General features: G+C 40.9%; 4 protein-coding genes across 13 annotated transcripts in view; 2 read left to right on the top strand and 2 right to left on the bottom strand.

Moving 5' to 3' along the window:
• Positions 1-45,384: 45,384 nt before the first annotated feature.
• Positions 45,385-59,619, bottom strand: LOC117943447 (calcium/calmodulin-dependent protein kinase type 1D-like). The gene is made up of 14 exons (XM_034869587.1): positions 59,541-59,619; positions 57,955-58,066; positions 54,732-54,857; positions 54,538-54,612; positions 53,295-53,433; positions 52,981-53,039; positions 52,597-52,691; positions 51,192-51,267; positions 50,164-50,276; positions 47,509-47,587; positions 47,344-47,431; positions 46,692-47,035; positions 45,860-45,956; positions 45,385-45,768 (listed from the first exon to the last, which is right to left on the bottom strand). The coding sequence occupies exons 2-13, from the start codon at positions 58,038-58,040 to the stop codon at positions 45,893-45,895; spliced, it is 1,344 nt and encodes a 447-aa protein (XP_034725478.1). The 5' UTR covers positions 58,041-58,066; positions 59,541-59,619; the 3' UTR covers positions 45,385-45,768; positions 45,860-45,892.
• A 3,594-nt stretch (positions 59,620-63,213) lies between these two features.
• On the top strand, positions 63,214-82,627 carry usp48 (ubiquitin specific peptidase 48). 6 transcript variants are annotated; one of them, XM_034868247.1, is made up of 27 exons: positions 63,215-63,381; positions 63,883-64,020; positions 64,440-64,560; positions 64,722-64,863; positions 65,548-65,675; positions 66,048-66,172; positions 66,759-66,867; positions 67,844-67,977; positions 68,219-68,304; positions 68,699-68,878; positions 69,146-69,283; positions 69,528-69,677; positions 70,101-70,301; positions 74,906-75,017; positions 75,209-75,348; positions 75,815-75,889; positions 76,038-76,162; positions 76,781-76,903; positions 77,301-77,362; positions 77,573-77,683; positions 78,283-78,413; positions 78,560-78,666; positions 78,792-78,899; positions 80,250-80,432; positions 80,679-80,804; positions 81,503-81,682; positions 81,904-82,627. In XM_034868247.1, exons 2-26 carry the CDS (start codon positions 63,887-63,889, stop codon positions 81,656-81,658), a joined length of 3,207 nt encoding a protein of 1,068 aa, XP_034724138.1. In that variant the 5' UTR covers positions 63,215-63,381; positions 63,883-63,886; the 3' UTR covers positions 81,659-81,682; positions 81,904-82,627. The 6 variants fall into 6 exon arrangements, 3 of the variants coding, with proteins under 3 accessions (XP_034724138.1, XP_034724139.1, XP_034724140.1); XM_034868248.1 differs by lacking the exon at positions 63,215-63,381 and adding an exon at positions 63,424-63,709; XM_034868249.1 differs by lacking the exon at positions 63,215-63,381 and having other exon boundaries at positions 63,887-64,020; positions 81,503-81,551; positions 81,656-81,682.
• Positions 82,628-84,331: 1,704 nt separating this feature from the next.
• zbtb40 (zinc finger and BTB domain containing 40) lies at positions 84,332-97,263 on the top strand. Of its 5 annotated transcripts, XM_034868259.1 has the most exons (13): positions 84,346-84,467; positions 86,029-86,222; positions 86,396-86,817; positions 87,759-87,790; positions 87,881-88,042; positions 88,548-88,773; positions 89,988-90,395; positions 91,245-91,451; positions 93,151-93,315; positions 93,530-93,744; positions 93,831-93,987; positions 94,479-94,693; positions 96,308-97,263. In XM_034868259.1, exons 2-13 carry the CDS (start codon positions 86,071-86,073, stop codon positions 96,515-96,517), a joined length of 2,571 nt encoding a protein of 856 aa, XP_034724150.1. In that variant the 5' UTR covers positions 84,346-84,467; positions 86,029-86,070; the 3' UTR covers positions 96,518-97,263. The 5 variants fall into 5 exon arrangements, with proteins under 5 accessions (XP_034724148.1, XP_034724150.1, XP_034724147.1 ...); XM_034868257.1 differs by having other exon boundaries at positions 84,332-84,467; positions 86,025-86,222; positions 87,759-88,042; XM_034868256.1 differs by having other exon boundaries at positions 87,759-88,042.
• Positions 97,264-102,344: 5,081 nt separating this feature from the next.
• LOC117942694 (cytochrome b561 domain-containing protein 1) overlaps positions 102,345-105,326 on the bottom strand; it is a 4,471-nt gene continuing 1,489 nt past the window's right edge. The window contains exon 3 of the mRNA XM_034868296.1: positions 102,345-102,898. Within this exon, the coding sequence (XP_034724187.1) occupies positions 102,392-102,898 (507 nt within the window). The 3' untranslated portion in view covers positions 102,345-102,391. The remainder of the gene's footprint in view (positions 102,899-105,326) is intronic.

The following is a 105,326-nucleotide window of genomic DNA, read 5'->3' as shown; positions in this document are numbered from 1 at the left end:
AAATCGAGACTCATCAGACCAGGCAACATTTTTCCAGTCTTCAACTGTCCAATTTTGGTGAGCTCTTGCAAATTGTAGTCTCTTTTTCCTATTTGTAGTGGAGATGAGTGGTACCCGGTGGGGTATTGTGCTGTTGTAGCCCATCCGCCTCAAGGTTGTGCGTGTTGTGGCTTCACAAATGCTTTGCTGCATACCTTGGGTGTAACAAGTGGTTATTTCAGTCAAAGTATCTCTTCTATCAGCTTGAATCAGTCGGCCCATTCTCCTCCGACCTCTAGCATCAACAAGGCATTTTCGCCCACAGGACTGCCGCATACTGGATGTTTTTCACTTTTAACACCATTCTTTGTAAACCCTAGAAATGGTTGTGCGTGAAAATTGCAGTAACTGAGCAGATTGTAAAATACTCAGACCGGCCCGTCTGGCACCAACAACCATGCCAAGCTCAAAATTGCTTAAATCACCTTTCTTTCCCATTCTGACATTCAGTTTGGAGTTCAGGAGATTGTCTTGACCAGGACCACACCCCTAAATGCATTCACTTTTAGGAATGGTGTGGGAATTATGACCTGTAGCCACTGTAGCCAGGGGGGGCGTCACTTTGACTGATCTGTCATGTTCGCTTGCATTAAGGCCAGCTAGAGCCTATCCCCTTCCGGGACAGCTTGCTTCAACGCAGCATCATAACTCCTGAAAATAATATCCATCTCACAAATGTATCTGCGGTCACCTCAACCATCGAATAAAGCAACAGTAAACAATACTCTAACATACTAACATAGAATGTTTTGCGCTGTTAGTGATTCTTACAAAAACAAAACACCACTAAATGTTGCGATAAAACGCATTGTAACTCGCATTACTGAGATTGTTACGAGTATAATATTACCGAAATTGAGTTAGTAATGCATACTGCGTTACAGCAAAACTGAATACATTACTGTAAATGTGTAACTTTTGTAATGCTTTACTCCCAACACTGATTGTGATGTCATCTGAAAGGAGGTGCAGTTGGAAGTGTATGTGTATGATAATGGATTTCTTGGGGAAAAACAACGGAAAAGCACAAGGCCTTAAAGTTTAAGTGGCCTATAGACAAATGTGGGACCGTGTTACCCCTAATCTGATCTAGCTGTTCCAACATCAAGTGGGCCCAGCCGGCAGGTCAATTTCTTATTCTACAGTGCTGGTTGTGGCCTTGCGTCCTACTAGGCCATTCTATTGGGCATTTGCCAGAATTGCCAGTCCGAGTCTCTGTAGTTGCTGCAGCCCTGTTCGCAAATAATATGTTAATAAGCACCTTAACACGTTCTCAAAGACATTTGGTATAGTCATCTGGGAGGTAAAAGGTCATACAAAAGCAAATCCTGTTTGTCTTTGACTTTTTACTTGCTATGTGATGGAGCTGCGAGCTGCTTCATCACACTTACAGAAATATGACGAAGGTGTTGACATGTTGTACATCAGACAGCCTTTCGACCTCTATCAGGCTCTGCAGGCCTGAGCAACACAACCCTGAAACTCTAACAGGAGCTGACGCGGCATCTTCTTACAGTCAGCAACCCGTCATGTAGATGGCTTACATGCACTGAAGGATGACCTCCTCTTGCTCTGGTCTCACAAGGACAGCTGATCCATATCCTGCCACATCCGTCTGGTAACACGGCTGTTAAATTGCTGTGGCACAACAAATCATAATCCTGTCGTCACGGAACCTAGGACTGTGTGTTCCTGCTCTACATTAGTGATATAACACACTATATCCTGATTTGTTTTTAAGTGCAATCGACAGCATAGTCAAGTGCATGGAAATGTACAGCTGCTGAAATTGACTTCTTTGAGCCTTGATTATTGTCCGGAACAAACGCATACTTATACAGCTGCAGCCAGTATGGACCAATAGTAGTTCTGTCTGTACTATCTGCTTATCCTGCGCAGTAGATTGCTAAGCTATCACTTGCATAGGCCAGGGAGGGGCTTGAGAGTGCTATAGCTACGCCTAGGATAGCCCTAGCCCCCATAAGAAATTTCGTTGTAGTCTAGGTGAAGCAACACATTTTGATCTAAAAACAAATAAATACATTAGTTAAATCAACCAAGGATTTTTTTAGACTAAAAATCATGAAGCCAACACTGGTGATTGGATGTTGACCTTACTTTCACTTAGAGAAGGGTGTTCCCATTCATGGGTGGAGACTCAATAAAAACCTGGAAACAAAAGTGATTGTGAACCCAATAGAGCTAATACAAGTGACATGAATAGGTCTCATGAAGGTGTAGTAGACACAACAATAGTAGTTTCTTACCAGGACCAAGAAAAGCCGGAGGAGAGGAGGAAGGGGACATGCCAGTGACTGTTGCTGAGGATGCTAGCATTGCTATATTGGATATTAGCATTGTTTTGTTATGAAGATGTCTAAAGGTAAGTGCATGATATAGTTTTTCACTGTTGCGTATTTTTAATGTAATGCATTTAGTGGTTGAGGCACAAATTCGGATCTACCATGGTTGTCTTCATTGCATTGCTCATTCACAGAGGAGTCGTAAGGCCTGGACGTCACCGGCTACAGAACCAAATGTTTTATGAATAGATCCAGATCTCTCGCTATGTGTCAAGATATTATTTTATAATTTTTTTTACAAAAACAAGTACTACAGGTAAAAAAAAGCCCCAGAATGGCACTGGCAAATTTAGAAAAGAAGTATTTTCCAAGGTACTCACATTTCTTACTTTTTTGTAGACTTCATGGTAGAACTGTAACTTTGTCAATGTAATATTCACTGTCATGTCTGAACAAACAGACCATACAAAGCTACTCACACAGCCGCTGCCATACTTTTATTTCTCAATTCCACTACTGCACACTTAATTGACGTCAGTAAACAGAATATTCTTAAGAGGAAATTCTAAGGATGTTACATCCCTATTCTTTTGAAAACAAATTATGGTCATAAATATACACAGAGAAGCTGCCATACATGTAATGTACTATATTTTCTAAAGGCATTTAACTCATCAGTCATTTTATCTTGCTATCTTGCATTGCCGAGGGACGATGTGATTATCATGTAAACATTCGGACAACACAACTGAAGTGTAACTTTATCAGGAATTTCCTCTGATAGAACTTAGCTGCATCATTTAAACAAAACAAGGTTTGTATTTTTTTTGCTAAACTCACAAGTCCAAGATTTCTCTTGGTTATACTAGGCTCATGAAGGAAGGTAAATATGGTGCAAAATGATGTGAGCACTTGTAGAACATGACTTGAGAGCTTGTACAAAAAAACTGTACTCGTATTTTTTTGGTGTCATTTCAGTCACTTTTGCAGTACAACCACAACCTTTCGAATCTGTTGCTGCAATGTGCTTTCTCGCATCACACAGCGGCGAGTCTGTGCTCTCGACTTATGCAACACTTCTTCCAATACATTTGGTGCAAAACTAATTTGTACCTGTGGACTTAGTCTCTGGAGCTCTAAGTCAACTGGACAGCCGGGGACAGCAGGGTTTCTATTGCCAGATGAGGGACAACTCTGTCTTGCTTATTTATGTGGCATTGATTCTAGTGTTAGCTAACTAGCAGCCAGCCTGCTTTTAATGAAATACCTTTAAAATGATCTTAACACTTTTACAGTCCATGTGAAACACTGGTCGGTGAGCTCCGGGTCCTGGAACCGCGGTCGGACCGCCGTCAGTGCGGCTCGGCCAGCGTGGAACCATTGCTAGAAGGCTCCGCCGACCTCGACCCGATCTGATCTGATTGAAGCTCCAGCAGGACACGGAGAGGTCCAGACCCGGTAGCAGCGGCACAACCCCCAGTGTTGGTGGAATAGCTAGCCACAATGCTGCAATAGTCAACTGCCACTGTGTAGTCAGTGTTATTCCATGTGAATAAGTCTGGGACTAATACCTGCCAAGGCCTTTCGAGGATGGGACGTTTGAGCATTGGCTCCTTTGGGGTGGAGTTACGTCGCTTGAGGCAGAAGTTGCAGGATCCACCTAGCAACTCTATTTGTTTCCCCATGCCAGGCCGGAATACCACATCTCTTGCCCGTTGTTTACACTTTTCCATCCCTAAATGTCCTGAGGGTCTGCATGCAAGCATTTCAGCCCTGAGTGAGTTTGGTATGGTGATTTTTTTCTCCTTTAAGCAGGATGAAGATCATCTGTGAGATCTCATCTCGATGATTCCAGTATTCGGTGACAGCAGACGGGCATGTTTTCCTTGTCTCAGGCCACCTTGACAAGGTAACCTGTGTTAGCACTGAGAGCTGTTCATCTTGTGCTGTTGCAGCTCTGATCTCTGCCATTTTCCTGTCGCTCACTGGAGCGTTGCTGATCACTGTGTGTATTTGTAAATCCATACCTTCGCTCAGTGACTGATCATTGCATTCAATTGACTTTCTAAATAAGTCAAAGTGTCCGCAACTGGGATTTGCTTTCCAGGCTTGTGTGTAATGGTGATGAATATCTTTGCAGCTGTAGTATCAAGTACTGTAACCTGGGCGGTGCAGCTGGCTTGGGATCTAATTCAACGACCACCTGTTAGTCATATAGTGCAGGTACTGGTAGAGCCTCTCACATCCAAAGAGCACTGCATAGAGTTTTTTTTTTCATTTTGTGCGTAGTTCCATTCAGTCTCATTTAGTGCCTTGGATGCGTATGCAACTGGTTTCTCTCCCTGGAGCATGACTGCTCCTAAGCCGCATTTGGATGCATCCACTTACAGTTTCTCATCTTTGGTGGGGTCAAAGTATGCGAGACTGGGGCCTGGTTCCTGCATTAAGGTTTGAGTCCCATACAAACTTGTTGGCTTCCTCTAGCAGCTGACGAAGTGGATGTGTGGCCTCGGAGAGTTTGGGGGCAAACCTGGAGACAGGGCTGCAAGCTCTCAATCACTGGCCGTGAGACACACGCATTTGACTGGTTTCACACGCTCACAAGCCACACCCCCAATTTCTCACGCTGAAGTGTCAACTCGGTCGGTCAAATTTCTGAAAGATGAGTTTATCTATAGATCTACCTGTTGAGCCACTTATGATCAACCAGTATGTGATTTCAGAGACTGTGAGGGGGTTCAAGAGCGCTCCCTGTCTGTGGAATTTTCAAAATGTCGCAAACTGCGATTTTTTTTTTCACGAGCCATCCCAGGTGCATTTCCCCGGGTTCAGGTATGAGCTCTGAGTATCACAGACCCATCCGTCGCTTTGTGTCCACTCTCTCTGTAAAGATAGAGGTGAGCAGCGCGGCTGGTGAAGCAACTTCAGTTCATTTTAGTGGACTCGCTCTGCTGTGGACAGTGACGTGTTGCATCTGTGCGTGGTCCTCCGCTGAAGACCAGCGTACCGCCTCCTCTCAACTCTGTCAGAGACTGTGTCTGTGCGACCGTCTGAATGAGATCCACCATATCAGCGGAGCAATAACATGCACAGCAGACTGTATTACAACTCTCCAAATCTCGGACAACAGAGATGGGAGGAGTTATATTTTGAATGTGGACAAAGTTGTAAACATGAGCAGAAATCTGGTGAAACATGTCTGAGCTATACTATACTACTGTATATTTACGATACTGCAACATTGGGCCACTATTGTGCTTCTCTAACCTCTGTGCATCTCTAATTCTTTCGATGTTTCATAAAATGAACAAATAGTCTTTATTCTCCCCAAAAAGTAAATACAGTAAGTGGGGCACAGAGGAAAAGGGCCAAACATCACTGAGCCTTGGCACAAAGGTTAAAGGATTAGAATTTATGTCATTTCAGTGGTCTTAGTTGATCTCTCAACATTAATTAAACTTTGGTGTAGGGACCAGGGGACCCCTGGACCTGTTCACCACAGACCCAAATCTTCTCAGCTGTTGCTGACATATGCTACTGTCTCTTCATGTGGCTCATTATGTTTGGCACATTGTCTGGGTCGGTTCTTATATCATAAGAAGGCAATACAATGTATAATCAAGTTTGGAAAAGTTGGCAGCTCTGTGGAGAGGGAAGTGATCATACCCCGTATGGTCTCCAGCTCTGCTCTGTTGCGTGGGGGAGCCATGTCTTTTATGGCCTTGATGGGGTCGGGTCGGATGCCTTCTCGTGTCAACCTGTGCCAAAGTTGCCCAGATGACGCGTTTATCCTTGTTCAGCTTTTTCTCTCCAGCAAGCCTTGCACTTTGGTGCGGAGTGGACATACATCAAGATGTCATCCACAAGAGCGGCGACACCTGGAAGCCTGTCGTAAGCCTCATCGACTCTTCTCTGAAACTCATCCTGTGCAAATAGGATCCCAAAGGGGAGCCTCTTGAACCGATATCTGCCATAGATGGTGTTGAATGCAGTCAGCATACCCAGACCTGGCGTCTAGTACGCTGAAGTATTGCACACCGGCTAGTCTTGGTGTGACGTCATTTTCTACCACTACCAAGGCATTTACACACTCAGTCAGCTCAGTGACATTTCTTCCATTTCTTTCAGTTTGCGTTGAGAATGCTTATGGTTACCAATGGTGTGTACGCCTTGCCACATCCAATATATATATTAATATAATGTGTTATTGAGGTAAATAATTGTCATATGCACATTTGAGGTTACTTCCCTACAAAAAGATGCAAAAGAGGAGGGAAGAGTAAATTATGCCTAGGCTACATTTGTGCTGATTCAGATATAATTAGAAAAGTCCATCCAAAGGTGAATAAAGAGTTGAAAGTGATGCAGAATGCCTGAGAGCCTTACTACAATATATTCTATTGTGCTTTTATATTTGAACCATAATCTATGTTTCCCTTTACATAAAGATATTTCAGCATAATTTGATTCAAGAAAAAGGTAGAAATAGGAGCCTAAAAATTCAACAGAATGCAGGAAATGAAGTGTTTAATACTGAAAATTGTATAGGGGAATGGAATAACAGAATTGTTGATGGCAATTTTACAAAAATAGTTCAGGGAAACGTGGTTGTGAAAACATTTTAAGTGAGAAATAAGCCATGCAGCTGCTGAATCTGTCTTCATTTCGGATCGATAAAGGTCAGTTTAATAGATTTTGAGAGACCCTAGTCACGCTCATCCCGCTCGTCTTTTCAAGGTTAGCACTCCACTAATCACATTGGTTATTTGAGTCCTGGCTGATAGGGCCCGCCTTCCAACTGAGCATGTCAGGTTGGTCAAAATGAAAGCCGGAACACACCAGACTCGAGTCACAGACCTCGCCTAACTGTCCGACGGTCGATTCCTGGATTGGTGTGTCAGTGCCCTCAGAGAACAACTGGGCCACCATGTGTGTGTGTGTGGTAGAGCTAGTGAGAGAGTGATTGTGATTATTTTTGGAGCGATAATAGTCACAGTATTCTGTGGCACCCTCCTCCCTCTCGAGTCGACAGTCCCATTGGAAATCCATGCAGCCTCTTCCCCCCACGGCTGCCTGCTCATTGATTACCTGTCAGAGAGAGAGAGAGAGAAAGGGAGAGGATGGCGAAAGAGAGCAGGCCTTGCCAAGAGACAGAGACAAACAATGACAGAGAGAGCAAGAGAGCTGACGGGACAGAGCACAAAGCAGAATGAGAATGAGGAAAAGAGGAAGTGTTCTGCAAGTCCTGAGATTGAAACTGGGAGACGATGTGAATGACAAAAGGAAGTGAAGAGAGAGAGAAGGATGAGATTTCTTGTATATTCTGCATGTAAGCTGTGTGTCTTGTATTTTGCCACTGTAGCACTGCAATTTCCCAATTCGGGATAAATAAAGTCTATCTAATCTATTCTCTAAATCTTTTATCTGTGACTTTATAAAATTTATGTTTCTCACTGAGCAGCTTTTTTGATCTGTTTTCATTCATTGGTCACACAATGAAACAGCCCTTTAGCTCTTTAGCCTCACCGGTGACAAGGCTCATTGTTGCTGCGCTATAGTTAAAATATATTTTTTGCTTGAAGATCCAATATGTTATGCAAGAAAGACAATGAAAACCAATGGAATAGTAAAGTTGTGATGTTGACATCATCACATGCTAATTAAGCACATTTCCATAAACTAGAAGAATTTCAAATGAAGCCACATACATCCATTTTGGCCTTGCAGCTCTTCTGTTACAAGCTTTTCCTTTTGGGAATGAGAAATAGACTAAAATCGTGCAAAAGAGGAAGATTTTAACGTGTTACGGTGTGTTGATTGATTCACGACATCAACTCCATTGAGTAATGTGCAAGAAAACATTCTACCTTAAAAGGTTGAGTGTAGGGGCGCTGGGCGAGGAGCAGATGGATTGTTCATGTGTGTAATGTAATAACATGTAAAAACTATTATATAAAAAGTTTCGACCTTGAACAGGCAGCAAAGCAAACAATGCATTGATTTCATAACAGTAGAGAAACTCACGTTACATTTCAGAGGGACCACTGTTGTTGGGGTCCCATTTTTGCCAGAGCATCAAAGTCTGGGGTTAGTTTTGTTAGTTTCTATCTTGTTTTCTCGTGTTTGTGTCCTACTTTCCTCCCTGGTCTTGTGTTGCGTCTGTCTTGTGTTCCCTTGTGTGTCTGTATGTTCAGCTTCCTGTTTTATTTTGATAGTCCTGGGTCTCTGTCTTGCCCTGTTTACATTTACTACCAGTCTTCTGTTCTCCTGCCTCTGTGATTGTCGTCCCCGTCCTGATGGGATTCACCTGGTGTATCACGTGTTGCTTGTTTGCTCTGTACCTCTTGTATTTAACCTCTGTGTTCCCTTTGTTTCTTGTGAGATAGTGTTCTGAGTTGATGTGTTCCTGCTGGTGAGTTCTACATCTTCCCTCGTGAGTCCTCCCAGTTTCTGGTTTTCTTTGTATTCTCCTTGGACTTTTTTTTTAATTTTTAGATTTGTATTTGGACTTGGTTTTTGCATTTACGTATCTCGTTTGGCATTTCCCCGTTTTTGTGACAATAAACTCTTTAACCTATCTGCCTGTCTCTGCGTTTATGTCCTCAATTCCCTACACCGTAACAAAATTCATTCAGTTTAAGAGTTAAATCTCTCCTTCAAGCTGGAGTCAGACTGAAGATCATTCAGTCCCAGTTGCAGGTCATGTGGTGCCGTTTCAGGGTCCTGTGACAGGGGACAGGACACCAGCTGAAGGGACTTGTCAATTTTTTTCAAAATCAGAGAACCAATGGCAGAATTCTCTTTGCAGATTGTCCAGTGATTGGCTGTACTTCTTTGCTTTTCAGGTGGCCTCTTTCTGCGTGGCTAGATTTGGGGAAATGAGCGAAAGATTCATTTAATATTTGTCTGGAGAATGAAGTCAGCTTGGATTTGAAGGCTTTCACATTTGTGTACATGTCATACACAAACTGATCTTTCCACTGTAGCTTCACGTTCAGCTCATTCATGTGGAAAAATATGTCCACAGCAAACGCAAAAAGTTGCAAAGCCAGTTCTTTTACTCTACTCAGGAAATTCATCGGATTTCCCCACTAACTCTTTGAGCTCTCACACTCTTTGCAACACCGCCAAAACTTGAAGGAGAATTCCTATAAACACATCTATAAATATGCAAATACTTTTCACTGTAAACCCCCCCCCCCCCCGACCTGAATCGTTGCTGGCAACACTGAGTAGCCGCATCTACATGTACAAGCTTCCACTGCTAAAACTGCAGTTAACTGGGCAAGTTTCATAGTGCCTTTGTGTCTCTTAACAGACACACAATGTAATTAATATGTCTGTACAGCACGAACAGGGCCCTGTCTTGTTCTTGCCATTTGGTAGCTTGCTTGCCTGGTTAGCAGCTAGAGCTAACTGCTAGCTGCTAGTGATAAATGTGTTCAGCCAGGCTTTTGTGAAAATCATAACACACCAGTTCCACGTGTAACTCGTCCATTTTCTGTGTGATCGATCTGGTGTTGACTAAGAGGCTTGGCAGTGTCGATCTGTGTGGTAGATTCTTCACCCGGGCAGGCAGCCTCCCTCGCCTCCCGCAGCTGACAACAATCCCCTGAGCGCTAGGGGGTGTAATGATTGTGCTCCATGCCTTCGCAGCAACAAATTGTAGTTTATGTCCTCCTCAAAAATAGGTAATTGAGCACTGTAATAGTTATGACCATATCAATAACTATGGAATTAAATGGAAACGGGACGAATATGCATGTGGCTTGCACAGTAATAATGTTACTATCAGCTGTAGCTCACGCTTTGAGCAGCTGCTTCATTGTGAACAACTCTGCTCTTCACACTACTGCTTAGCTCTAGATCTGTCCAATCTGAGTTTTCTGTCCCACGACTAAAACAACTTTAGAACGTACACATGTTCCACCAAATCAAGTTTTCTTCATAAGCTATTTTGCAGAGGCACCACTGCTCTGTCCGGCGCTTAGGGCCACCTCAGTCACTTGTGATTGGTTTAAAGAATGCCAGGCTAATAGCTAGCTAACTGTTAACTGACAAGGCAGCAATGCATGCCTCAGTTTATAGTTAGGTATACTATATATATATAATAATAATTCATTACATTTTATATAGCGCTTTGTCATAGACTCTCAAAACGCTTCAGGGGGGGAGGGGGGACCACTCTAACACCACCAATGTGCAACACCCACACATAACTGGGTGATGCACGCAGCCTCATTACGCCAGACGCTCACAACACATTTGCTCTGTAGAGAGGGAGGGGAACATACACACACATATACATATGTGCTGTATATATATATATAAAAAATGTGTCAGACACAGTGCAACGTTCCAAACCGATCATTTTATTACATCCATACAACCAGTAAAAAGAACAAAACATCAGTTGTATCAAAGCTGCGTCCAAGGACGGTCATTCATGTTGGACTTGGGTTTTTTGTTGGATTGGTCGACCTGCACACCCATTCTTCAGAAAGCGAGATGGGACGCTGCAGAGACCGAGCAGGCTGCTCAGTCAAGGAGGATAAAGTGGGAATGTTAATGTCAAATGTTAATAAGATTAGAAAAGGCGGAGGGTGAGTCGGAAAGAGGAGGTGGGGGTACAGCTTCCCTCTGATGTGTCCCAACTATCATATCTGAGCTTTAATTATTCTCTCTGGATGAAGGAAGGAGAGACTAAAGAGAGATCAAGGGAGCTGAGAGGGGGGGGGGGAAGAAAAGCAGTAAAACCGCATAAGAAAAGAGAAGTGCCCTTCAAGACTTGTTCTGTATGCCATTGTTTCTCTTGTGGCTGCAGATGGGTTAAAATTTAAATTTTTATGTAGAACAATTTACATCACCCTGAATCATGGGTTTGCATCAGTAAAAAGCATCTCATGAGTTAAGTCTTGATTTAACTATTTCACTGTTTTTTAATCTGTGATCATGATTTTTTCCATAAGGGAGCGGCACTGATATAAGGTCAACAGTTTTAACCTTTGGCCTTAAATACCATTTTAAAGTGGATTATCCGACAAAATTGTCTATGGATGAGCGAGCACATGGTTTGACTGACAGGAAAACAAAGTGAGCCAGTGGGAATTTGCTGTGTGCGACGGGATTCATTAGCACTCTCAAAGGGACAGTCATTTATAATTAAATGATGAGGCTGCTCTATAATAGATGGCCAGCAATGAATGTTTTCCCTCGGCAGAGACAAAATACAGACAGGAAGAGAGAAGCAGATAAAAGAGGATACATTAAGGGTACAACCTTCAATATGTTTGAAATGAATCATCACACATGAAAAATATCATTTTATCTCAGAGGAATCAAGTCAGCAGCTGTTCTTTCAGCCTATAACCTCAGGATCACAACTTTATCTCTTTATCTTGAGATAATAAGTTATGCTCTGCTATGTGGTTTTAAGCCTGTTATCATTATAACGATACTGAAATTAGAGGAACGACCCGCAATCATGTTAGGTGCCAACGCGCAGCTGTGGTAATAATCGCAAGAACAAACGAGGAAGTGAAGTGACAAAGTATAAGAGCCCCAAATTGCATGCAAGGACACAGGTTGGGGGATGGATGGGTCAGACAAACACCAAACAGTTCAACAAACTGGGCTTTGTGTCCCACGTGAAACCAAAAGTGTACCGTCATCAATTTTTAAGTAACAGACCTTAGTCTGTGACACAAGGATGTCCGTCACACCAACCGTTCTAATTCCAGGATTGCTCTAATGCAGCCTGAAAATCCCCCAGATTTCAATAGTTTAAATATAATATATATCCGTTGCCTTGGGCTTCCTTTGAGTTGGCATTTTAACCTCTGAGGACTATGGGTAACTGCTCCTCAGATCTCTGCAGGGTCCACGTTGTCCTCCCGTCCCTGAATGCTACATTTGTGCTTATAAGTTTGCATACCCTGGCATACATTTTGAAATCTTGCCACAAATTTTTAAACTTTGACTCATCATGCAAAATAACTGATTCAAACATAGTGATCATATGAAGACATATTTTTACACAGTTATTTGGCTGTTTTTTAAACAATATTTGGAACAGAAATAACCCAAATGACTTGATCAAAAGTTTACATTCCCTTGAATGTTTGGCTGCAACGGGCACAGAAAGTGACACACACAGGTGAAAATGGCAATTAAAGGTTATTTCCCCACACCTGTGGCTTTGTAAATTGCAATTAGTGTCTGTGTATAAATAGTCCATGAGTTTGTGATCTCTCACGTGGATGCACTAAGCAGGCTAGATATTGAGCCATGAGCAGCAGAAAAGAACCGTCAATGACCTGCATAACAAGGTATTGGAACTTTATGAAGATGGAAAAGGATATAAAAAGATATCCAAAGCCTTGCAAATGCCAGTCAGTACTGTTCAGTCACTTATTAAGAAGTGGAAAATTCTTGGATATCTCAATACCAAGCCAAGGTCAGGTAGACCGAGAATGATTTCAGCCAAAACTGCAAGAAGAATTGTACGGGATCCAAAGAAGAACCCACAGGTAACGTCAGGGGAAATACAGGCTGCTCCGGAAAAATATGGTGTGGTTGTTGCAAGGAGCACAATACAACAATACTTGAACAAAAATGAGCTGCACGGTCGAGTTGCCAGAAGTAAGCCTTTACTGCGTCAGTGCCACAATATGCATTATATAATATGCCCTTAAACACCTTGACGCACCTCACAGCACACTGTAATTTGGAGTGACAAGACCAAAATAGAGCTTTATGGTCACAACCATAAGCAATATGTTTGGAGAGGGGTCAACAAGGCCTGTAGTGAACAGAATACCATCCCCACAGTGAAGCATGGTGGTGGCTCAATGATGTTTGGGGGGGGGGTGAGCGCTAAAGGCACAGGGAATCTTGTGACGCTTGATGGCAAGGTGAATGCAGTGTGTTATGAGAAAATACTGGCAGACAATTTGAATTCTTCAGCATGGAAGCTGCGCCTGGGACGCTCTTGGACTTTCCAGCACGACAGTAACCCCAACCAAACGGCCAAGTTGACCCTCCAGTGGTCGCAGCAGGAAAAGGTCAAGGTTCTGGAGCGGCCATCACAGTCTCCTGACCGTATGTCATCGAGCCCCTCTGGGGGATCTCAAACGTGCAGTTCATGCAAGACGACCAAAGACTTTGCATGAACTGGAGGTGTAGCATATACGTGGGGTATATGTTATAATATAGCAGATAGAAATAGATATGATGTATGATTGGGCTACAGAAGACAAAAGTTCGTCTCATGGAGGTGTTGAAAAGATAAATAACAGAGGCAAATAATTCAATTTGGTGTTGGTACCATGTATTAAGTGAAAACAAAGACAAAACTATAACAATACCCAAAAATAGTTACAATCTTCAGACAAATTCAAAAGTTCAACCAAAAATAACATTTAAACAAACTGGAGAGTACTCAAATTAAAGTCAATTCATCACACACACACTATAAGACTAAGGTCTTTGTTCATGAGCCATGAACACAACATCCGATAAGGAGTATGGTCCAAGGATGCAAACGGTCCATAAGCCACAGCTTAATGAATGGCTGTGAAAGTGTATGTGTGTGAATGAGAGTGGAGGGGGTGAGCAAAGCTACAACAGCCTCCTACCAAACCATGTTGTTGGGGACGGTTCTGTTCCAAGTTGTACTAGCTCGCCATCAATTAGCCCGCAACTGCCGCACCTGGCCTGTATTCAATAAACAGGACCCATGGTTTAGTCACTACTCATACTTTATCTACTAGCTAGTTTTAGGTTCTATATTCTATGTGTACACAATAATCAAAAATACTACAAAAGTACTTGCCATAAAATGTTAATGTGACAGATGACAACTATACAAAATACTTGAATGCATGTAAATAAACACCCATAATTATTGGGAGTATTCAACAAACATTTAATTCCATACAATTGATTGTCACTCAGTAGTAAATAAATCATTCAAATACTTAACCAAAGCATTACAACAAAGTGCTATGTTTATATTACAATTCAATGATTAATTGCTACCAGCCACCACAGCCCATAGACACACATTGAGATGGCTAAATGCGGTTAGCATTAAGCTAGCAGAGAAATCCATTTACATACCCAAAGATGCTAATAGCAATATGCTAGTGGACACACAAACAAAGAGACTCACCAATTCCCGCAGATATTCGACACACCACGATACCAGTCGACTAAAGACAACAGGATGGTGGATGCTACAATTACAAAATTGCATGCTAAGGTCACACGAGCATTTAAGATTGAGAAATAAGCGAGAATGTGGTGTTGTTTGTATTGAGACATACCTAGTGCAGCTGCTCCAGTGGCTTCCCCCTTACACTACTGATTATGGAAAACTCACTGCAGCTTTTAACCCATGCTTGAGTGCTATTATTGGGTAACTGAGCCTACCATGTGACTGCTGTTTTTTTCAGGTGTGTTCAGGTAAGTGGGAAAAATTAGACCTGGGTTACATCCTCCCCCCTTGAAACCCATGCACGTATCGTTGCATGTTGAAGCACTAGATAACATAAACCGGTGAAACGGTGTCAGATGCAGATGAACTACTTAGAACATCGGACAGACTATGGAGCAGAGAGCGAACTACGGAGGTTAGAGGATTACCTAAGGTAGAATACTGTAATCGCTTAGGCGGTGCTCTCTGTCTTGTCGAACGTCTAAAAGTAAAGTCATTGTCAACTATGTCAACGTCAACTGAAGGCTCAACCGGAACCGTAGGCAATGAACTGGATTCCTCAGGAGAATTGTCATTCAACTGGACTTCAATAAATGTCTCTTCAAGTTCAGGTGATGGTTCAGGTAAGTTGATTTCAGGTTCAGGTAAGATCTCAACTATGTCTCCCATAACATCTTCCTCACAAGACTCAGACTGCTTGCTGCTGGATTCCGACCCAGACGGTTCAACTGGGGCTAGAGGAATGACAGGAGATGGTATAGAAAAACTACAGCCAGAAGCATCACTGGGAAGAACGGCGTTTGGGACTCTGCAGTATATTTCCACAGTGAATCGAGACAGATGGCTCGAAGTTAAGTGGCTCCACATCTCCCATGTGATTACCATTCGCAGGCGAGTCAATCCAACTGTCCGATTGTTGTTTTTGCTGACGAGTCTGCGGCTTGGCCACACGGGCACGCTCTGGCGACGGGACATTCTCGGATGCTGGTAGAAAGTTACATGGCAGGAGGAGATCTCTATGTAGTGTACGCAGTGGTCCATCTCCATTTTCCGGTTTTACAGTGTAAACTGGGAGTTCACCAGCCCTTCTGACCACAACATAGATATCCCGCTCCCACTTATCTGAGAGTTTGTGCTTTCCCCGGAGACGTACATTTCTCACCAGCACTCTCTCTCCCACTTCCAACGCTGACGAAATGACTCTCTTGTCAAATCGTGTCTTGTTCCGTTCAGCTGTTTTTAGAGCATTTTTGGAAGCTATCTTGAAACTTTCCTCCAAGCGTGTTTTAAGCCCTTGCACATACTGAGAATGAGACTTATGTTGTGGTTCGCGCAGAGGTAAGCCAAAAGCCAAATCAAAAGGAAGACGTGGGGTTCTGCCAAACATTAGTTCATATGGGGTGAAACCAGTTACTTCGTTTCTGGTACAGTTATATGCATGAACTAGTGGCTTCACAAAGTCTTTCCATTTTGACTTTTGTTTGTCTTCCAAAGTACCCAGCATCCCCAGCAGCGTCCGATTAAATCTTTATACTGGATTTCCTCTTGGATGGTATGGCGTTGTCCGACACTTTTGGATACCATTAACTTCACACAACTCCTTGATCAGTTTTGACTCGAAGTCTCAGCCTTGATCCGTATGCAACCGTTCAGGGATTCCGTAGTAAACAATGAAATTGTCCCATAGACATTTCGCTACAGTCCTTGCTTTTTGGTTTGGCGTTGGAATTGCCACAGCAAACTTTGTGAAATGATCAGTCAAAACAAGGATATCACGGGTGTTGCTTGTGTCAGGTTCAAGACTCAGGAAATTCATGCAGATTAATTCGAGAGGACGAGATGTTTTGACGCTGAGCAGTGGAGCAGCTCGTTCCGGAAGAGCTTTCCGTCTCACACAACGATCACACGTCTTGACCTTGTGTTCTACGTAATTAGCCATCTTGGGCCAGAAAAATCGAGTGCAAACAAGGTCTAAGGTGCGTTCAATCCCCATGTGATCCATTTCATCATGGAGACACGTTAGCACAGTCGGACGAAGACACTCTGGAAGAACGAGTTGGTAGTAGTATTGTCGTTGTCTCGACGTTTCCTGTATAGGACTCCATCAATCAGCTCCAATCTTGACCATTCTCTCAACAAGAGAGGTAATTCAGGCAGCTCTGTTCTTGCCGTTGGAGGAATCTTCTCTCCAGTCTACATCTGATGAACCAGGTCTTGGATGGTTGTGTCCGCCCTCTGTTCCTCCTTGATGCTAAGATGAGACAGAGCTGGAGGTAGCTGATCCTCAGTGGAGTAGCTATCAGGGAATACCTTTGCTGTGATTGAGAGTGACTCAACCAGCGTAATGCCCTCAGGACCAGGATTGCCAGGCTGAGCAGCTCGGATGAGGCAACCTTGACAGATGGCATCAACAATTTCTGGAGAGATCAAGTTTGAGTCGGCAAGACGGTTTTCCAGGAACTGTTGTATGAGTTCATTATCTTTAGGCGTTTCATCAGGACACTGGTGAGGACGTCTAGAGAGTGTGTCGGCGTCGACATTCAATTTGCCAGCCCGGTACAGGAGTTTGAACGAGTATGTAGAGAGCGCAGCCAACCAGCGGTGATCCGTCACAACGGTAAAGGTGGCTCCATACAGGTAATCTTGAAACTTCTCAGTGACACTCCATTTTAATGCCAGAAATTCCAGTTTGTGGGCTGGGTAGCGACTTTCGCTCTGAGACAAACCTCTGCTTGCGTAAGCAATCACTCTCAGCTTTCCTTCCTGTTCCTGATAAAGTGCAGCTCCTAGTCCTGTCGTGCTGGGGTCTGTATGGAGTACGTAAGGTTGGGATGGATCGGCAAACCCAAGGACTGGAGCGGTAGTTAGTTTCTCAATCCGCATATTGAAAGAGACTTGACAACTAGGACTCCAACGTTCTCCAAAAGGCTGATTTGGACTTTGGTACTGAGCGTTAGATGACTTAGTTCTGGCCTTTAAGTGCAGGTAAATACCCACAGGTGAGGTCGTTCAGAGGATTGGCAATGGTGGAATAGTGAGAGTGGAGGGGGTGCATTTAGCCAAGATGAATGGGCAGCTATAACACCTGCAAGAATTCAGGGCCTCATAGACAACTATTACAAAAGACTATACGCTGTCATTGATGCTAAAGGTGCCACTACACAGTATTAAAGACTAAGGGTATGTAGACTTTTGAACAGTGGTCGGTTCAATTGTTTCATATTTGACTCGTTTTGTTTTATGATTGTGCCATTCTGTTAGGACCTACAGTTCAATGTGAATCCCAAAACAGATAAAAGACTTGTGTTTTGCCGGCTCACTCATGTTTTCTTCATATTACCAATTCTTCAAGGGAATGAAAACTTTTGAGCACTACTGTATGCAGAGTAGCAAGACCCTCCTCCAGCGTGCTTTGGAAGAGGGTCTGGCAAAGCGAGACTATACTAACCCTATCGAAGTATTTGTATTAACCAAACTTAGCTAGTTCCATTGAACGTTTACTACGTGATTAAAACTTTGGCAGTTACACTAAAAAATACATTTGTAATATAACAGAAAAAGTTCTGGCAGCTCATTACATGGACACAACTGAAATGATGTGTATAGTCATAGTTTAAGTACAGAATTGCAATGCAAAAACTTCAAAAATGTCAAAAAAGCAACTTAATTGCTCCTCAGATCTTTTCAGATCTAAATCCAGACAGCTAGCTAGGCTGTCCAATCAGAGTCTTCTGTTGCACAACCAGTGTTGAGAGTAGCGCGTTACATAAGCAACACAATTACAGTAATGTATTCCTTTTTGCTGTAACGCAGTAACATAACGCATTCCTAATTAAATTTCAGTAATATTGTACTTGCTACAATCTCAGTAACGCGAGTTACAACGCATTTTAATGCAACATTTAGTGGTGTTCTGGTTTAAGAACACTGCAAAACATGTCTTCCCAGGACAAAAAGAAGTGAGTATTATCTACTGTTGCTGTATTTGATGGTAGAGTTGACTGCAGATGGGCGGCTGTGGCTCAGTGGTAGAGTGGTTGCCTGCCAATCGGAAGGTTGGTGGTTTGATCACCTCCCCTGCAGTCATTGTCGAAGTGTCCTTGGGCGAGGCACTGAACCCCGAGTGGCCCCCGGTGCTGCGCATCGGAGTGTGAATGTGTGTGAATGTTTATCTGATGAGCAGGTGGCACCTTGTACGGCAGCCCCGGCCACAGTGTATGAATGTGTGTGAATGGTGAATGTTTCCTGTAGATGTAAAAGCGCTTTGAGCAGTTGTTAAGACTGGAAAAGCGCTATATAAATACAGCACATTTACATTTACATTAGATACATTTGTGAGATGGATATTGTTTTCAGGAGTTATTACGCTGCGTTGAAGCGAGCTGTCCCGTCTCAGTTCCTGTAGTCAGAGCCAGAACCAGAGATGGCATGGACAACATGTGACCAACAGGTGACGGTACGTCAGCGTGGACAGCAGTGTGTCTGAGCTGCTGACAGAAACATGTCGGGAATTAATGTTTAGGCTTGCTACACATAAATATCATTGCATTTTATCAGCCGTGGAGACTAACTCAGCCTACAGTGGAATGGCTTTGTCCTTTACTGTGACCATTTGTCCAATATGTTGCAGTTATACAAACTAGAAAGTGATCCACTTAAGCTTGATGGACATGTTTTGCATCTAGCGTCTCACGTTAATCTCAAGATTACACAACAGACAACTTCCGTGTAGGCTACTTCAAAATAAAAGCACTTCCTGTCAAAATTCTCAGTGAAACTAAATTACTGATAACCCTCATGTTGTCCTTGGGTCAAATTTGACCCGTTTTCAGTAAAAAAAAAAGTTATCACAAAAAAATGGGCCTTCAAAATGCCCCCCCCCCCAAAAAAAAAAATGCAAAACACTTTGGGAAAAAACAACAAAAAGCATCACAACATAGAAAAAGTGAAAGAAATGTCAGAAAAAGTGATAACAATGTTGAAAAAGTGACCAAAACATTGTCTTTTCATGGTTGACGGGAAGACAACACCAGGGTTAAACAAATGAGGTTGTGTACCTTTTCACTTATCAGCTGTGAATCAAGTACTGTAAACAATGTAAATAGTGAGTTTTAATCACAACATAATTGACCATTTCCTTTAGAATGTCATAAATAAACAACATGAATTTTTCATTCAAGTGCTTTAAACAAACATTTTACTACAACATTTTACTTTATTTACCTGGCATATTCATATTGATTATGCAAAATATTATGAATTATCTATGATGTTTTATGGTGGATAAACTGGAAACTTTATTGATCTAGTGGTGAAATTCACAAATTAGCCAAAAGTCAAACTTCCGATGCTGTTTTGGTGAAAGTAATGCAAAAGTAGTGTAACGCATTACAATTCAGAGATAGTAATCTAATCTAATATGACTAATTTTACTCAAATGACAGTAACTTGTAATATACAATGTATTACATTTTGGAAGTAACTTGCCCTACACTGTGCATGACTAAAACTACTTTTGAACTAACCCAATATGATTGTGATTGGTTTAAAGAAATGTCAATAAACCAGAGGACGTTGTCCTCCCATACCCATGTGAACTAGCCAGACCTTCCTTTGCAGCGCTGAGGGAGAAGGTCTGGCAAAGCGAGACCCAGACATTTGTAAGCGTGTACGTTAAATAGAACAGTTATACCATATTATTGCGGTCACAGCGTTATTTAGCCCCTTTCCCAACAAGATGGCATGTCAGGTTTGGTACCAACGAAGAGAACTTAGCCATGCTACAGGCTATTAAAGATAATTAGTAATATAGGCTGGGAGCAAAGACTCTCCCGTGGGTCTGAGAGCGTTAAACTAACTCTCAGCGCAAACCCTGTAACCAAGTCTTATCCCTTAAATAGTCCTTTGAAGAAGTGATGCTTACTACTCAAAGAGGCCCTCACACAGATACAATACAAAGACACATTTAAAAAGTCCATAACTGCCATTATTTAGCAACCACCAAGTTAAACAACTCACAAACCACCTGGACCATAAGGTGTACATTATTTTTCTGCTCTCTGTGGAGATAGTACAGTTGATAGGTCAGTTGATCAGTAGAGTCGTCTACAAACAGCCTATCGACCATAGAGCATGGACCTTCTTAGTGGTTATTTTTCAATCTTTATCATATTTATGGATGTTCGTTTTTGCCTTGTTAAAGCTGAAAAGTTGCTGTATGGTGTTCTGTTGAGTTTTACATACTGCCGACAGACGGATTCCACTAACGTCGCTGCTACAGTCCAAACTTGTTAATTTGCGTCATGGTCAGTTCCACTTTCCTTTTAATCTTTTTTGGTTTGTTGTTCTGGACTTCCTGTTTTATTCTGACAGCCGCTGTTAGTTCACATTCCTGGTTACATTCCTGTCTTTGTCTTTGTGATTGCCCTTCCACCACATTCATATCACCTGCATATCATCATCATCACCTTAATAGTCTCACTTGTTTCCATTACCAGTGCCAGATTGCTGACTAACCTCGTGTGACTCACTTTTCAGCATTATTTCCAGTTCTTTGTTCGTTCCCAGTGTTTTGTTGTTTTGATCTGATTGTTCTTTGAACAATAAAACTGAACTTACCTGTGTATTCTGAGTCATGAGTCATGCATTTGAGTCCACCTGTTGTACCATGACAATTTGTTGAACATGCTTTTACATAATTATCTTTAATACAGCTTTAATAAACATGGGATAACAATAGAGTAGTCAGTTCTTACTTTTTTTTTCATCTGTTGGTACAGGTCACTTTCTATTGACCTACATGACCTGTAGATCCAGATCCTTGAAGAAGGCGAGCCATCCTGGCTGATCCTAGTCATCCCTTGTGGGGTGAATTTATGCTGCTCCCCTCCGGGATCAGATATAGTCTGCCGCCATTCAGAACAAATAGATTCAAAAGGTCATTCATCCCGGCTGTTATCCTAATTGTTGATAATATCCTGAAAATTTGAATTTTGTATTCATGTAATAGTCCTATTGTGTTTGTGTTAATTTTTTGTTTGGTGTATATATTGTTGCTGCTGGCTGTAATCCAAATTGCCCCTTGGGGATAATAAAGTTATTTATTATTTATTTATCTGAGAAAGAAGACTTCTTTCTCAGAACATGTTTGTGTTTAGAATGGGAGTTCTCTGAAAGCCAAAATTTAAAGACATGAAAAAAAATGAGTGAAATAACAGATGACACAGCCAAGAAAGAGAGTCATATCTGAGGACATTAACTGAAGAAGTTAAGTCTTTATCTCAACGTCTAATTTGACCACAGTGAGACGAATGAGCTTCTTCTTCTTTACAGCCACCATGGGAGGTGTATTATCCAGATGCGAGGTCACCAGCTAAATTGGTAATGCTTCGGTAGCCCTGATGATATTGCTGCTGTCAGAAACCGCAGGGGAGCCACAATGCAAACAAAGCATCATTCTGCAGAAACATTTCCACAGACTGACGCATGCTGATAAAGAAAAATGTGTGTGTGGTAGAAAACCAGAAGTATAGATATGCTTTATTATGAATGTTCTTTAATTTCTGCAAGAACCTTTGCATCCTAACCTTTGTGCAAAGACTGGAGTCAGGAAGTCTGGTGGGATGGAGGGATGCCACACCAAGAGAAGACTTTCTTCTTCATCTCTTGGAAATATATGTTTACAGTATGCGAGTTTGCATGTGTTAATGTGTTGAACCCTCTGTGCTTATTAAGTGCAGCCTGTGATGAAACGCTGACTGGCCGCCATTACTCTTCCAGCAGCAGGAAGGAGACATTTCATTCGTCCCTACCCCTTTTGTCACCTCTCCCTGGTTCCATCCCTCTCTCCATCACCCTCTTTTCTCACTCTCCTCTCCCTCCCACCCCTCTCATGAGTCTTGACAAATTCATATCTGCATGGGTGGTAACATCAGGGGTCTAAAATGTTGTTAACTTAACAGATTTTTAGCTGATGTTTTTGATCCCTAAATAAAATCAGTGAAGTCTGCGCTGATGTTACTCAACTCCATTGAACTAGGTGTCAATTGTCCTTTATTTGACAAGAAATGCCAAAAATCAACTGATTTCAGATCCTCAAATGTAAATATTTGCTGGTAATCTTAGTCTATAAGGGTAAAAGTAGCAATACCACAGTGTGCAAATACTCAGTACTCAAGTAAAAGGCCTGGCAACAAAATCTTACTTAAGTAAGACTACAAAATATTAGCACCAAATTGTATCTAAAGTACCAAAAGCAAAAATACTCATTATGCAGATTGGTCCATTTCAGAATAAGATATTATGAATTATGCATGAGTCTACTGGACTGGACTTATTGATTGCTTTAACGTTTTATCTTATTTTTATTTCTTCACATAGTGTTGCGTAGGTTAACCCATAATAATACAACATGATATATTATTTGATTTATGTTTTGCATTAAAAATCTGAATCTGTAATGTAATTTGTAACTAAAGTAATCAAACAATTGTTAAAAAAGTAATATATTTAGTGGTATAATAAAGTAGTAGAGTAGCAGTATAAAGTAGCATAGAATGAAAAATTCAAGTAAAGTATAATCACCTCAAAATTGTACTTATGTGCAGTACTTAAGTAAATGTACTTAGGTAGGTTCCAAAACTTTCTATTTGTATACCTGATATATTTAGGTTGTGGACTGATAGTCAAACAAAATTAGGAACCTGAAGCCGTCTCCTTGGACTCTTGGAGAATACAATGTGCATTTTTCACTGTTTTGTGACATTTTATAGACCGGTTTCTGAGAAATGTCATCAGTGAGAGGCACATGGGGCAAAAAAAAACAAAACTTGACTGACTGACAGCAGTTAGAGTTTCACTGTGCGACTTGGTGACAGCTGTGCAAACTGTCTTTGAGTGGGACATGTTGTTCCACCGTGTACAGGCTCTCTGTTCATGATCCTGTGTGGATAATAAATGTTTTAATATATTGAATATTAAATCTGCTACTGACATGGCTTTCTTGTGAATGTTAGTTGCATAGCATTTTATAGCAGAGTCCAGAGGCAACTGTCTTGCCTGATACGTCGGAATGGAATACAGTACAATAGTTAACATTCGCGTCATGCATCATAACACACCTTAAGCGCTTTGCAACTTTGAGCGATGATGAGAGCCTAAAAGTTCAACCAAATATGTGTCACATTGAGAACTGTGGCCCAGAAAGGACTGAGAAGCACTCTGAGACAAGTCATCAATTTCAATAATTGGTCGTTTCACCAAGTTGTGCCAAATTGTGCTTACCACCATGAACTGTTGGCAGTACTAGAGTCAGCCTCATTAAGTCCCTTGTTCAACTCACTAAATGTCCATCAGCCATGAAGCAGCCAATATTAAACCCTATTATGCTTACTGTAGCTATTACCAGATAAGTGGTCGCCTTTGTACTGTGTGTGTGTGTGTGTGTGTGTGTGTGTGTAATCCATCACACCTGCAGCGAGCAGTGGAATCTAAACCCAGAAGGTTCCTGAGAAAACCGGTTTGCGGGAAAAAGGATGAATAAGGTTAACATGGTACATCATCTATAGTCCAAACACGTTTGTTTCCCCTGCTGAAACCATCTTGTAAATTAATTTACATGCTTGCGCCAACAAAAGACATTGAAAAATTGCTAGTTTTTGTAATGGACTCTGGCGAATGGTTGTGTGTGTGTGTTGACTGTGCCTCACATCACTCTGCTGTTACATTCTCCTCCTCCTTTCCTCGGCTTCATCAACCGTAGCGTTGTTTGTCATGGAGCTGAATTAAAAGCTCAAGCACATGTAATCTTTACATTTCTTCATTATTTTACTGAAGAAGCACATTGTCATGGTCTTTTAGTGGCTCATCCACAGTGCCTCTTTGACCTCCTCCGTGCATACAGTGACACAATCTCCCACAAAATTCTCCTTAATTGCTTATCTATCATCTTGGTATCACTGGTTTCTCTCCCCTGGTTTCAATCTTACTTCTCACCCATGAAGCAATTTCTCACCATTAGCAACTCCTGCTCTGATCCAGTTGGGGTCAACCAAGGCGTGCCACAAGGCTCTGTGCTTGGACCCATGTTATTCACCATCTACGTGCAAAATGGTCTCAGTTTCCACTCCTAGGCCAATGATACACAGCACTATATCAGCACCAAACCATCGACTCAGCTCTCCACTTTCATCAGCTCTTAATAATGTCCCTCATCACATATAAAATCCTCCTTCTCACTTACAAATCCCTCCATGCCCTGGCCCCACAGTCCCTCTTTGACCTCCTCCATCCATACACCACACCCCAAAACCTGCTGGGCTGGCCTGCTCTCCATTCCACACACCAGACTCTGTACCTTCGGAGACAGAGGCTTTATCCCTCTGGAACACCCTCCCTGCAGATAACCAAAATGCTACATCCCTGGACATTATTATTATTATTATTTCTAAAATTGAAAGTGTGGGTTTACACATTAATCATAGAGAATAGCGTTAATCAGTGAGATTTGAGTGTATTTTCAAACTTTGATCTCAGCCAGGCTAGCTGTTTTCCCATTGCTTCCAGTATTTATGCTAAGCTAAGCTAACCACATCCTGACTCCAGCTTTATACTGTAACACAGACATGAATGATATCTATCTGAAATCCTCACACTGTTGAGTATACAGTATCAGTATCTCTATGTATTTTTTTTTAAATGAATCAATCACATTGCTTGATTTTTTAAAATATATAAACACATATACACACTTTGATTGTAATATAATAAAAAATAATTCATGCATTTTCAGATAGATAATGTTGTGGTTGCATCTTTACAAGAGCACTGAGCCCTAGAGCCTTGACTTTGACTAATGTTCAATTCTACCAAGAGCAACTGCAACTGTAAAAAAAAAAACATATAATCTCATAAATGATACACACAGGCTTTTAAAAAGCCTTTACCAATGAGGTAGGGCAGCCTGTATAAATGATACCCACAGCAAAAAGAAGTCCATTAAGCACTCCCTGCATAACTCATTCCTGTTTGGTAATCTTATTGCTCTGTGCACACGGTAATATCTGAAGGTTGAATATCTCAGATGAATATAACATTTTATCAGCTCTTCAAAACTGGAACGAGCCCCTATCCTATTATGGGTTCATTTGACTGTGCTACATGGCGTACACATGTTGTAGGGGGGGATTCCTGTCTGTTTGTGTACGTGCGTGAATGCATGCGTGTGTGTTGAATGGTGCAGTACTTATTTATGTGTCCATTGCGGCATCTAGCTTCAGCAAAGTGCTGCAGTCACTTTTTACCACCACCCTTCCCCAAACACACACACACACACACACACACACACACATACAGTTCCTTGTTAGAGCACACGATCATGTAATCAGCACTGCATACAGCTGCATGTGTCAGGGCACAGCTCCTATAATCCACATTGATTCATGTTATAGAGAGGAAACAGCTCCCTGGAGAGAAACACTCAAGCCTGTTGTGTCCATCAGCTGTTGTTTGTGTGTCTGAGTTCTGACTTAGTTTCTTTCTGGCACCGTCTTTGTTTCTAAAAGTGTGTGGTCACAACAAAGAGCTGGGTAGAGTACAGTAACCAAATCAGGGAGCGTTTCTTTTAAAGAAAGGCATCAGGGTTCAGCTGAACATCTGTGGCGTTTGAATTTAAAATCAATTGTTGATTAAGTGAATGGACCATGTGTAGATGGTTACATTGATGGATAGTTGGATGTACTAATTAATAAATGGATGGATCGATGGAGGGATACATCGATACATAAGTGGGTGGATGGATAGATGTTGGATTGCCTTACATATGCAAATATATTTACCAATGCATTGATCAGTATGGATGGATGGAGGGATGGAGGGATGGATGGATGTTAAATGGAGGGATGGTGGAATTAATACATTAATGGGTGAACAAATGGACAGCTAGGTTAGAAGGGTAGATGCATGGATTGATTAATGACAGAGGCATAGTTAGATACATTAATGGACAAATGAATGGCAGGATGGATCAAAAAATGGCAGATGGTTGAGTCAATTGATGCATGTACAGTATATGGATGGATAGATGTGTGGATGGATAGATAAGTCACACTGTTGCTTGCTCTGTAGGAAACTACTAGAATAGTTGGGTCCTTGTAAATTCTGGAGTGTGGTCCAAACCTACTCTATCTGTAAAGTGTCTTGAGATAACGCTTGTTATGAATTGATACTATAAATAAAATTGAAATTGAAAATTGAAATAAGCAGAAGGGCAGGAAGGGTATTTAAATGGAAGGGCAAATAGATGGATGGCTGATGGTTAAATTCATGCGTACATCAATTACTGTGTCAACCACTGACTGAGATCAAGGAATATTGGTGGTATGTGAATCTCTGATGTGTTTCACAAAAAAAAGAGGAAACACATTCATTTTAAAAATATGCAACGTGCAAGTCCCTACTGAGGCAGCAGCATGGGAACCCGAGTTACCTTAAATCTGGATTTAGTTGGAGCGGGACAGTGGAAGTACAGTGTGGCTGTCGGCAATGAATACTGTATTGTTTTTAGGAATAAACCTGCCACTTACTTGAACTAGCCGGAGCTGCAACCTTATTTTAAAGTGGGTCATAATAGTGGTACTTATAAGAGTGACTTGTATTTTCTGAAGTAGTAAGTGGTGAAAAAAGTTTGAGAACCACTGCATTAAAATACTCAATTTAAATGGTGTACTCAAAATTCTTTGGATTAGGGATGTTAAGGATTTATTGATGGGTGGTTAATTGGCATTGATAATTTAACCAATTAAAATATAGGTTGTTTGGTGTTATGGTGTTTGCACAGTTCTGCTATCTGAGGCTCATGCTAAAGCTTAACTAGCATCTTTTCAATTATTGATTGTTAAGGTGGCTGACTGTTGGTTAAATAAATTGCTTAAAATTTGTGTACCTACTTTGGATTTCTTTTGGAAGACTTCAAAATCGTCTTGCTGAGCCCATTTGTCTGGCTCCCTCTGAGTGTAGTGAAAGGGATACTTTGGCGATTTTAAAACAGCTCTGTGTCATCTTAGTGTGGGCAGACAGAAGAGGAAGGCTGAATAGATGGTTGAGTGAATGGATGTAGGGATGGATGAGTGGAAAGACGGGTGGATTCCTGCTTGAATGAATAAATGGGTGGATGAATAAATGGAAGAATAGCTGAATGGATAAGCGAATTAATGGGTGGATGTGTTTGACAGCAGCCCTGTCAAGCCAGCCGTAAAAGAAAAGATAAAAACAGATCCCTGACAGATGTTGTTCAGTTGGTTTGTTGTTATGTAAGCTAAGACTCTAAAGGCTGCTGTAAATATTGAACCAGCTCTTGAATAAAGCCCATCCACACAGACACAAACAGCAAGAGGGCAGGAAGAGGGGCGAGGCTGTAAATCCAGAGTTTATGGTCTGTCTAGCAAGACCAGTAACACACCGAGATGTAACCAGTCAGCAGGTCCGAGAGAGAAAAAGGTCATCAGGGAAAAAGGGAGCACAGAGAGAGATGGAGATGATAAAAGAGGTGAAAGGAGGTCAAACTGATCGAAAAAAGAGGGGGAGGAAGAGTTTTGTGTTAATATCTTATTATAATTCTCACAGCTTCCTGTGTGTGCCGTTTTTTTGTGAAAACCAATTTGATTTTTAGATCTCAGGAGTGAGGACATTTTTATTAAAGTGCACCAAATCTTTCTGGACTTCGTGGGCGCCGTAAGAATTTAAAAAGTAAATTCTTAACTTGGGAAAAAGCAGTTGCTAAAAGAAACAGTGTCACCCCCAAGGTCCATTCAGTAGTTGTTCTGGAGCTTTCAATCATGCTTCAGCAGATGGATTTATTGTAAATGTTCAACGTCTACTTTTTATTTTTTATTTATTTTTACTGTTTTCTACGTGTTAACGAACACGGGTGAGGAATTCATTAAAGTGCTCGAAAAAAAAATTAAACATCTACAATTCCATGGCAGGACTGAGGAATTTTAATCCACCATTAGAGACATTGTTGTTGAGTTTGAAATTGGAAAAAAAGAAATAAATTACAATATATTGCAGAATGTTGCAACATGTTTAAAATTGCGATAATATTGTATTGTGAAATAAGTGTCGTCTCCCTCTGGTGATTCCCACCCCTCCTGGTTATAGATTAAAATTGTTGTAGTTGCAAAACATAAAAATAATACACTAAGTTCTTACAATTTTGCCTGTTTTTTGAGTTTTTAAGTTTAGCTGTACAGTTTTCCCAAGTCAGGTGTTGTGTTTCTGTTCTGCTGTTGTTCATGGAGGAGTTCTGTGAGAATGTTGTCACGGATGTCATTGTGTGAATAATGTATAAGTCATGTGAGGTTTTGCTCTTATGGTCATACATGTTTGACCAAATCGGTAGTGTCGGTGAGGCAGAAAGAGCATGCAGCACTCAACATGCAGTATGTATGTTTATACACACATACACACACACACACATACACACACACACACACACACAAACACACACACATTCATGTTTGTACTCACTTCTAACCATTACAACTTCCTCAGTCGTCACGTTAAGCTAATTCAAACTTTAAAGTCTGGTATACTTTACATGTTGCTGTCAACAAATCGTATTAAAAAAACACACTGTTGCACTGGGTGACATGAACACTCATACTGTAGTTTGATAATTTGATTCAACCCCACACGTTGACAAAAATACTCAATGGAGCGCCAAATAAAAAAACACTGAAAAGAGTCCCCAACAATTGCACATTTCAACCTGTTTTATTGACATTTGTCACTTTGTACAACTACATTGATCAGCTATTAATCACTTAGGCTACTTACTCAGGTCCACTGTCAAAATGTCAATCTACCTGCCACAATGGCAGGTAGCCAATGAGAATTGAGTGATTCATTAGTTGTTTTTTTGCCGCTGTTGGTCATTCATGTTTTAACTAAGTCTGCCATTTTCCTAGCCTGACAAGCTCACCATTTGGCAGGGCTCAATCCGAGGGGCGGGATAAACGGTTGTCTTTCAAAGTCTCTCTGCATGCATTAGCCAACCGGAGCAACGCTAGTTTATAGATTCAACTTTTGCCGTATCCAGGCGGCAAATCTCCGAACACATCTTCCTTTTTTAACAATGACTTCAGTGCTTAACTCCAAGACTTCCAGAGTCGTGGCCACAACCGATGGCCGAAAAGGCCGCTGTTTGCCAGCAGCAGCCATCTTCTTAGCAGGGAATTCACGCTGAACGTTGCAACAGAGCTCTGCCGTCCTTGTGTTAAGCCCGCCCACCGACTCTATACACGATGTGATTGGCCCGACCAGAATTTGTTTTTTTCCAGCTCTCAAGCCAATAAAGAGCTGCTAGAATGAGGTGGGTCTGGATTTCTAGGCTACCATTTTCTTGGAAAAAAATGTGGTGGCACTATTCTGGAGAGAAAAGGCCAGTTGACGCAAGCAATCAACATAAAAATGAAGATGATTCAAAGAAAAGTAAAACAAGACGTTTTAATACCAAGTGGACCATTGGCAAGGTTCGTAAGTTTTAGATTTACAACAGCAGTTAATCGTTTAAATCTTGATATTTTTAAGTTTAAGAATGAGGCTAGGATATTTCCCCATTTTCACCTTTATTAGCTGTGGAAAAAAATGGCTGGTATAAAGCGTGTGTGCTTAGTGGATTTTAAAATCCACCTACCATAGTGCCCAAAAAAAGTTTACTTTGGGCCCTGCTTAAGCCTTTGTGTTCCTTAACTATAGGCCATGAATGAAGAGTTGTCTTTCTTTCTTGGGCCGTTTTCTCCAGCCGTTGGCATGTCAGTCCAAAGCTTAAGCTTCTTCTTAAAGTCTTGCTCTGTGCTCTTTCTCCAAGTGTTTCTGGGTCTTCCCACCCCTAATTTACCATTTGGTCTCCATGTTAGTGCGTGCTCGGTTATTGCTGTTTTGCTTTGTCTTAGGGTGTGAACGATCCATCTCAATGTTTCCCTTTTTGTGCGTTCCTGCAGGTTGGTGTTGTTGATTGTGTTCGGCCAGTATCCCCAGAAGACTGTGAGTAGTGAATGACTGCAGCTTAGCGATGATGTTAGTGGTGGGCTTCCATATTTCTGATACATCCAGCAGTATATGGTCTCAACGTTTTGAGTTTTGTCTTGAGGTACAGACAATATTTTGGGATTTTGGATTCTATTGGAATATTTAACGTCTTGCGAGCATAGGTCCCGTCCACGGGACCGTTTGAGGAAGTGGTGACTTCCCTCATAAATGCAAGCATTAAACCGTCCTAAACACGCTCATGTCATACATCATTTGAAAGCTTAAAGTCTCATGATTCCATCGAGCCCACATACAAAGCAATAAGGTGACTTACAGCGGTTATTATCATGTTCTGAAGTAAAGAAAGACAGAAAGATTTGAGTCTAATCGAGTGTGTTTTCCTACCTGTCTCCTCGTGTCTTTAATCACAGCGGTGAAAGATCGCCAAAAACTTTTTTTTCCTACATCCCCAACACTCCAAGGTATTAGAATATCCAAGCCTTGTAATCCATAATTATCTGGTCCCCTCACAATCTTGTTGTTTCAGGCCAAGTTTTGACGTAGAGAAATCTAGATAGCATCATTTCTCGGTTTTGATCTATTTTGATCGCTTGTATCTTTTTCCCTGGGCGCGCTACAAACTCACTCCGTACACCATTAGACTCTCTGGCTTCTGCAGATTCCACTGAACTTTGTTCCCAGCCAATAGCTTCAGTCTATCTTGAGATATCCCTGAGCCAAGCCAATCAAATCCTTGAGTACCTTTTGGGCTTTTTTAGAAATAGGAAATAAGATAAACGCAAAGACATACCTGTAGAAGTAAATTCATATAAAATCCATTTTCTAAGTCATTTTTTTCTGGATTTTTTCTGTTCTAAGTTGAGACATGTCGCTAGGGTACTATTTTTGTATTTAGCCCATTTGATATGCTTACAGTAGTGTTTTTTATTAATTTTACAAATGATTTACTTGGACGGAAATAGAAATTCTCTGTTCTAACCTGTTTAGCTCTGTGTCAGTAAGGCCTAGTGTCACACTTCCACTAGAAACAACAAATTGAGAGTGTTAACTTCCCAATGACCTCAGGATCATCCCAGAGGGCCAAATATGTGGGAACTGCATCACTTTTTTGGCGGTAAATATTTAGGCAAGAAAAGCATGTATTTTCAAGTGTATCTGAACAGGTTTAAAGTGTTAAAATTCTGTTCTAGCTTTCCCGATTCTTCTTAACATCTTCCTTCGTTACACTATCCACAGCTATAGCAGTTTCCGATTAATGGAATTGATGTAGTTTCTCTTTGAAAACCCAGGAAACTGAGCTTAGTTTTAAACTATGTTTAATGTTTATTGTTTGAAAGCAATTCTTAAAGACGAACGATTTCAGTAGGAACCAACGGGCTTGGAACTGAGAGGTGGAGGTCAATCATCAAAACTCATTTTGTGTGTCCTTGATGTCTAACAAACAGGTTGGTTGCATGCCATTCCTCATTAAACAACTGCCAGTAAACCCATAATTTTGAAACCTGCATCAATGTTAATGTCTCAATGTCATCTTCCTCTTCCCTGCATTTTGCCTGTGCAATCACTTCTAAGCTTGCGTATGTGAATTATCCAGAGTTAAAAGGACACTCTTTTTGGAAAGCTGTGTTACTGTGTTACAATTTCTAAAACCTAACATGTCAATGCTGTGCACTCCGATTTAATTGAAACACAAGACGGGGTATGGATGGAACGTGCATTCAGCCGGGCTGCAGCAGCAGGGGCATCCCCCAAGATGCTGTGGTAATTATTGGATTATTGAAGAGTGGAGGAGCTGGTGACCAACCTGAGCCCTTCACACTCATGATCACAATCTCAAACATCAATACCCTCCTCCCTCTACTGCCATCCATTCTGCAGCCCCCTTCCTCTCCTCAGACTCCTGAGTGGTGGGGGCAGTGCTGCTGGGAATCCCACAATCATACATTACATAACCAGCTCTGTGCTGCAGTCATGGTGCTCAAGCTGTGGCACTGATTAACTGCTGGCTGTTCATCTAAATCTAGCAGATCAATCTCGACATGGAAAACAATTAATAATATTTTCATCTACTTTTCTCTAATTTGGTCGTGCCAGAATTAGCTAGCTCAGCTCAGTGTTGAGACAACAGTCAATATTTGTACTTTTCTGAAACAATTAGCCCACTTAAGGCAATGACCATCTGTTCACGTGAACAACTGATTGCAACACATTTCTACAATGAAACACTGACTGAAAGTGTACATCTTTATTTATCCCCATTGGTACGCGTACTTGTATTGCATCTTGTCCTGCTGTATGATGGCCCATTGCTGCTGACATTCAGAACAGTTATAAACACTTTGACTTTAGACATAAGGGGACGACATCTGGGGCTGGGTCGCGAATCCAATACTTTTTAGGCACCAACTAAGTATCAAAAAATGCCTGGTCATTTAACGTCAAATCATAACATCTAAGGAGTAAATCTCATCAGCGTCAGTGAGCCAGTAAGGATGCAGCATGCTTCTACCAAGATCTTATAATGCTGCTGATTGGCTGTCCAACGCTACATGTTGTAGAGGTTGGCATGAAAAACTCTGTAAACAGATGGGGCCCGCTTCGTTGGCTGAAAAATAAATTAAATTGTAATGTTGCCGTTTCTCCTTTGGTGAAATGGATTTTATAAAATTGGTTTTCAAAAAAAGTATCGTTCAGGACCTGGTTTTGAAATCACGTTATTGGTATTGGCAATTTTTTGATACTCCGTCCTGACAACATCTCATGAGCTAGTTTGTTACGTCCCCAAAGTGGACTTGTGGTGGTTTCCAAGCATTTATTGTTATGCTCCTTTTTTGGATGTCAAAAAAAGGGCATACCTCCTCACCGCTGAAATGTACGTCACGCCCGATCTTTTCATCTTTACGTGCCAGAGCAGCTCGCGTCTTTGAAGCACGAAATTCACTTGAATGCATATAAATGCCGGAATTTACTGGCAGTTGACTGATAATACAGCTTTAATGCTGCATTTCAGTCATCAACACACATACACAGCAAAACTAGTTTTACATATTTGCAGTGAGGGAGAGAGAGAGAGAGAGAGAGAGAGCGAGAGAGAGAGAGAGAAATCAATGCTACTACCTTGTTTCAATACGGGGGTGGAGGAGGGGGGTGGAGAAAAAAACTTATGATTTCATTAAACAGACAGATTCAATTTGTCGAACGTTCATTTTGGAAGAACTCTCATGTATCGTTGTATTGGGCGTGGAACAGAGCATTGTCTTCAGAGTCCTGGTCTGATCACACGGAGACGTGGATAATGCTGCATGAGAGGTTTGAGCATGCTCTGTGTGGATTGGATTTGTTTGAATGTTAAAATATTATATAGTCCTCCTCTGTACGGCACCAGCTACAGTCATAAAAAACAATAAAGGCTGAAGATCAACTAATGTGGGAGGAAAGTCTTAAATCCCCCGTTCAATACTATGGATAAAGTGCCCTTCTGCCAGCAATACCAAAACACTTATTTATGTACTTCAACATCCAATGGAAAATAATCTCAGAATGAAATAGCACAACGTAGTGTCAATTTAAAACAGTATTTGGGATTGCTTTAACCACAATCGTTTTCCTAAACGTAACTGTCATGGCAGCATTTGTTATTGCTGAACTCCCCTATAGGGCCCCTGGGGGGGGGGCTACATTTTTTCCACACCTGGGATACAAAAAAATAAGCAAAGGCAAGGATATTTAAACCAGAAAGGGGGAAATACCTTTTTATGGGATTTGGGGTGTTATTTTGTGTCTCTGGTGCTTCCACACGCTTCAAAACTTGGAAAATAAACTATCCATGCTGTTTTGGGTGACATACAGGTGACATACAGGTTTCTGAATGTCCTCTGCTTCCTACGTCACTAGCCGAGACAAGGTGGCTAACTGTAGCACACTAGCTCACTCTCAATGGCAAAACACTGCTACAACACACACTAGTTCACAATAATCTACAAAGGAACCACTTCCTGTCCCTGTTCTGCAGGTATTCCACAAGTGTCCCCCGTCTAGAAGAAGTCTCCCAGCTAATGCTGCCTTGTACTGACCAAAGCTGGAGAAAGAGTTATCTAGCTGATGTAATCTTAGCTACTGAGCATGTGCTACTCCCAACAAAGATAGTATAGAAGTAACTGTCTCACTCTGTATCTAAAACAGAGACCCAAACACACAGAGTGAACTGGGAAACCCTGAACCCTGAGAAATCAATGATATATAATACATGGTATAATGCATTTGTTGATTAGGCCTTTAAGTTGTAATACTGCTCTGAGCCAGGAGAGTAAATAAAATGCTACACTTCATCAGATTGGTTAGATTCTCAGCATTCAATTGTTCAGTTAATTTTACTGAAATCAAAAGCAACAAAGCATGATTCATAATCATAAACATAGTGCTCATGATAGTGAACACAAGAGACGAGAATTAACGATAATTCCCGACCTGTGAGATGATCCGAAATGCTAAATCTGGGTCCGTTCCTCTGGTCTGTAAAACTCCACCAATCAAAAAAACAAACAACTCAAATTCACTTTCCAACGGTTTATACAGGAACATCCAATGGGAGCCAGTCTAAATGAATGTAACAGAGCTAAGTCCTTCCAGAGCCCGACTGTGTTTTGTGAGAAAAAGATAATCACCCACGTCTGAATAAATGTAAAAAGGTTTTATGTTTTTTTTAGCTCAATTTGGTAACTTGGAAAGGTTTGGAGAGGTTTGGGTACCCCAGTGACACCACATACTAAAAACTATAAGGTAGGCTATGCGGGGAGTTGTGGCATAAAACATGTCTTAGGTATTTTTATTTAAATATCCATCCATCCATCTTCGACCGCTTATCCGGTATCGGATCGCGGGCCGCGACCCGATTTAAATATGACTTATCATATATTTGTGTATACTATGCCGTGTTCCTATGTTAAAAAAAAAACTTAACATAGACAAGGACCAAAAAAACACCGACTGTACCATATTTGAACTGATGTGTAGTAGATTGTGTTTTAATCGCATGCTCAACAAGCATGTTTTCAGAAACTAAAGGAATTAAGGTTTCAAATAAAGCCTCAGTCATGCATTTTAGCCTTGCAGTTCTTCTGTTACAAGCTTTGTAATACAACAAATAGGCAAAAATCCATCAAAGAGGCTGCAGTTGCAGTACTTTTTTAAAGATTTTTTTTTTCTTTCCCTTTAATTGTAGTGACAGTGGATAGACAGGAAAGGTGTGGGAGAGAGAAATGGGGGATGACACACACAGGAAAGGGCCGCAGGTCAGATTCCAACCGGGGGCGGGGGGGGGGGTGTTGGAGGGTGGTGATGGTGTGGCCTTGACTAACTGCCATTTTGTTCGTTAGAAAGTCATGGGCGGGCCAAATTCTCTGAGCGGAGAAAGGGGAGGCAACCTTGCTGATTTACTCCTTACACATTTTCACTGGTGTTCAGAATAAAACACTTTACTACCAAATTAAGTCATGGAGGTGTATTTATTTATTTATTTCGGCTGAAAAGGTTCATGTTTAGAAGGCTGAGCGGTGTGGGTGTGTATAATCAATACAAACCATTCGGAGAAAGTTAGGTAGACGTGGAGGGGGGAGGAGAGAGGGGGACAGTAAAGCTCAACTGATTTGAATTCTATTTGGAATTCTCTGCTGGGAGGCTGGTTAGCTGAAGGCGGTGGATGATGAGAGAAGGAACGAAAGAGGGGGAGAAGGTGTAGGAGGAAGAGAGAGAAACAAAGGGAAGGACAGGATGGGATGGAGTGTTGAGTCTCTGAGGGGGAGGGAAAGTGGGAATTGAATGCAGCTCGGCTTCAAACGGAAAGGTAGAGAGACGGACAGAATGAATGAAAGAGAGAGGGTGGATGGGGGGGGGGCTGCTGGTGTCTCTGCTGTGTGTAGGTTTGGACTCTGATTTGCAGCAGCTGCTCAGTTTGAATTCTGCAAATCAAAAACAAGAGCATGAACCATTATCCCCCGCATACTGTACATGTACACACATACTCACAAACATGGGTAGTTACAGTAATGTGATTACTTTTTTCACTAGAAAGTAGTAGACCAGACATCTGGGGGTAATTTATCTGAATTGAAATGTAAGTCAAGGATGGGAAGTTCCTCTTTTCCATCCATCCATTGTTTTATTAGACTTAACATCATTTCCTAACACCACACATCACTCCTGCTCACCTTCTCTACTGACTACCGCATCCCATTGTTATAAGATTATATTAAAAATAACTGTCTCCTGTGCTTATTATTTGAGTCAGTTATTTTTCAAATCAGCTGTTTGTGTTATTTTTGTGCTACATTGTCGTTGTTGGCCCAGTAAGATCTCTGCTTTTGGATACAGGTCCAAAGTCACTTACATGAAGTCACTGGTTTAGGTTCCTTTACATTGTGCATGATGTTCCTTTGTGTGCTGGGAGACTCAGTTATTTGTTCTCTGTGTTGTCTCCCACCAGTTCTCCAGTTGGACCCATCTAAAGGGAGTCCTCCAGGAGGCTTCCTTATCAGGTGCCCAAACTATCTCAACGGGCGCCTTCTGATGAAAAGTAGCAGCAGATCCACTCAGAGCTCCCTCTGATATCCGAACTCTTTTATCTCGGAGGGTGAGACAGCCACCCTACAGAGGAGACTAAACTGCTTCTCATTGGCCATTAACCATAGGTATTGGCTCCTTAGTACCGCAATGGACCTTTTTCACAGCTGACATTTTGACTTGTCATACTAGGAAAAGCAAAGGTGAAATTCCCAACGTTAACAATGGATCTGTAGACCCCTGTGAGCCAATCCAGTGAGTCAGCATGCACAATACCTGCACCTCCCCGAAATTAAATGCAACCATCGTTGATGTCGTAATATACACCTGTACTTTTCCTACTGTGACATGTCAAAATGTCACCTATAGCCAATATCACGTTACCTGAAACAGACGCTACTTATCCGAAACTAAACTCGCATGAACAATGACATGTGTAGATTAGCAATGAGAGCAGTGCATATCTTAATTTGTGCATATAAAACTTTTTTTTTAAAAGACGAAATATAAAATGACATTAAAATGCACAGCAAAGCTGCACAACAATCACACAAAGGAACCCATCTAACATTACAATTAAAGACAGCTGTACAGGCATGCCACCAATTCACATATAAATGTAAATATGATTGAAATACATATATAGGAAAGAAAGGAATACAAATCCCAGACATGGATGTATGGTTAATATGGTTTTTTTTCACCCAGAAGTTTTCCTTGGATTAGGGTGGCACATCATGGTTGCAGCTGTTGCCATGACCCCGCAACACCCTACAGTGCCCTGCTACGCCCCGCTACATCCTGCTACGTCCAGCTAAGCCCTGCTACACCCTGTATTGTCCTGCAGTGCCCTGCTACACAATTAACTTATACAACTGCTGTTTCTAGTCATAGTTCCATTATCTTTGTTTATGACTATTAATACCCCGACCAGCACCGGCAGACACCGCCTACCAAGAACCTCGGCCGGTCCAAGGTTTCTCCCTAAAAGGAAGTTTTCCCCACCACCCAAGGTTTCTCCCTAATACAAAGTTTTTCATTGCCACTGTCGCACTACGTCCTTTAGTCCTTATCTATCTGTAAAGTGTCTTGAGATAACTCTTGTTCTTGTTTGATACTAAAATGAAATTGAATAGAACCATTTGCAAAGAGCAGAGAAGCAATTCTGAGGTCCCCAAACCGGACACTCTTCTCCCCCCAGCTGCACCTTGACATCCTATCAGTGAAGATCCCAAACAGAATCCTGGCAAAGCCCAACCCCCTCAGCTCTTAGTCGTCTTACTGTGAGGACTGGACTGACCCTGCAGCATGGCTGCAAGCTTTCTCTTAAGTCTATGAAACACGTGTAAACTGGATGGGCAAACTACCATGACCCCTCCAGTAACCCCGCAAGGGTGAAGAGCTGGTCCACTGTTTTAACGCCGGCCTTACTTTCTGGGGCTGCCTCTAGCTCACTGAGTAGAGTGTACCCCCCATGTGGCCTGAGTCCTTGGTAGCAACCCGGGTTCAAATCCGATCTGTGGGTCTTTATTCCGTGTCATCCTCTCTTTTACCTTTCCTGTCTACACAAGTAAATTAAAAAAGAGATCCCCACTTTATAAACTCAAACTGGTCCTCACAATGATGTCAAAAAGAGTCCAACAGTAATCAGAATCCTAGAAGAACCTTGGGAAGAACTGTTAACTCCCCTGTGTGTCAACACACACACAATAACACACACACACACACACACAAACACACACCATATGCGGGTATAAAATGCTGGGTAGTGTCTTGTGTCTCGCTGTCATAAACATGCAGAGCTGCTGGACCTGACAATAGTCTAAATATGGACGTTATGAGCTGGTCTCTGTTAGGAAGCTGCAGTCCTGCTGTATAAACATCCAGCCACACACACGCACACACACACACACACACACACGGACACACACACACTGAGGAATATTGAGCAACACTAAGGAACAACGTTACTGCTGATGGAAAATCCTCAGCAGTAATGTTCAGTTAGTGATGTATTCTAACCCCCTAACAGTTGTCAGACAGCAAACTGCACATGTTTTACATTTTGTTGCTATGACAGCCGGGTAAGTCATAATATAATATATTTCAAAAGATCTGAATAATAGTTGAGAGACATTAATGTGACGCCTGTCACAGGAAGAATAGTTCAGTTCTGGGGAAAATGTGTGTTTTTTGTTCTTTAGCTACTCTCATTGACATACATGGGGTGGACTAAATAATAGAAACAACTCTCAGAATAGGGTTGCAGAGTATCAGCAACACAAACGAAAGCCTCCAAAATGATCATATAGTTAAATCAACACCTCTAAAAAACAGAAACAAAAACTGAGCATTATAACTTTCACGCAGGGAGGATTTAGCGCAGGCACCCATTTATAGAGGTTTACCCCTCGACAGAGTGGATCGGGTTTGACTCTGACCCGCCGCCCTTTGCTGCATGTCATTCCCCTTTTCTCTCTCCTTTCATTTCTTCAGCTGCCCTGTCAATAAAGGCCTAAAATTTCAAAAGAAACATAATCTTGATTTTTTTTAAAAATAAGAAAGTGCTGCTACAGGGCCAGTACAGTTATTCCCCGGCCGCAATGTAGAGACTTTGGGAGCGCAGATGCAAAGAACCGGAAATACTGACCAATCAGAGCAGACTGGGCTTTTTAAAATAGAGCATTTCAGACAGAGGCTGAATACGGGTTTATTCACACAGACAGACAGTATGAGAAAAATAATTGTTTTTTGAACATTAAAGCGTGTAAACACGTTCTTGTAGAAGGTATGAACCTGATAATAATCAGCATAACATATATAAAAAAATTCTTTTGAGATTATTTTTACCTGTTTCAACATAAATCAGCTTGTTTCTTGTTTTTTTTACAAATCAACTTCATAACACAACACCATAGTATACTATTTAACACAGTGGCACACATGAACCATATCTGATAATTACAGTTTTTCTCAATCACTTGATCACTTACATTCTCTAAACTGTAAGTGCAATTGTCAAAACTATTTAATGGGACATCACAACTGTATTATATGTCTGCAAAAGGTAGTAAACTCACCCAAAGCATTTCATTCATGCTTTAAAACCTAGTTATAGTGTCAGTAAATTGGAAATTGAAAAGTTGTTTTGTCATTGTGTAAGGTCAAAGATGCTTTATTCATCCTGGCAGTCAACCATGAAAATGTTTCTCAATCTCTGTTTTTTCTCATTCAAGAATTAAGCCAAAGTGATTGATAAAAACTGCTGGTATGTGCATGGACACCCTCCCTTTGTGGATGAGAGACATCAGGTCCTTTGACATGAAGCAACACTGCGTCCTGGTGGCCAAGGAAAGATGCACAACATTTTACTACTTTTCAGAGGAAATCAGAATCAGAAATACTTTATTGATCCCTGAAGGGAAATTCAATGTAGCAGTTGCACAACTTGTATAAATACCAAGTTGAAATATATTTAAAAAAAAAAGAAGTTTGGATATGCACGGTATTTACATAGTTAAAGGAATGTTATGATGCGGTATTCACATAATTACGGAGTTGTAATGGTGAACAGTAATATCAATATTAATATTAATGTTAGTATTAATATTAATAATGGTAATTAGTAGAGGATTGCACACATTTCAAGCCAGTGTTATTGCACCAAACAGATAATATTGTCCAGTTTCAGACACTTAGGGGGAGGAGTTAAGAAGTCTGATGGCCACAGGCAGGTTATACTTCGTGTGGCGCTCTGTGGTGCATTTTGGGAGAGTGAGTCTTTCACTGAAAATGCTCCTGTGATAGAGCAGCAAGTCATCGAGTGGGTGCAAGACATTGTCCAAGATGGCATGTAGTTTGGACAGCGTCTTCTTCTCTGACACCACCCACAGAGAATCCAGCTCCACCTCCAAGACGTCACTGGCCTTGCAGATAAGTTTGTTGAGTTTTGTTTATTGTACTACATTTATCTGACTGACTGAGCGTGTAAAACCTGCAAAAACGTGATCAACTAAAGTACATAACATCATATTAAGTAGTTGTAATTAGCTCCACCTTGACAACATTAAAATGCTGGTGATGTAAATGCATCAATGGCCATATTCCAATGACATAAAGAATGCAGTACATAACACTCTGAGTGGGGTCATTTTGCTAGGACAAGGACTACTTTTACTCTTTATACTTAAAGTACATTTTGATGTTAATACTTACGCAATTTTACCACTTAAAATACTTGATTGCAGGAGGTTTACTTGTAATGGAGTATTTTGCCACTTCTATTATTACTTTCTCTTATGTAAAAGATATTGATACTTTTCCCACCATTAATAATTTATTTAGAATAGCAAAGAGAAAAAGGTTTGAAAAATGTTTTAAATGTTAAATTAAAGCTACATTTGAAATATTTTTCAGCCTTTTAATTAAAATCAGATTTTAACTTTTTTTTAGACTACTCTAAAAAGGATTCCTCCTGTTAGGCCAGATTCATTCCAATTCAGAGTGACGGAACACATCTAGTGTGTCACTCGGGTAATATCGGACTATTCTGATATAGGATTTTAAAATAAAGGGCTTAAATGTCCAAGTAAAGCTATATTTGAACTATTTTTCAGGCAGTTAATTAAAGCCATATTTGAACTATTTTTCAGGCTACTTTATAATGGAATCTCCTCCTGTTAAGCCAGATTCATTCCACTTAAGAGTGATAGAACACATCTCCAGTGTATCACTGGAGTAATGTTGGACCATTCTGATGTAGGATTTTAAAATGTTGGCTTAAATGTCCAATTAAAGCTATATCAGTATTTTAAATCTATTTCCGGCTGTTAATTAAAGTCATATTTTAACTCTTTTTTGGGCTACTCTAAAAAGGAATTATTCTGTTAAACTAGATTCATGCCACCTCAGAGTGGTAGAACACATCTCCAGTGTGTCACTTGAGTAATATTGGACAATTCCAATATAGGATTTTAAAATTAAGGGCTTAAATGTCCAATTAAAGCTACATTTGAATTCCTTTTCAGGTTGTTATTAAAGCCATATTTTAACTCTTTTTCATGCCAAAACAATCCTCCTGTTAAGCTAGATTAATTCCACACCCCCACCACGTCTATGCTTTTGTAATGTCAGACACTCTCACGTGAGAACATTTCATAAAGTCCTTTTTTTCTCTGAGGAAGGATAGTTTTCTGCCCTTTCACCCTTGCCCTTGAAAGGCAGTTCCTTGGGTTGAACCTGAGAGGAACTTAGGTCGTTTTCACACATAAAAGTCTGAACCAAGGTTGATATTTTTGTCACATTACATACATTTGATCAAGTTTTGGTTTCACACTGTAGTTAGTTACGCTACGTGACTAAACTACGTCCTGCTGTGTCTCCAGATACTTATAATTGATTGGTTTGTAGATGGGCATCCCTGTCCTCTCGTATCCTCTCTAAGTGTCGGAGTTATTTCTATTGACGTCTACTCCCCCCTACTAACGCGGCTTTTTTTGTTTTGTTGTGATGTTGAGAAGCAAGACAAGGGAAGTTTCTTTGTGGAGCATTCATTCAGAGACAAACAGAAGCCTAAACTGTAGCCTACATTTACTACTTAACCCTCCTGTTGTCCTCGGGTCAAATTTCCCTTTAAAAAATGTCTATATCTGAAATGTGGGTTTCTTTTTAATCAAATTACCAGAAAAATGGATTGGATTCCATACAACGTTCTTTGCAAATACAATTGATCAATTTCATTACTGACAAAACTTAACTATACGTTCCTCTGATCTTTAACTATCAAAATAATTCATAATTTCTGATTTTCTAACTCAAATATTAGGTATAATTCTATATAAATGTGGCTTAAAACCATGACTTCCAAAATCTAGTGTAAAACTAGTGGTAGTAAGGTGGTGGTATTGAAAACTAAAAAAAGTCTGAAAAAGGGTAAAAAATGTCCAATTTCTGTCAGTTTTTGATCCGAGAGGACAACACAAGGGTTAATGAGTAAACAGCTGATGTACTCCCTGCTCTAAGTGTTGACACCATCACTCCCTCTCTCGTGTATCCTGACCATAGACCGTTAACAATAAATATACAGTCTATGATCCTGACACACCAAGCACCACTGAGCTAAATGTTAGACCAACTTTCTTATGTAACCTAAACCTAACCAAACCTAACCTTCAGGGAACGTTCCCACAACCAGAAACCAACGTTCCCAAAACGTTCTGGGAACCAAAAATTGTTAGCTGGGTCTCCAGTCTTGTAATACAAGAAGGGTCGCCAGAACTTTTTGTATTTGGTCCGAAAGTCCAAACCAACCAAAAAATGCTTTCACTCTATACCACGGTTCAGTTTGGTCTGGAACGAGACCACCTGTTTTTATTGGACCAGAATTTGGTCTTTTGACCCGGACCATGGTCCAGGGGAGGTTTTACACATATAATTTTGGCTCAGATCAAACTGAAAAGTTTTAAAGTCCAGGCCAAATGAAGCATATGTGAAATGACTTCATATGTGTAACATATTTACATTCTACATATTGTAGAACATTCATAAGTGGACACAGGTTGTTAAAACCCCCAGATCTGCAAAAAATAAAATAAAAACACATGTGTCACCAAATGGAGCTCTGGTCATGTGGGGGTTAATTAGAGTTTATAAGATCCAAGGTAACTCCCTGTTCTTTCATTTTATTTTCAGCTAAAGCAGAATCCCTCAAGGGGCTGCAGGACGAGATCTTAGTTTAGTCCGAACAGCTTGAAGGACTCAATGCTAAGTTTAAGGAAATTTTGGGAAAACTTCAAAACAAAGTCCAGGACATCAGCACCCGCCAGGGCTGAAAGCCCCCTAGCTAGTAGCCTTCGCCACCATTAACAACTTCTACTCTCAGAAAATTATTATCACTTTACTTAAGGGGAAGTCCTCCCTAACAATGGAGTAAATAAGGGGAAAAATCTTTCCTGCCAGATATCAAGATTACAATTCATTTTGCTAATTATTTATTTTTTTAAAGTATAGCTAATGTTCAATATTAACAGATAACACGTTGTGAAGCATTATAGCATGAAACACCATCTAAAGAGCTCTATATTGTTAAAAGTGTATAAAAGGGTCAATGTTACATTATTTATTTTCTGTTTTGCATATTTTTTTGTGCAGAATCCACAATATTTCAATAAAAACCTGTTTATAATTTGATGCATGTCCTTAAGCTTCATGGGAGAGGCCAACATTGCACTGTAGCTTAGCATTCATCCCTAGAGTCAGCAAGACGTGTTCTTACTTAATAGAGGAAATAATGCAAAAAGACAAATACATGCATCTTGCTGCATTTGTGAATTCAGAATGGTTCATGACTTCACTCGTGTTGGCGGCATCTTTACACCATCTGGGGGCACTTGAAGTGTTCAGCTTATGTAAATATCAAAGAAATCACAGCATGTTGCCGTGTCAATGACTCCACCTCAAAATAAAGCTGAATCTCATAAATACAAATAACCATCGCTGTGTGAAGTGGAAATTGGATGTATATTCCACCAATGCAATCCTGCATAAATGGAAAAATAGTAATCCTGCCTGCAAGGCTCAACAGTCCAAACACTAATGCACATTCCACTATGTTGTTCAACAGTGGATACAAAAGAAATAAAGCCACATTAGTCAAATGCATTTAAAAAATAATAATTAATGGCAGGTGCACACTAGAGGATATGTTTTTGTCAGATCACACACTAAACTGTTTCCGAGTTGCATTCAGAGACTTGGGATGTTAAAGAATCTCCGGTGATCATACGTGAATTCAGAAGAAAAAAAACCCGGAGAGGGGCTGTTGTCGTCATATGGTTGCAGTTATGTGTGTTGATTTGCACCGGGAAAAAAGGATGGCATCAAAAAAACACTAATACAGTACTGTTGGCATAATTCCACGAGGTTTTCAGCTGTCCATCTCGCTGGGGAGACAGAAGTCATATTTGCTCTGTTGGCTGACATGTTTCTGTTCTACACAAGTATGCAACCTCCGTAACATTAACAGTGTATGTAAATGTGGCCAGGTTGGTTTAGTGGTAAAGCGGGCGCACATGTACTGGGAGGTTTATGCCTCGACGCAGAGGTTCAGGTTTTGAATGTGACCTGTGATGATTTTCTGCATTCCCTCACCTAAGCCCAAAAAGGAATCCTATAAAAAAGACTGTATGTAAACGCCTCACACTATGGGAAAACGGAAACACTATCAGACCCCAAATCAGCATTAGCTTTCACATTGCGTACTGTATGTGACCAAAATCTATTCAAAACAAATAAATTTTAATGGAATTTAGTAACATGTTGACAGTAATATGCAATACATAATAACAGTTTATAGAGAATAAATGTCAGCAAATTAGATGAATTGTGAATGTTGAATTCCTGCTTGTGTCTGTTTAAATGTGACTTTTCTAAAGTGTTATTTACATATGAACAGATAAAGTGTTTTTTATAGTGCAGATAATGTGTGCGTCCGTTAATGGAACATGTGTTCCGACAGCAGACATGACAAAGCCGAGCAGCAGATGTGTCAACACCTTTACATCTGGAGGGATGCTGCTGAGTGCCGTCAACTCCAGAGACAAACAAAAAAAAACAAAAAATAAATAAAATGTATCAATTACAGGATATTTTATTGAAAAATTCTAAATTCCGACTAAGAGAGATGAGGGTTTACCTGCATGAGATTCATCTCAGGTAAGCCAGCCAATCACATGACAGAACACACTCCACTCTGAATTTTCTTGTCCTTCCTCTGAGACACAGCGTCCAGGCTGTAACACACACACAGCCAGGATTATAGATTCACCCAGGGACAGCTCAAGCTATAAATAGACTTTTCAAGCATTTCAACAATAGTAATTATATACTTTGTCAATACAAAATATTCACTCTATGACAACTATTACTCAATTTAGAAGTATATCATCTACTGCATTTAATGTAAAATAATGTGAAAATAATAAAAACTCTTAAAATACTTTCAGGACCAATAGATTATACCTCTGATACAGATACAGTATAATATACAGTATAATACATAGTACCTCATTATACATTTATTACCTCTATTCGTGGTTTATTTCTAGTTTACATAAACAATCGCACATATGCAATGGATGCAATATTGCCAATACTTTTTGCAGATAATGTTAATCTTATTATTTCATCAAAATATAGGTTTTAAATGTGGGTATACATTATAGTGTTCAAAGTAAATATCTGAAAACATGTAAGAATAGTTTAAAATCTAATATATAATTATTATATAATAATATAATAATATTTTTTTAATTTCTTAGAATTTGGAAAGTTGATTTGACTCAATTTTAGGGGTGCCATTGGATGATGTACTCTCATGAGAGTTATAAAATTGGCTTTATTATTCAAATAGCAGAAATCCTTTTGCCATTTTATTTTAACATCCATTCCTTAATTACCACAATATTCTATCAACGTTTTTTTCTTATATTTATATCTGGCATGCACAATTTTCTAGCAGCTCTCACCTCTTTGACGGCCTGAACGGAGCATCGATCTGTGAAATAAAGTGAGCGACCTCTGTTGATTCTGTTGATTGAGTGTTGCCCGGCTCATGTTTACTGGCTCTCAGTGGTGGACAGAGACCTCGGTCCGACTCAGGATTACTACGGGATACATGACTGGCCCCAAGAACGGGATTCCCGTTTGGGTCGAAGGCATCAGCCTCATCTTGGCAGGGTCCCAGCACCTCGTGGTCACACTGGGAGGTGGACTGTACCATGGTATTGGGTATGCAGAGGTTTGAGGGTTCACTGAGGGATAACTGCAGTTTCTTCATGTGGTGGACTACTGAAGCTGCGTTGAAGGCTTGCTGTAGGAAATATCCACACAAAGAGAGAAGGTTATACTGCTACTGCTCACGTATAGTAGGGCATGACACATCTGTCTGGATTAGTAACAACAGCTTGTCTTAAAAATGTCTTGGTGGTCTTTATATAATAACCAACAGTGCCAGTAAGAGCCTGACAGATAAAGGATTTTTAAGGCTGCTTATATTTAGCTAAAATATGGCTAAAAACACTGTATTTGTTGGTATTTTGCATGGTTAGCTCAGCTTATGTTAGTTGCCCCTAACTAAATAAAATAAATTAATCCATGAAACAAGAGCAGTGCACTTACCTTCCACTTGGATTTGGCAAAGTTCCTCTCCATCTGTTCAGAGACAGACTGATAAATGTCCAGGTCTTTAGCTGCGTTTCCAGCAATCCTGCAATCAAGTCACTGGCATTAGTTTGTGTGTGTGTGTGTGTGCGTGCGTGTGCGTGTGTGTGTGTTTACACTTACCATGGGTGCCTGAGAGCTTGCTCGGTGAGGAAGCGTTTTGTGGGGTTTTTCTCCATCATATTCCTGATGAAGTCTTTGGCTGTTGAGACATGGCATGGCCATCGGTTAGTTTCTAATTAGAATGGAATACTCTGATCTTCTGCAAGCATACAATAACACACCTACAGCAAAATTTAGTATGGTTACAAAATTCAGAGACACCCTTACCAGGGGAACAAAAGAACCCCTAATTACTTAAAGAGCTCAAATTATGCTGTTTAGCTTTTTCCCTTTCCTTTATTGTGTCATATATATCTTTGTTTTGCGTGTAATAGGTTTACAAAATGAAAATACCCAAAGTCCACCCCAAAGAGCCTTAGCATACTCTTCACAAACTGCTCCAACCAGCTCTATTGTAGTCTAGCCTTTACTTGAGAGACAAACGTGTCTCACTTTGTAAAAGACGTTATAATGCTTGACTAGCTTCTAGCTTGGCACTCCCTCATACTCTGCTTCTGTATGGCTAGTAGTCCTCTCTTGGTCACCGCGCGTGTACGACGCCAAACAAAGATGGAATAGAAGTGTGTTGCCTTACTCTGTAGCTACAACAGAGAGCTCAACACACAGGGTGAAAAGAGGAGCTGCAGCAATGTGCAGTACAACAAAATATGGGCCCAATCCCAAAGTGAGCCCTGAGGACCAAAGACCCAGACTTAACTGATCTCAGGCGCTGCTGTTGCTTATCTTTGAAATTTCCCGATTTCCCTATGGTCTCTGCAGTAAACGTCACAACTGTGGGTAATTTCCTTTGGTGAAGTCTGCATCGATGCAGACTGTGCACTCAAACCCTCACGCCCCTTGAAATTCGACATTGGGACAACCCTGAAGCCCTTATGAATTTCGCGAGGACGCGCACCAAAGTCTGTGAGTTCAGACTTTGCGGATTGGGCCATTGTGTTTCTGAAAATTAAACCATGTAAACATAAAACCTCTAAATACGATTATGACCCTGAAAATGAGCACTTTAAATTAATGTTGTCATATTATTTTCTGTGAAATGTTGTGTTTTTTATAATATAAGAAGCCCAATGGCTTTTCTGCCTCTTACAGCACTATACATACCTTTGTTTAATCAGTCTAGTAAAGTACTGGTCTGTTCAGACTGAAGCCAATTTTCCGAAAAGCTCATGCTTGTGTGTTTAAGGGAAAGTGAGCCTTGGATAACAGTAGGTATAGAGGATACCTTTTTGCATAATGTCAAAATCTGTAAAATTTCTGACCCTTTTCTGCAGTTTAAAGTTCTTCAAGTCAAGTGCAGTGTAATGGTTTTAAAATTTCTATCAGTTCTTTAACATTTTCTCTCCATCAGTACAGTGGGCCCTATTTCAATGATCTAAGCGCATGGTGTAAAGCGCCTAGCGCAGATGTGTAAAGGCGTGTCCGAATCCACTTTTATGCAACATGCAATAAACCAATCAGAGTGTCACCTCCCATTACCTTTGAAAGCCAGGTGTGTTTGTAACCGAGGTGCATTGCTATTATGATGACCGTAGTATTTTTTGTTTGTAATCTTCTGCGTGTGTGTGTGCTGCTGTGCTTCCCTGTGTGTGTGTGCGTGTGTGTGTGTGTAACAAGCATAGTGTGCATATGCTGGGCATAAGCCTAGGCACCTTTTACCAAAGTACTGTTAGAATAACAATGAAATGCTGCACTATTAGACCAGTTTTTTGTTTTGTAAGACCAGCATGCCCATGGGCGCAAAAATGGGCGCAGGTGCATTTGCTATTTAAACTATGTGGCCGCAGGACAGTCTTAAAATAGCAGACCCTTCGCTACATCAGGCTGCGCCGGGTGCAAGATAGGACCCAGTATGTTTACAATCCACAAATGCTCTAAATTTCCTTTTTTTGTTGTATTTTCAATCAGTGTTGCATGTTCAGTCTGTTGTTTACAGAAAGAATTCAGTCCTTTATTTTTGGTAAGGAGGACGTTTGACATGTCTCTAAATGCCAGCAGATAACTAAATCCCTCTAGCAACCGAGAACTGTCCTTGGCCATTTTCTAACCACGGTACTGTATTTATATCTGACCTAATCCGAACACGACAAGCCATATTAGCTGAGGATGATGTAAGAGTATGATGTGAGTAGGTAAGCTGTCTCTAAGGAAATATATACATACACATACATGCACATCCTGATCCAAATTAAGCTAACACTGAGGTTGATCATAGTAACGGCACTATATTTGTCACATTTCCTTAAAGTGTAACTCTCGCCAACATGTAACCTAGGGTCTTTTTGTGAATGTACCCAAGTCATACTTTTTGTTAAAAAGCATAATTTTTTTTTTAATCACACTGCCTTTTAAATGGGAGTCCTAGGAACTATGATAGCATCAAAATCACTATTTTTAAGAGCTAAGTTGTTAAAACCTTTCTTTTTAGTAAACTCTTTGTACACAAACAATCTTCTCAATTCTGGAGTTCATGCGTAGAGCCCCTGGTGATACTTGGAGCAAAGTTTTATGTTGTGTCGAGTCTTCTTAGTGTTTTAAAAATGTCATTTTGATGCTATCATAGTAGTGCCCCCCTAGGAAAAGGCCGTGTGACCAAAAAATAATGATGCTTATGCGAGAATATGTGACTGACATGTGAAATGTTTTCTATTTTCATACCAGACTCAGAGATGTCGTCCCAGAAAGGCGAATGGAAGGCATACTCCCCTCTCATGATCTTTCTAAACAGACGGGTCTCGTTCTTTTCAAAGAATGGAGGGTAGCCACACAGCCTGCAACACAGAGACAAGGAGCCATCTCAGCTAATCCCGTTAAATCCCTTACATCTGCATTTTGAAACATATTTTTCAATTATACTATAACTCCTGTTAATGTAATAGTAATGTAGTAGTATATGCTTTTGTCCTAATTCCATTCATTCACCATACGTGGGCGCCAATTGGATTTGTATTGGGATTTTCATTAATTGCAATTAGATAGTATTGCGTTGTATTGAGTATTGCAATTTTCTTTTCCTTTTACAAAAACAAAAGTTGACTAATACACTTCTGGAGACAATGTATGATGCAACATTTCTTTGTTTTATTTTTTAGCAGGACAGCTGAAGAAATGAAAGGGGAGAGAGAGGGGTCGGGGGGGGGGGGGGATGACATGCCACAATGCCACAGGTCGGAGTCGAACCCCAGACCACTGCCTCAAGGAGTAAACCTCTACATACGGGTGTCAATCTGGTTGCCCTCATACAACTTTTCTAAAAATAAATTGATTTTTAAGAATACTGCATATCACATGTCAGTCAGTCTGACATTTTAAAAATGTCCCAAAAAGTATGTGAGATGGATTTTCTGCATTTTTTTGCTGGAAAAAATAGAATTAAAAACATAATAAAAATATTTTATTTATTCAATTTTTTTCAAATCTTTTTAAAAAAAGAAATCACAATACATACACTTTTAGATTTTTTTTTTTACCCTAGTTTGTACTGCACAACCTCAGGCTTCTGACATTGAGGTTATTATTGAAAGTAGATTTTGTATTGAATATAGACAAATGTAAGCTTATGGCGGGATAAATAGCTCCAGAAGTAATCCACCTTCTCAGTTTACCAGTCTGTAATGATATGTATGTGTACATGTCTAGTATTCTGCTATGTTAATGTTAATGTTAGAGGACAGAAATGTACTCACAGGATGTAAGTGATGACTCCAATGGACCAGCAGTCCACTGCTTTGCTGTAGGGTTTCTGGGCCAACACCTCAGGCGCTGTACAATGACACACAATAGTAATCCAGGTAAGATGTGCAAGAAGTTAATTTCACCATGAATGTCCTCAAAAATATTGAAATTTCTATTATTGTGATAGAGGATCATCAAAGTTCATCTGTATTGTTGTTGGAGTTTAAGATTTCTCCACAAGCACCTCTTCCAAGGGCTGGGCGATATGAAAAATAATCATACATCATGATATTTTTGACCAAATACCTCGATATTAATACCACAGCGATATTGTAGTGTTGACTACTGGTGCTTTCACAAAATATTTACACAATGAGATCAGAAAATGATATCACTTTGCTGTAATGCAACCTTTAAAACCAGGAATAGACAACACTTATGCCATATTACGAAAAAGCTGAGCAATATGTTGATATATCAATATTGTGATATGAGACTAGATATCACCTTAGATTTTGGATATCGTAATATGACATAAGTGTGGTCTTTTCCTGGTTTTAAAGGCTGCATAATAGTAAAGGGATGTCATTTTGTTATCTTACCAGACTGCTGTAACTGTTCTATTATTTGCCTTAAACCACTTTATATCAACATTAATGATGATCATTTATCAAAGATCTCATTGTGTCATTATTTTGTGAAAGCATCAATAGTCAACACTACAATATCGTCGATAGAGGCATTTGGTCAAAAATACCGTGATGTATGATTTTCTTCATATCACCCAGACCTTTTACAATATCCATAATCGAAGACGATATCTAGACTCATATCACAATATCCATACAATATCAACATATTGCCCGGCTTTACCTCTGCCTATAACTGCCAGCTGCAGAATGTAATAGATTACACTATGAAAAAAATCTAACATGATTACTATGATGATAACAATAATCCCATAATTTAGTTTTGAATATCTTAATCTCTTCACTTGATGGCAAATGTTTATATCACACATGATATTATTAATCATTTCAACTACAACAACTTCTGTTGACATTCATATACAGCTTAAATACGGCAATCACGCACCTCCATTGTGTCGTTATGACAATGCATATGGGCCATAGACGCCTGGACACCAGGGTGGTTACCATTAGGGGTGTGCAAAAAAATGTATTCACATTCATGAATTGATTCATAGAATACATTTTCTGTTTAAATAATTACATTTTTTTGAATCAAAAATTGATTTGGAATCGAATCGTGAGCCTAAAAATTGATATTGAATCAAATCGTGACATTTTCTGAATTTTGCACCCCCAGTTACCATGTTTACAAAGGGGGGCCGGAGGGAATTGTCCAGTTATCTGGGTATCACACTGCAGATTCTGCACATCTGGAGCAGATTACATATCTGCTGCTCCTTAACATCAAAAGGAGCCACTTGCCGTGGTTGCGCTGTCTGATGCGAGCTGGGCACCTTTCTTTGGAGCTTTAAAATCCAACTGGTAAGAGACCCCAGAGATGACCCTGAACACACTGGAGAGATTTTAAATCTTATCTGACTTGGAACCCCCCAAGGAGGAGCTGGAAAATCGATGGATGACTGGTCTGTAAAACCTTTTCAATTATTTAATTAGCATGCAAACTGTATATTGACCTGACCCCGGATAAGTGGACCAAGATGGATGCATGGATGGACCGTATTATGTAACTTTAATGATTCTTTTTAGTTTTCTGGATTCGTTTTCTTTTTGTCATCACCACAGATACACCACTTACATTGGAACTTACAAGTCACTGACCATGATTTTAGCATTCTCATCTGTATTATAGTACAGCAGGTTCTCAGGCTGCTCAGAGACAGGGAGAGAAGGAGAGAGTACAAAGTAGAAGAAGGGAGGAAAGAGAGACAATGATGTACATTTATATTATTTAAACCTACATTCTAATTCAATTAAAACATACAGTACTTCAGAAAACATTCACAAAACATCTGCTTAAACTCCTTTTACTCTAATTTGTTTTGGTAATTTGGTCATGTGATTAAGTCACTGGCATTAGTTCATTTGGGTGTGTGTGTGTGTGTGTGTGTGTGTGTGTCTTACTTTAAGGTCCCTGTGTACAATGCTGTTTTCGTGCAGGTAACTGACAGCCTGCAGCACCTGTTGAATCACCGTGCTGGCGTCCTTCTCGGTGTAAACCCCCTTGTCTACTATGCGATCAAACAGCTCCCCGCCTGAGACCCTGCACACACACACACACACACACACACACACACACACACACACAAAAAAATCATCAATGTTTCTATCTTTCTCTGCGATCTTAAATCTACTTTTTTCTAGATTAACAGTGGAAAAAAAGCTTCGTGCGCCAGATGCTTGGGTCAAAAGGATTGTGTCTTCATTAATCGTAGGTGTGTTTTTGGCGTAACATGCAATAAACCAATCAGAGTGTCATGTTCCATTCCCTTTAAAAGCCAGGCACGTTTGGCCCTTGGCTAATTTGCTGAGCAGGACAGAGAGATTCTTGGGAGAAGAAACTCAGGCCTAGTTGCATTTTACTAATGCGCTCTAAGAAATGCTGCGGTATTGTCTTTAGATCCGTTTTTTGTTGGTCAACTTCGCCATCACGTTCCCTTGCCTCAAGATAGCAATATGCCAAGAATGCACCTGAACACACCACCCTGTAAGACCAGCACGCCCATGGGGAATTGACAACTGGGTCGGTTTCAAACTAGCAAAGATAGGTGCAAGATAGGGCCCTAAACCTCATCCAGCGTCAACAAAGAGCTTGAAGAATCTGATACAGAATGTATCAGATTCAGTCAAGCAGTGTAGAATAAGATGATTATTCCAGGCTTAAAGCTACAGGGGAAACAAATGGGGAAGACTGTATGTTGAACACACTGACAAATTGGGACTTTAGCTTATTCACCATATCCCCCAGAGCGTGTACAAATAACAAGGTTACACGGAGACTTGGGTAGCAGCCAAATACTGTTCTCAAGTAAAAGTACTGTTACCTCAGAATAATATGACTCAAGTAAAAAGTATTCATCCAAATAATTACTTGAGTAAGAGTAAAAAAGTCCTTGGTGAAAAAAACGATTCAAGTACTGAGTACCTGTTAAGTAACGTCTGATTTATACACAGAAGACAGCGCATAATGTAGCTGCTGTTTCATACTATTACTAAAAAGGTAACCATGCTTTCAATATGAAATATGTTGATTCTGCCATTTTTGTTTTGCTACGAATGTGAAGCTAAAATAGTTCCAAGTATGTACATGTATGGGTTCTACCAAGGTAATATTTTGTAAAAAAGGGATAATAATGAGTCCACTTACAGCTGCATGACCAGGTAATAGTGTGTCCCACTCTCATAGAAATCCTCCAGTCCCACTACGTTCTCATGCTGTATCCTGAAATAATAAGAGAGAGAGGTCATATCAGAATCATATATGGCAGAAATCTACTGGTGCATTGCTTTTTGTTGTCAATAAACACGATGGAAATCCCCTGTGTGTGTGTGTCTGTTTACCTTCTTAGTACATTGACTTCATTTTCAAGGTTGCTATGAGCAAGGTGTTTCTTCCTTAGACATTTCATAGCGTAGAGTTGTCCCGTTTTCTTCTCTCGCACCATAAAAACCTCTGAAAATGACCCCCTGCAAAAAAAAGGGAAGGTTACACATGTGTTGATTGGGACACCCTTTCTGTCTCACATTTACATAAACACACACCTTCATATAGACCTCGTCATATAGCTTCAGTTAGTCACTTAGACTCTTAATCCTATAATGAAGTGGAAGCTGTTCTGCCATAATGCGCATGATATAATGCATGCACATGTGCACGCACACACACTCAACTCAAGTTGCTGACAAAGGGCTTTAAGCCAGTTTGAGGCTGCAGGGCAGCTCTTAGGAAACAATACCTACAGTTAACTTAGCAACCATTTGTCACAGGTCATTGTACTAACTGTGATATGAAGGAAACACTACATTTCTGGAAAAACGCAGATAAAGCAAATAACTCTTTCTAAGCAGGACAGGAGACAAATTTCAAAGACCATACCAGTGATTTTTGGCACGTTTAAAGCACTTGCTTATCTAAAGTGGATGCAAAGTTTGGATTATTTTGTAATAAGGGCATTCCAGCAATTTACTGGATAGGGTCTTTTGTGAGACACTTCCAGTTTTTCCCTGGCTACAGTTTTCTGGTAAATTAACTGTGTAGATAGAACACAGAAATAAAAGTGTTCTGTAGACAAATAGGTTTATGCTATAGGTATAAGGTAAGGATAACGTGATATTAGTTAGGAAACTTAGTTATCATAACAACTACTTAGATCTAAAGCAAAATAAACTAGTGTATCTTACAGCCACATGTGCAAAACTCTGACTCCAGTCTGACTACCAACAGTCACCTGAGCTGAACAGTTCACATCAGCAGCAAAACTCATTCACAGCAACACAACTCTACACACACACACGTCTCAAATTGTGAGACACTATGCACAATCCTCATGTAGATAACACACACACACACTGTCACTCAGAACACACTCATGTTAACAAAATGGGGGGGGGGGAGCTAGCAAAGTATTACGTAACTTAAATGCTGAAAGAATTAACAGACCCAGATTTGGGTGCCCTGCCATTACAATAAATATCTATTACCAATTCTAAGCACAGCGTGTAGGAAAGCCATCACTAAAGTGGCTGACACCAGCGACACCTATAAATGATGATTGGATTGAAATTATTATGATATTTAAGGATGGTAATAACTAGCTTTTCTATTAGACTGCAACAGGACACATTTTTAAAAAGACAGGAAAGTTGAATTATGTACATAACACCTATATGCCTTTTATTTAATTTGAATTAAGGTATTTTTTTTCCCTTCTTTTTTATTACTCCTTTTTGTGAAGTAATTTGAGGATCATAAAGGCACACCATTCTAGTTCTATTAAGTTTGGGTCCATTTTGTATCTTATTTTATTTTCTAGTTTATCTATGCTACTTTATCGGCCCTTATGTGTTTCTTTATTAGGCCTATGTATTGTAACTCAGTTTTACTACCCAACTGTATTTTACAGAAGGCTTGGATAGGTAAGGCCTATGTGTTAGCAGTAGTGGTACGAGGGCTGGTCTTCAGCTGTACGGTTGCTGTTGTACATGGCTTTAACCCATCTTTGCAGCTACAGCTGATAATGTCCAACAGGGCCAGAGGAGCAATGGGACTTGCATTTTTACAGTGCAAGGTCAAAGTCAGAAACACACCCCTTAAATTCGGACTTCCGAGCATAGAACGCGGACCACCTCGCAGTACCCTGGGCAAAAATTCCATCATGGCTGCTCCGTGCATCTGTGAAGCTGCAGCTGTGAAAGCTGTAGTAACATACAGTTATTAGCACTCATGTCTTCTTTGTGTCCCACTAAATCAGTTGTTCACAAAGTCCTGTCCAACTTCTATCTGTGGACCTGTTGCTACGCTGTTTTTATACACAAAAACTAGTGCAATGTCCTGTTATCAACTGGTATTGCTAACAATGGTTAACATTGCTAGAGCTAATGAAAACAATGCAAATCCAGCATGAGGTTCTGAGTTCCGAGGTAAATGGAATGCACTAGGACGAGCATGAGGACTTTCTCTCCCTTCTTCTTGAAACCCAGTCACACACTCGCAGCAAGAAGAACAAGATGACAGAGAAATCAGAATTAAACAACTTAGTTTGTACCGACTACAGTTCATTTACTGGCCGCGCCGGATTTTCAACCAGAAAAGTTCTCACCTTACAAAATAAACTTTGAGCTACATGCTTAAAATGTAAAGTTTTGAAAATGTCCTGAGGATTGTGCAATAAGACCTGCTTGGTTTTTTCAGTGAATGACTGTAAAGATCTACAAATATGGTTCCTGCATTTACTCTCCATTGGGGACGTTTCAGGACCAATTGGCTATGATAAAATACACACAGTAAAACACTGGTAAAAGCAAATTACATTTGACCATGTATCCAGCTAAAGTATGTAGTTAGTGTTATTGTATTGTGTGAACAGTGAACTTTATTTAATATTGTATGTGGCACATAAACTAGGTCTTTCCTGAGCGGACCTGCCACCCAAGACGATTGTGATTGGTTTAAAGAAATGCAAACAACCAGGATAACATTCGTTGTCCTATCCCAGAATGCATCTGTGGTATAGCCAGACCTTAAGCTTGATTTATTAAGGCTCCATGTAAAGCCTTCGTCATAGCCTACGCAAAGTGACCTTAGGTTTTTACTTGTGCGTTGGTGGTTTGTATCAATCTCTTTTAAAGGATATCAGAGCGTCAATAATGGATTCAGCATGCTCAATAACCCCCATAACCCCTCCAATTCTGTCATGACCAGCCAAGCAGTTGCTGAAATATTGGCCATTGGCCATAATGTTAGTTATTGCAAATGATGCTAATTACGCAAATTGCCCACAATGTGCAAGTTTGTCAGCAGTTTCTAGATTCTGGGGACCCATACTGTACATTTCCAACGTAAAAGTTGGGAGTACTCAACATTTCTGCATTTCCAATAGGGCTCAATGGGCTGGCAGATGTTGTAGATATTGTCAAAATTGTCTTAACTTAAAAACTTCTAACCTGCAATTAACTGTCAATTATTCTTAGCTCTTCTATGCCAGACTAGTCCTTCTCTTCTTCCACACACAGCAATCCCCATTTCTTTCTCTTGTCTGATTTTACTTTCAACAGCAGTACTTACGATCCCATTTTTCCTATGAAGTCAAACACTTCCTTGATATTACTGGTGCTTTTCTTCCAGCTGCAGATGATCTCCTTCCGCCCCATCTTGGCTCAGACGTTGTCGTAGACTCCTGAAGCACATATGACAACAATTATTTACATTTCTCATGGGTTTAAAAACACTGAGACACCCTCATGCATCAAGTTGAGATTGGAAGGCCACCAGTGTTAATTTTAAAACCCGGAACGATTTTAATTTGATCAGTATCACATAAATATGTCTCTCTTCTCAACAAAATTCTTGCCCTGTTGAGTCCTGTGACTTTGACATGTCTCTGTGCCTTACACATGAAAGGGCTAAGCTAACATATATCACTCTCATTCTGTGAATTATTGTATGAGTTTCATTACATATAACTGAGTCAGTTGAATTCTTTGTATGTGTTTTATTCATACTTTTTATACGGAAAAAGGATTTGGGCCACATTTCAAAATTCAATTTGAGTTTTAAGTCTGAATCCGGATAATAAAGTTCAAATTCTGACAAGTCTAAACATTTTCTAAGTAAAAAAGGGAAAGAAAAAAGTCTGAATTCTGAGATTAAAGTTATATTTCTGACTTTAATCTCACAAATCAGATCTTTTTTTCTCAGAATTCTGACACCAAACTCAGAACTCAAATTAATTTGTTTCACATGTGGCCCTAATCCTCCTCTTTCATACATTTAGAAGTATCAAAATATCTGTAAACACCAGATATTGCAGCTTGCATCCCACCACACGGCTGGCAAATCCAAAAACACACATTATTTTGGGAACATTAATGCAGATTGTATTGGATCACACTCACAAATTACCTACCCATGACTGAGGTCAGTCCCCGCTGGGTAAAGCCCATTAGCATCAATCACTTACACAAGATTTCAAAAGGCAGCTGATTAGAGAGGTAGAAAGCAGCGGTTAGGTCATCTCCTCTGCCCAGATCTGCTGTGAGAACAGATTAGTAGCTAATTCTCTTCCCAGGACAAAAGGTGGCTCATTGGATGACCCTGGCCTCAAAAAGGCCTTCCAAAAATACCTGCTGTATATTTCCTGAAATGCACCAATATATATTCAAATTATAAAATTCATAAAAGTTGCTATCCCTGAAAATGATTGCCACATTCTGATTATACTATACAAAAAACTTTGGATGGATGTTTATATTTCTACTTTGCAGGACAGACTTTGTACATTGACTGAATTTTCCATATGATAAATTAAATTACTTATTTACCTTTGGCTCTTAGTAATTAATGACCAATTTAGGGAATCCCGAATTCAAGAGGTATAGATGAAAAAATGCTAAAGATATAGCCCACTTAAAATGGCTTTAGCCGTTTATGTCCATTAGTGATTCCAAAAACCAAATCCTAGTACAATGCAGCACTAACTACCTCCTGGAGGAAATAACTTCAGTTTGGTATCTCTGATGATGTAAACATCTATAACTCAGGATGAGAGTATATTTCTCAACAAATACGACTTTATTGTATCTTTACAGTTCAAACACCACACCAAAAGGGATTTACTCTAGTCTTAAAAGTGTAATAAAGCTTGATTTTACCTGATGAGAGGTGCAGGGCTGTCTGAGGTGAGGTATCCGAGGTGTACCTGACTGTTTCACTTAGGCTGCTGGTCTTATAGACAGCTTCACGAGCAGGGGGCGGGGCCTCGTTCAGTCATGCTACATTCAAAGACTCTTGGAAACTGCACATGCCGTTTACAAAGTTCTTCCCCTTTTTGTAAAACTGATTTAATCTTTTCTATTCGTTGCCATTCATTTGATTCACGATACCTCGTTCATCACTACATTTGAAAATATTTTTCTTTAATCATGTTTAATAAGTTCAGCAAAGGAATACATAGCATTTGAGATTGTCTTTCTGTTTTGGCATACTAGCAGCAAAGGCATGTTTTGTATTTTTTATTTTCACTTTTAATTTGGACTGTTTCTCATGTAGGCTTTTGGAAATTATGTCATACTATATGTAACCCCATACATCTTTTCATCAATATGTTTTTGTAATATGCAACTGATTCCTCAAAGGCAGCTCATTTTGTAGCAGCCTTTGAGGCTATTGTAGCTTAGGATACAATAAAGAATGTTTAAAATGATGAATCTCGATCAAGCTCACAGAGCCAGAAAATGTAGTAAAATACCAGAGGAACCACAAAACGCTATAACAAGTCCGTAGGCAAACATTAGCCATGTTGTTTCACTTGAAATGAAGACTCAAAGCATACAGCTTTGTGGATTGTTGGCTTTTACGTGAGTTGAATTAGGAAAGAAGGGACAAGAAGGAAGTCGGGAAGGAATGGAAGATTTAAATAAGAGTACAAGGACGGAAGACACAGAAAGAAATCCTATATTTTATGTTTATTACAAGGTTATATATTGTTGTCACTGAAATCTGACAATAACAGCTAAAGAAAATTTAAGGGAAGAAATCCCTTTGGAACAAATCATACAAAAACTAAGCCTCCCACAAGGGAAATAATCAAATGCAGTTCCTCACAAATTGTAAAAAAAGAACAATGTTTGAGTGATTAGTTACTTTCTTAAACAAATGGCATATTTTATTTGAACAACAGTCCAAAGACTTAGTAATAATAGGCTTCAAAAACAGAAAGGCATAACAAAACATCAGTGTATTGGGATGTTTTATGTTGGCGTAAAAAAAAAAGTCCTCATAATGGACAAGAAAGAACGTCTAAATGTTATATTTTTAAACCAATAATCCTGCTCAGCCATTCATTTGTGTTCAATAAATGCTGATATTTACAACAGACCTGACAGGAATCAGTGCATCACAGTGTTCGTGTCTGTTGCTGATGACCATGAGTTAACATTTGTAATCATTTATATCTTTTATTTTTTGCTATAGATGCCCTTTTGTTTTTCAAACAGGCATGAAACAAGTTGCTTTAAAGATCCCGTGACATGGTGCTCTGAAGTCTCTTTTATAAAGACCTTAGTGGTCCCCTAATACTGTATCCGAAGTCTTTTATACAGACCTTTTTGGTCCCCTAATACTGTATCTGAAGTCTCTTTTATATAGACCTTAGTGGTCCCCTAATACTGTGTCCAAAGTCTTTTGTATAGACCTTTATGGTCCCCTAATACTGTATCTGAAGTCTCTTTTATATAGACCTTAGTGGTCTCCTGATACTGTATCAGAAGTCTCTTTCCCAAAATTCAGCCTTGGTGCAGAATTACAGCCACTAGAGCCAGTCCCACAATGAGCTTTCCTTAGTATGATGTCTTTCTGGGTGGGCCAAATTATCTGCGTGGGCAAAGCAGAGAAAAAGGAGGTAACCTTGCCCCGTATGAGGTCATGTGGAAAAAGATTCCAGACCGGTCCATCTGAGCTTTCCTTTTCTCAAAGGCAGAGCAGGATACCCATGGCTCAGTTTACACCTATCCCCATATCTAGCCCTGAGGGATCATAGGCAGGCTGGGGGAACTCGTATTCATGTTAAACAAATTCAAATATTTCCATGCCATGGGACCTTTGACTGGTGAAAAAACTGGCTGCATTGTTGAATGCATGGGTCAAAGGCAATTCCTAAAAGTTATATCAAACTGTCCATCATAACTAGGGCTTTTGTTCACTCCATTCCTGACTGTTTCTCTGTGGTCAAAACTATTTTAAAATGTACACTGCACATGCACACATGCTGAATACCAGCAGCAGCCACTGAAACAGCAATAATGCATGTAATCATCTACATGCACATATATTCACTTGCCATAATGATTACATCACCTAACCATGTGACCTTTAGCTTTCCAGGTACAACACGATGCAAACGGTTCCACTTTTGTTCATTTTGTCATACCACTAAAACCTTGAAAAGGACCTGTGAATTTCTGTTTCAGCACTCCATCTGGTCATGCTTCACTTGAAACAGCCTCTACAGCCTGAGGATATGTCACACTGCGGCACGAGACATATCCCTAAATTGCAGGGTCATGATGGCACAGCTAAGCTGATTAGGTATATCAGCAGCTAATACAAAGTAGTGCCCAGTGGGCCAGATTTATATTTATACAGACACGTGAAAGCAGCTCAAGACATAAACAAACTATTTTCTAAATGCAAACATCAGCAACTATTTTTTAAATTCAATTTTATTTATGATATCAATAGAGTTACTCAAGATCCTATACAGATAGATTAGGTCTAGACCACACTCTATAATTTACAAGGACCCAACAGTTCTAGTAGTTCCCTCCAGAGCAAGCAACACATGCAACAGTGGTGAGGAAAATCTCCCTTTTAGGAAGAAACCTGGGACAGACCCTGGCTCTTGGTAGGCGGTGTTTAACGGCCAGGTGGGGTTAAAATACACCTGGTGCAGTCTCACCACTAGGAAGCAGTGTGACGTCACAAACCCGGCCTTATACAGAATCCAAGCTGGATATACAGAACAGGGAGAGCAACGTGTTTCAACTTCTTTTAACACTCTCTCAACCGGCCACTTGTTTTAACAGCACAGAACTGCCTTGACCAAAGCAAAAAAACCAAAATTCAAAAAGGTGAAATAACCTAGAAAACAGTAACCGGATTGGTTCTGCTTTATGAAAACAGAACACATTAATTGCCAGTCACAAAGTTACAGTGTCTTGCACGTAATTAGTACATACAAAGGACTAACGATTGAAACTAGTAAGCTTTTTTTGGTCACATGACCATGTGATGCAACTATATGCCCAAACAGCTGGTTTCCCACAATAGTCACAGTAAAAGATATTGGAATAGTGACCGGAAACAGTAGTTTGTAGTTATGTTCTTTTTCCCCCAGCATGTTTCCTTGGATCAGGGGGGCTCCAAAACCATGGTTGCAGCTGTCCCCCGTGGTGTGTGTGATGTCTAAAGGGACCTTGAATTTCGCCTTTCCCTACTGGAACCTTGAATGTCCCCTTGGGGATCGTTAAAGTATCTATCTTTCTATCTATCTATCTATCTATCTATCTATCTATCTATCTATCTATCTATCTATCTATCTATCTATCTATCTATCTATCTATCTGAGTAGAACTAAAACAAACTTTTATAATACATATAAAAAGACATACTTATAGAATAACTCATTTATACAACATTTTATTCTTGAGATTACCAAAAAGCAAAGCACTGAAGTGCCATAATCTTTATGTTCCATAGACAGTAATAGTGGTTCATTCGGACAGCAATGTGGCCTCTGAAGGCTCCGTATGTAAGTTCCTCCCTCCAGTCACAACAAAGGGACGTCGACTACGTCACTAATAGACGTCGTGTTGATTTTGAGCGGAGAAATTATTTATTTATAAATTGACGCAAGGGCGCTAAATCTAAAATAAATCGTGAATAAAATGTAAAAATACATTAAATATTTTGGTGAAGCAGCTGCACGCATGAAAGGTTCGATACTATTTTACCTTAACATAATAAACTCGTTACGTTAGCGTGGTAGCTTTACATGGAAAATGCTTGGAAATTGTGTTGCTAACACTGCCGGGTCGGGCTAGCTACATTTTAGCTAGCTAGCTACCAACCATTAGCACGACGGTAGTCCTTATTCCCGGAGTTACCCAGCAAAACTCTTTGTCGGGATTCGTTATATTTCAGTGCTATATATGTCGTTACGATGTATGGTGTGCTATTGTCGCCTTTTAATTTTTACAGGGCAGTGGGGAGACTAGGAAGCTAATATTAGCTGGCTAGGTTAAGTAGCACAACATAGCTAACGGTAGGTTGCTTCGTAAGAACCAAGCTATGACCCGCATTAAATTATTTAGCCCCTGTTAGCCCGCTATGCTAGCATTGCTGGAAACAGTTTGGCTAAACTTAGGCCATAGCAATGTTGTTGTTTTTTCTACTCATGTAACGTTATCTGACTTTGTAGTTAACGTTACATCGTAGGATTATGGCGCCCCGTTTACAGTTGGAGAAAGCGGCTTGGCGTTGGGTGGAAACTGTAAAACCAGAAGAAATCAGGCTGGAACATATCGAGCTAGCATATCGCGTCAATCTCCCGGCCTGCAAGAGAGCAACCTGCAGGTAACGTTTCAATATTAAAACATGTCTGAACCACAAATATCTGTTGTGCTAGCATGTGACAGTAAAGAATACCAGTATCAGATGTATAATTTAATTTTAATGTTGAGGACGTAACGGACAGTTCGCTGAGAGAGGCGTATGTGCATCAACATTTTGAATTGTTTCCTTACTTGAGAACAACCTGTCACAGCAGGGCAGCTCTGTAGACTTTGTATGAAAGGTCATGAAGATCCACTGCACTCTTTAATTCGGAATACCACAATATAACTAGTATGTATGGTAGGCAGTAGGCACCCAAGTGAGCACTTAAAATGGAAAATGAAATTACCTTTGACTCCATATAATGATTAGATGCAGTTACTTTCTTCTAACGTATGTATTGTCTCAGTAAGGTATATAATCATGCCTTGCTCTTGCAGGAGGAACTGTAAAGGGAATCCCAACTGTCTTGTGGGGATTGGTGAACAGGCGTGGCTTGGGGATATTGATGAAAATGCTTTTCACAATATTGATGACCCAAATTCAGAGCGTCGAGACAAGGTATTTCTTCTTTTCTCAGATCAAACATTGTTTGCAAGTGGACTGCTGAATTCCTGGAGAGTTGTCTAAGGGTCAGAGATGGAAGAATATCTAAAGAGACAAGAGTCAATCTTATGTCTTTCTCTCACCCTGTGCATCTCTCTGTCTTTGCCCCTTTCTAGAACACATTTGTTGGCTTGACAAACCTGGGTGCAACATGTTACGTCAACACATTCCTGCAAGTTTGGTTCCACAACCTGGAGCTGCGTAGGAGTCTCTATCAGTGCCACAATTCCCGAGCACAGGAACACAATATTGAGTCCGGTATAACTAAAAACTAATTAAAAAATCACTTTAATTAAAAATTCAATTAATTAAAATCACTGGGGATGCTTCTTTGTTAGTCATTTCCTGGTTTAGATAAGACTGTAAATTTAAGACTGTTGTAGACATAACATGTCTAAACAAGCTAAAGCCAGAATTGATCAAATTGTTTACCAAAATGCTGATTTACTGTATTTTGACATGTACCAAATCAGGATAATGCAATATTCAAAGTATTGTCTTGGCTCTTACCCCAACTAGAATAGAATAACATAACCCCAAAAATAAAATATTCAGTAGATTGTTTGACATTTTTGCACAAATTAAAGCAGAAGGCACTCCACCAATACTACACAATTTCCCACTAGATGTCTTACCCAAAGAAAAGATCAACATCAATTTATGTCTTATTATATTTCTAATTCTTCTAATTATTTGGAAACCAATAAAATATAAACCACAATACTTGCTGTCGGAGGTTACAGTGAACTAAACATCACAAACACTATGTTGTCTTGTCAAATATTGTTGTTTTAAATTGATTTGAGAGAAATTGGCTTATAAATTGGCTAGTGTCCGAGCATAAATGAGGCTTGAGTGACAACGCAAACTCACACACCTTACCATTTTTTTATATGATGAAACAACTTCATTCTCTCTGACTGACACCTCTGTCTTTTTCAGATTACGAGCCTCAGTCCATCTGTGAGCATCTGCAGTATCTGTTTGCACTCCTGCAGAACAGCAACAGAAAATACATCGACCCTTCAGGGCTGGTTAAAGCACTGGGCCTGGACACAGGACAGCAGCAGGTAAATCACTACATCAAACCTGACATATTATCATAACTGTAATTTAGAAACACAGGGCTGTTTTTTTTTTTTTGGGGGGGGGGGGATTGTTTTCAGAATTTTGTCACTTAGTCACTTTTGTCTCAATGCGCCAAATATAATCTCAAAACTCATCAGGGCTTATCAAAGTCCAAAGTGATGTCTTGAAATTGGACCAACTGACAAAAAACTGATTTTAAGGTGATCAAAGGTGATTAACCAACTTTTAGTTTCACAATTACACATCAGAACAAACACACACAATGGGGGTGCCAGCATGTTTGTTATTGGTTTGGTGACTTGATTTCTTAACAGTGCATTGAAATGGAATTTCAACCTTTTTTTTTTTTTCAGGATGCCCAGGAGTTTTCAAAACTTTTCTTGTCTCTATTGGAGGATACGCTGTCCAAGCAAAAGAGCCCCAACCTGCAGAATGTCATCCAGCGGCAATTCTGTGGACAGTTCTCCTATGTTACTGTGTAAGTACTCAAGTACTCAAAACCTGACAAAGGTTTGATGTAAAATGTCACAATGCGCATTGTGTTAACTGTGTGCTATTGCATCCAGAGGCCAGGAATTTTGTTTACTTTTCTGAACAAATCACAAAGAGTGAGTGATATTTTGGCAGCTGAGGACATTTTCTTTTCAGTTTTGTTGCGTGGGAGAATTTAGAGAAGGAGAAGGTGGCCAGTATGTTCTATTTGTAGTACATAGAAGATAAAGTGAAATAAACATCTCTCACCCCACTCTGGAAGGATGTTTCTAAACATTCTGCCATCAGTGTTTCCTCACCTATTAAAAGAAACAAAATATGTTATACCAAAATTATGTAAACTTGTTTTATTTCTGCTCAGTGGGAGAGTCATAAAGTGGACCTATTGTGATTTTCAGGTTCATACTTGTATTTTGTGATTCTACTAGGACATGTTTACCTGCTTTAATGTTTAAAAAAAAAAACTTTGTTATTCACATACTGCCCATGGCTGCTGCACCTGTATTCACCCTTTGTGTAAGACGCTCTGTTGGAACCCTGTCTCTTTAAACCACACTTTGGCTGTTTTCCAGATGTAACCAGTGTGGACGATCATCTGCGCTGCCGTCCCGATTCTACGAGTTGGAGCTGAACATCCAGGGTCATAAGAACCTCACAGAGTGTGTCACAGAGTTCCTGAAGGTAGCTTTCATTCTTTACATTCAGGCCTCTATGCAATCTGATGTTTTTAGGACAACAATTGAGCTGTCTTTGCATCACAACAGATCTACATAACACATCTAATTTCTCCGTTATCTGCATCAACAAATAACAAATGTTTGTTCATTTATGTGACAAAGTGAACAGGAGGGTGGGGGGCATGTGTATGAAAAACAGTGGAGAATAATGTGAGAAAATACGTTTTAGGAACATAATAAACATGTCCCTGAAACCCAGCAATGGTGAAGTTGGCTAAATAAATGTATACATCCTCAGATGATGATGACGTTACTTTGTGAGCAGAAGTAACGCCGCAAATTTCTACAACCACCTACAACGTAGGGCCGGGCAATATAAAGAAAATCAAATATCACTGTATTTTTGACCAAATACTTCAATAACGATATTGCGAGCATGTGTAGGGTTAGCAATTGGTGCTTTCACAAAATATTTACACAATGAGATTTGTGATAAATTATCATCACTAATGTGGCTGTAATGACTAAGTGGGTAATGGCAAATAGTAGAACTGCGAGAACAGTCTGGAAAATTCAGAAAATGACATTACTTAACTGAAATGCAGCCTGTAAAACCAGGAAAATACAACACTTATGTCATATTACAGTATTCAAAATTAAAGTCAATATCTAGACTCTTATCCCAATATTGATTTATATTAATAAATTGGCCAGCCTTACTACAACATCAACAAAAATTAAGTTTATATGGATTGCAATAAAAAAAAAAAAAGGTGTCCCCAAGAATTGTGGGTCAGTCTATTATAATGTCCTACACAGTAAAACAATAAATCAAATTATCCATCGGGTTTAAATTAGAATTAGAATTAGTTGTGTATTTCTTTCAAAGTAAAACGACTGTGCCTGAAGATGTCTTGACGTGTGTATTTGTTGTTTTCACGATGATTACCCTCTGCTGTGTCTTGCCCTAAAACTTGCAGGAAGAGAAGCTGGATGGGGAGAACCGCTACTTCTGTGAGAGCTGTCAGAGTAAACAGAGCGCCACCCGAAGGATCAGACTGCACAACCTTCCTCCAACCCTCAACCTGCAGCTCATGCGCTTTGTCTTTGATAGGTCAGCCATTGTAGTACTAATTAAGAAGTACTCTATTAATCCCTCATTAGGGAAATGTAATTTATTGCACTCTGTTGTTAATTACAACACATGGGCCTGAAATTCAAATTCCGGCCACCCTCCGATTCCCAAGCCAAGTCCCTACAGACTGGGCTACTGCCGGCCCTCTACTGGTGCCATCAGTGTTCATTTTCTACTGCTATGATAAGAAAAGGTTACTAAGCCATGTTGTCTTCCCCAGACAAACAGGCCACAAGAAGAAGCTCAACACCTTTATCAGTTTTCCAGAGCAGCTGGATATGGGGCCTTTCTTGGAAGGAAAAGAAGGTATTAGCAGGATGAATATCAGTGACACGCTTTCTGCACTTTCCCTTACTAATCAATGCCTACTGGCATGTGTTAGCTATACAGAAGAAACAAAATGCATACACTACTCTTTAACTTTCTTTTAATTAAAAAGACTAAGACCAATTTTATAAATTCAGAAAACAAAAGGGACATTTTCAAAAGTCCCATGGGGAAAACTTGGCAAAAATGTTTAAGCAGGGTATCTTCATCTGGGTGACGGATTGCTGTTACACAAGTTCCCTGCTTGCTAAAAATACATTGATGACTAAAACACTGCTTGCTGTATTACACGACTTGCTTGATTATACTGTATCTTAGACCCAAGGAACAGTGGACGTCTTTGTTAATATTTGTTTCAACACTGTTTCTCCAGACCAGAAGTGTGTTTATGAGCTGAGTGCGGTGCTCATCCATCGGGGCATCAGTGCCTACTCGGGCCACTACATTGCCCATGTGAAGGATGCTCGCACTGGCGACTGGTACAAATTCAATGATGAGGAAATTGAGAAAATGGAAGGCAAGAAGCTGCAGCTTGGCACTGAGGAGGACATTGGTGAGTGAGTACTAAATGGACATTGTATAGCTCCACCTTCCTGAAATCGTTAGCTCCCTTAAGTAGTATTATGTTCTAGCAGTCATAGTAATTGTTATTGAGCATTTTTAAAATGGAATAATGTTTTTTTATTGTTAAAAACATGTTGAAGATGGGGACTTGGTAAAATAAAGAATTACAAGTTAAGTAGTACCTTTATGCCACTTGATGGTCATGTCTGTAAATGTAGCCTATTCACTTTCTCTTGTTGGTCTTCTTGGTCCCTAGCTGAGACAGTCAAGTCCCAGGCACGAAAGCCAAAGTGCAGTAAAGGCTACCACTGCTCCAGGAATGCCTACATGCTGGTGTATAAGGTCCAGGAAGAGGAGAATGCAGATCCCTCTGTGACCAATGTCGAGGTACCAGGTGAGGAGTAGAATTTAAAAAAATCCGTATTAACGTATTTGTTTGTAATGTGTCCTTGTTCTTTGATGCAAACAAAGATGGCAGCCAGACAAGGAAGTAGCGACCATTTTTGGTTACTGTCTTTGTTTCCATCAAGGTATTAAGACATATGAGAAATGTGGTTTAATAATAAAAGATGACAGCCTACAGTCTGGTCAATGTCGCCTTGTCTGATGGTGTCTTTTACCTCTGTCCTGGCTCCCAGCCTTCCTTCAGAGGTTGGTGGACCAAGACAACCATAAGTTTGAGGAGTGGTGCTGTGAGATGGCCGACATGAGAAAACAGAGTGTGGATAAGGGCAAAGCCAAGCATGAGGAGGTGAAGGAGCTCTACGAGCTTTTACCCGCAAAAGACGGTCGGTAAAAACATTCCCTAATCACACACTGTCCACTTAACAGAAACACTAAAGAGAGTGTACATTATGTTTGTGTTGGCTTTCAGTTAAAAAAATGCTAAAAGTACAGACGGCGCAATAAAGGGGCTATGATGTGATGTGGGGGGATATTGCTTAACCTTTACAACACCTCCACTGTCTGTAGTATCAAATCACCAGTTTCCAGTTGTCAAAAATAGGTCTGATGTTGATTGGAACCTAGTGGTTTCATTTGATTCCATACAATTACCATTCTTCAAACGTTTACATATTCATCTATGTAGATATGTGAAGGCTAACATACACAAAGTCAGTTATCACAGAATGAGCATGGATTTACTGAATCAAATTCTGAGGTCCTGTGTCTCTTTATGTTTGATATGTTTCTCTGCTTTCCCTCCTCAGGCGAGCCATATGAGTTTATTCCCCTGGACTGGTTGAAAAAGTGGCTAGAGGACTCCCCTTCTACAACAGAGATCGACAACTCCCTTTTCCTTTGTTCTCACGGCAAACTGCACCCAGACAAGGTGGCCGACTCCAAGAGGGTTTCCCTGCAAGCTGCTCAGCTCCTCTACGACCGCTACAGTGGAGGGCCGCGACTGGACGGTCAGTCAAACAGGGTTTTAACGCTTTTAATTAAATAGTTACAAAGAAGTAGGTTTCACAATGATCACTATTCTCAAAACTAAAGCAAACATTTCTGAAAATCTTCAAATATGTATGCATTTAATTAGGGCTGGGTATTGGTACTCAACACCTTTTTAAGGATCGTAATAAACCATTACGAAGTAGTAGTAGTAGTAGTAGTAGAAGTTCTCCAGTCTAACAATACCTGCTTTTGATCCGTTTTGAACCCAGATCTGGTAACAAATGAGTATTTTTAGCAAATTGGCGTAAGCTTTCTTCAATATAATGCAACAGTGATTGACACACTGGTGTAGAAGGGGTGGGGGCATTTATGCCTCCGTTTGCTTCCATTCACATGAGTATAGAATGAAGTAGAAAAAAAGTTCTCCAATGGTATCTGTATCACTTTAAAGATACTGGTGTTGGTAGTGGTATAGCAATTCTTTAAATAACAACTCTTTGCAGCTTTGAGTTTTTTCCATCATTGCACGCTATTGCAGTTAATTTGCAGTTAGCGTAATTAAACACTACACACAGTGACATTACGTGTCCTGTTTTAATTTCATGCATACTATACTACATACTATTACAGTGCTTTGAGTGAGTGAAGCTATGAGCTGAGCTCTGTTCTCTCATAGCTACTTTTTTTGGAGAAGAGTTGTCAGGCGAAGTGGAAGAAAGCGTGTCACGGAGGATAACGTAAGGTGGTAGGGTGCGATTTGCCATCAGACCGGGGGCAAATCCCACCCTACCACCTTAACTTACAAATTTTCTGAAGGAAACCCTGGGTATGCTTGAGACAAGTATGTTAAGCCTGTTCTTTCTGCCGTTGTTGTTTCATATAGAACCGGGCTAATTAGTTCAGTTAACCAACAATATGCTAGTTCGCTGTCGCAAGTGCTACCATTTGCCAGAGATGGCAAAAGTACTCACTTTCCGTACTTAAGTAGAAGTTCAGATACTTGTGTTAAAAAATACTCTGGTAAAAGTGGAAGTACTGATTAAACTTCTTGGCTCAAGTAAAAGTAACAAAGTACAAACTTTGAAATTTAGTTAAAGTATAAAAGTAAAAGTAGCCTTTCGAATGACAACCATTTTTTATGCCAAGCTACCTGGAGCACCCAAATTTTACTAGAGAGCATGCTGAGGAATATAACACATATGATTATTATGACAGAAACTGGGACTCCAGGTTAATAAGATTCTGACTCATTAGCAAGATATGAATTCAGTTGTGATTCTGTGAGAATCGACAGATCCAGTTTCTATTTTTAATCTTCCCCCTAACATTTAAATGTATGTGTGTGTGTGCTCAAATGTGGCCTCTGGAAAGAAAATAAACGATTAAAATATGAATTGCTAAACAGACATTAATTAAGAAGTTCCCAAACACATGAGCCAAGAGGCATTCTTTATGCCCACTGTCTCAAACATCTCTCTCAGATCAGCCGAGGATGATGGGAATGTCTTGCTGCTTGTCTGCCGGATCTCTGTTTTCTTCCTTTTCAATCATGTTGCCATCCATACTACTATGTGCTAACGTTAGCGCCATCCATACCGCTATGTGCTAACGTTGGCGCCATCAAGCCGCAATGATTTGCTGTGAATTAATGCAGAATGCTGAATCTGTTGAGTTGCTTCCACTGCAACGTACAGTAGATATATTCCCATCTATTAAGATTGAATATGATATTGATGATGTAAACAATAATACCAATAACTCCAGTGAAATGATGTGAAAGTTGAGGACTAGATTAGGACTGTATTAAAGCTGATTCTGGTTCCAACTTCGCCCCAGGCGTGTCTGTTAAAACACAGACGGAGACAACTTCTCTTTAGCTAAGTTTCCATCCACTAGTCAATTGAATTACAGTATCTGAAGTTGGTGAACAGGTGAAGAACACACCAAAACCACTAGCTAACTTACTTTAAATGTGCAAGAACTATAGACAAATAACAGACTTAAGTGAACTGACAACATGAGATATACGACCTACACTTCTCAAAGACGCACACACACAATCTCAGTTGATTATCCCCCAGACAGCTAGTCTCTTTTTCTTTTCTCTCGCTTTTTTCCCCGTGTGGCGCGTGTCCGTGCTTTTTCCGACATGACAACCTCTTGTACAAAACTAAAGTAACGAAAGTACCGATATTTGTGTTAAATGTAAGGAGTAAAAGTACAAAGTCGCCACGAAAATAAATAGTAAAGTAAAAATATCTGAAAAATCTACTACAGTAGTACAGTTACTTCCCATCTCTGCCATAGATGCCATAGATGTCACCTCCTGTCAAGCAGTCAGTGTCCACGGAGAGGAGGGGGTAGTGACAGTTGGATCTGTTGTCAGTAGGCTTGTTCGAGATGAACTGCGCCTCGTCTGTAAAGTGGACAAGAGCAGGGGGCAGCAGCAGTGGGCAGTGACAAAAATTCACTGATTCTGACAGTTTCCAGCCGTTTCCAGCAGCCTTCAGGCTGAACAAGAAGTCACAGAAACACTCACATCCTGTTAGGTCCGATTTAGTAAAATGTTATCAGACCCATACAAAGTCTTGTGCACAGTCTCCAGTTTTTATTAAGACATCTGTTGCTAATGTTAATAGACAACATACTGTAGATCTGTAATGGGAACCGATTTAGTCTCTCCAATCTCTAAATGTTACAGTCAGCCACACATGTGTTCTTTACAGAATAAGCCTTTAAATCAGACAAATAGCAATTAAACCCCTCCCAGTTAAAAAACAATAAATGTTGAGTCAATTCTGAACCGATCAGTTGGTAGATCAGCTGAGAGCCAGACATTTCACAGCATGCCCTGGGTCCTCCTGGGTCTCGCAGTTGGTGCAGAGAAACTGTGTCTGCTGGCTCAAAAACCTGCGGCCACCCTGATCTTATGAGGTTATCGTTGCCCACGTGTGCATGATGCCAGAGCAAGTCCGGACCAAGTCAGACACAGATCTAACCAGCATGCTTTGGGCTGCAATTGCCAGTTATCGTCTCTGTGCAGGCCTGAGAGAATATAAGTGTGCGACTTTACAATTAAATACGATTTTACCCATAGAATATGAACATTTTTGACACAGTCAAGGGTGGGTTGTGTGAGCAGGGTGTTCACTGTAACTAACAAATTGGCTTCTAATTATGCAAGTAATAAAACTCTCAACCCTCTGGGGTCCAAGCCTGCAGGGATGTCACATGACTATAAAGAAAATAAAAATGACATTTAGTCTCACAGAAATGTATTGAAATCACAGAGAGCAATAGGACTGGGCTCTCCAGGTCGGCTGGTTGGTTCGATATGCTCTTGTGTGACTAAATCTTTATTGGTCAGACAACCACTGGTATTACTTTCATTAATCTACCTGTACACCAAAGCATTTTTTCCCAGCTGTAAATTAGAGACGGGCCCTCTAGCCATCTGGGTAATGGGTGCCGTTGATGAGCACAGCGTTTTAACCCTGTGTTGTCTTCTTGTCAAAATTGAAAATGTTGTTCACTTTTTCAAAGTTTTTGATATTTTGACGTTCAACACTACGTAACACTAACTTATTAACTTTAGTTTTACAGTTATTTTGAGAATTTATGGTCAATTAACATCATTTATAGGAAATTATACCTAATGTTTGAGTTCAAAAAGCAGAATTTAGGAATTATTTAGACTAAAATTGAGGGATAGTATGTTGATGGATAATCACAGACTGGAATATGTCAACTTTTAGTCAATACTATTTCAAAACCACTTCAATTTTTTCCAAATGCTCTCAAATTTAATAGGACAACCCAAAATTAATGAAAGTAGAGATTGCTAATTGCCAAAGAGCGTTGTGTGGAATCAATCCTTTTATTTTGGGTAATTAAAAAGAACATTGATATAGAAAAACGGGTTAATTTGACCTGAGGACAACCTGAGGGTTAACCAAGTGCTTTTTAACTTTTACTGCAGCAAGAAACAATCTCCAAATGTGCAGCGCTCAGGTCAGAATATACGCTTAGCACCTCGTTGCACTGCCACAGTTTGAAGCATTGTGTACATATGCGGCGCTTCCGTTTCAAAGCATTAATAAACTAAAATGGTCTCAGGGAAAATAAAAACGCTTGTCTCATACCAATGCGTATGTTTAACCGACATTGACATAGACAGAATGAAACTCAAGTTGCACAAAGTCCGGCAACGTGGCAACTTCCCTCTGAGGTGTGGGCGTGTTAATTTTTGCTGTAGAACATGACCGCCGCGAAACAATCAGAAAATTAGGTTTTATTCCTCTGATTCACTGCTTTGTTCGGCGCTCCCTCTCTTCATTCACTCTCTAGCTTGCTTGACTACCTCGTCGCTCGTTGAGCCGGGGAGAAGGGGCCAACTTTGAACGCTGTGTGTTTACAAACAGTAAGCGATACCTCCTACATATTGTACCTTTTACATCACTAGTTGATTTACGAAAGCAAAGCAGTGATTCAATTTGCTCTTATATGCAGGCAAATTACCAACTTTGTACTTAAAGCAATCCCTAGAAATGTATTCTGACTGCTCCTAAAATCACAATGTCTTTTACACTTTAACAAATCCCACTTATTTGTGTTTGTTCAGGCTCCTCTCTGTGTAGAGAGTGTGTTAGCCAACGGTGCAGAGTGCTGCGGCTGAAGAACCAGCTCAACGAAGATTTCAAAGAAATCACCAACCTCGTCAAGCGCACGCTCAGGTAATCGCACTCAGGAACTGTTAACGGTTAATGCAGTGGTTCTCAAAGTGTGTGGCGCGTCCAGTAAACAGCTACACGTTGTCACATACATTCACATTAAAGTTGACATGCGTCACCCCGGCCTCTCGACCTGGATCTCAAAGCTGACCATAAAGTAATTGTGTGTGTGTGTGTGTGTGTGTCTCTCTCAGTGGTGAGGGCTACTGGGTGAGCAAGTCATCTCTGCGTAGCTGGAGGCAGTTGGCTTTAGAACAGCTAGAGGAGGACGAACATGAAACCAAACACAACAATGGCCAGATCAATGGACAGGGACCACACAACAACATCAAAGGTAGGAGTAATGGGTGGGATTTTTTTTCTCCTTCCTCTGTATTCACTCTGCAGCGTAGCGGTGCCATAAACTTCAGCCGTGCACCGCTGCAAGTGAACAGGGCAGCTGTCTATGGTTGGTTCACGTCTGTAACAGCAGGACAGTCCAGTGTGTTATCTACCAACTCTTAAAGCCAGTTGAAACAATGTTGGTAACCTAACGATTACAAACGGGCCCGATAGTGAACATCACACTAATGTGCTTTTTGTTTTTTTTGCTGGACGAGAGAATAATCGATTAAAAACAAAAACTAGGCTTTAAACAATTCGGGGATGCTGTCTTGACCTCATTGTTCACCGTCAAAAGTACAAGAAGTGACGTAATATAGCGTTTTATCTGGGTCACTTTGTCAGACTCCGTTTAAAAAATAGCCTTTGCTACATTGCTTGTAAGAAAATAACAGGAGTTAATAATTGTTTGATTGTAGAGTTCGGCTCAGAGCTCTCAGAGGGCAACGAGGACGAGATGAAGACTTTCAACGAAGACATTGTCTGCTGTCACGGTACTGTCCCATCATCAGCATCTAGAATGATCTTACAAAATACTTTTAACTATGACATTGTACAATTTTGAAGCCAAAATATGCTCCCATTGCTATTCAAAAGTTAAAAAAATCATATCTCATAAATGTTTGTTGGTTCTTGCTGTAGGGGGTCTGAGTATTTTGGAGACTGAACGGAAGCTGGTTTCCTCTGAAGTTTGGACCAAGCTGAGGGAATACTTTCCCAAAGCCCCAGAATTCACCCAAATCAAAGAGTCCTGTCAGCAGTGCCTGGTGAGTAGACATTGACAAATAATTCAGGGTTGAACCATACTGATTCCTGGCTTCTCATTTTCCTGTCTCTGGGCAGCAATAGCCATGGTCACTGTTGACCTGTACCACTCTTGGTCCTTTCCCACTTTTGTGAATGCCATATCTCAGGAATGTCTGGGCATCTCTGCAAATGTCCCTTTGGACTAAATTTTGGTGATGAAGGGTCACAACATGCATTTTTGGCCATAACTCAAGGATTCCTACGCTAATTATGAGAGCATATCACACAATTGTCAAATGATCAGGTGCCCAGTTAGCTCACCTGCTCCAATTCCGACCCGTAGCCAGTTGCTGCATGTCACCACACTTTGGATATAGCACCAGTCCATATTGCGATTTTGATTGCGATTAATTGTGCAGCCCTAAATGTGTTTACAATCTTTGATTCCATTTGTTATACAGAGCATGGGCAACGTTAGGCCCCCCCCTACTTTTTATATGGAACTATAAATCAACCCAAATTGATGAAAGCTATAGACCCATAGAGTAATGTTATGGCTTCCCTGGTAGTAGATGTGCCTTATAAAGTGACCCATTTGGTTTGTTGGGAAATTAAAATGTTTACTTCTGTGTGTCCAGACATTAGAGCAGGAAGAAAAGGACAACGAGGCAGTGAGTAAGATGATGGCCCTGGACCAGAAGAACCAACTGCTCAACCTCTTTCATGAAAAGAACCGACCAACACTCGCCAAGTGGCCTCAGGTATTTCCTTAAATTTTAAGATGACGTTTTATCACCATCTTTACAGTTTCAAAATAACAAAATAGGAAAAGGGCCCGCAGCACAGGTTTGGGCATCCTACATCGTTACATCACCAACACCTTTACTTTTTTACAATCTAAAATTGTACTAATAAAAAATCATACACTATTGCTTAAAATGTTGAAAACAATGTTTCATCTTTAACTTTGTCTTAATGGAAATAAGTTCATCTTTTACTCCCTAAACCATTCAGAAACAGAAATGTTTGACTAAAGGTGCCCAAACCTTTGCTGTATATTTATAGTGCAACATACTTATTATTTATACAAATATGATAGATGATAACAAACGATGATTCAGGTGAATACAATAAATCCTCTCTTGTTTGTCTCTCCAGGACACAGACGTTCTTTACATAGTCCCTCTGTATTTTGTGGATGAGTGGAGAAAATTCATCAGGTATGTTTGTTTCGGGAATCAAGTGAATTCCACAAAATTATATTACTGTTATCACATTGGCGAAACAAAGTTTGACTGTCATGCACTCAAGAACAGCGTCAGCCTTCCACAAAAGGAGTTAGATGTTGTTTATGACTGGCCGTAAAATTCCATATTAACCTAGTATTGTAAAATGGTAATTGTTTTTCCATCTGTGTGTGCACTTTGTAGGAGGCCTACTAAATCCTCTCCGGTGTCTAACGTGGGCAACACTCTGCTACTCTGTCCCCACGGAGGCTTCATGTTCACCTATGACTCCCTCATCAACGGAGATGCACAACAGTGAGTTCTGCTTACTAAACTCTCTAATAGTTGCTTTACACCTTAAATTGTCTTTCCATGAAAATTATGCTTCCGGCAGTAGAAAATAAATAACTGGAACAGCAATTAAACTTCACTGTCCATTATAACCCAATCAATCAAGTTAATTTGTCATGTGAAATTGTACAAGGTACAATTCCAGTGAAATATAATCCCATCAGCTCCATCATGTGTGCATGATCGGCACACTTGGTTGAAATTCACCGGCACTCAGTGTTCAGTTTCATAGCCATGGGTTGTAGCTAATAGTCATCTCCAACTTTTCCCCTGTCTTTACTCTGTTTATCCTTAAAAACGTTGACTGGCCAGGCTAGCATAGTAAGCAGGCGATATGCAAGTTGATTTCCAGATCCTGATGAGCTACTCACAGCCTCAGGCCATCAACGTCCAACGTCAACTACATAAAGCACAACCAATATTTGTAAACTATACAATTCTGCATACATTTTGCAAAGCTGACGGAGAGGGCCGCATTGTCTAAACTCATGCTTATAATAAAATCTTAACCCGGTGAGGCGGCATTGGCTGTGGTCTCATGTTGTGCCGTTTGTCCTGCACAGTGTAGCTCTGCTCTGGCCCAGCGAATGGGAAGTGATCAGCAGACTCTTCATTGTGGACCAACCAATCTCCATCCACTGCTTCAAACAGACCACACTAAGTGATCCCACCCCTCCATACACTACTCAGCCTGGTAAGAGTGCAAGGTTAAAGGATTCCAATAGTGAATCTGTTTTACATTGATGAAATAAAATGTCCATATAAATGGATGAAGTGAAGTGACTTTTTTTGGCTTCTCAGTGTCCTGGGTTTATATGCTGTTGATGTTTTTGTGTTTAGATCTGTGTTGGGAGTGCAGAGAGAGCTTCCTTTTCCAGCAGCAGAGGGATCTCAGAGAGTATACACAAGCAACCATCTACATCCGCAAAGTCCTCGAAGATCAGAGGGTATTAAAAAAAGAATATTTTAGGTCGTCCAACCAGTGACAATGTATTTTTTCACATAATGTCTAAAATGAGATCTGGTGAATTTCTATTGTTGATAATTTTTTCCATTGTTGTCCTTTGCATAGATGATAAAAGAAGCAGCTCCAGAACTGAACGCCAGCAGCTCTGAGGCAGAGGAGGAGAAGGAAGAACATCCAAAAATGGATGGAGAGGGCGACCAAGACTTCAGCCAGGTAAGTCCATTACCACTCTATAACTACAATAACAGTAGTTAAGACTGTGTAAAGGAAGTCAAACCTAGATAGGGTTGTTTTTTTTCGATACCGGTGCTAAAACGATACTTTTAAAACAGTACCTGGGCCTAAACTAATTTAAAAAATATAAAATTAATAGAGGAGTAGGGTATATTACAATACCTTTGAATGCACCAGACTTACTAGTTTCAATTGAACACACCATCTTTGAAGGAGTTCAAATAACCTTGGGGTCTTGTTCGCAAGTGAAGGGACAATGGAGCGGGAGATTGGTCGGTATTACATTCAATTTATCGCACCGTTGTGATGAAAAGGAGAGCTGAGCAAGAAGGCAAAGCTCTCGATCTACGGGTCAGATTTTTTTCCTACCCTCGCCTATGGTCATCAAGGCTGGGTCATGAGCGAAAGGACGAGATCCAGGGTACAAGGAGGGGGGCAGGCGTCTCCCTTAGAAATTGGGTGAGAAGCTCAGTCATCTGAGAGGAGCTCGGAGTAGAGCCGCTGCTCCTTTGCGTCAAAAGGAGCCAGTTGAGGTGGTTTGGGCATCTGGTAAGGATGCCCCCTGGGCGCCCTCCCTAGCGAGGTGTTCCAGGCACGTCCAGCTGGGAGGAAGACCCAGGACTAGGTGGAGGGATTATATCTCCAACCCGGCCTGGGAACACTTTGGGATCCCCCAGTTGGAGCTGGTTAATGTGGCTCGGGAAAAGGAAGTTTGTTGCCTCTAACATCTGTTTCAGAGAATCAAAGAGAGGTGCAAAAGGCATTTAATTGGCACCAAAATCCACGTTGCTATTCGGTCCAGTAGATACAGGACGTTCAGGCACCAGTGACGTATTAGCGCTGAGTCTCGGAACCCAAATCCTAGACCAAGACACTCAGCACTGTACAGCCTTTAGTGACCGTCTACCACCAACTGTCTGTGATTAGAATAAAATGTCCCATGACTGTGTGTCAGATTTTTTTAATGAGCTTTCTCTTTCACTGCAGCCGCTGTCTTCTCTCTCACTACAAGTTCTCGTTTCTTTTGGTCATAATTATGTTCCTGATGTGCAGTCTGGGTAAATGAAGAAAAAAACTAAACTAAGCAATACTACTAGTATGATGAGTAGCAATAGTTCATTAACAGTTGGAGTAAATGCAGTAGAACTAATAAAAGTAACAGTACACACAGATTACGAAGAACAATCTCTACCTACAAAGGAGCAGTAGACAGCCACATACAGCATCCGGGGGGGGGGGCAATATGGGCAACTATTTTGGTGTTAGCAAAGATGAGGAATAGAGGCATTGTCAGCCCTAATAGCTAATAATTACATTACTGTCTTTCAGTCACAAGATGGTGCAAAGCGGATTAAGTTGGATGACAGCAGCATGGCATCAGCAGCTGTACTTCCTGTGACCAACATGACCAAACTAGGTGGAATCAGGAGAAGCACTCGACACAGGAAACTTCGAGGAGAGAAAGCACTCATCGTTTCAGCTAATCAGACACTTAAAGAGCTCAAAATACAGGTGAGAGCTGCAGATGGGTACTGCACTGGGTAGAGTCCTGGAATGCTGGATAAAAGCCTGAAGCATTTAAAATGAAGGTGTCAAATTTGTGGATTTTGCCATCTGGAGAATGGATTGGGTGGAGCTTGTTCACATTTCAAGATTCTATCTGTTGGATACCCTGAAGAAGAATCGATTGTAACAGAATATTGTGATAAAAGTATTATGAACTTGAAAACTGACTTTGCTGTGCTTCTGACCCTGTAGATTATGCACGCCTTCTCTGTGGCTCCGTTTGACCAGAACCTCTCCATTGACGGAAAAAGTCTGACAGATGACTCGGCCACACTGGGTAGTCTGGGCGTCATCCCCGAAAGCATTATCTGTCTAAAGGTACCTCCTACTTTGATTTTTACCTAGAAATCTCAACCACTTCAGCTTTTTTAAATATTCGTAGGTTTTGTTTTTATGCCTTTTCGAATCAACAAAAACATTTAAGTAAGCAGACTTGCTTGAGTAAGCCCATTTAGGGCTGTAACTAACAAGGAAACGTGGAGGACAACATTCTGCGGTTGAGTTGGACAATAGATTTGGAGCGGAGGTCTACCAAAGTTCCCGGTAGGCCCACTCCGCGGCCGGAGTGGGCAATCAGACCAGCTGGAGGAGTTTCAAAACACTACTGGTCCACCCAGAATATTCACGACTCTCCCGATTGCCACTCTGCCTCATGCGTGTGTTCAAAATCAGGAAGTTTCAGGAACAGGAATCTTCTTCTTCGCCCAGAAAAAGAAAAAGGATATTGAAAAAAGCAAGAGACCGGCTTTTTGAAGCGTGAAGGCTAGCGTTGCTGTGATACGTACTTTGAACAATCAGTGGACAATATACAATCTCAATGCTAGATGGGAGAAATTCTTACACATCGGACCTTTAAAGCCTAAGATGACATCCTTGAATGTCTTGTTTTGTCCCCAGCTTAACTACCAGTTGTAAAAAATAAATAAATAAAAATTTAAAAGCTTAAAGTGATCTGTATTAGATCCCAAGACATGTTCCTTACAATCTAAAACATGAATTCCATTGTTTCCTTACAGGCTGATGAGCCAATAGCAGACTATGATGCAATGGATGATGTCTATCAGGGTGAATGCTGTCATATTTACCTCCAATACATTACATTACCTTGTTCAAAAAAAATTTTTAAAGTCAATTATGATAACACTGTTTCTCAACTACTTCCTTCACAGTGAGTATGCCTGAGGAGGGATTTAAAGGTGAGCATCCATTGTCTTGATATGTTTGTTTTGAATGAATCTTTTTGACCAAATGTTTGACCAAATTATTATCTGATTATTTACTTTAAAAAAACTTTTGTTCAATTTATATTGTTGTCTGTATTAGGACCAACTCTTTTCAGTTTGTTTTTTGTTTTGTTTTGGGGGGTGGTGGTGTTGTTGTTTTCATGTGATCTAATCATTTCTGTTCCTCTCTGCAGGCACTGGGCTTCTCGGGCACTGAGGAAAGCTGCTGTAGCTATGCTTGAATGGGACGGATGACCGATGGATATAAAAAAAAAAGAAGCTTGAATTTGTCAAGTGTCCATATATAAATAAATAAGTGCTTTAATTTGTTTTTTTTACGTTTTAAGTAGGCTTCCTTTAATAAAACTGTGACTATGTTGCAAAGCCGCTGTTTTGCTCTACATAAGGTTAGCTGGCCTTTGATATTTAAAACTCCTAATCATTCTGAAGGACTGCGTGGCAGTGCTTCTACCTGACTAATACTATCTGGTTGAGGAAGCTAAGTGGATCTGTTCTACTATTACTCAAGAAAATGAGCTTTGTTTATCACTCTTTTAAATTATGGCAGAAATAAAAAAATTAAGGACAATGTTCTTTCTTTCTATTACGTGGAAGCTTGTGTTCTCACTTCAGAGTTTCCAGGTTTGTCGAAAGAATGCACGAGTAACTGTTAAGTATTACAAATATAACTGCTCTTAAATGTTAGAACATTTATTACCTCTACAGCAAATCTATATCCATATACTCCATGTGGGATTTAGAGATACATAGCTACACGGTATGTATAGAGGCTGATTCCTGCACGAGGTTCAGCAGTGCAAACCTCAGAGGTGGAAGTGAGAAATGGAATGCAAGCAGTGATATGTGCTGTTCTTTTCACTGTTCTTTCTTATGGACAATAAAGTTATTTTCAAAGCACCCTGTCCTCACATACTCGTCATTTTTTGATCCCACAAATTGTGACATAGAATATGGTATTGGCGGTACAGTGCTTGATTTCAGTCCTGTGAAGGCCAATACCTTCTTCCAGTGGTTCCCAAACATGTTGTTACACCAAGGGCCCCTAAACTGAAACCAATTAGACCACTGACTTGCATCTTAAAGGATGTTTGCTTTTAGATGTTATATTACAGAAAGTGTATGAAAACCATGAGCAAACAATACACATAGTAGCTGTCACTGTCTTACGGATGGAGTTATAAGCATATATATATCTCATAATTTACTTGTGCTGGTCAATGAGGGATGTGTGTACTGTAAGTACAGTCAATCCCATGAACCTAAAGAAAGTTGTTTTCTGTCAACACACACAGGAAGCAACATTATGGACTAAAAAAAGACTTAAGAAATATAAGACAGAAACCTGAGGGTAAGTTATTCATTTATGGCATGGAATATAAAATTCCATGCCACTGCACAGCTTGTTTGAAAGCACAGTTTCTGAATACAGCTGTGTGAATTTCTCTGTGGATTGAGCGTTTTGATACTTTGACAGAATTTATAGCACCTAGATTATGGAATTATTTCTAGATCTGCTTTATTATCAATTGCACTTTTTAAAATATGGGACCTTTAAAGTGCATTTCGATTTGGGGGAATAGGAAAAGTTTCAGAAATCATATTGAAAAAGAAGAATCCATTTACCAAATCATTCAACCTCTAAATTCTGAAAAAAACGGGAACCGGTTGTATATAAAATATAGGTTAAGATACTAAACTTAAGCCGATTAGAAGGGCCAACAAGGAGAGATGTGCTCCTGTAGCTGCTGTTGAGTCATTGTTATACGCTCTACGTTTTTAGCCTATCATATTGATAATTAAGTTCAATACTAATAATAAAAATCAGACAGTATACTTCTTCTTTTTTTTATGTGAGAGCCATAGACAGTTAAAGTAATGGACCAATAGATCCCGTTGTTCTGGACGGAGACCAGTGAAGGATATTAGAAGCACTTTTTTGGTGATGGCTAGGCTTTACTGCGCAGCCTCAAACTGAGCTTGACGACGTAGTTTTGACGTGGACAACGTGTCTGAAAGTTGTAAGTCTTCTGGTAGCTGTGCACGAGAAAGCTCAATCATTCCCAATCAGCAGAGAAGGAGAGCGTAGGTATAATTGGGGAGATAACATAGGCATAGGCTAATTATTGCTAACTAACATGCTAGTTAACATTAGTAATTAAACCTAAACAGCTAATTTAAGTCGAAATTATCTGCGAGCCTCTCCTGACAATACGGTCATTTGTCGACTAAGTGACATTAAGTCACGTGCTTATGACATATTCGTTAGCCTATATTTTTCAAAAACGTCTGCGACGGAGCCATACCGTAAGCTACAACGTAATAGAGCCTTCTATACATTGCAGTGTTTCTTTAGAAATAAACAATGGATAAATAGAGTCTTTAAACGCGTCAAATGAAAAGTTATTTGCTGTCAAAGTGGCGCCAAAATGAATGGCAGTCAATCGGATGCTAACTGCAGGTGATGGTTTCGTAGCATTAAAATGGCGCCATAGGAGCTCCGCTTAGAGAGGAGAGGCTTACCCATAGACATAATAAAGATGTGTATATGTCTATGGGCTTACCCCTTTGGTGAAAGCCTGAGCGGTCTTGTCATTAACCGGAAACGAACCCATTTGCTTGCCGTACTGCCTGTCGCCATTTTCAAAACGTCTAAGCTTTATTGCGCACTGATTGCGCACAGCAGAGTTGTTCAGCAAAGGAGTTTAAATAAAGAGCCGGATCGTTTGAATTATTCAAGGTAAAGACATCCATTGACTGGAAGCTGCATGTCGGATGGCCGTAAACTGTTTATTCGGAGAATAACTACCCACGTATCCCAATGAGTTCCACTGACCTAACATTAGTAACGTTAACATGTTTTACATTAAATTAGCATCCGTAGCTAAAGCTAGTAACGGATACCCTGCTAAAGCTGGCTAGCTTATGTAGCTATTTACTTAAAAATGTTGACCGAAGACACCTCAGTAAAAGAAACCTGTAAACTGAGCCAACGGTTGGTCATATAATGTAGACCACTTGCTTCGTAATGTTGCTAAGGCTAACAGCTATCAGAATATTACATGACACTTGTTCGTAACGTGTTTGCCTAATTCAATTTAAATGAAAATAAAATGCTGCTACTGTTGACACAAGAACATTTCTTGAGACTTCTTATGGACAACTCTCGCAGAGTTTCTACTGAAGCACTTGACTTGTTTCCTTCCCATTATCGACAAAGTTAACGGTATTAACCACCATAAAGGTAAAAAATGTAATATTTTTGCACTTAAATGTTAAAAAATGACAATATCTATATTATATATCAGGGCTCGGCAATAGGAAGGATATCAGAAATCATGACATTCTTGACCAAATACCTCAATATCGACGACATTCTATACAAAAAATCGACAAAATATCATATCCTTAGACATAATGGGGTAAAGGCAAATATTAGAACGGCTAGAACAGTCTGGTAAGTTATGAAAAGTACATCACTTTACTGTATATCAGCCTTTAAAACTAGTAAAAGACAACACTTATAATATAATATACACAATCTAAGAGGATATCTAGTCTCATATTGCGATGTTGATATGATATCGATAAAATTGTTAAGTTCTCGACTTACACTATCACAAATGTTTCTAACAATGTTCAATTTATTTAAATGATACCGGACGTTTCATTTAGTCGCCTGTAAGTGGCATCATAAAACCTTTGACCCTTCTAGTTAACTTCCATCCAAACCATAGACTAGGGAACTAAGGCTGGGCAATGTGGAGAAAATCAAATATCACAATATTCTTGACCAAATACCTCAGTGTTGATATTGCCACGATATTGTATGGTTGATGATTGGTGCTTTACCAAAATGATAATTACACAATGAGATTTTTTATAAATATTCTCCTGAAGTGATTGAATGACTTAGTGGGTAAAGGTAAATAATAGAACAGTCTGGTGAGTTCAGAAAATTACATCACTTTATTTTGATGCAGCCTGTAAAACCAGGTAAAGACAACACTTACTATATTACCATATATCCAAAATATAAGACGATATCTAGTCTCATATTGTGATATTGATACATCAATATATTGCCCAACCTTAGTTTAAACTAACGTTAATTCAAGACATCACACTCTCACACAGCTTCTCTGTGTTGTGTGTGCCATTCCACCTGTAGATACAAATTATACAAACAGGTTGCTCCGTTTTCCGCCTACTTCTAATACTGTACATTTTTGCTGTTTGCTGACAACGGCGAAATAAATAATCTGAATTGAAATTGACATGATGTTTTCTCCATTCAAGAGAGAGAGAGCGGGACATTGTGCCCCTCTAGCCGGGCCAACAGAATGATGGAGCTCCCTAACTACAGCAGCCAGCTGATGCAGCAGCTGTGGGCCCTGAGGAAGGAGGGCCACTTCTGCGACTGCACCATCCTGGTGGGAGACAGCCCTCACCGCGCACATAAACTGGTACTGGCTGCCTCCAGCATGCTCTTCAGGTAGTGTGAGCATGGGATTAGAAAGATGATCTGCAAAGGTTTTTTTGCCGGTGATTTATTGAAGTGAAATAGTTGGTGGGTTCATGTTGCAAGAAATTTGAAGTATATTAAAGTACAAAAACGAATTGTTAATCACAAAAAAAAAAGTAAAACTATGTCTTCATCTCTGTCAGGTCTCTGCTGGATACCTCGGACACCATCTCCATCGACACGGCCATGGTCTCCTCGCAGGAGTTTGGCTGTCTGCTGGACATGGTCTACACCGGCAAGCTGCCTCTCGGCAAACACAACGTCAGCCGCATCGTCGCCGCCGCAGACAGCCTGCAGATGTTCGACGTGGCCGTGGGCTTCAAAAACGTCCTCACCACACTTGTGAACCAGCAAGTGTCCGTCCCGGTGGTGTCTGCACAGACGACGAGCCTCAGTGAGATCAACAAAGCTCAGAGCACCAACGCCGAAGGTTCGGCCTCACCCAGCAAGGACGACTCCACGCCAGACGAGACTGAGCTGAAGAAGGAGGACGGTCAGAGTCAGGAAGAGGACGCAGAGGAACCAGCGTGTAAAAGAGTCTGTACCGAGCTCTCCGAGTCTTCAGGTCAGTTTCAGCTGCTAACCATGCCAAAGGCCTGTTTCAGAGAGAATACAAACTTTTTAAAGGCATAAATACAAGAGTTAAATATATAAATGTGTACATAAAAACAATTTTGTTTAAATATTCATCCATAAGAATCATTTATAATGACAAAGGAATTTAAAAAAACGGACTGTCATCCCTGTTACGAGTGTTGGCGTTGCATGGTTTGTCCACCAGAGGGCGCTCTACAACGTCCCTGTTGGCAACTCTGATCATTTTTTGTTGTTATTGTGTTTTAAGGACTTAAAGTTCCATATTTAAAGTTTTTTATTTTTGTACGTTTTATTTATCAGAACTTGAATATATTTTGATGTTCCTCAGTTCTGTTGTGACAATATAACAAATTATAGTGCGAACTCGTAAATAACTACAAATAACTAATGTTAGGGAAATCTGTTTGTTTTGCAACACGTTTCTGGATTATTGTTTTTGAATATATATCGGCCAATAGATCGGAACATCAGATTTTTAAATAACCAAATATTTGTATCTGTATAGGCTTTTAAAATTTGGTCGGGCGCTAAATTGTATGTATCGTGATCATTTTTGCGACAGTTTTTTAAAAATTGACTCTATACACTCGGATCAACTTTCTTTTTTTCTTTACCAATGATTCACCTAAATATTTCCTCCTGATACTGTACAGCAGACAGTATGTTCTTCTTCACAAATGAAATAAATATCAGACTGACTGACTGACATGTAATGTGCATTGTTTTTAGAAAACAGTTTTTTAGAAATGTCTCATGATGTATTGTCTCTAGAAGTGGATTGTTCAAGTTGTTTTTGTTAAAAAATAAGGATAACCTACTGCAACCTAATGCAGTCCAAAACAAGCCCACAACATAGAAGACACCGGTAATGTATTAACGGTCAATGTTTTCTTATCTGTGTGTACACAGAGCCTACAGAAGGCAGATCCTCAGACAGCGTGGCGGAAGAAAACAACTCAGCAGAAGAAAACAACCCAGCGGAAGAAAACAACCCAGCGGAAGAAAACAACCCAGCGGAAGAAAACAACCCAGCGGAAGAAAACAACCCAGCGGCAGCCACTGTGTCAATTGGACCGGCTGCTGCTTTTCTGGAGCGTTTTTCTCAACTTGTAGAGCTCCTCGCCAACATGTCATCGATCGTGGAGCTGCTGAGCCAGGCAGCACAGGGAAGCATGGAGGAACAGGGGAGACAGGTAGAACAGAACTTGCACATAGTGGGCAATTTGCGTAAGCATAATTAGGGGGTAGTTTTGGGGGTTATTGAACATGCTGAATCTCCTTCAGATTTTCTCTTCTCCATGAACAGCATGAAATCAAGGAGAGGGTTAACTTGTCCTGCTACAGATTTCCCACCTTGGTGACACTTTGTTTCTATCACAATGACTCTAGAGTCTGTACTTACGTAGATTTACAATGCACCCTAATCAACATTTTTGTAGTCCATGAAAAAAGCATTGGGCTGTGGGAACATGGGGCTGACCCCACTGAACGCGGCTAAAATTCAGAATTGAGTACACTTTAATATAATTTATTTATTATTAACATTATCGCATATTTTCCTCACAATGTGCCGCCCTTGGCCATGATTGAAGTAGATAATTTATAATCTACTTTAATTACAAGCACTTAAAACACAAAAAAAAGCCCGGATCTCTCTGTAGTTGAGGGTCTAATGAAGGTAGATCTGTGCCCCTGCAGGTTGTGTGTGAGTGCTGTGAGGAGGCCGATCCCAGCTCAGTGCTGGAGAAGCTGCTGAGCAGAGTGGAGGAGGGGCAGCTCAGTGAGGGAGCCATCGTCTCGCTGCTCCGGACCGTTAGGAAGAAAGCTCCCTCCACCTTCCCCACACCTCTGCTCTCTCTGCTGGGCGAGGTGGAGAGGGACACACCGGAGCCCCACGGAAACCAAACGGCAGGTAAAGAAGAATGTAAGTGGAGATCTTCTCATTCGATTCAAAAATGTCAAGTTAAAATGTATAGTAAGTGATGTTAATGCAATGCACTTTTTTTCCAAATTGAGCGAATATCTCCTCACGGTCACCTAGCTCTCTATTTTCTGTGTGCGCCAAAAACACCACAGAATAAGGCTACGTTTACACGTGGTCAGCTATTGTCATTAACGGACATTTCAACCTCTCCGATTTAAAAAAAAAAAAGCATCGCGCACAGTTGTCAGTTTTCAGAAAAGTGTTCATTTAAACATACCCGTGTATCTATGCAGTCAAAGCCAAACCTGCAGGGAGCAGTGTAACGAGAAGATCAAGCCCACGTCAGCCAATCAGAATCCCGAAAATAGCAACAACAGCAGGGAATCACTTCCTCTGTCTTCTAGGGTTCAGGAAAATCAATACAGCATAGTATTGGGATATTTTCAGTGGCAATACGGTATAGATACACAGGCGCCAAGTATGGATCTGTTATTATACGTGTTGGTCAGTTTGTCTGCTTGACAATCCCATTTTGCGGCAACAAAATTGAACAGAGAAATGTTTTTTTTTTTTTATAGATAAAACAGATGTTGACAAAGTTTCCTTTTGGGGACAGCTATTGACATTGGGAAAAATTAGAAGTTGGAAAAAAGGTATCAGAATATTAGAATATGTTTAATATCGCAATAATATCATATTGTGGCATAAGTATCGTGATTATATTGTTTCAGGAGGTATCTTGTGATTCCCCTCCATCCCAGTGCCTTCTCTTCCTCACTTCCTCAGCTGCCTTAACCTTGTCTCAGTTTAGGTGAAAACCAAGATTTCCAAAATTCTCCACTCTGGCCTAAGTTTTAGAAAAAGTCGTTTTCAGAGGCAAATTCTCCGCTTTGCTTGTAAACGAAGGGAAATGTCTCAATGTCCAAATCTGTCACAACAAGCATGTACGTGTAAACAGGGTCTAATAGACAGCCCCGGCTACAAAACCACAAGCCACAAAACACTATTCCAGCCAACAAGCAACAGGGGGCAACGGTTGATGGTTTGTTGTATTTGTTTGGCAGTTGAGTTCAAATATCAACAGTCTTTGCACAGCCTCCCTTTAACTGAACAGTTGACCCATTATATTAAACCCATTTATATTCAATACACTGCTGCCATATTTATATCTCGTTGCTGGGATAATGGTAATAGTTTAAATCATTTTTTTACAGTTGAATCCGAAAGGGAAAACGGCACCGGAAGTGAAGAGAAGCAGGAAGGAGAGGGAGAGGAAGAAAACAGCAAGGTGGAGACGGAGGAGGATGAGAGAGTCAAAAATGACCCGACAGACTCTTGTTCATCTCCCTCCTCCCCCTCTCCCTCCCCCTCCCCCTCCCCCTCCAAGCCCTACTCGTGCCGCTGGTGCAAGAGGGGGTTCGCCTACAAGTGTCGGATGCTGGCCCACGTGAAGCGCTGCGCCATGTCGCAGGAGTGTGAGCAGCAGTGCCCGCAGTGCCCGGAGAAGCTGGCCAACCAGCGGGCCCTGCAGCGCCATCGGGCCGAGGCTCACCGCAGCACCGCGCGGGCGAAGAAGAAGGTGGCCTGTGACCTGTGTGGGCGCACCTTCGCCCACCCGTCAGGTGAGATACGCTGGTCCAGGGAGGCTAAAGTCTGAAACATCCACTCAACAACCAGGGCCGCACGATATGAGGAAAAGATCTAATTGCGACATTGCGATTGGGATACGATTCGCCATTTATTGGAGGGAATGATCATTTTGCATCACTATTCTTATTTGTCTTTAAGAATATAAAAAAAAACATTTAAGTGTGAATTTTTGTGAGTATCTGTACAAAACAAAGATGTTTCAAGGACGTCCCTGCAGCACCACACTACTTTATTCAGAATGGTTTAACGCATATATTGCCTTTAACAAACGTCTTTCACTTCAAAATGAATTCATTTATACTTTCATAACTGATTTTAAATGTGTAAAATGAACGTTTGCGTGCGGTTGTTGCAACAAGTTGAAAACGCGGACGTTGTCAGACACGGCACTGAAATGTCACACTGTCCCTAAGTTGTTTATTTACTTATCATACTGCTTTTAACATTCGAGGGCCACATTTCCCAGAGGACTAGGAACCTTTTGAAGAACTCATTGAGTTTTTCAGCAGTAAATGTTGTCACGGTGAGCCGCCAATTCTAGATGAAATGGGCGGGCACACTGACCGGCAGGCTGCAGTGTGTTTACCCCTGCAACCACCCTTCGTCTTGCGTGTTGATTTTTCACACGTCAGCGGACTTATTTGCCTAATCTCCGCATGTTTTAAGACTGTGGTGAAAACACAGATAACAACGGGCTGAAGGAACTCTTTAGTTCCGTAAAGAGCCGTTCCAGAGACTACAAGTCTCAAGAACGTTGGGTGGAAAAGCAACTTAAACTGAAACTTGAAATTGATATGTGTCCGTCATGTTTCATATTTCAGGAATGATTTACCACAAGCGCACCGAGCACTTTGAAGAGAAACCGTTTGCCTGTGAGGACTGCGGCGCCAAGTTCGGCGCCAACTCCTCTCTGAAGAATCACATGAGGCTGCACACGGGAGAGAAACCGTACCTCTGCAAACACTGTGACATGAGCTTCAGTGTGGCCGCCGCCCTCGCGTACCACACCAAGAAGAAACACTCTGAGGGTAACTCTCACACACACACGCACACGCACACACACCCACAGACACGACAAACACCCTTGTGTAGTAACAGACGGGCCTGTTGGGGATGTATGTAAATGTAAATGTGCTGTATTTATATAGCGCTTTTCCAGTCTTAACGACTGCTCAAAGCGCTTTTACATCTACAGGAAACATTCACCATTCACACACATTCATACACTGCGGCCGGGGCTGCCGTACATGGTGCCACCTGCTCATCAGATAAACATGCACACACATTCACACTCCGATGCGCAGCACCGGGGGCAACTCGGGGTTCAGTGTCTTGCCCAAGGACACTTCGACAATGACTGCAGGGGCGGGGATCGAACCAACAACCTTCCGATTGGCAGGCAACCGCTCTACCACTGAGCCACAGCCGCCCCTATGTATGAGTGTATTCTGCTGCTGACAATTTTTTTATTCAGTGTGCCGATGCGTTGCAATAGCAGCAATCGGCGCAATGACTATTATTACCCATACTTATTATCATTCCGCCAGATTTTTGTCCAACTACTAGTCCCGGAGCGTTTTCAACACGCACACAAAATACATCGAAACATGTGTAATGATCGGGAATGGTGTGCTATGACTTTTTAACAAGATTTGCCGCACGGTTTTCACAAAATCGGCAAAAAATGGCGAAAGATTTCTTATAGACTTAAATGGGAAAAATGGCTCGACATCGCTCAGAACGCCACCTCTTTGGTTCCATGCTGTATCGCCATACTTTCACGTAGAAACATACACACACACACACACACACACAGACTAACTGACCAGCTGACTGACTCCTAACTGACTTCAACAGCAGAGGAGGAGAGGAAGGAAGGAGAAAAAGTGGGAGTCTGGTTGGTTTAACACTACCTACGTCATGGCTGTTTCTCGGCAACAGAAACGTCTTAAATAGGTTTTAAAAAGCTATATCTCTGAAGAGCCTTTTTTTTTATTATTACGTTTTATTGCTATTTGGATGTGCACCAAGTAGTAGGCCCACTGTTAAAATTTCTACAGATTTTAAATCTAGTTTTGAATTATAATTGGCTTAAAAATTGTTCATTTAAACTATAGATTTCCAACGAAAGAGTCACGCCAACTACTTTTCATGCTCTGGTCTTCAATGTGCAGCAACCTGCAAGCTTACCGAGACATTGCATCATCTCCATAGAAACAACCTCCGTACCTCCGTCTCACTTCAGGCTTTCTGCAGCTGGATATGATTTGTAGCACCATAAAGTATGAACGGAGAGAGTGACAGTGAGATGCTTGCTACGGCGTTTTATTTCTCTGATTCTCTGCTTTGTTTCCAACGCCGCTCCCTCTCTTCAGTCACTCTCTACCTCGCTCCGCCACATAACGTGCCAAAACTGGAGAGACTCAAGCAGCCGGTCCAGACCGCTGTAACTTTTCTAGTCACAAATCTTTAGTCTGGGGCGCCCGGATAGCTTAGTTGCTAGAGCAGGGCGCCCATATTTAGAGGTTTACTCCTCGACGCAGCGGGCCCGGGTTCAACTTCGACCTGCGGGGCTTTGCTGCAAATCGTCCCCATGAATATTATAAGTTATTAATTCTATCTAGGATCGGGCCAATCAGGTCTGTTATGTTGTTGAAGCGTGCCACTGATGATGAGGCAGTCTTTGCATCTCCACTCAGTTCAATCTGTGTTTTTTTTTTTCTTTAGGAAAGATGTATGTGTGTCAGTATTGTAAGGCGGTCTTCGCCCAGTCCATTGAACTGACGCGGCACGTGCGAACACACACTGGCGATCGGCCTTATGTGTGCCGAGAATGTGGCAAAGGTTACAGCCAGGCCAGCGGGCTCACCGTCCACCTGCACACCTTCCACAGTAAGAACACACACACACATTCATGCTGCATTGCTTTTTATGTGTGTCCATGAGAAAAGATGGAAATAAATGATTGTGTCCTTCAATACCAACCTTCTGTATTTTTAAGCTCAGAAACACATTTGAAGAATAAATAATGTACCAAAAGCTAGCAACTTTAATAAGGCTGACATAATAAGGTCATAATTGTGGATTTGCTCCCATTTCGTGTCAGATTTGTCGGAACCTCATGATTGTCAAAAGTGTTGTCTCAGCTTCTCCTCACTGGAGGAGCATCGACAGCACATCCAGGAGTTGCACCCAAAGGAGTTCCACAAGTGTCCCACCTGTAACAACGTGTTCATCAGCGCCGCCCTGCTGGACAAGCACAAGGGCACCCACACTGGAGCCAAGCCGTTCAGCTGTGAGCTGTGCAACAAGTCGTACCAGGTAGGAGGAGACTGTCTTTCACTGTTGTCCAGTACGTTGCGCTCGCCATGCATTGGATCTAAATGTCTCTCCCTCTGTTGCCGTAGCAACTGTCGGGCCTGTGGTACCATAACAGGACCAACCACCCGGATGTGTTTGCCAACCACACCCGGCAGCTCAAGACCCTGGTCCAGTGTGACGTCTGCTTCAAGTTCTTTCCCAGCGCTGCGAGTGTGGCCAAACACCAGGCCGCCGAGCACCAGGGTGAGAAAAAACGAAGAATCCTTGAGCACGTTGGCGTGATGGTCACTATCGGGCCCGTTTTAACCGTTAGTGCCGACAACGTTTCAACTGACTTAAGCAGTTTGTAGAAAACACACTGGACTGTCCTGCTGTTAAGAGAGGTGAACAAACCACAGACAGATGCCCTGATCATGGACTCACAGCAGTGGGATGCAGAAAAAGGGGGCCTGGCTGGGGTTCCCGTTGGCCTGTACAATGCTAATTCTTTATATTTCCTAGAGTTCATTTTAAGGTAGGTAGGGATGGTTCATCCCAAAGTAGTTTATCCTTATACAGTACTTTAAAGTACTTGTATTCGAGGTAGAAGATCTTTGTATCACAACCTGTGTTGTGACAGCGTGTCTTTAGCTGCACAGCAGCTGCAAGATTAATCATCATTTGCCTTAGGGCTAAATAAATGATAGCAGCGTGTCCTTGGCTGCCTTTGCTGATCCCGTTTGTCCGTCGTCCAGGCTCGGCAGCGTCGGCTGTGCGCTGCGCCTTCTGCCCAGCGGTGCTGGCCGGGGAGGAGGAGCTGCAGGAGCACATGAGCAGCCAGCACGTCAGCAGCCAGAGCCTGGAGGCCTTCAGCTGCCCGCTCTGCTCGCTGGTCTGCACCTCCCAGCTGGAGCTGCAGGAGCACCTGCTCTCCTGCCACATGGAGGCTCAGGAGGACACCTCCCACACAGTAAGGAGCTCTGCTGCGGCACCTAACGCACATGGGACATGTAGTATCAGCCCTCAGCTGTAGAAACTGGAAAATACTGTCCACCTGAGCTCAGATGATACATTATTAATTAGATAATCAGTAGATAAATTAGAATATTTGCTCGTTTTACTTCTGTATTACAATTTATTATTAATACAATATTACTTGAAATACAGTACTTATACAGCCCACCCACACACCAGACAAATATAGACATCAGCCTTTTAATACTTCTATTACATATGTTTATCTTTTATCATTTACTGCACACTAGCCTTTTAGCACAGCCTTAAAAAGTAGGGTAATGTTGTTTTTTTTGTCCAAGTGACTGATCTGATCTTTAAAATTAGTTTAGTATTAAGCAGGATGAAAGTAATGTAAAGTATTAGGCAACTTCAATACTTCCACTACGTCCACTAAACGTTCTGTTTTCGCCACGGACAGTCTCAGATTATTATACTAAAAGTCGGACAACATTATCGTCGTTCAGCCAAACCAGAGTGGGGATTGTCGGAACAGCGGAAAGACAGGAAGTTGACAGAAACAAAGTAAAACTATCAAAAGCCGCCTGGGATCTTCTTTCCACTGTCCCGACGATGTATTGGACCAAAAGAGGTGGTGAACATTCGCCCTGTGATTACACTAGCAGCCCTGTTCGAGGCTGTCTCACTCAACAACGGACCGAGTTCACATTAGTCTCTCACACCAAGCAATACTGAACCTGAGCAACAAAAGTGAAACCACATTGTGTCTGTGTTCGATTTTGTAATGTTTGACTTGGTTTAACGCGATGTTTTAGGCCTGCAATGCTAAATCGATGTATTCGCCTCATTATGAAATTAAAATCAAACTTCCCCAGACATCCAACTGAAAACGTCTGCTCGGACATCACTCATGTTTGAAGGAGTACAAATACACAGAGGGCCGGTTCAAGTCTCTTTGCTAGTTTAAGACCCAATATGCCGTCGTTTAAATAGCAAATGCACCTGTGGCCATCTGGGCCTGCTGGTCTTACAAGGAGGTGTGTTCAGGTGCATTCTGGGCGTGCTGGTCTTACAAGGAGGTGTGTTCAGGTGCATTCTGGGCGTGCTGGTCTTACAAGGAGGTGTGTTCAGGTGCATTCTGGCCGTGCTGGTCTTACAAGGAGGTGTGTTCAGGTGCATTCTGGCCGTGCTGGTCTTGTTCAGGTGAATTCTTGCCGTATTGCTATCTTGAGGCAGCAAAAACCTGGTCTGAAGTCACTAGCATTCATTCATTGTTATTTTAACCCCTGCTTCACCTCGTGGAGTTTTGGTGGCGTGGTGCTCGTGCTTTACCCACGAGGAGATCAGTTTCTTCTCCTGAGAATCTCTCCTTCCTGCTCAGCACGTCCACCATCGTAACAGCCAAGCACCAAGGTACAAACGTGCCTGGCTTTTAAAGGGAATGGGAGTTGACCCTCTGATTGGTTTATTGCACGTTACGCCCACAACACACATATGATCATTAACATAGGGCCCTTAATTAATTATTATTATTTGTTTCAAGCAGCAAAGCAGTGCGGTTTTGCCTTTTTAAAATCAATTCAGATGCACGACTTGTCTCTCCAATTAGGTGGTTGCAGAAGATCCAGCAGGCGGCGAAGGGGCGGAGCCTGTCAGCTCTGAGGAGCAGCTGGCCGCCGCCCAGCAGGTGTTTGTGGCTCTGGCCGGGGAGAGAGAGGGCGAGTCGTCCGCCGAGGTGGTGCAGGTCAACATGTACGACCTGCTGAACAGCTCCGTCACCTTCATCTGCGAGGACAAGGCAGCAGGTCCCGACTCCTAACTGTTAACCCCCCACCCCAGCCACACGCCGAGGACTCGTTGTGATCCACCAACATCTTTCCTGTGGCTTTTCTGTTTTGATGAAATCGTGCGTTTGACGGTAGTTTACATACAGACAGCCAGGCCGGCTTACACTGCCGACAAACAGCAAGCACAAAGGCAGAGAAACCCAGCGGAACTCCGTCTCGCAACCCGCTAGAGACGGAATGTGGACTTTGGGTTACAGGTGGGGGTCTGACCCATAGAAATAGAACAAGAATAGAAACGTGCTGTGGTCATTTGACTAGTTGAGAAGAAAATGGCGCTCAGCACAGTGCATCGACCGTAGAAATAGAATCCGAGTGAGGACGGGACGGGACACATAAAGATCATCGCCGCTCTGAACATCTTGCTGTGTTGATTTGACTGTGAATCTGTTCTATTGTCATTCTATTTCTAGGCTCTACCCATGAATCCAGAGGGAAAGGTCTTGTGAGGTTTAAGATCTTTAACTTGTGTTTTGTTAAGCTTTTAATGGCAACTCAGAAAAACCCCATTCACTGATAAAGACTCTGAGATGTGACCGTTTGAAACTCTGTTCATTGAACATTAAGGTTTGCTGCTTTTTATATTTTTCTTATTAACAAATTCCATGAAAAGACCCAAAACAACACTGTATATGTATTTGTTTACCTCTCAATACTCTCCAACGTCGCTCCTCTGTGGCTCTCAGGCCCAAGCCCAGTGGTTCCTACTGAAGATGTAAAAATGAAATAAAATCTAAACTTTTAAAACTGGTCACAAATAGTTTTTAAACATACATTACTCAAACAGGAGGAAAGTGTGCATTTGTTGGGGACAATTTTCAGCGGCGGATTAATCCACATTTGGTGCTCTAGTGAGTGTTTGTGGCAGCAGGACAGTGTGTGTAAGAGTGTGTGTGTGTGTGTGTTTTGGGTGGAATGTCCAGAAACAGCATGTTGTGGGATGATGAGTCTAAAGGGAAAGCTTAGACAACACCAGGTCATCCACAGGTCACAGGACGAGATTATTCGGCCAGTCTCTAATAACCAAAACTGTTCATGTGTAATTACGTTTGTCTCCAGAGATTCAGATCATCTAGGCAGCTGCATGATTAGGGAATGTGTTGTCTCAGGACGGTCTCCTTTTGGAGGTCGGTGGGCCAGCCACACTTAAGCATACTTCCCAGAGAGAGAGAGGCTGAACTAGGCTGTAGTATCTCTGTTTACCTTAAAGGTTCAGCTAAATGTGAATCCTCTATAACACATCATGGTTAAACTCTACCTGCTTAATTGTCTCCTGAAAATTACCCCCCCCCCCCCCCCCCCCCCCCCCCCCCCCCCCCCCCCCCCCCCCCCCCCCCCCCCCCCCCCCCCCCCCCCCCCCCAACCACCGTGTCTTCAGCTGTCCTGTCAAAGACCTCAAATGCCCCAAAAGTCATCTTAAAAGAAAACTAACAAATACATATGCATATGTACAGTAGATATTTATTACATAAGGATCAGATAAAACAAACCTACAGCTTACAATGTTAGCGGGCTCTTATGAGCAAAGACCTGAATAGCACGTTTTGAGCAAGACATTTTGGTCAGTTATTTTCCACCTTTGTACATGTATTACATACTTTTCATCCAAGCTGGAGTGAAACCAGACTGGAAATTGTTCAAATAAGCAGCAAGAAAGAACAATTTAGAAAAAAAAGCATCTTTCCCTCAGTAGAAACCCTGATTTTAGTTAATCAAAGCAAAGCTTAAACCCAGTCTCATGTTGACATCTGTGAGTGCTTTTGAAGAACCAGGATGTGTTGAATTATCTTTCACTTTTCTTATATTACACACAACCGATACCAGTGGCGGCCAGCAGATTTGTAATGGATGTGTATTTGCATAAGCTGCCTCGTAGTGAAGAAGAGGCTGAGGCAAGGTGCGGATGCATCAGTACATCCAAAGGGTCTTAACGAGGTCTACATTCATCTGTCTCACCGGGGTCTCCCTGAAAAGCAGAAGTGACTGGGACAGTTTTCAGCATGTGTGATGGGATGGGTTTGTTCTGCAGGCAGGGCAGTTTCTAGTTTCTATTGGCGGGCCCTATGCAAGATGCTGCTTGGGGGCCCCTACTTTGTCAAACTACTATGGGGGGGATTCAGCCCTCTAAGGTGATCCATAGAGCTGCATCACTCTGTTGCACTTTAGGAGTAAAACAGGCGAGATTTGTAAAAACCTTTCTCAAATTCTAATGAAACATCTCAAGTTGACCCAAGCAATTTAACCCTTGTATGGTATTTGGGTCAAATTGACCCATTTCAAATTTTTTACAAGAAAAGAAATGGTACAAGTATCCATTTTTTCTGCCTGAAATTCAATGGCTTTACCTTATTTTCTGTGATAAACATGTATTCCTGACTCAATTCAGAATATGATTCTGGATATGACCACTTATGTTTTTTTCAAGATAAGAATGATCACATAGTGGATTTTTAACATGAATTTTAACCTTTTGACAAAAAAAAATCAAATCACTGTTCTATCTTTGACTGCGTTCTAGTAGAGACTGATTGCATCCCCTAAACATAGGTTATCTCAATTGTTTGATACTGAGATAATAAATGCAACAGATTTTCCTCAAAAAGGTTTATTAAAAAAATAAAATAAAAAAAGCAGAACAAAGAAGGCTACTTGCTAGTGGCTAGAAATATTTAATTTTATTTCTCCTTAAATATATTGAGCCTGAACAGGCTGAACTTGCAGCCTGGGGGGCCCCCTAAAGGCTGCAGAGGCCCTATGCATCCGCATAGTCCCCCTATAGGAAGAAACAGCTGGGCCTGCAGCCAACATCTGGGCTAGAAGAAAGCTTGTGCCTCTAGCCATGTATGAAAAAGTGCACATCCATGTTTCCTACAGATTCCAAACACCAATGATAAACGTATGTAATATAAATCAATATTGTGGCCACTCAGGAACAGAATCACTCAGCAACAGCGCTATAGCCGATAAATCTTCCAATTTAAGGGGGACCGGGGTTGATTGTCACACTGCTTATTACAGCTACACTAGAGGCCACTGCAACAATGTATTTCTTATGAAACAGTTGCTCATTTTACACTGGTCATTTTGTGGAACACACACAAAAAACATTAAAGGTGCCCTGCCACGCATATTTCATGACTTTGTGGAAATGTCTGAAGTTCTACAATGGACTCTGTGACATGATTACCTTGTTTCAAGCCATTCTAGCGTGGTACAGAAAGCCTGGAGGAACACTCGATTTGGGCCAGTTCTCATTAATATTCAGCAAGCTGAGCTGCTTGATTCTGACTTCCTTACAGCTAGCCAATGAGAACCTGGCTCATTAATAGTAATGAGCTCGGGCAAGATGACATCAGACTGACCAGCTGTTGTGATTGGCCTGGTTTCTCCTCTTATTTCTTTTCAGTGGATAGAGCTGACAGAGGGGGTAGCTGTTCATTTTAATAATCTCCACTTAACACACACACATATATGAACCTAACATATTTCAAAACATGCAAGTAAAAACCCAGTTGTGTGGCAGGGCACCTTTAAGGTGAGGAGATATTTTGTCATTTTTAGTGGTGGTTGGTCATCACAATGTTTGACAGTGTCTTTGATGGTGAAAATAAAGGGGACACCAACCGACCTTAAGCTTTCATTCAGTGTAGGAATCGCGATTGGCAGATGTTTTAATGATGACATCCAGCAGACAGAGCTTCACGGAGCACCTGTGAGAGGCCACGACAGACACAACACAAACACATCATGAATAAATACGTAAATAAACAGAATTTACAGGCTGGTATATAATCACAGCGGAAGCTGTGTCCTCATACAGTGTTGTATCCCTTCGGAAACACGTCTACAGTATACGCACTGTCTCAGACTTTAGTTTCACTGCAGATGTAGTGCAAATATTCCTCTGGTGATGCGTTCAGGTGTCCACCAACTCCATCTATGACTATGATTGCATCCAGTGGTTAGTCAGGATGACCATACTCTGCTCTGTGGCGTGGTAATCCACATTATGTGCATAATGTCAGTAGATTCTAGTAGGAGTCAGAGCTCGAAGATGCGAAAGATGAAGAGTTTTAAGCAGCAGCATGTTGATTTTGTAAATAATAGTCCAATTTATTTTAAATAGAGATAAAGCAAGAGATGCTATAGGGATTGTCAATCAGGACAGAGGCTTAGCAATGCTAACCATGCTAACACTGTGTACATTAACCCTCATGGTGTTTTCGGGTCAAATTGACCCATTTTCTTATATCAATGTTCTTTTTAACTACCACAAATAACATGATTGATTCCACGCAACGCTCTTTGGCAAGTAAAAATCTCTACTTTCATTAATTTCGGGGTGTCTCATTCAATTTATAGCATTAAAAAAAAAAAAGTATTGATATATTTTTTGAAATAGTGTTGAGTAAAAGTTGACATATTCCAGTCTGTGATTATACATCAACATACAATTGTTTAATTTTAATCATAATAATTCCTAATTTCTGCTTTTCTAACTTAAACATTAGGTATAATTTCCTATAAATGAGGTTTATTGACCATAAATTCCAAAGATAACTGAAAACTAAGTTAATAAGTTAGTGTTACATAGTTTTGAAAACGTCAAAAAAAGTAACAAACGTTCCAAAAAAGCATTAAAAGTGTTGAAAAAATGGACAAAAACGTAAGAAAAAGTTAAAACCATCGATAAAAAAGATGAACAAAAGTGTTGGTTTTCACTTATGACGGAAGACAACACGAGGGTCAAAATACACAACTCGTTTCTGGCTGTTATCCGTGTTTTCAACTTTGACCCGTTCACTGTGCGTTTTCATTTTATCAAAGTTAATTCTAACATTATGGTTGCCTAGAAACGTCTTGTTCAGCAGTCTGCCAACCAAGCTAGCTAGCTATCTCCCGCCAGCGTAGTATGCAGATGAACGCCTCCAGTCCGGGAAATGTCCCCTTGGTGACACGCTTCAGAAGGGTTTTAAAGTCAGCAACTTTCCCTCTTTAGCGTTTATCTTAGAGGCAGCGCCATTGCAACCATGAACGACGCTAGCTTAGCCGTGTTCTCTCGTCGAAAACCCGTCACATTTGTGGCAAAAAACAACAATATGGCGACGTCCGTATCGCAAAAATCCCAGCTTTAAAACGGCAGACAAACCAAGAGGTGACGGCACAGATGGTACGGCCACTATTTCTACAGTCTATGAAAACTGTGATTTCAGGAAGTATCCAGGCTAACAGTTTGGTATTCTGCCAAAAGCCTAATAATAATAATAATAATAATAAGGTAACTCTCTGGTTCTGCTGTTAACAATAGATAACAAACTGTAACTACAATGGGTTAACTAATCTGTGTGCACAAATAAGTCATTCAATTTGAGGCTACAAATGGATCGTTGTTATGTAGTCTTGCATTGCCCGACCTTCCTCCCCATCGCTGCGGAGGAGGGTCTTGCTAGTCCACATAGCATTCTGGGATGGGACAAAAGCGTGCTCTGGTTTATCGGCATTTCTTTAAACCAATCTAAGCTGCTAAGCTCTGGACAGAGCCACAGTCCCTCAAATTGGACAAAAGCCTCGGGAAGGAACTTGTTTTGGTGGAACATGGGTACGTTTAAAAGTTGTTTTAGTCGTGCAACAGAAAACTCAGATTGGACGGATAGTCTAGCGATCTGTCTGGATTTACGCTGCAGAGACCTGAGGAGCAGGTAACCATAGTCCTCAGAGATCCACCGGAGGTTAGAACGCCGACACAAAGAAAGAGGCAGGAGACGGACCTCCGGCCGAAAAGAGGGCCATCCAGCGGATTTTCTGACAGAAGTGGAAGTCGTGGATATAAACTACGTGCCATGTGCCTACTATCTGGTGATCTTCTTGCGGGGCAGGTAGGAGTTAGTAATCTGGTTCATCACCACCAGGGCGGGGAACAGGGGCAGCAGGAGGAAGGCCCACCACGCTGTCCCTTTCACCGTGGCCTGGAACCAGTCCGAGAACATGGCCGACACCACGGTCACCGTGGCCAGCAGGTAGACCACCAGGCCACAGGTGGCGTGGTACAGCTTCAGCCTGAGCGGGGTGGAGGACAGCCGCAGCAGCTGAGGGAAGATCACGCAGAGGCCGCACGCCGCCTGCAGCGCGGTGGCGCCCAGGGTGCACACGCCCAGCACGCTGTGCCAGCTGAGCAGGTGGGGGAGCTCCGACACGTTCTTGCTGGCCACCATGAAGCCCAGGCCGGCGGCCGCCGCTATCAGGACCAGAGCCTGACAGAACCAGTGCAGGCGCACTTTACCCTTCCGGGACTTGAAGCAAAAGGGCGATCCTTCAGCTGAGAAGAGGAGGATTCCTTCTGTCATACAGAGGCAGTACTGCGGAAGGAGAGAAAAGAGAAGGGATTGCTTTTTCCGCTACCATTATTCCTCATATCAAGACTCATCCTGTGCATTATGATTATTATTATTGGTATTATTATACCATGGCCACTTATCACAGGCAGAATTACAGGCTGTTTAAATCTCCTTTAGTATACTGTTGTTTGGGGTCACTTCACATCTGAATAAATAGATAATTCCACTTTTTATATGTATTTTTTTTACAACTCTGGTCTTGTTTTTGTAGTTTTGGCCATGAGTTCTACTGGTTATGATGACACTGTACTGACCAAACACTTGGGGGGGGGGGGGGGGGGGGGGGGGGGGGGGGGGGGGGGGGGGGGGGTGCTGACTCCTGGTTTGCTTTCTGTTCTCTTAACTAAGTCTTGATATTTGCTCAGGTGCATCCCCATAATGTACCGTCAAATAATTACAAATTGCACGTTCTTGTTTGATGCATATTGTTATTGATACTGTACGGATAAGACAATGGAAAATGACGTTGCTTGTATGAACAAATGCAACCCGTACCCAGTGTTGATCTGCAAAAACACTGTACCGACCAAAAGAATTCATGAGATCTGGGAACACATCGGCATTGCCGCAACGCAGTCGGGTTGTACACAAACCAACATTCATCCAGATTATCTAACCGTCAAACTGAGTGTGAGTGACATTAAAATGTTGAAAACTCTAGTAGGTAAGTTAGGTCAACACTGAATTGAAAAGGTTTACAATGGACAGTGTAATAAAGCGCCCATATTATGCTCCTTTTCAAGTCCATAATTATTATAATTTAAAGTTTTTCTGTTTCAGTTATTATTACTATTTCTTCTCTGCCGCGCCGGCTCAAATTCCCGTGAGCTGGAATGAGCTAGAAACATGGAGGAATAATTGTAAATTGTGTGCATGTGCTTCTATAGAAATATGAACCCAATCGGCCACATGGTGGCGCTGTAATTAACGCTTCAAAATGCAAACTTTGAAAGGCGACGTCAGAAGTATATTTTGTTCCAACATAGTCACCAATAGTCACTATAACTGTCATGGCACAATCTATGAATGTCCATTACTAAACATTTTCATATTAGGCGGGCAGCTGTTGAGTAAAAATAATGTAAAAAAAAAAATAATGAACATTGCATACCAGAACAGAGTGTGAATGTGTGTGTGTGTGTGTCCACTTTGACTTATTTGAGGTTTATCCTCCACAGAAAATTCATTCAAAGACATACGGGTCAAAGGGAGGACCTGTTTGTGACGGGAGAGGCATGATGTTTGTGTAATTATCCGTCATTACTGACACTGGGATGATGATGCGTCATGGCTGATCAGACAACAGCCCAACGCCACACCTGTACGCTTTTGGCAACATCTTCTAGGTCAGGCTGTAACACAATAGCTGACGCAGTGATGCAACGCAGCATTCCTTCCTATCTATTATTCACAGTGGAAAGAAGATGGAGACACAAAGACTAGAGGCTGGGAGGGGAAACAGGAGAGTTCATATTCGACTTAGTAATACTAATGAAATCATATGCTCTATACTTAGTTTATATTACTAAAGTCCCTGCCTGTAATGTGTAAAGTTCCAACTGATATAAATATTGTCTAATGAGTCAAGCTATGGAGGAAATAACAACCAAGAAACAGATTCAGATATGTCAGGTAGTGTCATTTTTGTACCCGGTGATATTTATTTATTGTTATGAGAAAAATATCTCATTGGTATAAGACAGAAATTAGGGGTTTTGTAATAAAAAATATGGGGTGTTAGGTTTTCACAAAATTCATGGTTAGTTTGAGACGATGGTGTCGCGGTTTGGTACGTTTTTGATACAGCAAAAATAAAGAAAAGCCAGAGAAATGTACTTGATTTTTACAATTTGTTTTTTATTTATAAAAACTAACATCATTGAGTATGATCTTTCTTACTTTGAACAATGGCAGAGCTCTACTTCACCCATCCTCTGGCGGGTCTTCTTTGCAGCATATCAAGCAAAAACAGCTCCATGTTACAGTCGGGTAGCTTTGTGTAACCCTTGACGACCAGCCGTCTGCTGTCAGAGCAACAGCTGGTGCTTCGGTCAATTAGTTCTCGATTTGGGCTTTATTTTTGGTACAAAACAGGGATTACAGTCGGCCTGAAATGGGCTTGTGAGGGAATAGCGTAACAGGGTTAAATTACTTTAACCATGTTGGTAAAACCTGTGTTTTCCTTTTGACTTTTGCGCTGTTTGAATCAGTTGGACATTTCTACTTAAAGGTGCTCTAAGCGATGTCACGTGTGTTTTAGGCTACAACATTTGTTGTCTCATACAGAAAACATCACATCACATCACTATCAGCTAGCTGCCTGTCCCCGGAACACACTGTAAAAAACATCTCCTCACTATCTGCTAGCTGCCTGTCCCCAGAACACACT

This window comes from Etheostoma cragini, chromosome 4 (assembly GCF_013103735.1).
Source record: "Etheostoma cragini isolate CJK2018 chromosome 4, CSU_Ecrag_1.0, whole genome shotgun sequence".
Lineage (NCBI taxonomy): Eukaryota > Metazoa > Chordata > Actinopteri > Perciformes > Percidae > Etheostoma > Etheostoma cragini.
The sequence above is the reverse complement of the archived record's forward strand: the minus strand, read 5'-3'. Positions and strand labels throughout refer to the sequence as shown.

Coding starts and splice junctions, on each gene's coding strand:
- LOC117943447 (XM_034869587.1), bottom strand. CDS start 58,040: ATGGGGCGGAAGGAGATCATCTGCAGCTGGAAGAAAAGCACCAGTAAT. Junction 54,613..54,731: donor GAAGTCAATGTACTAAGAAG/GTAAACAGACAC, acceptor TTATTATTTCAG/GATACAGCATGAGAACGTAG. Junction 47,588..50,163: donor GGACGACATCTCTGAGTCTG/GTATGAAAATAG, acceptor ATGTCTCAACAG/CCAAAGACTTCATCAGGAAT.
- zbtb40 (XM_034868257.1), top strand. CDS start 86,071: ATGATGGAGCTCCCTAACTACAGCAGCCAGCTGATGCAGCAGCTGTGG. Junction 88,774..89,987: donor AACGGCAGGTAAAGAAGAAT/GTAAGTGGAGAT, acceptor ATTTTTTTACAG/TTGAATCCGAAAGGGAAAAC. Junction 91,452..93,150: donor CAAGAAGAAACACTCTGAGG/GTAACTCTCACA, acceptor TTTTTTCTTTAG/GAAAGATGTATGTGTGTCAG.
- usp48 (XM_034868247.1), top strand. CDS start 63,887: ATGGCGCCCCGTTTACAGTTGGAGAAAGCGGCTTGGCGTTGGGTGGAA. Junction 69,678..70,100: donor GCTTTTACCCGCAAAAGACG/GTCGGTAAAAAC, acceptor TTCCCTCCTCAG/GCGAGCCATATGAGTTTATT. Junction 78,900..80,249: donor GCGACCAAGACTTCAGCCAG/GTAAGTCCATTA, acceptor ACTGTCTTTCAG/TCACAAGATGGTGCAAAGCG.